The 144,179-nt window shown below is 48.1% G+C and overlaps 1 protein-coding gene and 1 long non-coding RNA gene across 2 annotated transcripts in view; one reads left to right on the forward strand and one right to left on the reverse strand.

The window, feature by feature from the left end:
- Positions 1-56,831: 56,831 nt before the first annotated feature.
- Positions 56,832-118,216, forward strand: LOC146868931 (torsin-1A-like). Its single transcript, XM_085613998.1, has 5 exons — positions 56,832-57,233; positions 77,843-78,108; positions 78,904-79,079; positions 111,817-111,944; positions 116,111-118,216. Exons 1-5 carry the CDS (start codon positions 57,053-57,055, stop codon positions 116,359-116,361), a joined length of 1,002 nt encoding a protein of 333 aa, XP_085470124.1. The 5' UTR covers positions 56,832-57,052; the 3' UTR covers positions 116,362-118,216.
- Positions 118,217-131,041: 12,825 nt separating this feature from the next.
- The window catches only part of LOC146868932 (uncharacterized), a 15,578-nt gene continuing 2,440 nt past the window's right edge, over positions 131,042-144,179 (reverse strand). Inside the window, exons 2-6 of the long non-coding RNA XR_014966459.1 lie at positions 140,893-141,043; positions 132,143-132,260; positions 131,967-132,044; positions 131,765-131,878; positions 131,042-131,451 (exon numbers count right to left, since the gene is read on the reverse strand). This is a non-coding gene — a long non-coding RNA (uncharacterized LOC146868932). The remainder of the gene's footprint in view (positions 131,452-131,764; positions 131,879-131,966; positions 132,045-132,142; positions 132,261-140,892; positions 141,044-144,179) is intronic.

Here is a 144,179-nt window from a genome sequence, read left to right on the forward strand (position 1 = left end):
CCGCATCCGAAGAGCGACTACAGGAGGAAGGTCCTTCTCCTACCTGGCCGCCAAGACCTGGAACTCCCTCCCGACCGACCTGCGCCTGACCCAAGACCACCTCTCCTTCAGGAAGAAGCTGAAGACCTGGCTGTTCGAGCAGTAGCGGCACCCCCCCCCCAGCGCCTTGAGACCCTACGGGTATGTAGCGCGCTCTATAAGTGTCACTGATTGATTGATTGATTGATTGTAAGTACGACACGTACCCTCACCTCGAATGCATGGAGCGTACCCCCCACCCCAACAGTGTAAGTACGACCTGTACCCTCACCCGCGGACGTATGGAGCGTACCCCCACCACAACAGTGTAAGTACAACACGTACCCTCACCTCGAATGCATGGAGCGTACCCCCACCCCAACAGTGTAAGTACGACCCGTACCCCCACCCGCGGACGTATGGAGCGTACCCCCCACCCCAACAGTGTAAGTACGACACGTACCCCCACCTCGAATGCATGGAGCGTACCCACATCCGTGTATGTTATGAGCGTACATATTGTGAAATAGGAGAGGTGGGTGCAGAGTCCTCCCAGCAGTGCCCAGAGACAGGAGGGGTGGGTGCAGAGTCCTCCCAGCAGTGCCCAGAGACAGGAGGGGTGGGTGCCTATCACTCCCAGCAGTGCCCAGAGACAGATGGGGTGGGTGCAGAGTCCTCCCAGCAGTGCCCTGAGACAGGAGGGGTGTGTGCAGAGTCCTCCCAGCAGTGCCCTGAGACAGGAAGGGTGGGTGCAGAGTCCTCCCAGCAGTGCCCAGAGACAGGAGGGGTGGGTGCCTATCACTCCCAGCAGTGCCCAGAGACAGGAGGGGTGGGTGCCTATCACTCCCAGCAGTGCCCAGAGACAGGAGGGGTGGGTGCAGAGTCCTCCCAGCAGTGCCCAGAGACAGGAGGGGTGGGTGCCTATCACTCCCAGCAGTGCCCAGAGACAGGAGGGGTGGGTGCAGAGTCCTCCCAGAAGTGCCCTGAGACAGGAGGGGTGTGTGCAGAGTCCTCCCAGCAGTGCCCTGAGTCAGGAGGGGTGGGTGCAGAGTCCTCCCAGCAGTGCCCAGAGACAGGAGGGGTGGGTGCCTATCACTCCCAGCAGTGCCCAGAGACAGGAGGGGTGGGTGCAGAGTCCTCCCAGCAGTGCCCTGAGACAGGAGGGGTGTGTGCAGAGTCCTCCCAGCAGTGCCCTGAGACAGGAGGGGTGAGTGCAGAGTCCTCCCAGCAGTGCCCAGAGACAGGAGGGGTGGGTGCCTATCACTCCCAGCAGTGCCCAGAGACAGGAGGGGTGTGTGCAGAGTCCTCCCAGCAGTGCCCTGAGACAGGAGGGGTGTGTGCAGAGTCCTCCCAGCAGTGCCCTGAGACAGGAGGGGTGGGTGCAGAGTCCTCCCAGCAGTGCCCAGAGACAGGAGGGGTGGGTGCAGAGTCCTCCCAGCAGTGCCCAGAGACAGGAGGGGTGGATGCCTAACACTCCCAGCAGTGCCCATGGAACGCAAAGGGTGGAGTAGCCACAGATACCATGCCCACAAATGTCAGTCAGGTGCACAAAGACCCTGCAGTACATGTACCACATGTGTGCGAGGCTAGGAGTATACGCATGCATAGGGCCAAAAAGTAAACATGTCCACATGAAGTCATGTCAATAGTCCACATACACAAGTACAATGACTACCAAGGATGCCACGAATGATGCAGATGGAGAATGGCTCAGCATGCATGTGCAAAGTTGAAGGACTCCGTCACACACCCAGCTAATGTACACACAGCTCTGCGCTAAAGTCAGGGGACACCCTGCAGGGAAGAAGTCAGGGTACACAGAGGAAGGAATACACCTTGGGACAATTGCAACATGCAGCAACTGCTTACATGAATGGAGAAAGCTAGCTAACACCGTGTGATGGGACACAGATCCCAGGGTACCCCCTATGAGCAGCACACTACTACATTTCCCACACACCCAACACATGAACACCACCCACAACCATGTAGCAGCCCCACCAACAGCAATGCCAGCAAAGCAGGAGTGTTCCAAGGGCAAAAAATAAATAGCTTTATTCAGCATGATCCAAAAACTGGTATGTAGTAAGTTCAATATTTACAAAGCCCATAGGGCAGTCCAGGAGTCACAGCTGGATGGGGGACACAGTGGGATGCGTGTCCCCTAGCTTGCCTGCACAGTTACAAGCCGTTGTCTTCCACAGGGGTGAGGGCATCATGTTGGGGGGAAGGAACAGGCACCGCAGGGACAGGAGGGCGAAGGGTAGGCGACGTGGGTGCAGGGATGCAGGACTCCACCACAGGGGGTGGGGCAGGGCCAAAGGTGGATTCTAGGAGCGCGCTGCACACCTCGGCAAGGTCCTCCAGGGACTCCCCTGCACCCGAAGGAACCACAGGCCCCAAGGAGGGGGGGGGTCAGAGGGATGGGTCGCAGCGCCACTGGGGGAGGGTGTGGACAGGGGGGGGGACTCAAGCACCCTGACCGTGGACTTCCTTGACCGCTTGCGGGGTGGTGTCACTGTGGGGCTCAGGGACAGAGCGGCCATGAAGGAGTCTTTGGGGGAGATCTGGCCAGGAGAGCTGAGGGGAGGGGATTTGGAGGGAGTGGATTTGGTGGAATGCGGACTCCCACTCTGGCTGCGTGTCACACGTTTGCCCCCCGACCCAGTGGGTGTGCCTACTTCACCCTGTGTGTGCGTGTCAGGAGGTGTGCGGCGGACCTTCCCTGCTGGTGTGGTGCCTGTGTCTGTTGTGGTGGGTGCATGCTTACGTCTGGGTGTATGTGGGACAGGCATGGGAGTGGGAAGTGTGGAAGGGGCAGGGGTAGGGGGTGGGACGTAGCACTGCAGGAGACCCACTGCTGCAGTCAGTGTGGAGTCTATGGACCTCAGCAAGTTGCGTTGGTCAGCCTGCGATGAATGAATGCCCTCCAAGTATGCCTCCATGTTGTTGAGGACCTGGCTGTGGGCATGGAGGACATTAAGGATCGCAGTCTGACCAATCTGCAACTGCCGCTGGATGTCCACAGACTCAGCATTGGCGGCAGCAGTGGAGACAGGGGCAGGGGGTGCGGTGCCTGGCAGGAAGGAGACATGTGGTGACCGGGCACGTTGGGAAGGGACACGAGCACGTGGGAGGCGGCTGATGCCAATGGAGGGGGCGGTGCGAGATGTAGGGCTGCTGTCAGATGGTGGTGCAGCCACCGCCCACTCGGAGAGATCATCCTCGGACCCGTCAGCTTCATACTCTGTTGTGCCAGTCGACAGGTCCCCGGGTTCACTCTCCTCCGCCTCAGTCCCACTCGAAGTGCCAGCCCCGATGTCACTGCTGGCACTGGTGCTCGGTCCCTCCGCGCCGTCTGTGTCTATGTCTCCCTCCGTGTCCCCCGACGATGCTGTGGGCAGGGTGAAGAGACAGAAATTAATCATACACCTGTATACATATGTCACATGAGTCAAATCTACTTAGGTTACAGTGCATAGCCTGAAAAAAAGGAAGAGTTACAACTACAAAACAAGGTACATATGTAGGCCCTGCAAGACACAGTTGTGTGGCCCACCATGCCATGGAAAAACTATGGAGAGCATGACACAATAGCAAATGAGATGACATGGAATTTTGACTGAGGAGCAAGGCCCTGGGGACAATCCAGCACTGCATCTGCACCACACAGCGTGGCAGGAAATTGGGATGAGCAGGGACCATATCCAGGAACTAGAGGCACATGCAGCATAGGTAATACTGAGAACATGCCCACCCTGACTGGCACACTGCACCTTGAGTGTATGTCCAGACAAACATCACACACTGGCCAGTCCTATCAAGGAGATTACAGGTCTTGACATGTAGGCCATGCCCGCACCACCCACCCCCTACATGAGACAAATCTGTGGAGACACAGGAAGCACTTACATCTCTTAGTCTGGGTGAAATACACATGGGATGCAATAATTCAATATTGCACACCAAATACCCAAGGTGCCTGTCCAAATAATCATGTACAAATGGGCATCATCAGATGATTGCAACAAGACACACAGGCAATGGCCACCGTGAGTATGTACTTGGAAAATCAGGTCAGGCTGGACAGTGGACACTTGTAATACATCTCACGTCAATATACATGGTGCCAGGGGACAAGGGCACAGAGCACAACCTATGCTGTAGACACAGAGATTGTCGACATTCTCGGATTACACACATGATACCTAGGAAAATATGCCCCTGGGGACAGTAGTGGCCACACAACTCCATGCTCCTGAATGGGAATGACTGCAACACACGCTAACATCCCTGCACTATGCGTAACGCACACTCATGCACATCATGTCACAGGCCACCACATGGGACATGCCTGCTGGAAGGCCTCGCACTCGATAGACTAACTCCCATGTCTGGACTCAGCATTAGTGCCAACTGACATGGAACCCACAAGTCCAGAACTGGACAGGGCACAGGCAAGGTCACAAAACCTGTTACACACCACCCCCACACATGATGCTGCAGGCATTGTACACTTGGAGAAGGTGTCAGGCTACATAACCTTGTGATGGAGTGACTACACACAGACCAGGGAACACATTGCAAGGAGGGGAAGGGAGGCAGGAGAGCACTGCAATACTGTGGGTAACAGGATCTGCACAGCACCATAAACCCTGGAAGTGTATCCATGGAACAGTGCACTTACAAATGCTGGTGAAACACAACAAACACACACATGTACCTACCCCCTTCCGGCTGCTGCATCTCCTGTAGGCGCCTGTCCAAGTCTGGAAAGACCACCGCCAGCACACGTTTCTGGATGTGGGAGAGACGGCGGCGCCCGCGGTTCTTATGACTCTCAGGTGAGTCCCCCAGCAGGACCCGTGCGATCCTCCGCGTCCAGCGCCGGATATCCTGCCAGCGTTTCCTCACCTGGGACAGGTGCCGCCTCCGACCATCCGCACTCCTCACGGCGCTGACGGCGTCCAGCCATATCTGCTCCTTGGCAGAGGCGTCTACCTGTGAGGATGAACAAGTGACACTACATCAATACACCTGGCACATGTCACAGGGACACAGATTAGAACACATTTGCTGTTTACAACAAGGCATAGTGTGCATCCAACGCATTGCACCTTTGTCATAGGGACATGATCCTCTGGGGGAAGGCCAAAAGCAGTACGTGCCATTGAAAGGACACAGGTGGAATGAGGGCAACTACACAATCAATGAGCCAGGCTCACACTGTGCATCACACCCACCCCTCCTGTCTCTGGGCACTGCTGGGGGACTCTGCACCCACCCCTCCTGTCTCGGGGCACTGCTGGGAGGGATAGGCACCCACCCCTCCTGTCTCAGGGCACTGCTGGGAGTGATAGGCACCCACCCCTCCTGTCTCAGGGCACTGCTGGGAGTGATAGGCACCCACCCCTCCTGTCTCTGGGCACTGCTGGGAGGACTCTGCACCCACCCCTCTCATGTCTGGGCACTGCTGGGAGTGTTAGGCACCCGCCCCTCCTGTGACTGGGCACTGCTGGGAGGACTCTGCACCCACCCCTCCTGTCTCAGGGCACTGCTGGGGGACTCTGCACCCACCCTTCTCATGTCTGGGCACTGCTGGGAGTGTTAGGCACCCGCCCCTCCTGTGACTGGGCACTGCTGGGAGGACTCTGCACCCACCCCTCCTGTCTCAGGGCACTGCTGGGAGACATCAGGCATTCCCCCCCCCCCTGGGACCCCCCCTACAGTACATAGCATGTGTGGCACACCTGGACACAATGGCAGAAGTCACAGTCACAAAAAAGGGACACAGTCTGTGCCAGTGGACACTGCACTCACCTGATAACCTGGTCGCCCATACAGCATGGGGTACCGTGGGAGGATCACATCCACCAAAGCCATGTTCTCCTCCAGGGTGAATGGCTGTGACCTCTCCACAGCCCTTGACATGGTTCCAGGGAATCAGTAGCAGCAGCTGGGTCGTGGAATACAGAGATGTGCAGGCAAGTGCTCCCTCATGGGACCTGGCTGCCTTATATCTGCCTTGCTGGCCCATCTCATGCACAGGAGTACAGAGTGATTGGTCACTCACATTTGCATCCTATGTTTCCTCCAATCCCTTCAAACCTAGCAGTCTGTGGGTTCTCAATCTGTTTTTTTCTCCTGCATGATGTCAGCCCCACAAACACATTGCAACAAAGTAGATTCATTCCAACTGACTTCTGCTGTGCACCTTCCAGAACAAATTCAAAATTTGAACTTGGTCTCCATGACAACCAGCATGCATGTAGGCCTTAATACTTGTCCCTCATGTGTCCCCTATGTAATTCGGAGCTTCACACACAGGTACGGTGTGTTCCGGGGCCCTAGGGCACCCCAAATGCATAGCAACGGCCCGTACACGCGTGCCTACGTTCACTATCACTATGGGTGTCCTCGCGTATGCGTACTCGTAGTGGTACGGGCCGTATACACGCCTGTACGCTCCCTATCACTATGGGTGTCCTCGCGTATGCGTACTCGTAGTGGTACGGGCCGTACACGCGCCTGTACGCTCCCTATCAGTATGGGTGTTCTCGCGTATGCGTACACGTAGTGATAGGGAGCGTACAGGCGCGTGTACGGCCCGTACCACTACGTGTACGCATACGCGAGGACACCCATAGTGATAGGGAGCGTACAGGCGCGTGTACGGCCCGTACCACTACGTGTACGCATACGCGAGGACACCCATAGTGATAGGGAGCGTACAGGCGCGTGTACGGCCCGTACCACTACGTGTACGCATACGCGAGGACACCCATAGTGATAGGGAGCGTACAGGCGTGTGTACGGCCCTACCACTATGGGTGTTCTTGCGTATGCGTACTCGTAGTGGTACGGACCGTACACATGCCTGTACGCTCACCATCACGATGGGTACACATACGGCAGCACTCCCATAGTGATATGGGAACGTACACAGGCCCTCTTAGCAGCAGTACGGCGGTTTTCACACATCACAGTGGTGACAGGCAGCACACAGGAAGGAATAGGGCGGACATACTTGTCCATGGATGGACATCAAGGCATTGTCTGTGCATTACTACATGTGTGGGGCACAGGTGTGACAGGCTGTGATGTGGAACATTACTCCTGAGTCGAGAAGGCACCAGATGTATGATGAGATGTGTACAGATGTAATGTGTGACGGTGCAATGTGTGCCAGCCATGCCCTTGACTCCTTGGACATGTGTGCATGTCGTACTGCACACTTGGGATGACCGACACTGGCATGGCACGGACACCAACACGCGGAAGTGTCCCCTGATGCCCGGTACAGGGGTTACCACACCTGACTTGTCACTACCCACGGTGCACGATGTGACTATGTCATGTATGTGTGGGGGCTTCCCATTAGGTTGATGTTGGAGCACCCTCAAAAGCTGCAGCTGTTGCATCAACCAACATGTGTCTGTGTGTAGATTGACATTGCACACTGTTCCGCACACCATGCCACATGTGGTTTCGGATGTGAGGTGCGCATGTATGCATGGGACACGGAGTAGCGTGACAAGGACATGTCTGCATCCTCTCAATGAATGTGTGGTGAGTCATGACATGTGCACCTTCATGGCAAGGTGTGTGGGCTGTCCTAGTGTAATGTCATGTGACCTGTGGCTCGAGTGTTCCGCTACCAGTCTCTGCAATCGGCATCCTACTTCTGCTGATGTGTGGGTGTATGTCACTCCTGTCTTGCGTCTGGCTGTTCACTTGCACTGGGACACAGCTAATCCCATGGCATGGCATGGCATGGGGAGGTTCTCAATCTCTGTGTGTAGCTGGGTCTTGGTAGGAGTGTCACCTGGCAGCCATACGTGTCCAGGGCATGTGGCACATACCTTACTCCGTATGTAGCATATGTGTATAGACAGATTAACATGTGCTCAGTACAAATTATTTGTTGTTGTGGTGCACTCACTCTTCCTTGTCACTTCCAAATTACTGCAGAGCGCCGCCTCTTCCCCGAGCAATGCCGGACTTGGCTGCCATGTGGGAGAATGATCGTATCCGGTGCTACCGCTTCCCACAACGGTTGATTCTGGAGTTGACGCCGAGACTGGCACCACACCTGCAACCGCTGCACAGGTATCCTACGGCACTGACACCCAAGCTGAAGGTAATGGCAGCCCTACATTTTCTAGCCACGGGTACCTTTCAAAATACCATAGCTCATGTTGGTGGCATGTCCCAGAGCATGTTCTGCCGTGTACTGCATGATTTCTTAGAGGCCATGTTGATTCACCTGGATGACTTCATCAAGTTCCCAACCCCTGAACAGTTGACTGGGGTCAAGCGTGGATTCTATGCCCTGGGAGGGATGCCCCATGTCATTGGGTCCATAGATGGGACACATGTTGCTTTGGTACCACCACACGCACAGGAGGTAGCGTACCGGAATCGCAAGCACTACCACTCCATCAATGCCCTTGTGGTGTGTCTGTCCAACATGGTGATTTCACATGTCTGTGCTCGTTTTCCAGGATCAGCACACGATGCCTACATCATGAGGCGTAGCAGGGTGCCTGTAATGATGACGCAGCTGCGCAACGAACGAGCATGTGTTGTTGGTGGGTACAGTCTGTCTGTCCTGTATTTTGCATAGCCTACCGGCACGACTGCTTCACCAGTTCTAATGATGTCCATGTGCTTCCCATGTAGGGGACGTTGGCTATCCCAACATGCCATGGCTGATCACACTTCTCCGCAACCCCATCACGCCGGCCCAGCTCCGCTACAACACCGCCCATGGCCGGACAAGGCGAGTGATAGAGAGGACGTTTGGCCTGCTGAAGAGCCGATTCCGGTGCCTACACAAGACCGGCGGCGCGCTCCCATATGCCCCTGTGAAGGTCTGCAAAATCTTCATGGTCTGCTGCATGCTGCACAACATGGCAGTTGAGCAAGCTGTGCCACTCATCCTGGATCAAGCTGACCAGGACCATCCACCCGTGGAGGACGAAGGGCTTGGCAATGGGGCTAGTGATGTGGAGGATGTGGAGCCGCAAGAGGACATCCGGACTCGGCTCATACGCGACTTCTTTGCTTAGTGGTGAGTACCAGTGTCTGAGTGTGCACACATTGCTCCACGTGTGGCATGTGTTGTGATGTGTGTCTCCACCTGCATGTATGGCACGTGAGTCAGAGGTGTGTGTGGGTGTGTCACTGGAGTGATGGTGGCAGTGATGGTTGTATTTCCCCAGTCATAATTGTAACCTAGCATGTTGTCATCCATACATGTGTCGAGTACATGCACATGCAAGTGGCTGTGCTTTTTGTGGCTGACTTCTTGTGTGTCTCTCATCCCCAGGTACTTGCGCATGCCGTCTGCTGGTTGCATTGTTGTGGCACTGCTATTCCTCATGGACACGTCATCGTGTGCTGACTCACACGGACAAGTTTGGAAGTCTCCTTAGGGTAAGGGATGCATCAGGGGTGTATTGGGTGTGGCAGTTGTTCACGATGTATGCACACTGCCCCTGTCGATGTTTGGTTCCTCTGCAGCCATGTAGCATCACCATGGGACACAACATGCAGCTGTGTACACCTGAATAGATGGTCTGACTGGTTGACAGTCATCAGTGATGGGATAGTGGATTGTGATGATGGCATCAATGTGTGTAACACTGCCCTCGGACACATGCGGTTTGCATTGGCTTGACATGGTGTGGGACTTCTACATCAGCGGATCAATGGTGTATGGCAGTCTCTCCGTGAGCAGCTGTGGGTGTTTAGCTGTTAGCCGACAATTGTGTGCCAGGTCCATGGCTATCACGCATTAGTGCTGCAGAAGGGGGGTGCCAGTGTTGGACCCACATGTTACTCCACATGAAGTGGTCATGTGTACTTCAAGTTGCCTCTGCAATCCCGAAAACATGACTAATAAAGGTGTCCCTATGCCTCCAAGGTGCCTCTTCTCAGTCAATGCTGGTGTGTTGCCACGGTGCATCCAGCATGTCTGGCATGGTTTTCCCTGATAGTGGCTATGTGTCTATGTGTCGAGTAGCAAGATGCAAGCTGTGTGTGTGGGCTGAGACTGTGTATTGTGCATGATGTCCATGAGTGTGTGGGTATTGTGACATGTGCCATCCCCATGCATCCAACGTTGGCCAGGCCCCCATTCTCTGCATCCACCGGACTCAAGCTTGCAGGACATGGTTCTGCCACCTGTCTACACATACCTGGGTGCCCCCCAGGACACTGGACGGGATCCCTGACCTCTGCGCATGACTGTTGCTGTACTCAATGTGTCTGTCAGCATGGTTGTGCGGCCACCCCCTCAGCTGGTTGGGCCCATCACGGGTGTGTATGGTGCTCCATGTCTGTCTTGCCTAATACACTGTGACCCGTGTGTCCTGTGCCAGACTCAGGCCCCAGTGTGTGCATGGTTGAAGTCAAAAGAGAAGTCAGGCATGTTTAGACTTTACAAGACACATGTAAGGTAATAATGCAACCAGCAGGCATATTCTCTTCATGGTGTGATTTTTTATTTTTAGGGGGGGGGGGGTGGGACGTGAGGCGCTTTCCGGGAGTTTCGAATCCAAAGTTCAGTAGGGGAGTTGGTGTCCTTGCCATTGGAAGTCCTCAGAGTCCATGCCACAGTCTTTGTCAACATTGGTCAGACAGTGACCAGCAAGGCCATGTGGCAGAGAATGTCTCTTGATGCTGTGATGCTGTTGCTCCAGTGGGCCAGGAGCCAGGCCAGGTGTCCTGGGAGATGGTGATGTAGCGCCGACCCTCACGGTCTTTTCCGTGGACGACCCGCCCTCCTGCGGGGACCCTCAGAAGCAGGCCGTGACGACGTCTGGGATGCTCCATCGGATGTATCCTCCTCCTCCTCCTGATCCCTCCCTGTGGGTGGTGATGTTCTACGCCTTCTGGCACAGGGAGGGTTGGCCATGTTGTCGGCCATCCGACGGAGTGTATCGTGAATTCCCGTGTACGCCGTCACGAGCTCAGCCTGTCCGTCCTCCATCCTCCGTTGGTGTTGCAGTAGACAGGCATGTAGCTCCGCATGTTGCTGGGCCTGCTGGGTCTTGATCCCCTCGAGGACGGACACAACCTGGGCCAGGCCCGTGGTGTCCTGTCGGTATGTGTCCAGGATGTTTCGGACATGGGAATATACCGGTTCTGCAGCCAACTGGTCAGGCTGGCGCCTCCGCCGTCCTCCACTCCCACCACCCCTGCCCACTTGCACCTGGCCTGCCCTTGTGGGCACATCGGGTCTCCGGGACCCCTGAGGGGTGGCATTGGCGTTGTCGCCTGCCTCCTCCTGGGTGCCCGGGACACTGTGTCCCTCCTGGCCAGCCTGGCTGCTTTGTGGTGGTGGGGCAGGGATCCTGGGTGTCTCCTGGGATGTGGCAGGAGTGGGGGTGGTGGTTGGCCCCGTTGTACCTGACGCAGGTGCTGCAGGTCGTTGGACACCAGAGGGGCCAGGTTGGTCGGGTTCGTCCACAGAGTGGTGAGAGTCGTCGCTGCCGGTGGGATCGGCCTCCCGCAGAGCCGGGTCCTGTGAGTCTTCCCCCCCAGTGTTGGGGGGTGAACCACGAGGTTGACCTGTGTGTGAGAGAGACAATGTTAATTTTGTTCCATGCAACATCCATGTTTCATCAGTTTCAAAGTTGGCACATTTCCTCTTGGAATTAGGATCTGTCTTGCATTCCACTCACAGTGCACTTGTGCCGGGTGTGTCCCTTGGGCACCACTTTGGCGCCTTTAACTATGTGTGGCACAGTCTTACTTGCTGCCTCAAGTGTGACTGCACTCAGCAGTGGAGTGGGCAGGTGTGGCGAGCCGTGCATTGGCGCCTTCCGTGTTGCACTGTACGTGGGCACATGAAGTTGTTCCACACACTTCAATGATGCAGGTAGCTGTCGTTGTGCTCGTGCACAGGTTGTGACATGGCCCTGTGTTTTGCCATGGAGGAGAGGGGGGGGTGCTGGCACTGGCCAACCTTGTCTACATGCACGCAGTCCACCTGCTGACGAGCAGACATTCCCACACACCACAAGGCTGATTTGCTCTCCCTGTGTGTCCCTCCCTCTCTGTCCCCCTCTCCCTCCCTCTGTGTGTCAGCCTCCTTCCTCTGTCCGTCTCCCTGTGTCTCCCTCCCTCTCTGTCCCCCTCTCCCTCCCTCCGTGTGTCAGCCTCCTCCCTCTGTCCGTCTCCCTCTGTCTCCCTTTCTCCCTCCCTCTGTCAACCTCCTCCCTCTGTCCGTCTCCCTTTCTCCCTCCCTCTGTCCACCTCCTCCCTCTGTCCGTCTCCCTTTCTCCCTCCCTCTCTCAACCTCCTACCTCTGTCCGTCTCCCTTTCTCCCTCCCTCTGTCAGCCTCCTCCCTCTGTCCGTCTCCCTCTGTCTCCCTTTCTCCCTCCCTCTGTCAACCTCCTCCCTCTGTCTGTCTCCCTTTCTCCCTCCCTCTCTCAACCTCCTCCCTCTGTCCGTCTCCCTTTCTCCCTCCCTCTCTCAACCTCCTCCCTCTGTCCGTCTCCCTTTCTCCCTCCCTCTGTCAGCCTCCTCCCTCTGTCCGTCTCCCTCTGTCTCCCTTTCTCCCTCCCTCTGTCAACCTCCTCCCTCTGTCCATCTCCCTTTCTCCCTCCCTCTGTCAACCTCCTCCCTCTGTCTGTCTCCCTTTCTCCCTCCCTCTCTCAACCTCCTCCCTCTGTCCGTCTCCCTTTCTCCCTCCCTCTCTCAACCTCCTCCCTCTGTCCGTCTCCCTTTCTCCCTCCCTCTGTCAGCCTCCTCCCTCTGTCCGTCTCCCTCTGTCTCCCTTTCTCCCTCCCTCTGTCAACCTCCTCCCTCTGTCCATCTCCCTTTCTCCCTCCCTCTGTCAACCTCCTCCCTCTGTCCGTCTCCCTGTGTCTCCCTCCCTCTCTGTCCCCCTCTCCCTCCCTCTGTGTGTCACCCTCTGTCACCTCAGCCCAGCTTCCTGGGCACACACTGTTAGCAGTTCTTTGAATGGCCCTTGGCTTGTTGCTGTGAGTTTGTTTGTGATCTCCAGGCACCCATTGGGTGTAGTGTGTGTGTCTGCGCTGCTGCTGTGGTGGTGTGTGCTGCCACTCTTTCACAGAGTTGGCTGTTCATTAGCTGCTGTAATGTGCAAAAACGTGCCTTCACCCCCATGTGTTAATGCAAGGCGTCCGCCATTTGCTGGCGAGTCTTTCCTGTGTGGGGACACAGTGTTAGTCTGGCTGTGACCTAGGCCATATGGGCAGAGGGCATTGTTGTCTGCTTCTGAGTTGCACTATGTGATTTTTGTGGCCCACCCTCCCGCCATCCGGCTTATCGTGTCATGTGTTGGTGTCTTCTGTGGCCTGTGACTTGACATTGTCCAGCTGGGTGCATGGGGCATGGTGGCGGCAGTGGCATGTGCGTGTTCATGGAGTGTGGTTGAGTTATGCGATAGCTTGGGGTGGTTGCGTGCCTGTTTGTGGGTTTGGTTGTGGATGACGTTCCCCCCATGTGAGGTGCGTTGTTTGTGTACTCACCCGGGTCTCGGAGTCCTCCTAATCCTTCGACTGCCTCCACTGGCAGTATGGCCATCACCCTCTCCTCCCAGGGATGGTAGTGTACGGGTCTGCGGGACGGCCCTCCTCCAGTGACGTTGGCCTGGTTGTGTTCGTCCGTCATCTTGGCTCGGACCCTCCTCCGCAGATCGTACCACCTGGCTTGGCATTCCTGCTTGTTCCTTCTGGTGTCCGCAACAGCATTCACAGCATCAACGATGGTCTGCCACATGGCTGTTTTTTCTGCAATGCTGGTCTGTCTGACCAATGTTCCAAAGAGGTGTGGCTCGACTCTGAGGATTTCATCGACAAGGACCTCCAACTCTCGGTTACTGAACTTTGGATTCTTGTTAGTGGGCATGGTGAGGGGTGTGGGTGTGGATGGTGGGGGGTGTGTGTGGATGGTTGTGGGTGTGTGGGTGTGGATGTGCAGGTGTGTGTGTGTGAATGTGATGGGGGTGTGTTTGTGAAGGTGGTTGTGTGAAGGTGTGCAAGTGTAAGGTGCGGTGAAGCTTGTAGTATGGTGCTGTAGGTTGTCTGAGGGGTCTGGCAGCAGTGATTCTGTTGCAAAGGCTCATAGTTTGTGTGTGTGGGCCCTTTTTATTGGTCCATTGGTGGGTGTGGCTGTGTTTGAAGTTTGGGTGGGTGTGTTATAAGGAGTGGTGGTGTTTTGGGCCTCTGTTTGTTTTTGGCAGTTGCAGGTCAGTGAATGTGTTTTTTTAGTGGTTGTTGGACATGTTTAGTGGCTTTGTGCCATTCGAATGGTGTATTCTTGTGTTGTTTTGTTTTGTCCTGGTTGTGTATGTGCGTTTTTAGCGTGTGTACGGTGTGTACATGGGCCATTTGGTTGTACAGTGCTGTCCTTGTGTGTGGCTTGGTATGACTCGTACATGCGGTTGTGATGTTGGGGCCTGGGGTGCGCTCCGTACTTAGGAGGTTGTAGTGGGGGTGCGACTCTGACGTACACGGGTGTACATACAGGGGGGTACGACACGTACAGGGGTGTACATACACGGTGATACGACACGTACAGGGGTGGGGGTAGGACTCGAACGTACAGGGGTGTACATACACGGGGGTAGGACACGTACAGGGGTGGGGGTAGGACTGGAACGTACAGGGGTGTACATACACGGTGGTACGACACGTACAGGGGTGGGGGTACGACTCGAACGTACAGGGGTGTACATACACGGGGGTACGACAGGTACAGGGGTGGGGGTACGACTCGAACGTACAGGGGTGTACATACACGGGGGTAGGACACGTACAGGGGTGTACATACACGGTGGTACGACACGTACAGGGGTGGGGGTAGGACTCGAACGTACAGGGGTGTACATAGACGGTGGTACGACACGTACAGGGGTGGGGGTAGGACTCGAATGTACTGGGGTGTACATACACGGTGGTACGACACGTACAGGGGTGGGGGTACGACTCGAACGTACAGGGGTGTACATACACGGGTGGGGGTGTACATACACGGGGGTAGGACACGTACACGGGTGGGGGTAGGACTCGAACGTACAGGGGTGTACATAGACGGTGGTACGACACGTACAGGGGTGGGGGTAGGACTCGAACGTACTGGGGTGTACATACACGGTGGTACGACACGTACAGGGGTGGGGGTACGACTCGAACGTACAGGGGTGTACATACACGGGTGGGGGTGTACATACACGGGGGTCGGACACGTACACGGGTGGGGGTAGGACTCGAACGTACAGGGGTGTACATAGACGGTGGTACGACACGTACACGGGTGGGGGTACGACTCGAACGTACTGGGGTGTACATACACGGTGGTACGACACGTACAGGGGTGGGGGTACGACTCGAACGTACAGGGGTGTACATACACGGGTGGGGGTGTACATACACGGGGGTAGGACACGTACACGGTTGGGGGTAGGACTCGAACGTACAGGGGTGTACATAGACGGTGGTACGACACGTACAGGGGTGGGGGTAGGACTCGAACGTACTGGGGTGTACATACACGGTGGTACGACACGTACAGGGGTGGGGGTACGACTCGAACGTACAGGGGTGTACATACAAGGGTGGGGGTGTACATACACGGGGGTAGGACACGTACACGGGTGGGGGTAGGACTCGAACGTACAGGGGTGTACATAGACGGTGGTACGACACGTACAGGGGTGGGGGTAGGACTCGAATGTACTGGGGTGTACATACACGGTGGTACGACACGTACAGGGGTGGGGGTACGACTCGAACGTACAGGGGTGTACATACACGGGTGGGGGTGTACATACACGGGGGTCGGACATGTACACGGGTGGGGGTAGGACTCGAACGTACAGGGGTGTACATAGACGGTGGTACGACACGTACACGGGTGGGGGTACGACTCGAACATACTGGGGTGTACATACACGGTGGTACGACACGTACAGGGGTGGGGGTATGACTCGAACGTACAGGGGTGTACATACACGGGTGGGGGTGTACATACACGGGGTAGGACACGTACACGGGTGGGGGTAGGACTCAAACATACAGGGGTGTACATAGACGGTGGTACGACACGTACAGGGGTGGGGGTAGGACTCGAACGTACTGGGGTGTACATACACGGTGGTACGACACGTACAGGGGTGGGGGTACGACTCGAACGTACAGGGGTGTACATACACGGGTGGGGGTGTACATACACGGGGGTCGGACACGTACACGGGTGGGGGTAGGACTCGAACGTACAGGGGTGTACATAGACGGTGGTACGACACGTACACGGGTGGGGGTACGACTCGAACGTACAGGGGTGTACATACACGGGTGGGGGTGTACATACGGGGGGGTACGTCTCGGACGTACGGGGGCTGGGGGGAGTGTTGGGCGCGTATGCGGGCACATGTCTCCATGCTTGCTATGGGAGTTCGGTGCGGACGGTGTTTTTTCCATACGGTTGTGAGATCGGACGCACGGGATGGATCGTGATTCCTCGGTCGGACTTCACTTTTCACATTTGTACGGTAAATCGTCCGAGGACGTGTCGGACACATTTTCCGACCCGAGGACGTGTGGGGAATAATTCCCAAGGCGGTTCGTATGGACTTTTTACCATGCGAATCGTGATTGCCAGTTTGTACGGCACTTGTACGATTCGTACGGTATAAAGACCGGATACGAGTCGGACGGGGAATTTTTTCACCGGATCGTAATTGCCACCTATATCTTATTAAGTGAGAGATTACAAAAACTCATGTCAAACTACACTGTGCACCCACGGAGTGAAAGCGACCATGCCTCCTTAATTGTTCAGTTAACCATCACAGCAGACACTCGCCACTTTCTTCGCTGCATCGGGGCATCCAAAGGGGAAGAACAGCATAAACTCCTCAGAAGAATCAAATGGGGGCCGATGCCAATCAATAAATTTGACTCTTGGAAACAAACGTGGACAGGCTGGCAAACCAGTTCAAATAATGGGGGTATCATAGATGTATGGGACCATCTCACCTACGAACTAGCCTCATTGCTTCGGGAAGGCACCGCATCTAGAACTCCCACAGATTCATCATATACCCTAGGACACATCCCAGTGATCAAGGAAAGGCGCCAAACAATTAAACGCCAAACGCAGAGTCTATCAGAAATCTGGGTCAGAGACTCAGAGTCCGCCAAAATGCAATTTAAAATAGCTGCAAAAAGCCACTCAAAATAGGTCTGGAAAGCAAGACGTGAACGCACGGAGGCAAAATGGCTGAAGATCTTTGAGCTGTTGGCACCGTGTAAATCCCAAGAATTTTGGCAATACTTAAACAACCTAACCCACGGGGCCAATAACAGAGAGAATCCACTTGACGCGGGCACCCGGGTAGCCCATGTGAAAACCCTGTACTCGGATGATTCGAACACAACTCCTCCAAATAGCCCCACAACACTAGGGGAGGGAACTTGCAACGCCACAGTTGAATGGGCCATACTTTTGGATGATTTGACCCTCCCAGGTAAAGGACTAGTCTGCACAACTTTACAAAAGTTTCAACACAATGGGGCGCCTGGCCCCAACGGGCTGCCTGGCTCCTTCTTCAGGGAAGATACAGACTTTTGGACGGAAAATTTGGCTCAGTTATACGCCGATTACAGACTTCTGGGGCATGTACCAGATTCCTGGAGGGGATCACTGCTGCACCCAATATACAAAAAAGGGCCTAACACCGACCCCAAGAACTACCGCATGATCGCCCTGTTGGACATTGAGGCCAAGGCTTATGCAAGCACTCTTCTGGCGGAACTAGTGGACTGGGTTGGCACTGAAGGCCTCTTGCCCTTCTTTAAGACCGGGTTTAAACCAGGGGGCTCCACTGTGGACAACATCATCGCCCTGTCATACTTAGCCCAACAAGCGGTGGCCCATCAAACCCTGCCGCTTTTCGCCTGCTTTATTGACTACTCAGCAGCCTTCGACGGGGTAGATCGCACCGACCTCTGGCAGAAATCGGCACGATGGAACATCAGTCCGTCTTTACTACAAGCCATTAGATCGCTGTATTCATGAACCTAGGTAAGGGTCTCGAGCGAGTTTGCCACAGAGAAAATCACCACGGATCGAGGGCTTAGGCAGTGCTGCGTTCTGGCCCTGATGCTTTTCAATTTATATACAGCTGACATGGGCCAAGCCCTGCACAGAGCCACTCTAGCCACCCCCTGGATCGGGCACACAAAGACCCAATTGATGCAATACGCTGATGACCTGGTTCTTTTGGATCACACCAAAATCGGCCTACAAAAAGCACTCACAGCCCTCGCTGTCTACGATGCCAAAAATAAATTGGTTGCTAACCCACTATCCGAAATCAAAAGAGGCAAAGTGGAGGTTGGGTCCACTGACTTTGGACTGTGTACAACATTATAACTATCTGGGGGCTTGGCTTAGTGAAACGGGCCGCCCACGGGTCCACCTCCACAAACTGCAGCAGAAAAGGAAAAGGGTCACCTACGCCCTCTGCAAATTACACGCTACCCTAGATAGTCCAACAAGAACGACCATTCAAAGAGTACTCAGAGCGAAACTACCACCATCCCTCAATTATGCGCAACAGGCTTTTCCAGGGAAATTTGCAAATGACCTAGAAGAAATACACGGTTCAAAAGGGGGTGGTGATGGACGGAGCATCAGAACCAATCAAACACTCACACCCAGTCAACAGATCTGGGTTTGATCCATCACCGTTCTTTAGCCCACTCTGCCACCCCAGTTCAGACATGGCCATATGCAAATCAGTCTGACCCTGTGCCTCATGGGAACAGTCCAGCCCGAACTTCCAAGTGATGGATCAAACCCAGATCTGTTGACTGGGTGTGAGTGTTTGATTGGTTCTGATGCTCCGTCCATCACCACCCCCTTTTGTACCGCTTTGTTCGCCATAACTTGGCAGGGTATGCTCAGACGTGAATCCCATGCTCACTTTGCCACTGGATTCAAGCAAGCCTGGCTGAAGACGGCTGAAATGCCAGAAACCGGTCCTAGAAAGCTTGTTTCCGGTCCAGGGAAGGCATGGCTTGGCAGTTCGGGCTGGACTGTTCCCATGAGGCACAGGGTCAGACTGATTTGCATATGGCCATGTCTGAACTGGGGTGGCAGAGTGGGCTAAAGGACGGTGATGGATCAAACCCAGATCTGTTGACTGGGTGTGAGTGTTTGATTGGTTCTGATGCTCCGTCCATCACCACCACCCCCTTTTGTACCGCTCGAAAAAATACACTGCACAGCTTACAAAAAGCTATTTCGTCTACTAGTCTGCATCAGGAACAACTTAATTCATCTTGAATTTAATCTTAATCAACAAAAACTGGAAGAGATGGCGACCCTGTGCAAATATTTTTATCAAACAACTTCAGCACCGGAGAACTCTATTAAGGCTGTTATAAAACGCATCTTCCAACAACCTGGCAATCCTTGGTTTGCCTGTCTCGCCTCCGCCAAAGACCTCCTGCAACTTGCAATAGAGAACTGGGACCCCAGCATAATCAAGTGTGCCACTATTAAAAGGACAATAAAAAAGCAAGTAGATCTACGTTCTCGCACTCTGGATATGGAATCCTTGGTAGCAAGAGGCTTCCACGAGAACCAAATCCTCCCCCAAACACTGCCCAGCTTCAAACTTCATCTTACACAGGCTGTGGGGAGACAAGCCCTACATAGAATCTTAGCTCCCAGACTACATCCTCTCCCTCTTAAAGAACTATATCCAACTGGGAAAGTAAGGCCAGTCATCATGGAGTGCCGCCTTTCCAACTCCAAACAAGAGTCTCTGGCCCATATTTTACTCTGCTGCCAGGCGCTGCGTCTAGTCCGCAGAACCTGCCTCAGGCCATCCTCCACCAACTGGGCACTCACACAGCAAAGGAGGCAGTCCATCGTTGGACACAGTGAAGCATATGGCCAATTTTGGCAAATTTGTCCACTACACTCGTACAACACTGATGGACACCTCCCCATAGGCTGTAAGGCGGGCACTGCTGGGGCTGCCATCTGGCCACTTCTTCACAACAGACTTATTTAATATAAAAGACTGATTATCACCTGATTGTTTTTTATCTGAGATAGCAAAGGAGAATTCTATCATTGTTGTGCATATACACTTGCTTTTTTTAGATTTTTAGATTTTTTTACACTATTTCATTTTATAAGCTGTATTTTTGTAATGGTTTTAAGTAACCACACAAATAAAGAATTCATTCATTCATTCACTTTAATATTTTAAATTCATATCTGATGTATCCTTTAATGGATTAGTCTTGTTTGGTGTCATTTTGCTTATTACATTTTACTCTATTTTTATAATTCGGTTTGGTATTTTTATTTCTTGGTGTTTTTACTTTATTACTGTTCTGACAGTGGATAAATAAGTCAAACATTGCCCTAAATTAAGCCTGTCTTATCTACACCATTCCTATCAGCGGGTGGAGCTTAGGTTAATTAGTGACTTTGAAGGTCCATGCTGTCTCGAGTTGTGATAATTTCTTGAGATGTATAGTTGTCCACCCCAAATATGAATCCAATTTCTTGCAATCATAGAAGAAATGCATATTTTTAAAGGACTGCTTTGTGTGCTCCTTGTTTTAGGTGTGAATATCAAAAGGAAAAAAAAATACATAGTTGTATTGCTTTTTAGGTTGAGCCTAGGGAACGCACAAGTGCTGTCTGGAAGACCTGTTATATTGATAAACGAGTTTGCTCCTGCCTGCTGCTTACCATTGGTTCAGTCCAGTGTCGCTCTTCTTAGTTGCCTCCTAAGTGGTTCATGCAGCGCTACCTCACTTCAGTTTTTCGCAGAGGAGCACCGCCTAAATACAGTTTCTTTCCGCTTGCATTCTTCATCTGTTGTTGGGGAGAACTATTTTTTCTTATTGTTGCAGTGCGGCACGCCATGCTTTATCACTGTGCAACAAATGTAAAGCGCAGCTCGTATGTATAGCCACCCACCCCTGCATTTCTCTCAATACCAGCCCATAAACCCCCATTTCTCTCATCAGACAGTGGTGAGAATAAAATACTGGAGGCTCGCCTGTGAACTTAAATGCCTGAAGTCTGCACTCCCACAGTGCCTCTGCTAAAAGCCATCTCGCTTATTTTGCTAGTACTTGTTTTGTGTTGCTGCCGCTGTATTAGGTTCGCGAGCCCTAAACCATGATTATGCAGTTTGCGATCCCGTAACCAAGATGGCTCATCCTAAGCTGATTACCTACAGCATTGATAGTACCTTAACTAATATGGCGCCCTTAGGGTGACAATGTACGGGTGCTGCGCTGGTCAAAATAATCCAGTTTTTGCCTTCCTTATGCCCCCGGTGCTGGCTGAGATGCTGGAGGCCCTGGAAGGCAGCAACGAGCCTGTGGGGTCCACGCTGCCGCAGAAGCAGCAGGTGAAACTGGGCTTGGCGAAGCTGGAGCAGGCAAGGGGTCTGGCCTTGGAGCTCCATTTGTTCAGGTAGGGCAGGGGTGGTGGGCTGTTCGGGCAGGTACAGCATAACAAGTTCGGCAGGAGTGCTTTTTAATACAATACATACTGAACACCTGAAACTGTTATCTGCATCTTTGCAAGGCATACAAAATGTTTCTGGATCATGTTTTGGGTATAGTTATACTTCAAATTTGTGAGGCTGGACTATTGTTTTTTCAGAGCGCAGTGCAGCCTCATTTCTACTTCGTAGTGCTTCAGTGAAAGTATGGGTTAGGTGTTTGGTGCGAGAATAAGGACTTTCACCTAGCCCATCAACTAAAGCAGTACATTAAACATTCTGGGGCCGTACTACAGATGAGTGCGCCAGCACTAATTGTCGCTGTGCGCCAGAGTATGTCTGTGCTTATGTGCATTTGCCTCTGTGCGCTAATACAATAAGTGCTAACGCTTATAAACACAGAGTTCAAAGTCTTCACCAACATCATTGCACATTACAGACTGATCCTCTGTAATGCCGTTGGGAGCATAATCTGGCGCACAGTGACAATTAGCGTTAGCGCAGTCATCTGTAATACGGCCCCAGAATATGATATCTTTTGTTTGGTCTTCCAATCGAGTAAGCAACAGAGATACTGGGAAGCTGCGCTGTGAAGGCTCACTCGGTAATGTTGCAGTCCTCAGAACAAAAAGACGGTAATTCTGCCCCTGCTGTGCCAGTCATGCCATCCCTTACTTGCCCTCACACACAAGTTGCAATGCTCCGGAAACATGTAGCATGCTTTTTGTGTTCATGACATGCACCAGAGAGTTTACAAATAGGCCTGTATTTGGCAGTCTCAATGCCACAGAGTGGCATAATTGTGTTCATCAACAAGGCATTGTCAACATGTCCTTGCAACGTGCAGAACACCACATGCAAGTGCTATAAATGAGACCAGTTATGAGACTTTTCCTTCATCAGTCATAATTAGTAACTGACTCTTGTAAGGTTTGATGGAACACAGCATTTAAGATTTGAATGGGTTAAACCAGCGTCCAAGTGTAATACTGTGTTGGAAGACTGCAGATTAGGCAGGCATCCAAGCAACTGACAACGAAGCATAGTTTCGGGGTGAGGGCACAAAACCACCACCAACTTCTGATTTGTAAATTGGATTTTATGTTTATTGAGATCTTGGCCACCATGTAGCCTGATATATCATCCAGTCTTGACTAAAGGTTCAATAAAGTACAAAACTTTCCTTTTTAGGTCTCGCCTGACCCAGCACATGCGCTGGTCTGGTGAGACTTTTTGAGAGGGATCCAAAAAGTGCTACCAGGCCAGCCTAGAGGTACAGTGCATGTGCGCGGGCGCGCGCACCGTGCTTGCCGCGATTACTTTCACTTTGGCGGCCGCACAGCCGCTTTGATGTTTGATCGCGTGGCGATCACTTTCGCGGCCGAACGGCCGCTTTTTTCAGTTTTAAATCAGTCCTTTATTATCCTAGTTCACTTCCTAACATTCTTTCATCATGCTAGAGAGGACTTTCAGATTTTGCAAAACCTCCACCCTTTTACACACTAGTATCCAGTTGAAACTGATCCAAGAGTCATCTGGGGTAAAATTCCAAGGCATTCCTCTCCCCCCTTGCATAGTCACTTCTCAAAGGATTATTACCAGTACCTGGTAAACGTTTGCCCTGCCTCTCTGTGACTGTATGTTAGTTATTTACTCAATTTCTCAAAGAAACATTATTACTAGACAATTTCAGTCCCCACATGTTTTATGATCAAGGTGCATTTGCTAAATATTCAGTCTTATTTTTGGCGGTTTCCAAAACTGAATTCTAGTCTCTCCTGTCAGTAAGTAAGCTTGATCAGAATGCCTAAATACAGGAGAAATAAACATGATCAAACACCACTCAAGTTCTTTGTGCTCCTGGCTAGAAATCTAGAGGACACTTCCCAACTTAATTAAAAAAAAAACAGGAAACTAGCCTGTTTAAAGTGACCTTCAACTTACAGACAGGCTCGGAAGGGTCCCCCTTCTTCCTAGTGGCTGGGCCCCTCCACCTGTCTGCATCAAGTTCACACGGTGGATGCGCTACACAACCCTTCAATCTACTGTCTTTATGCCATTTCCAGCCTGAGCTGAGTTCCCATCTCAGATGTAAGGAAATTTGACTTCTGGCTTCTCCCCAAAAAACACAAAGCTAAATAAATGGATCTCTTGCTTCCTTGCTCACTGTGCTCACTAAATACTGTCGCGTTTTTGTTTGTGGGGAACTCTAGGCAGGTCATTTCGTCTTGTTAATCACTTGTGTGGACACTCGAAGCAGAATTTTTTTTGGGGAAACTTTGTTCATGTTTAAGTCTATAGTTTTTTTTAAATTTCAAGTTGTAAATATTATCGGTGTGCACACTTTCGTATCTCAAAATGCTACAAAGAACAAACTCTGTGGAAAGCATCCTTTAGTTGATTGCAAGAACTAAAAGAACGACTTTGGTATTAGCAAAGATAAGATAACCCTAAGGGATCTTAGAGGGCTATCATTTGCGGGAAATCACCACAATCAGGAACATTCGCAGTAGTACTCTACACCTCTCCGGTGTTAAGGGTCATTGGGGATTAGGGCTTGATTTTACCTGAAGTTGGTCCATCGGCGTGTCGAAGGACACTGAAAGTGAAAGTGGCATCTAACAAGAGTCCACAGAGAGAATGAGCAATTTGCGCCTCTAAAATGGGTACCTTGTTAGTAAGAGGGGATTCTAAGTGCAGACTGTCTAAGATTACTTACATGTCATCCTTTATTCAACAGATGCTCATCTTATTTAGATGTTACACCTGAACACAAGACTCGACCTGGAGCTCAGTGCTGTAACCAGACAAGACATCCTAGGTAGGAGCCACGTATACTATTGCTAGGGAATGTTAAGAGTGACAGAAGGAAGGAACTGAAAGGAAAATGACAAAGGTTATCCTTTGACTCTTCAGACAGGGAGAGAGCTGGAAGATGGATATTGCAGCACTCACCTGCTCTTTGGTTAGCTCCCCACTACACCATGCCTGGGGGCGGAGCTGAATATGTGCTTTCCTATGATTGGATCAGCTGCAACAGTGAGACTATTGCTCCTCATTGCGCTGCTGATAAGTTTGTCTAGAAAGAGAATTTCTGTATCTAAAAGTTTGGTTAAACATTGACAGAAAGTGTTTGCTCTTCAGCCTTATGCGCAAATCCTAGTTTTACATGAAGGTCTGGGTGTTAGCCAGATACATTTGCGTGTTGAGGTATGTATAATATATAACAAGCATTGAAAATGCAATAGGTCTCGCATTTACGTGAGTTTGAGCTATTGGCATTGCAAATAACAATGCCCTTTATATTTGTTTTTGTTTTAAAAACATAATTAAAAGGCACTGTCATTTACAATGCCAATAGCTTTAACTTGTGTAACTGCGAGACCTATTGCATTGCAAATGCTTGTTATAAATATTTTCCCTATGTATCCATCTTTTTCTTTCCATACCAACCATCTGTAACTTTCCTACCCATGCATCACCTAATATCTTTTCATTCAACTGATCACCCAGACATCCATTCATGTACTCATACAGCTATCCATCCATTCAATTTCTAATTTAATTTCCAATTTAAAACATTTCTAAAGCGCAGCGTACACCATGCGGTTTCTTGGCGCTAGTAGGCAGGATCGGCAACTGAGGGAAAAGACAAGAGTGATAAGAATGAAGAGCTAAGCGGGGAAAGCCTGATTGAAGAGGAAGGTTTTTAAATCTTTGCGAAAGGAGAGGTACTGGGTAGCAGAACGGAGATGGTCAGGAAGGGAGTTCCAGAATGTTGGAGCCAAGGTAGAGAAGTTGGCCCCACCCCACTTTTTACGTGTGAAGCGGGGGATCTGAAGAAGGGACTTAGAGGAAGACCGGAGCTCTCTTGTGGGAACATAGGGTTTTATTAAAGAAGAGATAAAGGCGGGGGCAGTGCCCTGGCGGGCCTGGAAGACCATGCAGCCCGTCTTAAAAAGGGAGCGTTCTTTTACGGGAAGCCAGTGAAGCTCCCTGAGAAGGGGGGTGGAATGGTGATAGCGTGGGAGGCCGTAAACCAGCCGGGCCGCCTGGTTCTGGATCGACTGAAGTCTTCGCAGGCTGTAAGCTGGAATGCCATGATAGAGGGCGTTGGCATAATCCAGCTTTGATATCACCAGGGCGGCCATGATGATCTTGAGTGCCTGAGGGGAAAAGAAGCGGGAAACCGAGCGGATGGTGCGGAGAGTGAGGAAACAAGAGGAGACCACGGAGCTGATTTGTGGGTGAAGGGTGAGCTGATTATTCATTTTGACACCCAGTGTTTTGACCGTGGTTGAGGGGGAAGGTGCGGGCCCAAGAGAGGGGGGCCAAAAAAGAGAGTTCCAGGGGCTGGATGAACCACCGGTGAGAACCAACTCGGTTTTATCCGGGTTCAGCTTAAGATGGTTGTGGTTCATCCAGTCCCTAATGAATGTCATGGTAGACTGGAAATTAGAGACAGAAAGGGGAGAGGAGGACAGATCAAAGATGAGCTGGAGATCATCCGCGTAGTTGTACACGGTGACCTCCAGCTGCTGAAGCGCGAAGATAAGAGGGAAGATATAGAGATTAAAAAGCAGGGGGGAAAGAGAGGATCCCTGGGGAACGCCGCAAGTGACAGGGAGGGGAGTGGCAGAGAAGTCGCCTAGCCGCACTGCCTGGGTGCGGTCCCTCAGAAAGGAGGAGAGCCAAACCAGGGCTGATCCCCCGATTCCAGCCGCCCTGACACGGGACAGTAAGATGGTATGGTCCACCGTGTCAAAGGCGGCGGACAAGTCAAGGAGGACCAGTGCCTGGTGTTTGTTATCATCCATACCCTTTCTGAGGATGTCTAGGACTGAGACCACAACCGATTCAGTCGAATGTCTGGGACAGAAACCGGCCTGGCGAGATGCCAGCCCCCCCTTGGTCTCAATATGGGCGCTGAGTACCACGGTGACGTGGCGTTCCATCACCTTGCCCAAGAAGGGCAGCAAGGAGATGGGGCGATAGTTGGCCGAGATGGAAGGGTCCGCGCCAGGTTTCTTCAAAATGGGTACTATAGTAGCTGCCTTTAGCGCGGGGGGCACTACACCCTGTGCTAGGGAGCTGTTGAGGAAGGCGATGGGGGGTTCAGAACAGCAGGAGTAAATTTGCTGCAGAATACGTGCCGGGCAGACATCCGCCGGAGACCCCGACTTCACTTTGGGAAGGATCTCCAGAAATGATTCCTGAGAAAGGGGGGGAATGGAGGTGAGAGGGCATTGAACGGTGGGAGGGGAAGGATCAACGAATGCAGGTGAAGGTGGTGGAATGTTGGCCTTGATGGTAACGATCTTATCCAGGAAGTAGGCGTTAAGTTGATCACAAAGAGGCTGGGAGGGGGGGATTTGGGGTAAGGTTCGATCTGAGAATGCCAGGTCATTCACTATGCCAAAAATTTCCCTGGGTTTATTTTCAGCGGACGTTATTTTTGCAGAGAAATGGGTGGTTTTTGCAGCGAGAATAGCTATTTTATATTTGGCCAGTGATGTGAGGAAGTGAGTTTTTGATAAAGGACAGTAATTTTTCCTCCATTGCCTCTCCGCCCGTCGGACGCTCAGTTTAAGCTCTTTCAGGTGGTCGTTAAACCATCTGTTGGAATCCTTAGGTCGACGGATGGAAATGCGACGTAAGGGAGCCACTGAATCACAGCCACCAGCCAGCCAGGAGTTTATGGCCTTGGCTTGAGAGGTAGATGATAAGCCGGAGAGGGTGGGAGTGGAGTTTCGAAGCAGGGAGGTCAGGGAGGGAAAATCCAGTTTGTTCCAGTTCCGCACCCAGGTGTTTTTGGCATGCGGAGTTTTTGATACCGGGTTGCGGAGAATGGAGAGGGAAATGAGGGCATGGTCAGACCAGGGGCAGGGAGAGACTGCTGCCGAAGCCACTGGGAGGTTGAGGGACCAGACCTGGTCGAGTATATGCCCATGGGAGTGAGTAGGGACAGTTATATGCGGAGCAAAGTTGAGAGACAGGAGAGATTCTGTGAATTCTTTAGAGGCCGTACACTCATGTGGGTCTGAGGGCCAATAATTGAAATCTCCCAGCACCAAGACCGAGGCGTAGTTGACCACCAAGTTGGCCAACAGGTCTTGGAATGCCGGTAGGAATGAGGGCGAAGGCTGAGGAGGGCGGTACATTAAAAGGCAAATAATAGGAGGGGAGGATAGAAGAGAACGGACAACCAAAAAGTCAGCAGAGGGGATAGGGGAAAAGGGAAGTGATTGAAAGTTCAATTCCGACCGGGCGATTAAGGCGACCCCACCACCGGCCCTGCCTGCTGGGCGGTCGGCACGTAAGGCCACATAGGAGGGGGGTAGGGTGGCCAAGAGAACAGGAAGGGAGGAATCACAATACCAGGTTTCGGTCAGGAGCAGTAGGTCAGGTTTCTCTGAATCGAGTAGGACGAACAGCTCGTGGTGGTGCTTGACCGCTGACCTGGTGTTGAGTAGGAATACAGACAAAGGCGGGGTAGTAGGGTGAGGGTCGGGTGGGAGGGGACATGGTGACGGGGGGGTATGCAACGGAGGGTGTGGTATCGTGGGGGAGGAAGAGGAAGAAGCGAGGCCTAATGCGGAGACGAGCCTGCGGGTGGGATCGGGAAGTGGCCAGTGGCCTTGAAGGGCGATGAGTTCTTTTGAGGAATAAGACATCATTTTGGCATAATGTCGTGCCCCTAGCCACGTCCGGCCGCGGACGGGCGCAGACGGGCTTGCCTTAGGCGCGCCTTCGGCGCGCAAAAGTCGCGCCCGCTGCGCTCGTCCGCTGCGCTTCCTACTAAGACACATGCTTTATGCCGGTGGGTCGGGAGGTTGGAGGGGGCGTGGCCAGCCGAGGGGGCGTGTCTCGCCTCGCCCTCGGGAATGGCGGCTGAAGGAAGGGAATCGTTGCAGCGAGTAGCGCTGTTTGTGGGAAGCCAAGAGATGCTGGTAGGTGAAGATGCCAGTTAAAAACACAATATAAAAACACAATAATTTTAAAAAGTAGTTTGCCCCTGCTCCCGGCTTTTCGCCACAGGAGCCAATCGTAAATGCAAGCCATTCAAGCATTCATACAAATAGCTATCATTCCACCAAACCATCTATCCTAACTGCACCTCTGCTTCTTAAATGCTCACATTATCTGGATGGTAGCCACATAATTCCACTACACACCTGTAACGCCCTGAACGTCTCAGGATCGTTTAACAGACACGACAATGAGGACGCAACCACTAGTGAAGGGTTAGTTGTTTTAATGAAGGCAAATATAATACAAAGAATAAACAAAAGTTATAGTCACTGGAATCCTCCAGGCTAAGTACGTTACCAGCCCACAGCACGGATGGTCCTAACCGTCCTCTGCATATACGCCGGTCCCGGCGTATGCCAACAGAGGGCAGAAATGAAATGGCCGACAATGCCAATCGGTAGGCTGTGAGGGGCACGAAGAGTGTTGGGGAGAATCGAGGAGTCAGGGAAACACCCAGCCGGGGTCTCTACCTGAAGGGAGCAGCCGCTCAACCTCTTCCTCAGACTGCACCGGGACGCGGAGTCACCTCCTGGTGATGCGTCACCGATACCCCAATCACAAGCAAGAAGACTGAACCGAGAGCAGCCGCTCGATCGATCCTGTGGACTTCCGAGTCTGTAACGCGGCAAACACCTCCTGGTGTGCGTTACAGCTGGCAGTCCCTGTGTCTCTGGTCGGGCTGGGAGTTACGACTCCAACCAGCAAAAGCGCCACTGCGCTTGGACTCAGCCGAGTCAAAAAGCGAAGCTCAATGGTTGACCGGTAGAGCTTCCGGGTCCTTCACAGGTGACGATGGGGCAAGACACGGCCCAGGGAGTAACGACTCGACCTACCTCCGTTCTTGCCTTACTGGAGCACCACTCCGGAACACTGCTCTTCACGAAGCAGGTACGTCGGTGTGAACACAATATCCGACAGCGTTGTACCTCCCGGTTCCTCCCTTTATAGGGAGTGTTTTCCTTGAGTTATGTAACAGCTCTCCTGTTTACATAAGGGCGTGTTTCCTTGAGTTATGTAACAGCTCTCCTGTTTACATAAGGGCGTGTTTCCCTTGAGTTATGTAACAGCTCTCCTGTTTACATAAGGGCGTGTTTTCCTTGAGTTATGTAACAGCTCTCCTGTTTACATAAGGGCGTGTTTCCCTTGAGTTATGTAACAGCTCTCCTGTTTACATAACCTCTCAACCGCTAAGCATCCTGGGAGATGTAGTCCGTTTTCGCCGGTTACCGTTTTCCTCCCCTCGTATGACAGGAATTCTTGACAGTAAATCCTCCCTCTCAGCGGCTCCCCACGGGTCCAGCGCTGGCAGGAAAACGCCGATGGAACAAGGAGACCAAGCGCGGAGCATGAACCCCTTCAGCCGGTTCCCATGAATGCTCCTCCGGGCCATAGCCTTTCCACGCAACCAGGTACCACAGCTTCCCCCTGCGCCATTTGGACGCCCGTATGCCCGACACTTCATACTCCACCTCCGACTCCACGCATACCGGCCGAGGTGTCCCAGACGGCTTGGAGGGTGCTGGTTTGAGCAATGATACATGAAAGACAGGGTGTATCCGCAATGACTGGGGCAAGCACACCTTCACGTTCACGGGACCCATACACTTGGTAATTCGATAGGGGCCCATATACTTGGGATGGAACACACTGTTCTTTCGAAACCTCATGTTTCTTGTGGATATCCAGACGTAGTCTCCAGTGCGGTACAGTGGCCCGGGCCTTCTCTTCCTGTCTGCCGCAGCCTTGTATCTTCTCTTGGCCTCTATTAGGACAGCCCTTGAGCGCATCAACGTGTCTTTTATGTGTGCCACCCTGTCCGCTGTGGCGGGAATCCTGTCCTCTCTGAATGGATGTAGAAATGGCAAGAACCTGGGATGTTGGCCATAGTTGCTATAGAACGGAGATGACTGTGTGGAGCTGTGAGTGGCGTTGTTATAGGCTATCTCTGCAACCCATAGCAAGTCGACCCATTCTTCCCTGCCCTGGTCCACAAAACATCGCAGATACTGTTTGAGCGTTTGGTTCAGGCGCTCGGTTTGGCCGTCCGTTTGAGGGTGGTAGCTGGTGGACAGGGCGGTCTTAACATGCAGCGCAGTGCACCAAGTCTTCCAGAATTGCGCAGTAAACTGCGACCCCCGGTCCGACACGATCACCCCAGGTAATCCATGCAGTCGTACCACATTCTTTAGGAGTAGTGACGCCAATTCCCCGGCCGTAGGGACTCTCTTGCAGGGGATGAAGTGCCCCATTTTCGTCAAGTAATCCACCACCACCAGTATTGCCGTCATCCCCTGGTCTACCGGTAGGCCCACCACGAAGTCCAGTGATATGCTATCCCATGGTCTATCCGGGGTTGGAAGTGGATGTAAGAGCCCTTGGGTTCGGCCATGGTCGGCCTTCATGGTAGCACACGTAGGACACTCCTGTCCCCACCTCCTGACATCCACTCTCATGGTTGGCCACCAGAAATGCCGTCCCATGCTAGCCACCGTTTTTTCAAAGCCCAAATGACCTGCGCATGGAGAGTCATGGCACCAGATGAATGCTTGTTTCCTTAGCCTAGGCGTGGGTATCAATAGGCACCTGCCCTTCAGGGGTATCCCGTCCTTCAGCTGCCATTCTCTGTGACTGAGGAGCCACCTCCGCCATGCGAATGACCTGATCCCTCTCTTTATTCCCCTCAGGAAAGTATCCGGTTGGATAACCCCCAATACCATCCTCGGGGAAATGATGGAACGCTCGGTCGCAGGCAATGGTTCCTTAACTGCAGATTGACGGGACAGGGCGTCCGCCTTTCGGTTTTCCGTCCCCGGCCGATATGTGATGCGGAAGTTGAACCCCGCAAAGAAGATCATCCACCGCAGCTGCCTGGGAGAAAGGTGTCTAGTGGCCGTCATGAACTGTAGGTTCTGATGGTCCGTGTACACCGATACCACATGTCTTGCCCCCATCAACCAATGCCTCCATTCGGTGAAGGCGTCCTTGATTGCGAGAAGCTCCTTCTCCGCAATATGGTAGTTGCGTTCGGCGTCGTTGAGTTTGCGGGACATGTACGCAACGGGATGAAGCACCCCTGTGTCGTGGTTGCGTTGGGACAAGATAGCCCCCAGCGCCACATCCGATGCGTCCGCTTCCACCACGTAGGGGAGATCCGGATCGGGGTGAGCCAACACCGGCGCCTTACCAAAGGCGCTTTTCAGGGCCCCAAAGGCTTTGTTCGCTTCAGGGGACCAGACAAACTCCTTGGACTTCCTCAGTAGCTGTGTGATTGGGGCCACCACTCCTGAAAATCCATCTATGAACCGCCTGTAAAAGTTGGCGAAGCCAATGAAACTTTGGACGTCCTTCACGCTTTGGGGCACCGGCCATTCTTTCACCGCCTTGATCTTTCGTTCTGCCATCTCCTGTCCCTCTGGACTCAGCATCACTCCGAGGAATTCCACGGATGTGACGTGGAAGTCACACTTGCTGAGTTTACAAAACAGCATGTTTTCCCTCAGCTTTTGGAGCACAGCTTTGACGTGGTGTACGTGCTCCTCCACACTGGACGAATAGATGAGGATGTCGTCGATATATACGACCACGTAGATATCCAACTCCTCTCTGAATACCTCATTCAAAAAGTACTGAAAGGCTGCCGGGGCGTTGCACAGACCGAACGGCATGACGAGGTACTCAAAAAGGCCGAACCTGGTCTTAAAGGCGGTCTTCCACTCGTCTCCGTCCCTCATGCGCACCAGATGGTATGCCCCTTTCAAATCCAACTTGGTGTAGATACGAGCTTTCTTGACCTGTTCCAGAAGTACACTGATGAGAGGCAAGGGGTACCGATTTTTTATGGTTATCGCATTCAATGCCCTAAAGTCCACACAGGCTCTCAGCTCCCCATTAGCCTTCGGGATGAAGAAGAGTGGCGAGGCGGCCGGAGACTTGGACGGGCGGATGAATCCTAGCTTGAGGAGTTTATCCAGGTACCCCCGGAGATGCACGTTTTCAGGCTCCGTCAGGGCATACAGCCTGCCGCTGGGAACGCTGGCCCCTGGCACCAGGTCGATCTGGCAGTCAAACTGTCTATGTGGTGGTAGCACTTCCGCCTTCACCTCATCAAATACATCCTCAAAACTGTGATAAGCCTGGGGGAGAGCCACATCTTTTTCTGCCGCTGTAGCCACCGTCTGACTCCCGCTCTCATCTGCGTCAAGGGATTCCGTTCTTATTCCACAATGCAGGATGCAATACGGTGACGTCATTTCGATGCGATGTGTTGGCCAATCCACAAAGGGGTTGTGTTTCTGTAGCCACGGCAATCCCAATATGACGCCATATTGGGGCGCTCGGATGATGTTAAAATCGATTTGTTCCAAATGGTTCCACCCATATCGCATCGGAAGGACCCCCGTGTGCTGCCCGATGGGCCCCGTCACCAATCGCCTTCCGTCTACAGCATAGACGTCTTCGGGTACAGCTTTGGGAAGAAGCACTAGCCCTAGCCTGCATGCCTCGTTGTGGTCCATAAACATGCCAGTGGCCCCTGAATCCACCATGGCCACAACGGGTATCCACTGGTCATGCACTCCCACGTGCACCGTGATAAACAGGTGTCGTTGTCCCTTAGTGACCGAGTTGGAAAGTGAAGGGATGGATGAGTGACTCCGAGATGCCCCTTCTCTGGTCTTGGAGTCCTCTAGTTTTCCGCCGGTATGTCCACCACGGCTGTTACCGACCGGTTGGCCCGATAACGTGACGTCTTCGGTTTGGCAGGGCATTCACGTACGTAGTGGCCTTTTTTGCCACAATATAGGCACAATCCTTGTTTACGGCGTGACTCTTTCTCCGTGGCTGTGAGGCTCGCTCGTATTGCGCCGATGTCCATGGGTTCTCCCTTGGATGCGGTGGAAGTTTCAGGACTTCCCACCGTCACATAGGATGGAAGGGATTTTCCTTTTCTCCCATGATCCCCCTTTCTTTCACTTAGCCTATGTTCCAGCCGTAATACCAGGTTGATAAGGCCCTCACATGTCTTGGGTTGAGGGTCAATATGAGCCACGGCGTCCTTGAGCTCATCGCACAGCCCTTGATGGAAGAGCGCCGTCTGTTTAGCAACAGGCCACTTGGTTTCCGCAACCAGCCTTCGGAACGCGTTGAGATACTGCACCAGGTCGTTGGATCCCTGTCTCAACTCAAGCATTTCACGGTCCGCCGTGTACGAGTCAGCCCTTCTGTCGAATACCTTCAGGAATTCCTCGCGAAAAGCACCCCAATCACATAAGAGGGGGTCGTCCCTGCTCACCAGAGGTACGGCCCATTGTGCCGCGTTTCCCGCCAAATAGGATATAAGGAAAGCCACACGAGCCTGACTCGTGGGGAACGCCTTTGGTTTGCACGATAAATGTAGCGCCACTTGTGTGAGGAATACCTGCACTGTGTTAGGATCCCCACTGTACCTCTCTGGTGTCGCCAAGGGGATGGCTACCGGCATTTCCACTACTACCGCAGGGGTCTGATTCGTGAGGGAGGTGCTGGGCGTGAGCGGGTCCAATTGGATAGCATCCAGTCTGGCTTTTACATCGGCTGTTTCTTGCCTAGAGGCAGCCACTTCAACTTGCATGGCCGCTAAAGCAGCCAGCACATCATCAAGTGTTGCCATGTCTGTTATCGACCGGGAGACAGTTAGTGTTATTAAGGTCGGATATTTTGTAACGCCCTGAACGTCTCAGGATCGTTTAACAGACACGACAATGAGGACGCAACCACTAGTGAAGGGTTAGTTGTTTTAATGAAGGCAAATATAATACAAAGAATAAACAAAAGTTATAGTCACTGGAATCCTCCAGGCTAAGTACGTTACCAGCCCACAGCACGGATGGTCCTAACCGTCCTCTGCATATACGCCGGTCCCGGCGTATGCCAACAGAGGGCAGAAATGAAATGGCCGACAATGCCAATCGGTAGGCTGTGAGGGGCACGAAGAGTGTTGGGGAGAATCGAGGAGTCAGGGAAACACCCAGCCGGGGTCTCTACCTGAAGGGAGCAGCCGCTCAACCTCTTCCTCAGACTGCACCGGGACGCGGAGTCACCTCCTGGTGATGCGTCACCGATACCCCAATCACAAGCAAGAAGACTGAACCGAGAGCAGCCGCTCGATCGATCCTGTGGACTTCCGAGTCTGTAACGCGGCAAACACCTCCTGGTGTGCGTTACAGCTGGCAGTCCCTGTGTCTCTGGTCGGGCTGGGAGTTACGACTCCAACCAGCAAAAGCGCCACTGCGCTTGGACTCAGCCGAGTCAAAAAGCGAAGCTCAATGGTTGACCGGTAGAGCTTCCGGGTCCTTCACAGGTGACGATGGGGCAAGACACGGCCCAGGGAGTAACGACTCGACCTACCTCCGTTCTTGCCTTACTGGAGCACCACTCCGGAACACTGCTCTTCACGAAGCAGGTACGTCGGTGTGAACACAATATCCGACAGCGTTGTACCTCCCGGTTCCTCCCTTTATAGGGAGTGTTTTCCTTGAGTTATGTAACAGCTCTCCTGTTTACATAAGGGCGTGTTTCCTTGAGTTATGTAACAGCTCTCCTGTTTACATAAGGGCGTGTTTCCCTTGAGTTATGTAACAGCTCTCCTGTTTACATAAGGGCGTGTTTTCCTTGAGTTATGTAACAGCTCTCCTGTTTACATAAGGGCGTGTTTCCCTTGAGTTATGTAACAGCTCTCCTGTTTACATAACCTCTCAACCGCTAAGCATCCTGGGAGATGTAGTCCGTTTTCGCCGGTTACCGTTTTCCTCCCCTCGTATGACAGGAATTCTTGACAACACCACATACACCGACTCTACTCTATAACACATAAATATTTACATTTACAATGTCAATAGCTTTAACTCTCGTTTTCTAACTGATCACTCCACTTATCTGTTTTGTAATTAACACATAAATAAAAAACATTGTGATTTACAATGCTAATAGCTCAAACTCTTGTAAATACGAGACCTATTGCCTTGCAAAAAAAGTAGCCGCCATTGTCCCGGGCTGCTTGGAAAGTGAAAGCACGCATGGCGCGCTGAATGTTGCAGGACAGCCTGTTCTGCCTGCAGTAGGAGAAACTCATTTGAAAACCAGCATTAGATTGTACAGTGCAGCATGAGGCATTAGCGTGCACCAGGTTCCGTGTGTGAAAACCAGACATGTGGGAAACCAGCATTAAAGTGTGCTGTGCAGCGTGAGACACAAGTGTGCACAAGGACCCGTGCCTTAAAAACAGTATTATGGAAAACCAGTATTAGAGTGTGCTGTGCCGCATGAGACACGAGCGTGCACCAGGGTCCATGTATGAAAACTATCATTAGTGTGTGCTTTGCAGCGTGAGGCATGAGAGTGCACCAGGATCCGTGTGCGAAAACCAGCCATGTAGGAAACCAGCATTAGAGTGTGCTGTGCCGCGTGAGGCATGAGCTTTCACCAGGATCCGTGCACGAAAACCAGCTGTGTGGGAAACCAGCATTGGAGTTTGCTGTGCAGCATGAGGCATGAGCGCGCACCAGTATATGTGTGCGAAAATTAGCCATGTGGGAAACTAGCATTTGAGTTTGCTTAGCAGCACGAGACATGAACGTTCACCAGGACCTGTGCATTAAAACCAGCCCTGTGAAAAACCAGCATTAGTGTGTGCTGTGCAACGTGAGACATGAGCGTGCACCAGGATCTGTGCGCAAAAGCCAGCCATGTGGGAAACCAGCATTAGAATGTGCTGTGATGCGTGGAGCACAAGCGTGCACCAGGATCCGTGTATGAAAACCAGCATCAAAATGTGTGCAGTGCTACGTGAGACACAAGCGTGCACCAGGATAAGTGCATGAAAAATACCCCTGTGGAAAACCAGCATTACTGTGTACTGTGCAGCATGAGACATGAGCGTGCACTAGAATCTGTGCATAAAAACCAGACATGTGGAAAAGTAGCATTAGAGTGTGCTGTGCAGCATGCAACACAAGCGCGCACCAGGATTTGTGTAGGAAAACCAGCCCTGCTATTTGGAAAACCAGCATTAGAGTGTGCTGTGCAGTGAGTGACATGAGCATGAACCAGAATTCATGTACAAAAACCTGCCACGTAGGAAGCTGGCACCAGAATGTTTGCCATGAGCCACCAGCATGCACCAGGATCCGCGTACGAACAAAGGCAGTAAGGGAACTAGTCCCAGAATGTGTGCTGTGTAGCCTGAGACACGAGCGTGCACCAATATCTGTGTACGAAAACCAGCAATGTGAGAAACGAACATCAGAATGTGTGCCACCAGTGTGCACCAGGAACCATGTATGACAAGCATTTGCAATGCAATAGGTGTCGCATTTGCCAGAGTTTAAGCTATTGGCATTGTAAATGACAATGACTTTTATTTATCTGTTTTTCTAATTAACACATAAATAAAAGGCATCTACATTTACAATGCCAATAGTTCAAGCTGCATATAAGTGATATGTAGCTATCATTGGGTCCAGATGCCCCGCTCATAACTCGTTTGTGGAAATGATTAGTGCCCGCCAACACTCCAGGTCACTGAAGACACTGTTTCCAGTCCAAGGCTTTTCTTTCACCTGCAGAGAACTGCTCTCCTGTATGTTGGTCTAATTAAGCCAATGGGCGCTAACCGAGACTGCAGCCAGTCTGTCCCAATGAATGCTTTGGAGCACACCAACCTCAGCATTGTGACATGCACACCCTCAGTGCCGTGTTTACAAAAATATCAACATCTCTTCATCTGGTTTCTCTCCCCGACCTTTCCTCTCTACCCTTTTCTAGTTCCCGTATTAGATTTTATTATTGCACCTTTTTTCACACTGGTGATGCATTTAATCAAGCACACCCTTAACAACCACATCTTGGGACACCCTACACGCGGGGGCATAGCTACCATTGGTGTAGAAGGTGCAGTGGCACCAGGGTTCAGAGCCCTGAGGGTCTCACTGAACACAGATAATTGCTGTATGTTACTACCCCATCAGCAGTCAAAGGGACCGTTGTCCTTGCTTGCGTCAGGGCCAATGGCATCCTCGATACGCTACTGCCTCCACGGAGGTTGGGTACATTCTTCACGTGCTGTAGGAGTGGCCCTAGCAGAGGTGGTACACTGCACCTTTAAGAAACATCTCTTCTCTTTCCCCTTCTTTTCAAGAAGCAGCCATCCCAACAGAACTTCGGATGCTTCTCCAATTCTCCATTATTCTTGGAGGAAAATGAACACTACATCTCATTGGCAGAGAATGTCTCCCTGGGAGGAAGCAGTATTAAATATTTTTTTATTTTTTGTGTTTTGGATGTAGTCAGTGCTTAGTTTGTAACATAAACCATGCCCAAGGGGAGTGGCCACAGCTATTTTTAGGAGCCTGCTGCCTGTGCTGCTGAATGTGGGAGTTGCTGAACGCCAAGGCTGCCTAATTTTCGTACCACCTTATGACTCGCCGCCCTCGCTGCATGTCTCTTCTATCAATCTTGCCAGTTCATTTTCATCCCTGCTTTTTTCCCTCTGTCACTGTTGTGCTAGTTTTCTTTTTTCGTTCTGCCTTTCTTTCACTGGGCCAGATTCTGATTATGAAATATATTGCAAGTCCCTAAAATGACTGCGAGTGGGCCCCACTTACAACTACTGGCTCAAATTAAGCACTGATGCAGACTTGCCTATGGGCCTTGCTTTCAAGAGGTGAGGCGGTCCTTGAGTATGGTAACTGATTTGTATGGATGTCCCTTGGGGTAGGATGAGTTTAGACACAGGAAGAACCACAATGTCACCTAGTCCTATTTTTTAGGTCGAGCATTCGAGACCTCTTGTATATACGTTTTGTATATACTTATATGTGTATGTACTCTGTGGGCTCTGGAGACGAGCCCTAGGACATGTCTGCTTCTGCTTAGGGACTTTTTTTCTGTTCAACTACCTCTATTTAACTGTGTTGATAGAAAACGGCCAGTAGAGGTCAGTAAAATGCCAGAATCACTTTAGCATTCTCTAGATTCCAGTGCATAGAAATTGTCTTCCACAAGCACCCGTAGACAATAATATTTTTTTCAAATCTTGTATTTTCAGTGATATGACCACCGAAGGCCCTGATTTTTATATTAAAAACAGAGCTTTGGACTATACCATTTCCCGCTGAAAGGCAACATTTGTCTCCATGTGTTCCCATACCTGGTGTGTCACCAGTTTGGTGCTTACTTTCCCTTCATGTTAAAGAACAGTAGATGTGTCAGCACCCATGCTAATGTGCTGCATAGCTAAATACATATAAGGTCCCAAAGGCGAGACCGATTGCATTGCAAATGCTTGTTTACCTGGCTAGAGCCTCTAGAGGCATGAGTTCCAATTGCCAACTGGCAGCTGATTAGCCTCTTTGAGTATGACAAAGGCTTGGGTACAGGGAGGGTGGTGTTTTTGTTCCTCTGGCTGGATGACCATCTGGACTGCGACAAGGAACACGATAAACTTCAAAGAAGCCGACCATGTCATAGACTGGCACACAAGCAGGGCTTCTCCTTGTTGCCTCAGTCAGGCAGGCATCGATTACAGTGGGAGAGCAGCTGTCACCAGAACTGGTTTTGAGTGACCATAGAGAAAAGTTTCTCATGTTCTTGGCCACACATCTGGCACCAAGGCTCTGCACTATGAGAGAAGCATTTCACCAGTATGGACGAAGGCAGAGAGGGGCACTGTGGGATTGGGTACAGTAGGACACAAAGGAAGTGGTGCCACTTAGGGTAGGGTTGTCCCTGGGACTTTTATCCTGAAACTCAACCCAACCAAGACAGAATTCCTGCTACTTGCCAAGAACAACAAATAAGAAACAGTACAAGCCTGTCTCAGTGCATTGAACCTTGACGGCTTCAAACCCAAACTTTCACTGAATACCAACCTCACCCTCACGGAACACATTGCCAAAAAACAAAGATAGTCTGGTACCAGCTCTCTCGTCTAAAGAAAGTGAAACCATTTCTTCCAGAAAACAACTTCAGAAATGCTGCTCAAAGCCTGGTACTCTGGCATCTTCATGTCCTTTCAGACTTCATACTGCCATCCCGTAGGGGCATTCTGCACTCCGCAACATGTCTCATCCAGATCCAGAAGAAATATGATTACATCACCCCCAGTCTGATGGAAATCCATTTCTTCACCTTGCCAGCCCACACCATCTTCAATACCAGCTGCATAATTTACAAAACATTTATGCCCAGCAACCCCAATTATTTTGCAGAAAATCTCTCCTTCGCCGGTGATTCTCAGCACATCCGTAGCCAGGACACCATTAGAATGTAGTTGAGAAGTGTAAGGAAAAAAAACAAGGCTGCAGGCATTTTTCATCTTTGTACCCAGGAACTGGAACAATATCCCCGTATCCATCAGAACTGCCCCAAAGCAGATCCCATTTCAGAAAAAGTTGAACATTCACCTCTACATCACAATGCCTAAATCGTCCATAACCCACCTACCGTTGTTATCACTCGATGAACGCATTCAATTCTTTGGCCCTGTGCAATGCTATGTTGCCTTTTGGCTGGGTTTGAATGATAGAAATTCCATACACATACATTTTTTATCTAATTGAGTGAGACATTCTCTATTATTTAACCATGTCTAATTACAAGATTTCCTTCTTATTTTACTGCACACGTGCGTTAGTCAACCATTTTCCTCACTGAAGACTAAATATCTCTCCTGCAAACAGTCTAAACTCATGTAAAATGAAGTGCATTTTGTAGTCTCACCCCAAATGTATTTCCACATCTCCAATCTCCTTCCTCACATGACCTTTGCCAGCACTTTGTGTCCCCCTCTTGTCTTGTTCCTGCTTTGCCCTCCTATTTAAATGACATATAATACCTGGGATTCTGTAATCCCTGTATTAACTCCTGTCTCTAATTTCTTAATAATCGGCGACTTGTGCACACCCATTTGCTGATTATACAGAAAAGACACCAGAACTTAACTGTAATAAGATATTGCAGTCAAGTTCTGGTGCCACAATGCCTGCTGCCAGAGCCAGCACCTGACAGAGCAGCTGTTTAAATATTTAAAGCAATGAAAATTAAAAGCTACTTTTCTTTCTTCTTCTCTATTTTTCCCACTTGCAGTGACTAGGAGAAATAACATGTTTATTTTTGGCATTTCATATATAATTATAGAAAAGTCAGAATCTCTCTGAATGTTTCTTCACTTTTATTTTAAACTGATTCATATTGAACTGTTTCAAATATATTTTTCCAACAAATATCTAACAGGTTATTGATTTGTTTAATTTTCCATTAGAGGTTCTATTTTTATTCTTCATGTTTGCATACATGTTCTGTTTTTCAAATGAGAGAACTATACACCAATGGTTTAAGTGTTTGTGGGAAAGAGGATAGTGTGAACCATGTACTATATCGGATACATTTCGACTTTGGCTTAATTCCTCTATATGGTTATGGAACTTCTTGGTGACTTGCAATATCCATAAATGTATGGCAGGGAGAACTTTATCCCTTGTATAATCACATATTCATCCGACTTCATTAGTAATCATCTTTTAGTTATTTACAACATAAAACCCCTACACAAACCCATATGTTTCAACCACAGAAGGGCTTAACCCTTTCACTTAGCTACCTCATGAAGGCCATAGACAGGCCTGTGCCCGTTCTGCATTCCTGCACTTTACTCTTGCTGGGGGAACCAGGCACGCCATACTTTCGTCTTGTTGGGGGCCACCACACATGCCGCACTCTCTGGAGGGGACTACAGCCGCCAGAAGGCTTAGCGCCAGGAGGCGACACCACAATTTTCTCGCGCCCGAGGTGCATAAAAACAGCCCAGGGCTGCCGCGGCGTGGGAGCCCATTCTGCACGCCTGTACTTTACTCTTGCTGGGGAAACCAGGCACGCTGCACTTTCCTCACGTTGGGGGCCACCACGCGTGCCGCACTTTCTGGAGGGGACTACAGCCCCCAGAAGACGGCGTGCCGAAGCACTTCGAGTAGACTGCTGCAAACACTTTACCCCAGTTGTCACAATCAGCTACCTCTGGGACTAAGTCTTTCTACAAAACTAATGGTGAGGATCCTGTGTTTTTCCACAGAAGTAGAATTCGGAAATACCGCTTCCAGCTGGTCAAATTTCTCAGCAAGCCAATAAGGCATATCGTCCTTATTCTGGGGGTGATTGCCCATTACCGAATTAACCATGACGGGACTAATAGTAATCCCGGCTGGGCCAGCTGGCTTCGCCGCAACCCCAGGTGCCCCCACCTGGACATTGCGTGAGACGTATTGCACTAAAGCCCTATGTACCGTAATCAAGGCGGTATGGAGCTGACATAAGTCATCCAGTGGGGCTTGCAAATAACGTGGATGTGGTGTAAACCCGGCCTAGACTGGCCAAGTGACCCCTGGAATGGACAAGGGACCCAAACGAACCGGTGTAACCATTTGGGGGAGGGCGCCATTGAACCAAATACGATGCTGCCAAGCAGAAATGGGAATTTCCTGCGTCCTATACGGCGTGTAATTAGCCGGGACTGCAGTAGGAGTGTATGACTGAAACGTATTACCATCCGCATTCACCTCCGGCAAAGTAACCGAAGAATAAAATAGCTCATAGGGATGTGATGCATCGGCACTCACTACAAAGATAATAGACATCCCATCGTCAGGCACCCCGAACTGCGTCAAATGACGCCAGAGAGGTGCGCGACTATGCGCTGCAATAGCGACTTCAGCCATAAGGACACAGTGAAGAAAAAACTATCTATATAAACAGTAGCACAAAAAGGGTATAAGATAAAATGAAACCTTTTTATTTGTCAAGCTTGAGAGAACCTATACAACATTAACTATTTAGGTAGGTTTAAACCGTCACTCCCGTCAACCGGAAACAACAGTGAGGGTATTGTGGACTAATATAAGCACTACTAAGGCGTCTCAAACATGAGACCAAAACGTTGGTTGCGCCATGTTGCAGGGATTCTGCTCATGCACAGAACTATGCACAGGAAACCAGGACCTCAGTGAATTGCGGTGTACCAAAAAACTCACCTCAGTACCCAGAACCCCTATCCGACTAGCATCAGTGTCTCATTCGCTCTCCGTATCATTTCAAAGCTACCAATGATTAGACAACCCAGAACAAGCAACTTAGAGTACTCTCAGGAATGGTGGGAATCAGAAACACCTTTACATTATCATTCTCATATCAGTCCACAACAAGAGTAATCAGAGACACGGTAAAGTTTAAAATGTTTATTTTTAACTACGTGCTCTAAGATGCAGTACTTTGGCTAATATAAGCAGGCAAATGAGTAAAAACAAAACCATCAGCATTGTTACAATACCATAGAAAATGATGGGAGAAATCATATTACAAATGATAGTGGAAAACAAGTCCTATAATACTTTGTGAACCACCCTCCCTTTGCTAGTAAACTAGTTTTATAAACTAATAGAAGGTCTCTAGGTTTGAATGGGGCATACCTCAAAGATCAGCTTAGGTGAATCACATCACAGGATCAGCTCTGCCCTCTGTGTCTGGAAAGGTTTTCTCCAAGTGTCTGAATCATGCATGCAAATGCCATATTAAAGGCACCCGAGTTTCAGATATTTGCAGGTGTGTGCGAGTTGTGTCTAGAGCATGGGCCAATCGACCTGAATTCAACAGCATACATTGTTATTTGACCCTGACGGCTTCTGCACACAGTGTTCAGACTAAGGTCGCGGTGCACGTCTAGATATGTGAACAACAGACCGTTCTCATGTGAAGAAAATGCAAGCAAGCAGTTTTACTTGTAATAACAGCTACCTGCAGTGTAGCATGCAAAAGCAGCAAAGTGGCAAGATGGCGTTTTACATCTAAAGCGCTTATGCTAACATAGCAATGTATGCACATAGAACCCCGTCCTCACTACAGCTTAGCTTCAGGAGGTGCCACCATGATTTTCTCGCGCCCGGAGTCGCATAAAAACAGCCCAGGGCTCCCATGGTGTGGGACACGCTGGCATGCCCGGGCCGTGCTAGGGCGAAGCACGGGCCATGGGCGGGCCAGTCTGAGCCCGTCAGAGACCGAAGGCGGACGGGCTGGGCCACACTATTGACATTGCTTGATTGGGGATTACCGCTACTGTTCTTATCTTAAGGTACTGTGAACTTAATTCAGCCGGATTAGAGTTTGCATAGCAGTTGGCCCAAAATGAGTAGACCTAAATCTGTAACAGGGCAGGGAGTTGTAGGGACACTGGCTGCTTTCTTATTGAGGGCTGAGTCGGCACTCATAAATGAGATAGAACTCACTGAGCGCAGACTATCCCTAGAGCCCCAAAGTTCCCAAAATCGATCAGTATCTACTGCCACTGTGCTACATACTATTACCGCAGATATTTCTCCTAATTTAAACATGCCGCACTCCATGGCCTCGGATCTTGAAATTACTAATGTTTCTGAAGGTATTGATAAGCCATCTAGTCCAAATGTAACCACCAGGGGCCAATAAGTAAAGATAAGTCATGGGAACAGTCTTGCACCACCATCCAAGAAAAGGAAGGGGCAGGGTACTCACAAACAAAGCCATCTTCCACAAAAGTTACTAGGATGCAAAATTATTTCAGCTGACAATGAGTCTAACCAGGGGCTGATTTCGGAATTAAAGGAGGGAACATTAACGGGAATACTTCAACTCAGGAGAAAGAAGTATTTCTGGAAAAGCTAGAGTCAAGGTTATCAGCCCTCCTAGACCCCATAATGCAAAAGTTAATTCAAATTGAAGCCAGGTTAATCAATCTCGAAAAGCCTGTGACCAGCACCTCCTTATTTTCCTCCGACACGTGTCGATGTAGGGCTGAAGTTACATCCATCAATAATCAAGCTGAGAGCAATGAAGCAAATAGGGGCGTGTTTTTCTCTAAACCCCACTTAAGACCTCGTCATACTACACCTGAAACCAATAACTTGACTAAGGATGACTTTCCATCCACTTCATCACATAACATCAAAACCCCACTCGTGTCAGGTGGCACGAGCCCTGACCTCACATGCTTCAAATGAGGCCCTCATCGTTAGGGATAACCACACTCAACCCGAGAGACCCCAGCCTAGAAGTACTCTGAGGGGTCAGTCCCTTGATCATAGGGTTTCTCCAAGCCCAAACAGTAATTTACATCTACCTCCAGAAGTAACCCTGTACATTGTAGTGCTGGCAAATGTTCCTACTGTGTAGCCTAGTAATAAAGCGCACTGGTCAACTTTAATTAACAAATCCCTACATTTCCTAAGTGCAAGGACTCGGATAACTAATATGTTGTTATTTTCAGAATTCAAGATAGCTCGTCGGATTGGCTGGGTTGGAAAGTCTAAAAAGTCACTACCTGAGGATTGCATTGTGCTGTCATTGAGGTCAACAGATTTGGTACAGTCAATACTAGAAAGGGCTGGTAATTGACCCGTAAGGCCAAATGAGATAACTATTTTACCCCTGGGATTTATCTAATAACCATATAGTCACTCATTGTATACTGCAGAGGACGAGAGATTTATCCAGGCTAACCAGTTAACTTACGCTGTTCCAATCAGTAATCATTTTGACATTCTGAACACTTTAGAAAATATTGTTTGACTGTCCTCTTAGAGCTACTGTTTAAGATCTGCTGATGGGCGACATGGGTACTCTGAAGATAAGGTGTTAAGGCAGGATAATAAAGTTCATCCTATTATAGTGCAGGAAAATTCTATGTCATTTTTATCCTCGACCGAGGAGGAAGTCCAAGTAACCAGCTTTACTCCCCGAGACCAAGCTATTCCCCTCGAATCATTTAATCCCCAGACTTTGGACCATGCACAGACTTGTAAGGGTGAACGTGATCCCCATAATCCGATGGTAGCCAGACTCCCATGTACCTCTGTGAGTTCTAGCTGTAGCCTTATCGCCTGTAATCTATCAGGCCTACGTTCTAAGATTAACAATCCTCAATGGTCTGACTTTATACTAAAGCATGATATTCTGTGCTTCCAGGAAACGTGGTCGAAGGAACCAATGCATAATAATGGTTTTAAAACGTATAATACCCAAGTGGAGGGAGGTTTAAATTGCAGAGCAAAGGGCGGGCTCTGCACTTATATAGCCAACAAGTTCAAAATAAATAAGCCCGAGACTTACCTAGAAGCATTGTATTATCAACTAATTACATTGCATTTTAGCACTACCCATTGTATTGCACTGGCTAATCTATATAACAACATTCCATCAGAGAGACTTTTCAATGTGGTTAAGAAAGTGGGTAATGATTTGAAATTACTGTGTAATGATAATGCTAAAGACAATACGCTTATACTAGTCCGTGATTTCAACTGTACTTTGTGCTCCTATGAGGATGGTAAAATATGTGGTTTTAATGTTGAAGAAGGGGTAACTAAAACTCATTTCTGCCACTCCAGTGCATGGGAGCTGTTTAATGAATTGGTCTTTACTTTGGACCAAGGGTTTGCAAATGATCTAGGTGCTAGAGCCGCTCCTATACCCTAGAGTTTTAATGGCAGAGGCCTATGTTCAACAATAGACTATATATTATTGTCAAACACCCACGCACCTAGGTAGCACTCTTTTACAGCTGATGATAATTCCTTGAGTGACCACTTTTCCCTCTGTATATCAGTCGTTCTTCCCACTTGTAACCCAGCAAGGACTGAACAGGTCGACCAGGCACTAGCTAATATAAAAATTGATAAAGTTAACAGATACACCCTACGTTGGGCCATGGTGGACCCCGATGTGGTTACAAAACAATTGATAACCAAAAGCAGAATGGCCTTTAACACTTGTCTGAGTGAGTCAGCTACTCCTGATAGTGTTTTATCTTCCTTCCAAGTAATAGCAGGTGTGGTGAGGGAAGTGCTATGTACACAAAATAGAAAAAAGGTTGGCCCCCAACAGTGGTTCGACAAGAAGTGCACACAAGCCCATTCTATCTAGAAGCGAGAATTGCAAATTTTTACGAGAAATACTACTAACATTAGGCAGGCTAGAAGGGTCTATCAATTGGCCCTCATAGAAAGAAAAGATGCCTTGAGGAAAGAGGCTTGGGAAGCCCTTACCAAAGCCTCACAGATGAAAGACAGGGCTGCTTTCTGGAAAGCAGTAAAAACACAATTTCTGTCAAGGGGAGGGGGTCCCTCAATAGAAATTGCCATACTGTAGAGTTCTAAGTGAAAAGAGGGGGGCAATGTGGCATTCTAGAGTGTGTATATGTCACCTGGCTATGTCATGCTGGGTTGATGCATTCTAGTGTGGAATGCATCTGAAGGAGAATGTTACCTCTTGAATACAGAAAGTCAGTTGCTGTTAGGAGTTGAAGGATGGGGTCTCTTGCATATCTCCTACAATAAAGAACCTACAAAGCTTACCTTGTTCCTGTCATCTGTTTCCTGCATCTTCATTACTTCATTTTGGCAACGACTGGAAATCGTCAAGAGACCCCAACTCGCTGCTGTCTCCTCACAACGTTTTCTTTGGACTTTGGGCTGCCTCGGATTCATTTCGCGCACTCCTCTGCTGAGGCTTTCACTGCCGATCATCGAGGCGTGTGGGAGGTCCTATCGGGACCACGATTGCTGCCGCGGTGATTTGCCTGGCCGTTGGAGAGCGTCTGCGGTGCAGCTGCCCACTGTGCCGTGCCGTTTGCTTCTGTCCCGAAGAATCCTGGAGAAAGGGGTCGGACACTCGCAGGCATGAATAAAGTTTTTTTTTTTTTAACTTCTGGAAGCTCGTGCGCAGTCGCAGCGTTGCCTAGCAACTCACCCCGCGCTGGGAGCAAGCTGTTTACAGTCACCAAGCAACGTGGGAAGCTTTGACGTCACTCCGTACACGTCGCAGTCTCCGCTGTTGTTTACTGTCACCAAGCAACGGGGGAAGCTTTGACGTCAGTCCGTACACGTCGCAGTCTCCGCTGTCTTTCGCAGGGTTACCTGGCAACTCACCCTGCGTTTGGAAACAGCTATTTCCGCTTACGGAGCACACGCAAGCGGAGGCAATTAGAGGTTCCAGGGCTTAAAAACAAGGTACTGTCTCTTATTTATACATTCTGGCAACGCTGATCTGCACAGCTTTATGGTTTTTCATTGCAGATCGTTCGCAGATCATTTTTAACATTACCAAGGTGCTGCCAGTTATCTATTCATTTTGACAACGCTGTTCTGCACAGCTTTATGGGCTTTCATGGCAGATCGTTTTTGAGATTACAATGACTTTTCTGGACACTTAGTGACAGCGCTGATCTGCACAGCCTCGTTTTCTCTCCCTGCGCTGATCTGCTCAGCTCTCTTCATTTGCAGATCATTTTCTGTTTTGCTTCATTGAGGAGTTTAGGGGTTACAAGGTGTTGATGTGCATGCCTCATTGTTTTAAAATATGTTTAGGTACCTTAAGTGATGCAGACAAAGGCAACTGTTTATTTTAGATAAAAGAAGAGGTTTTGTTGCGTGATCACATATCTTACATTCTATCTTTTGCTTTTTGCTATTCACTCCTTCTCTTTGCGGTCATGCAGAACGTCACTGCTCCGCCTTTCTTTCTGTCCGCTCCTGGTGATCCCACTATTCCATGGATAAAATGGAAAAAGGTTTTTGCCAATTACGCCAGGGTTTGCGGTACGTCTCTGAGTGCAGAAAGAAAATCCGCTCTATTCTTACATTGCCTAGGCTCAGAGGGCCAGGAAGTCTTTGAACATCTCCCAGATCTACCAGATGGGGACTCCCTCAATGAGTACGAAATCTGTATTAAGAAAATGGATTTGCATTACCTTCCAAAAATGAGCATGATTTTAGAGAGATATCATTTTGGTAAGAGAGTTCAAAGGCATGATGAATCTGTGGAGCAGTATGTTACCGCATTGCGCAAACTGGCTTCCACTTGTTCGTTCGCTGGTAGTGCTGCAGATCAGAGCATATAAATTCTCCCTACTTCCACAGATAGAGTAATTTCACAGATACACGCACATACACTCTTCATTCACTAGGGCCCATCACACTGACATACGCTCTATTACTCTATCCGCACTGAACCTGAGAGAAAAACTCCTTGATCACTCTGCATCTACACTGAGGCCAATGCGACCAAATTGATATTGTCTTGAGTCATGATTTAAACAATAATAGTCACAATAAGGAATTCAATAACTGACAAAGAAATAACCACCCGACACTGTAATTCAAACATAAGGTAATTTTATCTAAAAATTAGTTCAAGTGAAAGTCAATCAACAGCAAAATCGTTATTCTCATATTTACCTATTCTAGCTAAATGTCATAAATGGGTAAGGACAGGTCTCTCAGTAAAGTCTCTCGAGTCGCCGTCCTCACAGCATCGATCCTCACCAGCATGGGTTCAGAAAGAAGTGGCCTCAATCAGAGCAGACCCTTTCTAGTCTAGTAATATTTATAATGAAACTTGCAAAATGATAGCAACAAATAAGTTCTGAATATCCGTTGAGCCGCTAAGCAGAGCGAGTAGGAAAGGATGTAGCATCGCTACATTTAAGAAACCTCCGCTCAGGAAAAATCACAAAAATAAAAAGACGGAAGAAGGAAACTCAATCTAGCAAATGTTGCATTAATAGAAGCTCTTCCTCAGAACCATAGCAAAGCCATCACAATTGTGAATAGTTCATTGTGGCTTCATTCTCAACCAAGGACAACTCAGCGGATTGGCAGCACGCCTGGAATCGCTGTCATCATAGAAGCTTTTTGAATTGTGCAGAGGCTGTGATCAGGTGACTTTCAACCATGTTCAGCAAGGCCTTCCGTCACATCTCATTCACTCGAACGCAGGCAGTAAATGGCAGCCATTTTCATTTAGGCCAAAACGGACCATCTTAATTGAAAGAAACACAAACAACGTTACTACATCATCGCAATGATTAAACAGTGTTAATCCCCACTAATACCCTTATGTGTATGTAATTATCTAGCCATCTGCGACATATTTAAGCATTAGTACACGTTATTAAAAAGCATGAATATAAAACAAATAGCACTCTCGTCATTTATTTAAACGCACATATTATTGAGCAACATATTTGCATTCCCACGTGTGGTTTCTTTTATTAGTAATATTGATTAGTCAAAGTTTGTCACAAAAAAAACGATAATTAGTGATTACAAATTAATAATTTTAGTTATGACACATAGACAAGACTGGAGCTTAAAACCCAATACATTTTCAACAGAAAACCCTGCTCCAGCAGTAGTCTGGAGGAAAGACTTAGGGATCAGCTCATGTTGGGTTCTTCGATTGAGAAGGCGAAAGATGCTCTTTGGCAAAAAGACAATCCACTTTTAGAAGAAGTTATCACCACATTAAAAATGCATGAACACTCTAAGGCATGTTCAGAAGCTATAAAAAAGGGTTCGGACACTGACAAAAGCGCGAGCAATGATGTCAAAGAAATTAAAGCGAAGTCATCCGAGGATTCCGACAAACTAGTCAGGTCATCGTTACAAACTGGTGAAGGTTCCTCCAAAGTCATACGTCAAAACTGGAATCCCAAATTTTCTGTAAAGTGCTTTAGGTGTGGAAACACAGGACATATAGCTAATTTCAAAGACTGTCCTGGATGGAAAACCACATGTTCCATTTGTAAAAGAAAGGGGCATTTGTCTAAGTGCTGTAGGTCTAGCAAAAATACAAAAAATGTGAGGGAGGTTGACATCTATGAGCAAGATGAGGGTGATCTGATTGTATCTCAGATATGCAGTCAAGGGGCAGATGGACCTATAGAGGAAGTGCTGGTTAATGATAATCACGTAGACATGTTGTTTGATTCTGGTGCCAAGATCACTTTAGTACCAAAAATCTTTTATGAAAAATGTCTATCCACTAAAGTGAAGCTATTGAAACCAGATATTGTCCCTAGAGGTTATGGTGGTCAAGTTATAAATCTATTGGGATATTTTATGGGAACAATAGATTTTAAAGGAAGGATCACCGCGGGGAAGATTTATGTCTCAATGAAAGGGGACTCCTTGATCAGTTGGTCACACCAACGTGATCTTGGAGTTTTTTTAGATCCTAATGAATCTCCTTCGGTGTGCTTGAGAGATCTACCCAAGGTTGCTTCCATCTCTGATAACAGTGTATGGATAAGTAAATTTCCTAAAGTTTTTGAGAAAAAACTAGGGTGCCTTAGAAAATATGTACATCTTATTAAACTAAGAAAGGATTCCATTCCTGTCGTGGCCAAAGTCAGGAATGTTCCTTTATTGGTAAGAGACAAGATGAAGGATGAGTTGAAGAAATTGCCTGATGGTGGGGTCATTCAAGAGATTGAAGCCACAGAGTGGGTTTCTCCGGTAGTTATGGCCCGGAAGGCCAACGGAGAAGCCAGATTGTGTATTGATTTGAGAGAATTGAATAAAGCTGTGATTGTGGATCATTATCCTCTTCCAAACATTACTGAAATGTTATCCTCGTTAAATGGGGCCACACACTTTTCTACGCTAGACCTATCTTCAGCCTACCATCAGGTCAGACTCCACCCCTCGTGCCAAGATTTGACGGCTTTCATCACGCCGTTTGGCACCTTTAAATTTCTTAGAATGCCTTTTGGTCTAATATCAGCTGCATCAGTGTTTCAAAGGGTGATGGAGAATGCGTTAAGGGATGTTGGTGGAGTCAAAATTTATCAAGATGACGTTCTTGTGTATGGGTCGAGTTTGAGAGAACACAATGAAAGGATGAATCAAGTTCTCTCTAGGTTGGAGGATTCTGGTCTCACCCTCAGATTGGACAAGTGCAAATTTGATGTAAAAGAGATTGAGTACCTGGGGCATGTGATTTCAGGGTCAGGAATCAAGCCAAAACCTTCTCTGGTAGAAGCCATTTGTAAGTTGAATTATCCTACGAGTAGAGATGAACTCACAACATTTTTGGGGATGGCTGAGTTTTATAATAAGTTTGTTCCCGGTTTTGCTCAGAATGCTGAAAAGATCAGGGCATTGCTAAAGAAAGGGTGTGAGTTCAAGTGGGATGAATCTTGTAATGCTGAGTTTGATTTGATTAAGGAGTGTCTGAATAGAGCTCCAGACCTTTCCAGTTTTGACCCTACGAAAGAGTCTTATGTGATGACTGATGCCAGCTCAAAAGGACTGGGTGCGGTGTTACTACAGTCTGGTGAAGAAAGGGACAATACTATTTTATTCATATCCAGGCCTCTTAGAGGCGCAGAGTGTAACTATTCTGTGGTTGAGAAAGAGGCTCTAGCGGTGTACTGGGCTGTTCGTAAACTGAGGAAATTTTTGTGGGGTAAAGAGTTTGTTGTAGTCTCTGACCACAAACCGTTGAAAGAAGTTTTTGGAAAAAAGGGGATTGACCGTGTGTCACATAGGATAAGGAGATGGGTTGTGGCGTTGCAGGAGTTTGAATTTGATGTTCATTGTTTGCCAGGGGCTAACAATATTCTTGCTGATTGTTTGTCAAGACTTGGTGGCACCACGGTCTCTGATGAAAATGATGATGAGGAAGATTACTTTCTTGGCGAATGTTCTGGGGATGAATGGAGTGTGTGTTTAGTCACCCAGGGGGTGGTTACTGAGGAAGAATGGAATGCAGTAATGAGGGATGATGCTGTTCTTCAGCGTGTGGTCTGTTTTGTCCGTGATGGGTGGTGTGAAAAACACATGTGTGATGAGGAGATTAAAGGTTTTTGGAATGTTAAAGAAGAGTTATCTTTTTCAAATGGGCTTCTCTTTAGAGGAAGTAGACTGGTCGTTCCTGGGGCAGTGCGCCAAAAGTTAGTTGAGAGTGCACATTCCAGTCATATGGGCATTGCAAAGACAAAGGAGAGACTGAGGGAGGTTTATTGGTGGCCTGCAATGGACACAATGGTTGAAAGACTGGTGCGCGCGTGTCCTCAGTGTGCGGGGAGTGACAAGGATCTTAAATGCAGGACTCAACCTATGATTATCAGGAAGCAGGCAAGTGGTCCTTGAACTGACATAGCTGTTGATATTCTTGGGCCGGTCAAGGTGAAATCTCGAGATCAGTATGTTTTGGTCTGTGTGGATATGTTCTCGAGGTGGCCAGTCATTAAGATAGTAAACAGTGTGGATTCTGCTGCGGTCATTAACTTTCTCGATGACCTATTTTCTGGTGAGGGTTTGCCAGCATCTGTGTTGACTGACAATGGTGTGCAGTTTGTGTCCAGAATTGTGGAGGGGTTTCTCAGTGAAAGAGGTATTACACATAAACGGGCTTCCTTGTATCATCCTGGGTGTAATGGTGTGGTTGAGAGGTTTGTGAGGGTGCTCAAAGAGGCCATGCAATTGGCGTTAATGTCTGAGTATGACTGGGAGGAGGCGGTCAATAAAAAAGTATATGAGTATAGGGTCACTCCTCATTCCTCTACTGGAGTATCTCCTTTTACTCTTTTTAGAGGATGGGTGCCTAGCACGCAGGTGAATCCTCTTTGGGTGACATCAAGAAGGTTGGAAACAGGTGGTGTTATTGACAAAACGGAAGGTTAGAGGGATCGTGAGATGGATAAAATGATAAAAAGAAAGGAGTTGTATGACACCAGGAAGGGTGTTAAAAAAACTGTTATTCAGGTGGGTGATTGGGTCAGAGTAAAGCTGCCTGAAAGGAAGTTTGGGAAGTCTAAGTTTGGTCAACCTATTAAAGTAACCAGACTTTTAGGTAATGCTGTCAGAACTCAAGATCATAGAGTTTGGAATCTTAACAGGATTGCAAAATGTCCTTCTAGTTGTGTGGAAGAAGGTTTGTCTCATGCATTGCCGGTTCCCTCTCTTCCCTCACTCCCGGTATTGTCGAGACCTGTCAGGTTGAGGAGACTTCCTCAACGATTTCAAGATTAAGTTTTATTATTTTTGTATGGTACTTTTTGTTTGCGTGGTAATTTTGGCTTTGGGTTTGTTTCGTTTGGAAAAGAGGGAGGTGATGTAGAGTTCTAAGTGAAAAGAGGGAGGCAATGTGGCATTCTAGAGTGTGTATATGTCACCTGGCTATGTCATGCTGGGTTGATGCATTCTAGTGTGGAATGCATCTGAAGGAGAATGTTACCTCTTGAATACAGAAAGTCAGTTGCTGTTAGGAGTTGAAGGATGGGGTCTCTTGCATATCTCCTACAATAAAGAACCTACAAAGCTTATCTTGTTCCTGTCATCTGTTTCCTGCATCTTCATTACTTCACATACCCAAGGAACAATGGATTGTACATTTTTCCTCGATGTACAACGGGCAGGAAATTGCTAACAATCAACATAGCAATACACAAGAAGACACTCCTAATACCCTGGACCTTTATTTCTCCCTAGAGGAAGTAAACAAAGCACTGCTATCAAGCTTAGGTGGCAAGGCTCCTGGGCCAGATGGGGTCCCAGTGGACTTGTTTAAGTTCAATATTAATCTCTGGGGCCCAATTATCACACAAGTAATAAATGCAAGCTGGCAGTCCTCATTTCAATCAACCTGGGTGGAATCCATTACCGTTCCTATCTTTAAAATAGGGGACCGTCAGGATGCCTCTTGCTATAGGCTAATCTCGTTATTGGATTCTTTGGCCAAAGTTGTTGGGCGAATCATTTTGGAACGCTTAGAGGATTGGGCAGAGGAAAACCTGATTCTATCTGATATCCAATACGGATTTCGTGAAGGATTAGGGACAATAGAGCAGAGCTTACATTTAGCCATCTTTGTGGGGAAGTACACTTGGGTGAAAACAGGCAGATTGTTTTTAGCCTTTGTTGACCTCACAGCAGCCTTCGACTCTGTGAGGCATGGGAAACTTTGGGGGTGGACTCTAATATCATCTTTTTTCTTATGCGCCTCTATAGTGGAGCGAAGTCACAAGTGCGCTTGGCCTGGGTGGAGAGCGTACTGCCCCCTTACCCATTAGGAGGGGGGTTAGGCAAGGCTGTGTCCTAGCCCCCTTCCTTTTTAACCTTTATTTTAATGGCTTAGGGCAGGCGCTCCTCAAGGATGGTCGAGACTTCCCCTAAATAGATGGTCGCCCTATACCTGCTCTCCTCTATGCAGATGATGCAGTACTGATGTCCCGTAGGCAGATTGGTCTTAAGAAGGTCTTAAATAGTTTTTCTAAATTTAGGAAGGACCTTGGTCTCAGTATTAATATGACAAAGACTTTTATAATGAGATGTGGATGAGGAAATCAGAGGTCCAGGGACATGTTTTTGGGTGGGCACTTAATAGCCCCCACCAAGAGTTTTTCTTACCTGGGTATTTTATTTAATCAGAATGATTCTTGGACCCAAGCTGTCTCTGCAAAAAAGCTGGCGTTTATTAGAACAACAACAGCCTTGGCCACCTTTTCAAGAAAACTGAGCAGGAAACTGCCAGGAGAACTTTTACAAATTTATAAAGCAAAATGCATTGTGACCGCAATGTACGGAGCAGGGGTTTGGGGCTTTGCTGATACACACCCGATACAATTAGTAGAAAACACTTTTTTAAGGTAGATACTGTCAGTCTCCACCAGTACCTCCACATACGTTTGTCATGCTGAGCCTCCCATACTTTTCTGACCTCATCAAACTGGAACCTATTCTCCTTTGGCATAGGATCTGGTCAAAAGATCAGACCAAGTTAAATAGGGAGATCTTACAAGACAGATTTGGAAGGGGCCCTAAAGATTCCATGGATTAAGTTTGTGAAAGAATTTATGAATGATCTTGGTCACCCAGAATATTTCTCCAATCCTAGCTCAATCCAATTGATCACAAGAAAGAACTTAATAAAGGAGGGTCTCCAACATTTGGACATGTTAAGACTATCTGGGGAAATTTTGAAGCCAAGTGTTCAGCAGCATCAGATGGTTCTTACAACTTTTAGCTTGCAGCCATATTTAGTATTTGTTCCTGGCGGATAAAATAGGCTGCTTTTAATCAGGTTTAGACTGGGGATTGTCCATAGATTTGCTTTCTTTCCAAAAATGAATGACTGGGGGCGTGAGTTACAATTATGTCCTTCTCGGTCCAATCTACCATTCACCTAGTTTTATTCTGTACATTTTATATGGAGTTAAGAAAGGTATGGTTAATTCCTCTTTTAAAAACGTAGTGGCTGAGGCAATGTCGCCCGGCACTAATTAAGCACCAGTTTTTAGAAAATGAGCATATAGCTTGGAGGATATCTATGTTCCTGAAAAAAGTGCTTTGTCACATGAAGAGTTTAGTGATATAAGGAGGGAGATCGATGAAATGCTTTATTTTAATATTTTCTGCTCCTAATAATTTAAACACACATTAAATTTTAAGAAGTTTTTAACGATTAAAGTATTTTTATTACTGTGCAATTTTTATGGATGTAAAAGCTTTGTATGTTTTATGTGATTTTATGATTGCTAAAAAAGCAATCAAAATAAAGCTTTACTTGACTTGACTTGACTTGGCCTGTGCCTTAGCCTCTAATGTTAGACTATTTAAAGTAGGCTTAAAGCAAGAAGGGCTGGCTTTCTGGTGCCTCACACAGTCTCACAAGCCACACCCAGCTTCTTCCTTCTCTCCCCGCACATGGAGCGGGAGAAACAATACCCAATTGTGAGGTTTGCAAATCACATTCCGGTACAAACTGTGCACCAACAAAATTCCACACTCTGCACAAACGGTAATTGGTGAATGTGCAATTCACACCCGCGGGTTGCACACCACTTTTAAGTGGCCTTTACTCATTTAGAAAAATTGTAGAGAAAAATATTTACTTAATCCTGCCTCTCTAAAAAGCCACAACAATAGGGTTGCCAGAATGTTCTTTTATATGATGACGTCTACTTAGGTTTTGGGACTTCAGTCCCTGGCTGGCCCCTTGCAGACCTCACTCAGGCTGCCCTAGTAATTTCACTGAGAAGGTTCTGCTGTAGGTTACTGACTCACTACGGGAGCTCAGATTACAAACTGTATTTTCATCCTTTGCATTTCCTCTAGCCTCCCAGCAGGAGGTGGGACAACTGGTCAAACCTTTGATGTCACTTCAGTTTCCATGGCAGCGTACCACTTCCTAACCTTGTTTGAGGCCAGGAGCCTGTAGCTTTCCTCTAGGGCAGCAGAGAGCACATCTTGTGTTTGTAAGAGCAGGGAAACTGGGGCCGAGTTGAGGACACACACACACACACACACACACACTCGCACACACACACTCTTTCATTGCTACATTGCTAATGCCTGCTCTTGTTCAACCTTTCCCTGTCGTTCTGTGGGCGGGGCTAGTTTCGGGCTGTGCTGTCCCTGCATGCGTTACCTTGAGCTAGGGCAAGGCATCTCCCCTCCCCGGCAAAAGGATCCGCGGAATGCGCGTGCGTACTGCGTTTGTTGAGTACAAGCCTAGTAGCAGGCGGAAGTGGCCCCGTTCCAGCGGAAGTGATCCTTGCGCGGGGCGGAAGAAGCTGCCCGCTACAGGGCGGAAGCAGTGGTCAGCGCCTTCCGGTGTCCGCTGTGCCCCAACTGCTCGCCATGGCTCCAGGGCTGTGGCTGCTGTTGCTCTTCGCACTGCCCTCGGCCCTGACCCTGGAGCCCGTGAGTATGGGCCTGGCTATCGCCGCCGCCTCCGCCCTGACCGGCTTCCTCTCCTACCCGCGCTTCTACTGCGGGAGGTTTACGGAGTGCTGCGAGGAGGGGGTTTTGAACAGCACCGGTGAGGAGGGCTGGGGCTGCACCCCTGGGGGTAGTGCTGCTTGTGGGGACGCACCTGCATAGCTGTCATGTTGCTAATGTGTGGCATTTATGTGGTTTCCGTATGCTTACGTGCGACACTTTGAGTAACGCTTTAATACGTGTATAGACTATAGGTTAGGTTTCTCTCATCAATGTCTCCTACTCTATCACAACCCCTCTTGCCCGCATCATGTCTGTCTCTACTCCACTCGCCCACAGCACCGAGCTCTCCACCGAAGCACCCGAAAATAACAAGCAGTGGTTTAATCTTTACTGTGCTATTTCACTACAGGATTACGTCTACTAGAATGCAATGGGTAAAACTGGACTTGATTGGGTACTTGTGCATGGACCTGGGAAACTTGAGAACTCTTAATAAAAAAAGTCTGGATGAACAGCGTATTGATGCTGCTGTTCGGTGGTATATTAGTCCTTTGCAAACATCAAAATCATAACTTTTTTGTGTTGAGATTGCAGGGGCGGCTGGTGACATTTGAAAGTGGTGGGGCGTAAAAGTCACCCGTTTTTGAATTACACTCTTCGGGGGGGTTGAATCGAAGCAATTGCTGCAATACACCACCTAATGTTGAGACTACGAGCTGTTCAGACTAGACTTCTTCCATGAAAAGTACAACATTTGGTGGTGTATTATGGAGAAAAACTTCACCAAATGACTTCGTTTTTCATGCACACACTGAGTAAAGCACGACTGGCAACAATGGCACGCTTCATAATCTATCTTCCCTTTGGAATTGTTTTGATTACCTCATCCCCCAGTTAGCCATGTAGCAAGATTACTTGTGAATACTTCCCACTCGGATTAGGCAAGTAGAGTTAATCTGCTAACCTTCCAACTAACACCGCACAGTATTGTGTATTTATCCAAGCACGGACTTCAATACTGCAGTTTCGAACCAATTCCAGAGGCTTTGAGACAGGCTCTGTGCGTGAAATTCTAAAACAGCCTTTGACTGATGTAATATACCGTAAGCATTTCTAGCCGCAAACTGTGCCCATAAATTGTTAATGTGCTGCAGTTAATTTTGTCATACACACATTACACAGTCCTTCGTTCTCCATCAATTTTTAAATTGTTTGGCATTCATGTGAAAGATAGAGGGCATCTTTGCTATGATGTCAAGCATTATTTAAACTCATAATGACGACGAATTTCCTTTTCTGTGCTGTGTGATAGGGTCTTCAGAGGTGTAAAGCAGGCCCCTGTGGCCTCTGCTCTGACGAGATGTGTAGACTAGAGTGCGTGCATGAAAAAGTAATACATTTGGTGCTGGGGTATGACCAGGCCTCGGCTTCTACTGACTGTACCCTTGCTCACATTTGTCTGGTGTCATGCAGTCAGCACAGCAGCCCGTGGTAAAACACTAAATTAAGGCCTAATGCAGAATCTTCCAGTGCGCCTGACATCTTGGCAGAAATGAAGCCCTGATCCCCAGAGGACCTGTGTAGAGGCAGAGCTACTCCGGAGTGTGCTTCAAGAAGAGTCCCTGGTCTGTCATTCGGAAATAAAAAGAGCAGTTTATTTTAGTCTCCACAGGACACAAAAGCCGGAGTACCTCCTTAAACTACAGCTAGTATGTTAAGAGCACCATGCGGAGGGGATCCATCTCAACGCTGATTCTCAAAATGTCTCCGAGAACGATTATTCTGTTTAGCACGCTGTAGGTGCCCCACAAATAAATATATCGGTTTGTTTTCAATTAACTGCTTGAACTGATAGCGAGGAAAAAAACAGACCGTTTTATTTAAGCTGTTCCGAATAAAGCTGACACAACAAAAGCCCAATGAACACTTGACCGGAAGAGTACATTATGTTCCACATTATAGTCGTTCACTTACCTCGAAACTCGAAAGCTTGTGCCTGGTTAGGTTCCATCTCGTCTGGCCGGTGTCCCTCCTAGATAATAAACCGCCAACACGATACATGAAATCTGAGCTGCCTAGACGAATTCCTGCACAGCCCACTCCCCCAGCTTCCAACATCCAATCAGGATGTTTAAATGGCAGTACAAACATGAAGGGATTCCTTCAGTTGTTGCCACCCACTTCGCTTCCTCGATGTAGGCGAGCCCTGCCCCATACCATTTATTTCAATGGCACTCGGCTGAAAACGCCTGGGCCACAGCATAAGCGCCCCATATACAGGTTAACCATTCCGCTTCTATCGGCCACTCCTTCCATGCTGACATCACTCTCTCCTCGTGTGTGCCTCAAGGGCGAGCGAAAGCCGTCGCCCCAGCCAGCCCAGCACATGCGCACGAGGGCATGTCTCGGACTCTCGGCTCGCTCCTCAGTACTTTCATTTTCATTATTAAAGCAACTAAGCAAGTAAGCAACAATCTGTGTTACAGAGTTAACACGAAGCAGAGAGCACTTTATTTAAAGCTGCTTTGTGTTGTACATTAATTCTCTCTTTACTCTCGGATGCTAGGGAGGGCAACGCACCTTTCGCCCGTTATAACCAGCCGCCACTGTGAGATTGGTCATGGAAGTAGTCGGCGAGGTAGCTACTGGTTACGTAGGCAAGGATGCTTTTCAGCTTCTACATTTATAGACCTTTGATGTTGGCTTTCTACACTGGGTCTCCTAAATGGACTCCCAGACCGACCCATAGCACCCCTTGAGAGTGTTGGTGGCAGAAATGTTAGTACAGGCGTTTGTACCGCTACTTATAGCTTGAAATTGCATATTGACTCCCCAGTAAATCCCTGCGTAGTCTTCCCTAAGTGGGGACCCTTGCCTATCATGCTGTGGGTGGGGTTTGTTGTAGGTGTCTGTTAACTAAAAGAAAGGTGTCCGTTGAGACACTACACATCTACAAGTGTAGTCTCCCTACAACAACTTTTTTTGGTCCATGGTGAACATGACGGCCTTCTCATCGCTGATATGTCTGTGAACTTGACAGCCTTGGCTCAGTACATCCTCCCTGAAATTAGTCTTCCCTCTAGAATTGGGAGTGGCGGACTGGATTGCCATGCTTTCAATTTTTTAAACTTAGGTTTATCCTCCTTAAGAGATCCCCGCCTCCTTTGTGTGTCATTAATTGGCATGTGTAATTCTTACGTCTTTAAAACAGCATGTGCTAAAGGCATATGGACTACCCATTCTACTTGCTTTAATAAAAAGAATTTGGGATGGCCATTTAGAGTTTTCTCATTTTGGTAGCTATCCCACCTTTGAGCACATTTTTGTTTTTTCCGGGGCAACTAATAAAGAATGACTGACATCTGGTTGACCCTGATTGCTGTCTGGGAGAGTAGCACTTGCTTATCTTCTCTCCTCTATATTACTTCAGACTGACTGAGAAATAGATATATCTTCTATTTGCTCTGATGTCTCTATTTCGTATCACTGAGTACGTATCTGCTCTCCTCGCTCAGTGGACCTTCTCTCTGCTGTCCATCTCTCAACTGGCAGAGCAAGACTTTGTTGTCCTTGCTTTGACAACTTTAAGTGGCAGAGCAGGACCATTCATTCTTTGCTGTATCCTCCTTTTAGGTGGTAGGTTTGACCTGATTTTAACCTCTTAAGTGGCAAACTCTTTCTCAGTTCCCTTAGTTCTCTAGGCTCTTTCTCGGTCTTACTGGTTAAAATAAAAGGTCCACCTCCATTTGATTAGAAGATACATTCCATTAAAGCAGAACTTTGGTTGGTCAGTCATTCCATTTGTGCAAATGTAGAAAATCAAAAGGAACTAGCCCCACGGTCGAAGGGGATATGTGTATGTAGATATGAAGAAACAGAATAGTCTCTTTAGTCAAGGGAAACCATTTAGGTTTTTAAGAAAGGCCTCACCCATCAACCTAGTTGGTGGCATGCTTCATCATCGGCCCCAACTTGGGGTACCGAATGTACCCCAAGTGTGCTGCGACGCCTGCAATTGCAGCGGAGCTGGTTTATTGTCAAGGTGAGTGTGCAGTGATGGTGTAGTGCGTGTATATTTAAAAGCTGTCCCTCTGGTCCCAAATACCAATTACAATTATTTAATAATGGGCCATGGGCAGCATTAAAAGGAGGCAGGGGATGGCTAAGGAGGTATCGATGGCCACCACCATCGCCGTGGAACCGTGACCCCTGGACACTGAACTTTTGCAACAACACTATCTTCTGGCACTTCCTCGAAGTTGTGCTTTGGGCTCCGAGTAGCCCCAGCCTTGAGCACCTCCTGCACCAAAGATTGCTGGCCTACACGAGTGACTCGTGGGCCAGTTTCAAGTGCGACCGCTCAAGGCTCCTTCGCGATCGCTGGCCCGTTGGCTAGTAGGTCCCCACGAAGGCAACTCCTCTTCTAATTGGGCTTTCCTGGTTGCTCCCGACTTACCCTCGCTGGGTGAGTCCCTCAGACCTTGCTGTTCTGCACCGCAGTCCTTTCTATGATTTCCAATGACTTGCTGTTGCCAATGCTTGTTGGGTCCTATCTGGTCGCCGACACCGCCGCACTCGACAGACTTCGTGGGACAGCTCGAATCAGGCTCGTGGACTTCGTCGACGCTTCCTGGACCTCGTGGCTGAAGAGTCAAGACACCCGTCAACTCCCCTGAGGCACCCGACATCTGTGGGCATTGGTCCATCCTGCCCTCTGTCACTGGTAAGTGACCCAGACTCTGTCCCCTCTGCTTTCAGGTTCTTTCCATCCTAGATCCAGGCTTGGATCCCTTCAGACACTTCTCCTCTTCACGGCAGCAGCAGTTCTTCGCCAGCTTCCATTGTAATCGACGACGCGACACGACACCAAAAGACACCTATGCACCCGGCTTCCCTGGGTGAGGTAACACGAGTACTCCGGTGCTCCCGTGGGTGCTAGCCCTAGAACTTCCAAAGTCCAAAAGGGTTTGGTTCTAACTCGATTCTAAGTGTTCCTAATCTTTAAATTTCCAACCGCGACATTGCCCATAGAAGCTAACGGGAAACCGCGGTTGTGTTTACACACTGCACACGGCCCCGTGGGTCGCCTGTGTCACTACCTTGGGTGGTTCCTTGGGGTCCCAGCAATTCTAGAGGCTGTAGGCCTTGTGTCTAGTTCAGTCGTGGTTCTTATACCACTTTATTGGTATATGGTTTGGTACGCCCCTAGGGCGCGTATGTGTATTTGTGCTATTACTGTTGATTGCTAACTTGTAAATTAAGTACTTTGAACTCCAGTCTCATAAAGAGACTAGAGGGTTGTGCTTTATCTTAAATACATATATTTTAAATATATACCTGGTGTGGTTGTCCTTTCATTTGATCATTCAAGAGATTATAGACTGGTAAAACAAGCTGCTTTACATTCCTTCAAGACTTAGCCTGAAGGCTGCTCTCCATAGCTACCACTAGGATAGCTTTCATATAAGGTTGTCTTTAACCTATTCACCATAAGGGGTTGGTTGGACTGATACAAGGTGCCCACTAGAACTAGTGGACAGCATATATCAGGCCAACTTCTCATATAAAGCTGCTCATCAACCGCAAGGGTATGCAGGTGCTGGAGTTGGGAGGGGGTGGGGGGAACGAAGTGCGGTTCTGCTTTGAAAGGATGTTAGTCAAATAATAGGTTTTTAGGTATTTCCTGAAATCCTGCAGGGTGGGGGCTGTTAGAAGGGGGAGGCCATTCCATGAATTTGCAGTCAGGTGGGAGAAGGAGCTGCCGCCACTTTTGCTTCTGTGGATGTGGGGCGTGTGGGCTAGGGATAAGTAAGCGGAGTGTAGTTGTCTGATGGGTTGGAGAAAAATCACTCTGTGATTGAGGTAGGCTGGTCCCTTGTTGTGCAGGTCCTTGTAGACAAGGGTAACCAGTTTGAATTAGCTCCTTCTGCTGATGGGTAGCCAGTGCATGGACTTGAGGTGAGGGGTAATGTGGGTCCACCTCAGAAAGTAGAGTATGAGCCTGGTTGCTGCGTTCTGGATGGTTTGTAGTCTCTAGTAGTTGAGGTGATCCCCACGTATAGGGTGTTGCCGTAGTCCAAGTGGCTGGCGATGAGGGCCTGGGTGACAGTGCGTCTGGTGCTGATGGAGAGCCACTGGAAGATGTTGAACATGCGTAGATTGCGGATGCAGGAAGACGAGGCAGAGTTCATCTGTTTCTTCAAAGTGAGCTTGTGGTAGAGTATGATTCCTAGGTTCCTTGCGTGTTCTGTGGGTGAGGGGCCAAGTTCAGTTGCCACCATGAGTCGTTCCATGGAGAGGTATTGCTCCTGAAGATTAGTATCTGTTTTGTCGGTGTTCAGTTTAAGGCACCTGTTGTGCATCCAGCTGGCCACGCTGGTCATGCACCCGTGGAAAAGTTGGATTTGGTGTTAGTGGATCTGATTGGGAGAGGATGAGCGGAATATCATCAGCTTAGGGGATAATGTTCATGCCGCAGGATCTGACCTGGGTGGCCAGAGGGGCCATGTACACGTTGAACAGTTCATCATCTGCGGGTTCCCTTGGGGGAACGCTGCAGATAATGTTCTTTTGGGCCGAGGTGTAGGGTGGGATGTGGAGGCTCTGGGTTTTATCAGTGAGGAAGGTTACGATCCACTTGAGGCCTTTCCCTTGGATCCCCATCTGGTGGAGTCCGTGTAGGCGGGTGTAGTGGGATTTGGTGTCAAAGGCTGCAGAGAGATCGAGGAGTATCAGGGGGGCTGTCTCTCCTCTGACTAGGAGAGCCCAGATGTCTTTGGTGCCTGTGTTGAAGGTGGTTTCTGTATTGAGATTTGCTGGGAATCTAGATTTGGGTGGGGGGGGGGGGGGAGGGTAGTTTAGGTCGTAGCTTTGTAAGTGGTTGGTGAGTTCCAGTTTATTGCTTTCGCCAGAAGCTTTGCAGGGAAAGGGGGCAGGGAGATTGGCCAGTAGTTTTTGAGTTCTTTGGGGTCTGCGGTGGCTTTCTAGAGGAGTGGTGTGACTTCCCAGAGGAGTGGAAACACACAGAAGGAGGCAAAGGTGATGGGTGAGTTCTTTGCTGATGGTACTGTTCCCTAGGTTGAACATCTGGTGAGGGCAGGGGTCTCTGGGTGATCCTGAGTGTGGATGGTGTTCATTATTGTGGTAGTGTTCTGTGTAGAGTGGTTCCAGCATAGCTATTGTGTTTTTATTGGAATTTGTGATGTTGAGGAGTCTGAGGGCTGCTACTGAAGGTTGGGCGTCGAATTGTTCGTAGATGGTGGCGATTTTGCTGTAGAAGTCTGTGCGGGTATTTCTGATGTCCTGGGAGGGAGTGACTGTGTTCTTGGTTGCTGTGGGTTTTGAGAATTCTTTGATGCAGAATAATTCCTTGCTGTGGTTTGAGCTGGCTCCAAGGCTGGTAGTCTGGGCTCTTTCCTTGGTAATTTTCAGAAGTTGGTGGTATTCATTGGGGGGCTAGTTTGATGTTAGGTCACTGGGTGCGTTGCTGGTACGTCTGATCCTTTCGAGGCGTCTGCAGAGGCGCTTGCAGGATTTGAGCAGGTGTATACCAGCTGGCCTGTTTTGAGGGGGTGACGTCTGCCTAGTTTGGTGGGTAATAATTTAACTAGTCACAATACTCTTGTTTTCATAAAACCTCACCTTCGACTGCTGGGAATGGGACCTTCTTGCAAGGGTGGTGAGTTTTTGGGTGAAATGGTTTTTTACTATTTTCTGCCTGGAACTTTGGCTGATGGGGTTCAGCCCACTGAGGAGTCTAGTATTTAACTGCCAACAAACACATGAGGGGCAAGACAAAACATAGTAGGGTTGCTGTATAATTTTTTCTCTCTAGGCCACTGTTCCATTTACCTCGTACAAACATTGTAGTAAAAACAAAGCGCTTTAAAGAACTCAGTCTATCTGAGCTCAGCCTTGTATTATAACACTGGCCATATGGCCGATGTTAACAGAAATTCTAGCACTCGGGAAAGCGACACTATTCAGATATTTGAGGTTGTATCTTGGCCAGATGTTTACAATAAATTGTATTGGTTATTTTTAATTATCAATTGATAAAAGCGTATTATTCTTTGGTGATTTATGATTTATATTTGTTGTTTACTGTCATGGTATATCTGAGGTTCTAACCTCATTCATTTCCCATTTAAACATTGACTGCTCAGCCCTGTAACTAGTGAAGAGTCAAATGGAATAATTCTTCAGTTAACATGTCAGTTGTTTTGGTAGCCCTGAGGCATGACTGGCAAATGACAATATGCACATAGTAACAATTAATTAATGACGGGCATAGGACCCCAAGTAAAGGCCTCAACAGATCAGCCTGCAACCTAGGTGACGGCATGTAAGCATTAGTTGTCTGCTATGTCACTGTTGAGCAGGAGCTAAAGGGGGTCGGAAGGTAGAATAGTGGGCTAGAAGTGGAGGCTAAGTGTTCAATGTAACAATGAAACCTTGATATGTAGCTGAAATTTTCAGATTTTATGTTAAAATGACGAATTGCTGTTTCATGGCCATGTGCTGAACACGATCTCTCTGGTGTGTAGAAAAACTTTGCATATTGTTGGGATGGGTTGTCTTCTGCATGGCTCTGGAGAGTGTGCTTCCCTGTCCTATGTTGATTTCCTGTAAAGTCATTTGAAAGTATTGTATTCTTGATTTCTACCTCCGTTATAGAGATATGGACCACTAGAAAAACTATGGATCACCCCCCCACCTCCCCCATCATTAACATGAGCCACTTGAGGGGTTCGTGTTCTGTCTGTACCACAAACGTTTCCACAAACAGGTATGACCTGAATCTCTGAAGAGCCCACAATATGGCAAGCTTTCTTTTTCAACAGCAGACCAGTTCTGCTACCTGGGGAGCAGTCTGCAGTTGATAAATGGCAACAGGCGCTTCCTTCCCTTCTCATTGAGCTGTAGAAGAACTGCTCCCACTCCCTTGTCTGAAGCATCTGTCTGCACAGTGAAGGTCTGACTGTAATCTTGGACCTTCAACACAAGTGCATTGCATAGTGTTTCCTTCAAGTCATCAAATGCCTTCTGACACTCCAGCCCATCAACTTACTGGGCTGTTTCATAGAGGTCAGGCCTGTCAAAGGGGCAACTGTGTTATGTCTAATTGTAGAGCGTGCTAATGACCTGTGAGGGTATCCAGGGTACCAAGTTCTGATAGTAGCCAAAAAGGTCCGTGTCTGGGTAGTGAAAACCTCCCAGTCCCGCACCTCCTGGACCTTTTGCCTCCAGGGGTGGAATCCTCCCATTTCTCCACCTGATGCCCAAGATAAACAATAGTGGACTAACTTGTCACTTGATTGTCATTCTGTCCCCCTGCATCCTTAACAGCACATGCTCCATGTGCATCTGCCATGAGTTGCCGAAACACAGTAGTGTCATCCAGGTAAATGAGACCGCACTCTTCTAAGCCTGACAACACACAGTTGACTAAGTGCTGAAAATTGTCAGGCGCATTCTTCAGTCCAAAAGGCATAGCCTTAAATTGGTTGAGACTCTGGGGTTAAAAAATACGGTTGTCGTCTTGGCACCAAGGACTAAGGCAATCTGCCAGTAGCCACTATTCGGATCAAAAGTACTACAGTACTTTGCTGCACCTAACTTATCCATCATCTTGGGGATAGTATGAACATCCGTTTTGGTCACAGTATTTAGGCCACAATAGTCTACACAGAAGCACAGGTCAACTGACTCTTGTTTAGGTACCAACACCACTGGACTGCTCTAGGACTGTGTCTAACATCATGATACAGGGTGCTATCATATATTGAATCAGGGAGAGGTTCTTTGTGAATGTGAATGGTACATATTAGAAGTTACCAATTCACCTTTTTAGACTGTTATTTTTTGGAATTGTATTATAAACCGCGGACCACACCAGTGGGGGTTCACTCAATTTTGATCTGTTATATAGCAGGTGTGTTTCCAACCAAAATATAATTCATCTTTTACAAGTTGGATGTATCAAATGGTTCTGTTGATTGTTATCTCTAGTTATGTAATTGTTGAACCCGCAATGTATGTTGGTTTGTTAATATACATGTGATTTTAAATGTATTAGTCAAATGTTGTTTTTTTTTTTTCTCTGTTCAGTTCATTGTATACAATTTTTGTGGAAAAAAAAAATTTGGTTGGGAGTCCTGTGTCTTAAGATTTATATGTAATATGTTTGTTGTCTTGTCATGTTTCAGCCCTGATGAAGTTCCCGTTGAGGGAATGAAACGTGTTGGCTGGACAGTTTTATAACAGATGAGTTCTTTGAAACCAGAATAATAAAATAATAACAAGTTATTTTACTACAAATACTTGCTTATTGGACTCTTTCAGCTGTGCACCCCCATTTATTAGAATGGTCCAGCATCTTGACCACTTTAGTCTTGATGCACTCTTGTACCCCGTCTGGCATTCTGTATGTCTTGCTCTTAACAGGCGGAGTGTCCATGTCATGCACACACAGGTGTTGGCTCTGGGGGGTAAGTGAGAAGAGATGGGGAAAATAGTCCCAGCAACAATTTACACTCTGCTTGCTGTTCAGATGTCAGTTCAGAGGAGAGCTTAACTTACTCTAATGAACCATCTTTCTTATCACCTTGTAATAAGTCAGGGACTGGCTCATTCTCCTCTACTTCTTCAGCCATTGCAAGTACTGAAACCGTGTTTCCTGCAGAGACTGCATCAGCCGATTTAACGTAACACATTCTCTGGGGCTCCCGTGCGGCACTTGTGTCCACTAAATAGTTGACATCCGAAATCTTCTTGACAACTTCTTAAGGGCCACACAGCTTGTGCTCGAGAGCCCTGGGACAGATTGGCTTCTGGACCCAAACGTCCTGGCCCTCCTGTTACCCAGTCACCATAGCCATCTGGTCATACCACTCTATATGCTCTTGGATGGCTTGAAGCTTGTCGTTCGTTTTACTTGTGAGCTGGGCCATCAGCCTCCCGAGGCCCAGGACATACTCCACCACATTCCTGGGCCTTAGGGTTGCCCTCCCAGCCCTCTTTGACCAAAGTCGTGACCTGACGATGCCCACAAAGAAGTTCAGGAGGGCTGAACCCTATTTGCATCTCTTGTATCTCCCTGTAAGCTAACACGAGGGATGGCAAGAGGATATCCAACTTCATCTTGAGGAGATTAGAGAGTCCCCATCATACTCTTTAGGGTTTTATTGAAGTGCCCGACAAATCCATTTGGTTTCGGGGTGATACGCTGTGGAAAAGTGGTAAGTCATGCCTACCGTTTCCCATATTGCCTTCATATAAAAGGAGATGAAGTTTGTTCCTCTGTCTGAAACCATGATCTGGGGGAATCCATTCCTGGAGAAGATCCCTAGGAAAGCTGTAGCTCCCACCTGGGCACTAGTGCTCATCAAGCCAACCACCTGAGGTTACCTGGTACCATGATCCACCGCGACTAGTATGCACTTGTTACCTGATGATTGTGGAGGTTCAAAGGGACCAACTAGATCAGCCTCCGCCCGCTCAAAGGGTACCAGTCACCAAATGCATGGGTACCAAAGGTGCTCTAGTCTGGCCTTACAGGCCAGGTCGGTCCAGCAGAACCTCTTCACATCCTGATCAACCCCTGGCCAGAAGAACAGAGGCGCTAATCTGGCTTTCTTTTTGATGCCCATATGACCTGCTTAGGGTTCTTCATGGGCTAACAGGAAACTCCTGTGCGCCTAAGGAACCACCAGCCTTATCCTGACTTGGGGGTCAGCTGGCTCACTGTACAGGAGTCAATCTACCAAAGCAGCCTTGTGCTTTCCAACTACTATCTTGTCCAGGGCAATATTCACCTGGCCCCCAAGTGTAGGATACTCAGCTTGTGCCTTACAGAACTCCTATCTGAGTGGTCCTTTTGCCGCAAGCAGCATGTGCAGCTCCGGCAGGGACTCAGTTTCCCAACGCCTTATCTGCCTCTGGATCCACAGTCTCCTCTCCCACTGGAGCAGGTGGTATTGACAGTAGGACAGGTGCCTTCTCAGTGTCTGCCCTTGGTTCTACCTCTGACCTACTCCCCTCTGGTCTGTTTTCCTCTTTTTCTAGAAAGTGGTTCTCCTCCTCATCAACAGCCTTCAACCATAAATTCCCCTGGCGCATCTTGGCATGTTTCCCCTGTTTTTTTCCTTTCTGACTTCCTAGTTTTGACTGGTTCAGTCTCTCTGCGTACTTTCTCACTGCTGTTCAGTGTTAAAGTGCAAGTGCTACTATTGTAAATTGTATTATGGATTAGTGTTTCCATGATTGGCATGTTTGACTTGCTAGTAAGTCCCTAGTAAAGTGCACTGAGGGTGCCAGGGCCTGTAAATTAAATGCTGCTGGTGGGCCTGCAGTACTGATTGTGTCACCCACCCATGCAGCCCTGAAAAGTTATCAGACCTGCCACTGCAGTGTCTGGGAGGTTTGTAACTGCCATGTCGACCTGCCAAGTGCACCCACTTGCCAGGCCCTAATCTTCACTTTTCTTACATGTAAGTCACCCCTAAGGTAGGCCCAGGGTACCTCTGTGGGCTGGGTGCCGTGCATATTAAAGGTAGGACATGTACTGGTGTGTGTGACGTGTCCTGGTAGTGAAATACCGTGTGTTTCATTATTCACTATGGAAAGGCTATCTGTCCCCTAGGATAGAATGGGATTTTACTTATAACATCTTATAAGCATATCTTCCCATTGGGACAAGATAGAGAAATGGGGTTTAGTATGCCTGAACTCAGAATATAAAAATGCATCTTTTAGTAAAGATGATTTCTATTTTCTGTGTTTGAAAATACCACTTTTAGAAAGTAGGTATTTTCTTTCTTAGCCATCCTGTGTGCCTCTGCTGGGTTTGTGGATTGACTGTTTGGCTTAGGAGTGACAGGGGCTGGGGATGTGCGTTCTCATCAGACTGCCACTGGGGGGGATCAAGATGTGTGCTGCCTTTCCTGGATGAGTCCGGGCTGGGCTGAATAGACCTGGACTGTATTTATAGTAGTGGGAGGAGATTTCCTTGCACCTGAATGGGCCTTGTCTGCCTTGGACAATGCTGTCTCCACCTCCTGTCAGGAAGCTGGGCCAGAGAGGATGGAACTGGTTTGAGCTCGCTGGAATCAAGGAACCTGCCAAAAAGAAGAAGCTGGAAGAACTGCCAAGTGGAGTACTGCAACTTTGCTGTGTTTCTTTCTTGGTTTGGCCTGCAGTTGCTGCTTAGGCCTTGAACAGTGAAATGACTACACTGAACTTTCTTTACTTGTTGCTGAGTATCTTCAAGGGCTTGAAGTAGAGCTTGCCTCCTGTTCTGAAGTCTCAGGGACTGCAAAGACTTCACCAACCTCTGGGTACCGACCTCTGGGTACCGCCTCTGGAACCGTGGTTTCAGTTGCCACAGAGGGGGAAAGCAACTTATTCTGTCACTGACTCCGTCGCTGGCTCCGTGTCCTGAAGACACCGCAGAGGGCACCGCTGCATCTCGCACTGCAAACCTGGTCTCACTGTTGATGGCCGCTGAGCTGCTGCTTGCACCGTGACCTGTGGGCACTGCACCGCCTTGCTTCACTTCGCCACCCTGGTCTCATCGACGCCATTGCTGACTTCGACAACCGTGGCCGCACCATGGCTTGTGGGCACTGCTCGTAAGTCTTGCGACACACTGCCCTGTTCCACACCGCAGTCCGGACCGACCAACGCCAGCTCCCCGCAAAGTGCATATTTTTAAGTACTGTATAATGGATTTTTATTGTTTTGGTCTTGTTTTGAATATATTAAGTATTGGATATTTTTCTAAACTGGTGTGGCGTCCTTTTGCAGTGTTTCCACGGTATTACTGTTGGGTATGTGCAAATCCTTTACACACTGCCTCTGAAATAAGCCTGACTGCTCGTGACCAGCTACCAAGGGGGTGAGCAAGGGTTATTTCTTCAGTAGTGTATCCCTCTTACCCTGACTATAAGGAAGGGTCCCTACTTGGATAAAGGTGCAAACCATTGCCAACTAGAGACCCCCATTTCTAACAGCTCCCAATTACCACAGCAAATCAGTTTTACGGTGGGGAAATGATATTGAACTGTGTTTAGCAAACCAAAGGTCATTGAGCATAGGGGTGTAGCTAAAAACAAAGGGCCTCATTTATGAGGAATTGGCGGAGGGCAGCGCCACAAGTCTTCTTGCGGCGCTGCCCTATGCCAATGTGAAAGGGCTGAAATGCACTGTATTTATGAAATGTGGTGCATTCCAGTCCTTTTTCCTTCACAAATTGCTGCCTAACACCAAGGTAGGCAGCATTGTTTTTGGACGAGGCACCTTACTTTACCAAAACAATCCTGAGGGGCGTTTTCGTATTTCCATGTGAGCTGCAGAATGCAGCACACATGGAAAGAGGAAAAAAGCGAGGAGAAATTAAAACATTTCTCCTTGTTACGCCTCCACTGGGGGGATGGCTGCCCCAGGTTTACGTAATTAATGCTTTATTGTACATGGTTATTCAAAACCTTTACAATGTAGAAAAAAATTCAGTGTAAAACAAAGGTCAAATCCATACGTATTAAGACAATAAATCCTTCAGTAAAAAACATACTGAAACAGCAGCAGCAAAGTTAAAATAAAGTAGGATTTCAGTTAGGCAGCCTGTTTATCATAAGATGTGCAGTAAGTTAGTCCTTGTTGCTGGCCGAGGGGTAATGTAGTAAAGTGCCAATTCAAAAAGAACATGTTTGCGTTAAAAAAGAGAAAGTGATTAATTATGATGACAGTTCGGGCTGTCCCTGTAATGTGGTCAGTGCTATTCAGTATAGTTCAAAGTGGCTGTTTGCTTTCGGTATTGTCCTCCACCTAGTGAGAGACATAGCTTGGTGAATGGCAACTTGAGGCTTGGGTAAGATTCAGGGACCTTGGTTTTGGCCCTTCTGCTTGAGTTGGACCAGGAGATGCAGCTTATTATTCATCCTCACCAAATGTCTGGCGCAGGCTCGACCTTAGAGCAAGTGCACTTTGGAACTCGTTGCTCGAGGAGCTGGTGCGATTAACTGTGGTGCGGTGTTCCTGAGCGTTCTCAGCAGATGGTTTGGTGGAAGCTGGGTAGTCCATCTGTTGGGTCCATGTTCACTTGCATCTTAGGTGGGCTGCTAGAGTGTTTCTCTCTGGGTGCTACTACTATTTTTCCTGATGGTTTAAGCAGTAAACATTGGAGACTGTCAGATTCCCTGCCAGGGCCGCGTTCTCCTAAAGTTGGTTTGTGGATGCTTAGGAGTATTTAGACGCCCCTCATGCTGACATAATGCCGCCTGTTTGTTTGCCAGTGCCAGCTGATGCTTGCTCTTTGAGGGTAAGAGTGAATTGAGCCTCTTGTCCTTTATGGTGCTGCTAGGTTTTTTTGGGTATCCTTCAGCATTTTGAAGCGGGTTTCTGCTGTTTCAAGGAGTTTTACCATTCGGCAGCGTAGTTGGATGTCATCGCCTTTTGAAGCAGGCAAGCGCCGCTTACCTGCAGGTCTGTATCCTGCGGTTGTTGAAAAGTGGTCTCAAGAAGGAGCGACGTTCTTGAATGAGTTCGCTGCAGATGGCGATGAGATGTACTGTGTTTTCTTTGCCATTCCTGCAAAGTCGGCATGTTATTGGTAGCTGTGGCCGTAGCCATGGCAGTAGCCCTAGGCGAAATTTCAGGAACTTCTTTTGTTTTTTTGGAGAAGCCTGTCTGTAGATAAGCTTGGGGCGCGGGCTTGATGTACGATTGAACTGTAAGCCAGCTGTGCGCACGCTTTATCAAGGCGGCTTTGTCCTGCAGCAATGATTCTTTTCGGACTGTCTTATTGACTGTTTTTTTAAAGCCTGCTAGGGAGCCTGGGAGTTGTTGCCGTAAGCCGGGATGATCAATAGCGGCCTCCAAGTACTGCCTTGCCGGGCAAGTTTTTTTTATCTTGAAGTTCCTTCACAGAAGAGCGTTTAAAGTTTTCGGATCTCCTCTGCTTACTTTATGCCAGCTTTTTATGTAGGTTCCTTTGCTTGCCAGCTCTTCTTTTGGTAGCCCAAATTCTAGTCTCATCTGGGCAGGCGATGTATACCTAGTAAGGCCAAAGATCATGCGTAGCGCCTTTTGCTACCGTTCCATCTACTGAGGCAGCGTTCCTTCCCCCTCATCGCTTCGCTGCCGTAAGTGATGGCTGGAATTAATTTTGCCTGGATCACCTTTATATGAGGGGTAGTAAAGTTGGACCAGTTTGAGTGCCACCGCCACCATTAGCCCTCTCCTTTTTGTGGCGTCACATTGCGGCTTTAAGTTGCCCTTGCAGTCTATGATGACCCCCAAGTATCTATATTGGCAGACCGTTTCCCGCTTCCTTGATGCCTAGAGCCAATTCCATGTTTTCTTTTTGGGGAGATTAATGCACATAACTTTAGATTTTTCACGATTGATGCTAAGCCTATTAGCAGCAGAATATCTTGATGTAATGTCCAGCAGCCACTGTAGGCCTACAGGGGTCCGGCTAATAAGTAACAGGTCGTCTGCGTAAAAGTGGTTCGACAGCTGGGAGTCCCCTAGTTTTGGTGCATGCGAATTGCATTAATTTAGCAGCGTTGATAGCTCTCCCATGAAAAGATTAAAAAGTATTGGGGCGAGTACACAGCCCTGTTTAACCCCGATGTTTGTTGAGATCTTCCTTGTTAGGTATTCGCCAGAGCCTAACTTGACTTGCACCCATGTCTCGCTGTGCAGAAGAATTAGTTGTTTTAAGAGCAGCGGGGGGATGTTCAGCTTTTTAAATTTTTCCCACAGAAGGTTTCTGTTGACATGGTCGACTGCTGAGCTGAAGTCAATTTAGCACAGATACAGGGGTTGCTTCGCTTCAAGGGCAGCATTGATTAATGAAGAAGAGCCAATATGTTGGACGTAGTTCCTATACCTTTACAGAAGCCTGTTTGGTTGTATGGTATTGCTGAAACCTCTGCTGCCCATGTCAGTTCCTCTAATAAGAGTCCTGCAAAGTATTTGACCTCGTTGTCGAGCAGGGCCACTAGCCGATAATTTTTTGGGTCATTTTGGTTTCCCATTTTAAAGATATGTGAAATGATGGCTCCCCGCCATGAAGATGGGATTATTGATGTCTGCAGGCTTTTTCGAACATTGGTTTAAGAGCGGCGGCCCAGTGTTCCGGTCCTTGCTTGAACAGTATGGGGGGAATCCCATTTGGTCCAGGCACCTCCTCATGTCTTTCCTTTGAGATTCTGTTGCTAATCCGTGCACACGTGATTACGATTGCCTGATCTGGCTGCTGAGGTTTACGTGATTTTGTAAATATGGGGCAGTATCAGAGTCCATGGGCTTTGCGTGGTAACCCCACGCAAAGCCCATGGAACACCTCCTTGACTCAGAGTAAGGTAACGCAGTGACTTTCGTTGCTATGTCTTACTCTATATCTATGAGGCAATGCAAAGCCATGCAGGGTGACTTTGCACTGCCTCCTAGGTATGGTTGAGATGCTTGCGCCACCGGAGCATCAAAAAAAGTGATGCTCTGGCGGTGCAAGCTTCTCATGAATAAGCCCAAAATATTCTGTACGTTTTTAGGTCTTTCACCTTCAGGTATCCACATATAAAATAATGGGCAGCGTAAATGAAAAATAAATTTAAAAAGTCAGTGGGAAATGCACTGTAGTACAGTATGAAACCTCTATTAGTTAATGCACTGCAGAGGTCTGTGTGTAACCAGAGAACCACAGAATTAAATCTTGATTTAGTATAGTGGAACCAGTGATTATCTACCTGAATTCGAGAGATTTCCACTCGACTTGTATACCTCCACAAGTTTGGGTGAATATGCTTAAGAACCTCTGGGTCTAGTTCCTAGATATCCCCAGTGACTAAGTTAAACACAAAAGCCTCCCTTTATGTCTGGCTTCACTAAAATCACTCTTGCTACCATGGGTGCTGCTGTCACCGCATCCTTCACTTGGCAGTGTTTCTTTGTGTCCGTCTCGGTAACACTTAAAGCATTTCACTCCTTCTGGTGCTGCCTTGGGACCCCATTCCCCTTGGACTTTCTCCCTGGCTGAGAGCCATGGGAACTATTCTGGCCCTTCCCCTCTGGTTTATGACCAGGCTGCTTGGAGTTATTCTCCCCCTTTGGCTGGAAACTGTGATGCTCCTGTCCCTTGTTCACTCTGTTGGCAAGCCACTTGTCATCCAACACAAGTTTTTCTGGATCCTTCTTCTCAGTAAGGTCAAATAAAGGCTTTCTGAGAGGGTTAGAAAACCCTTCCCTTAGGCGATCTGCTATCATTACCTGATTCAGGGGCTGGTAATTATTTGTTTCTATCCCTTTCATCCACTCTTTTAAGTCACGCGCTAGGATTCAATTCTCAAATGGAATGCCATCTGCCTTATTGTTCTCACAGACCCTCTAAGGACTGGGCTGGCTTCATCCTTCATACACTCTTGTCAGATTGCCCTTCTCTGGCATACTGTCAAAGACTTGAGTCCCTTCTTGATGATGAGTAACATTTTGCTTTACCCTCCCAAATAAAAGAAATTCTGCACTCCCAAGAAGAGGCTGTCAGTAAAAGAAGAAAAAGCACATTGTAAAGGAAGCTCAGCACTCATAAAATGAGGCAAATCAAAAGGCAGTTTTAAAATAAAGCGTGAGGTTTTATCAATGCAACATTCTCTAACAGACTTTCCCAGATGTGAAATGAAACCGGGAAAACAGCGTGCTAATATATATAGATGTATGTGCTCAAGCATGTAATAATGAAACACTCATAAGTTCAAATGCATGAGATAAACCACGAGCAGATAATGAAAAAGTGCTCGCAAATAATAATTGAACATTCACAAGTCGAATGCAAGGAAGCATAACCTAAGCAGATAATAATAATGGACGCCCAATGCAAAAAAAAGCACTGCAGCAGGAATAAACTGTCAAATGAAAGAATCTGTTAAGAGGAGCACAACATGAAAACATCACAGAGCAATGAAACTCCTAGCTCTTGCAGTACAGCATTCTGGTCCGCTTGACGGGGCAGCCCTTTCCGTCATCCAGAAGTCTCAATGGGACAGCAAAACTTGCCCTGTGACGCTGCGTCCACCTCACGAGTGAGCTTCTGTATGAGCTCCAAAATTTCCTGTCTTTAATACCCTTTACTAAACATGGAGAGAGACTTCTAGAAATTCCCCCTCCCTTTATCTATTGCAAAACCAAGACTGACACTACTGGTCTGTTCCAAGGTCAAGACTGAAGCTAGCCGAACCTCTGTATTTTGACTCTGAGACGCAGAAGGACATTCCTCTCACACTTTCAAACGCACATCCCACACGCTCTGTTCCAGCAAGGCTGTTTTGCTCTGTGCTTAGAAGATTTGAAAGCCTCATACTCTGAAGCTGCAAGAAGGTATGAAATGAAATCAGGCAAGTGCACAAAAATGATGTACGTTTAAAATGGTCAGTGCAAATTCATTCAGTCAAAGGTCACCACAATCTCACAATGTGAAAATACATGTAGCACTACAGGTTCAGGGAAGAGGTGTAGTGCAGCAGCCAGGGCAGCTGACTCTGGAACCTGGGGGCTCACAGTTCGATCCCTGGCGCCAGATCAGCCCAGCACCATGTGACTATGGGCAATAGCTCGCTTAATCTTTCCACACGGCCCCCAGGCCTTGACACCCTCGGGTAATTCACGCTTTACAAATACTGGACTTTTACATTTGCCCTGGACTGACAGTTTAGAAATTGAGCACTACAAGTGAGTTCAAAAGTACTGATCCAGATGAGAATATTTGTTCCAGAGACGTACATGTGTATCCATTCCTTTGGTACCTTGGTGGTGTTTTCCTTGGACTTGGAGGGGGACTCAATATCCCCAGAGCTGTCGTCTTTCTCTGTTGCCAACCTGAGCTTCTTTCTCCAGGGCAATCTGCTCCATATCCAATTCTGTCTCCCTCTTTCCCTTTCCTTCTCCTTCCAAGCCCACCCTTCTTGTCTTTCCCTGCATCTCATCTGCCTGATGGGCCATCCTTTGTTTCACACTCTCAAATTCCCTTTTCTGCTAAATCCTTAACTTCCTGGATTTCAGTTGGAGTTTCTCTGCTAGGTCAGTCCCCCCTCCGCCCCACCCTAAAAGGAGGCGAATCCTGGGGCAGGGGGAAAGTTAACTCTAGAAATCAGGGGAGAAGCACGTCTAGGGGAAGCTTGCACTAAAGTGCTCTCCTGAAAGCTTTCCACATATATCTTCACTGTGCACTGCCCTCTCCCTCCAAGCATTTTGGTATGTGGCTAACAAAGTGTTCCCTGTCCTTAGACCATGGGACCCTCCACTCCCTGTCAGCACATATTTGCTTTAATTCATCCACAGACCGGTCCTGCAGTTCAGCTTTCTTTCCAGTGATATCTGCCATTTTATATATAGCATATGGGTATTTAATGTACTTGTCAGCTGTTATCGGTACCCACTGAGTCTGAAGTCTAGTAATCAACACAGCTTACCCACCATTGTGAACCACTCCAGTTGATGTAACTTAAGCCCAGTAACTCTTGACTGCCCTGGTGCCCCAGGTGTCACACACATTATTTGCTACAAGGAGTGCTTTTCATTTTCCTCATTTGAAACCATGCTACACAATGTCTTCACTGCTAAATGTTGATACCAAAAAACTATTTTATTCACAAACCCAGAGGAGAACAAAGCTTGTCATTGAGATATTTTGTCTTTATTCTGGTATAGCTCTACAGCTTGCTCTAGAGCAGAGGCTGTTCGGACAGCACCTGGCCAAGAAAGTGATCCTCAAAGCACTCAAGGGCTTCATGAACAACCAGGACACAAAGAAAGCGCTGACACTCTCTCTGCATGGCTGGACCGGAACCGGCAAGAACTACATCAGCAAGATCATCGCTGAGAACATTTACCCACAGGGACTGAACAGCAAGTTTGTGCATGTGTTTGTGTCCGCCATGCACTTTCCACACGACAACCACGTTCCCAAGTACAAGGCAAGTAGTGGTGCCGCAGTTCACATCTGGTTTAATTCTGTTGAGGTTTTGCAACAGTAAATCTGCTTTCTCTTCAGACCATGCTAACTTGATCCTTACAGAGGATGGGTCATGCCAGTCCAATTCCTCCTGAATGAAGGGCCATGCCAACCCCACTCCATCTCTACAGTCACCGCACCATCCTTATGCCTCAAACTCGGGGCTATGCCCACCTCATTGCTTCAAAGCCATGGTGGTTCCCAACCCACTCCATCTCTGCAGAAAGAAAACTGGAGTTGTACAAGAAAAATTACAAACCGTAGGAAAATAAGTTCTAAACGAACCTATTTTTATTTACCTAGATACAGTTCCGTGCTTTGCATGTGTTTAATATTTATTAAAATGAACAACCAGGTAATAAAAACCTATTTTAACTCCCTGAGATTAAAACTGCTTTTAAAGCAAAATGGCACATATATGTTTTCTTATGAGCATAAAATCAAATCTGGGCTGTAAAATTAGCAAGGCCATGGTATCTAGTGCAACAGTTCTAAAGTGTGCTGTTACTGTTTGGTCTGGATTTGACTGCTTTCTTATCATAGTGATCACGGTCTTGTCACTTTGCTGTTGATTGGGTGACAAACCTATTTTTACGCCTTGGGTTATTGCTGCATCAAGCTAGGGATTGGGTTGGTTTAATTTTCTTCTAGTCTCCCATCAGCTGGATCTGGGATGTTGATGTAATGTAATAAGCATTTCTAAAGTGCACAGCACCCTCTATGCGTTGCTGTGAATGACCTTCCACCCTCTCTACAGGACCAACTTCAGATGTGGATCCGTGGAAATGTCAGTGCCTGCCCGCGTTCTGTTTTCATATTCGATGAGATGGATAAACTCCACCCTGGACTCATTGATGCCATCAAGCCCTTCCTGGATTACTATGACGAAATCGATGGGGTTTCCTATCGTAAAGCCATCTTCATCTTCCTCAGGTACGGAGAGGGTGTCTCCTACTAGCAGGGAGCTTTGGGCCATGACCGTAAGTTTTATAAATACCGGCGTTTATGGTAATGACTCTGTAGTTATGGTTGGGTCTGAGTTTCCATGAAAAAGGTGGTTTTTGTTTGCTTAACACTTTGGCACTATTTGACAAATCTGTTGGAAAAAGAAATACAAATCTTGGTTAGTTTTGAAATGCCGCATAAATCCGCCCAGAAGAGCCCAAAAAAAAATAGGGGTGAAAAATTTGAATTTAAATTTTCATTAACTTTGCTCTCTGACACAGCAGCACGCTGAGCAGTGTTACGCCAAACTTGGTATAAAAGTAGAACTTTACAGGATGTGGTCCGTCGGCTAGACTGCTGACTTTGGTGCTGGAAACCAAGGTTCGAGCCTTGGGGTCGCATCCACATCCTGTGATTCTAGGCAAATCACTTAATCTCCCCGTGCCTGAATGTGTCCTTGTGTAACGTAACCAGTGCTCATGTAAAGCCTTCGGGTCGAGTTTGCGCTATATGAAATCTGCACAAAAAAACAATTTCTCTCCTGGACTCCTCTGTAAAGATCAATGGGAGGGTAATCCTGGAAAAATTAAAAGATTGGGGTGTGTAGAAACATTTCTCAGAGGACCAATATTGCTTTCGGCGAGGGGTTGGTACTGCTAAGCAAACCCCAAATCTTTTTTTCTATCTGGGAAAATATCCAAGCAAGGGGAGAAGCACTCCATAGGACCTTTAGGGACCTCTCTAGTGTGTTCAACCTGATTGACACAGATGAGTTATGGCTGGACGTCATCCAGTTCATCTTTACGTGGATGACGCAGTTTTAATTATGCGCTATGCAAATGATTTCAAGCGGGAGAGGGGTTAAATTTGAGAATAAACCACCAAAAATCACATATGATCCGCGGACCGAAAACAAACCATTCTCTCTCTGTCTCTCTGTCTCCTTGAGATTTTGCTGACGGATAATTTGAGATGGGACAACAGGGATGTGGAAATCCTATAGCCCGACGACCGGGACATATTGTTTGGAGTCAAGGGCAACAAGTTTTCATGTGTATTTTGTCCTTGGGACAAGTAGGCCCAACACCCTGCAGCACAAACCCTTTGGCTGCCAGTTTACAGTACCACATTATGGATCAGGGAAAGGCTTTGCCTGCAGTTAAGGTAATATTTGTGTCCATGTGTTAATGCTGTTCAAACTTGTATTTTTGGTTCATTAATGCAAAACCTTTATTAGGGTGAGTGATCTAAGTACATGTTGTAAGTTCAGACTGTACTACTGAAAGTGGGTCCAGTATAAAAATGTGTACACACGTTTTCAATATTTAACAATGAGGCTATGCATACTGCTCCCAGAATGCTCTCTGATTAGATGCAAATATATGCAGAAGCTTGAAAGCAAGATTGATTCTTCTTTGCTTTCAAAATAAAATGGTAACAAAAAAATGCAAAAACAATTAGCTAAACTACTGTAACATTTTAGGTACCATTTTCCTGCATCCTCATTTAGTAAAATGTGTTGATGTGTGCTAGTGTTTCCCAAAAATATTCATAATGGGAAATGTATAACCAGTTTTAATAAGATTATGGGAAGCATAATAAACAAGCATTGGTAAAGCCAATAGGTCTGGAATTGTTGGTCAGCCTTTTGGTTTTGTCAATGTGTGACTTGTTTTGGCAGGTTTTTTGTAAAAACCTTATTGGTGTGGGAGCTACCGGGCCCTCATTATAACAAACATTGGCAAAAGCAAAAATAGTTTTGGTCTCTAAAAGCACACATTGCAACAGTAGTTCCTGTCACTGAACAAAACGACTGTGTCTATTATGCTCCTTGTGAAAGAACAGAATGCTGTCACTCACAGTAAAGCTAGTCAACAGAGAGAGAGACAGAATTTTAATAAACACAAAATGTCATGGTTAACGCCAGACCTAATCAGGGGCCCAATTATTAAATAAAGTCTCAAAAGTGCACTTATGTCCTTGCATTAAGTGCAGATATGACTTTCATGAATTCACAAGACTTTACAGAAGTAGGCCAAGAAATAGTACTCCTAGAAAATATTTGTGAACTGCATTTTAGCATGAGCTAATATGCAGGTGTAGATGTGCTCAGGCAAAAATCTGAGTGTTTGCAAGTTCACTTTCCCTCCAACCATTTTTTCCCCTACCCTGAAATAAGTTTTATGACTGCCATTGTCCCGATTAAATTTTCAACCTTCCTCAGTATGGGTAAAGATTAGATAAGAGTTGGTAAAAACCCTTAAAATATGAAAATGAGTAGGTTTGCACAGACTCAAAAGGGCATTCCAACCCTGGAACTGATGCTTCCCTTCAGCGCTAGTATGTAGATCTGCTGAAACGTGGCAACATAAGGGAATTGCTAGTATTCAAACCCTACTATGGAAATAGCCCTGGCATAATCATAGAGGCTATTCCGGAGCTCTTATATAATGAGATTGCTGCCATAATTTGTCACCGCATTACATGGCACTTGAGGAAATATGAATTTTGTGATCAGTTATGTCCCCTATCGTAGACCCCAACGGCTCCATGTGCATGCTATAAGTACATGTATGTTCCCTCCTGCTCCAGTTCTGAAGACGCAAATATATGTGCGTCCACCGTCAACATGTCCTCTTTCAGATCCGCCATGAATGGGTCAGATATACCATTCCTAAGTATGAAAAGCCACCGACTTTATGTGGTTCACTTTCCACCTCTCACAGATTCAGGCGAGTAGGCCCGAATTCTGTCATCGAGCCTTTTCCTGCCTTCTGCCTCTGAAAAGCTCCAGTCTGAGCCTGCATCCGTGACCATGAACTTTGTCCTACTCCCTGCGCGGCTAACGGTGCCTGATCCACCATATTGCCTGCCAAAAAAACTGTATTTCACCTTCGAGATTATCTCCTTCGCTCCTCATCCGATGCATTCCTGTCTAGTAGTTTAGGTAAACATTCTTCCAGCTCCCGTGCAAAGGGCCAGGCCTCGCTGCCCTCATGCAAATAACTCATAGCCCCGTTACCATGGAATATTCCTACCCCCTCGCATCTAGTGTAGACACTTAGACGCTTGTACACGCACTAACAGTCAGTATAGTCAGTATAGAATAAGATTCTATCCTAAGAGACCTTTCCTTTTGGATCACACAGTTCTTTAAACATAGGATATTAGATATGATTTGGAATTAGGTTGACATAACCCCAGACTTCTGTCTCCACATGTAGAGCTAAATGTCAAGTCTCCTTCACCCTCTAGTTGCACGTCAATCACACGTCATGCAGCTGCGCGCGCATCTCTGCCATATATTTCTGCTGACATTGCAGGATTCTTTTATGGATCCACCCACTTGTAACATCATGTTTAAATGACGTATTTTAGTTACACCCATGTTTTAGTTACGTATGTACAGTTTATCTGAGTTATCAGCTGTCACGCCTCTTGCATCTGTTTCACTGTAATGCATTTTCTATAAAACCGCTTAACTATCAATAATATATGTTCCTTCCTTCCTGAACTTTCGTGGTGATGGAATAGAAGGCCCACAATTCGAATTGTCTCCCTTTTTATAGGAATAAAGCCTTTTAAAACACTCTAATACCACGGATTCTGCCTCTTATATTTACTGAGTTATCCTTGATAGATTTTATCACATAAAAAATAGTACCGGTAATGAAATATTTACCACATAAATTGGCGCCCGAATAGGGACACTTTCTCATCTCACGCGCCGGCGGTGCGTTGCAGGCCCGGTCTCCTGCCACAGCTGAACGGACAACAAAAACGCGTATCTGCAGGATTTCCTGTGTCTCCTTCCGGCCAAGCGGGGACGACTGAGGCTGCGATCAACACCCAGACGAGGCGGTGAGAAGTGCGAAGTATCCCGACCAGAGCCTAGCTGAGAGAGCAAGATCCGAGGTATACAGAGACCCGCCAAGTTCCGAAGTTCCGAGTCCAGTCGAGTCGAGTCCAGTCCAGTCCAGTCCGGTCCAGTTTCAAGTTCCGTTCCGAGGCCTTCCGTTCCGAGCTACCCGGTGAGTACCATTACCGGGGAGGCATTTAACGTGCACATAGTCTGTGCCGGTCAAGACGGGTTTGGGTACACAAATCCGGTCTGCACTGTTTTAGCAGTGTATCTGTACTGTTTAGCAGTATATATAGTAGGTTGTGCATATAAATAAGTATTATCCAGTGTCAGTATAATGTCAGTAACTAGTTTCCTATTAGTTATCATTGTTCGTAAAACTGTTAAGCGTTAAAATGTTTTAAATACGTTCTATATATTGTGGTATGAATGACTGTTCATTATTGTGTTTTCTCGTATAAAGTCGTTCTAGAAACAAGATCTAAAAATGCCGCTCTTTTCGAAACTAAGACAGATCAAAACTAGAAAAGGTGTACTCGAAGAAGCTGTTCCCATCCCACCGAGGGACACTCCAGGGTACTTCATGTATCATAAGCATGGCCTAGATGCCGTATTATTTCTTGATTTATGGGTAGATTACACCAAAGAATTACCAGAGAGTCAGAGATGGCCCGCAGCGGGGACCTGGAATGCAGATTGCATCATGAGAGTAGAAGAAGAATTATGGAAAAAGAAAGCCAGACAGTCACAGAAAGATGCCATTGAATTATGGCGTAAAGAATCGTATAGACGTACAGAAAAAGCACTCAGACAGGAAAATAAGGGTAAGGAGAATTCGAATAAAGTCCGAGAAAAACTATTACTTGAGGAAGGTACCCGAGTAAAATCAGAACAAGTAGATAGACAAAGAAACGCTCTTATGAATGGTATGTATCCACTTCTGGCCGAAGGGTTACCTAAGGCTACTCCGGAACTACCAAAAGACTTGCCAACTCCATTGTTTCCGATAAAAGCACATCCCAAGGGACATCCCCGAACCGCAGAAGATGTTTTCCTCTCCCGCTATTTAGATAACGCAGCTCCCGAGTATGCTAATACCGCACCACATAGACCGCTTGCCGATGATGCTCATCGCCAAGAACATTCGTCTGTACCTCCGCAACAACGCGCTTCGACACACATTCCGACAAGCACATCTGTTTCTACAGCTTTTCCCACAACGACGGTTGCTGTCTCACCCTCAACAAATCCTTTCACGTCCAGCACCCCAGACGGTGCTACAGGAGGTACGACAGACATTTTTTCTACGCCACCCAGAGGAAATAAATTTTCCCTTAGAGATTTAGCCCTCCAACGTACACCCAAACTAGCCACTCCCGACATGCTTAAGGAACTTCTAGTAGATTGTAGATATGATCCTGTGCCCGGTAAACGGGACGAAATGCTGCTGTCATCATTACGTATTAGACGAGCTGCAATATATTTAACGAAGTTACCAGGAATGAATACACATTTAGAAAATATATATCACTTTGTCCAGTCAGGGCGAGGTCCTGAAAGTATTAGTAGAGCCATGGAGTACCAGAAAGCGGAGGTACAGGGACAACTGTTACGTTTCCTCATAAACTGTGTAATTAGAAATCAAGACCGGCCTGGGGTAAATCCGGAAGAAATGCAAACACTTGTCACTTGGGGTCGGAATATATCAGAAGGAAGACATGATAAACAGTTATGTATAGTAGCTATGTACCGAAAGATCCGCAAAGAGGTAGAACGAATACACGAAGAAAGATTAGAGGTAGACGCCGCTGATCTAAACAGAGGAGGAGAAGCAAGAATCAGAGCAAGTAGACACGATAGCTTATGTAGGTAAAGGAAGACCCCATAATAATACCAGAGGTTTTAACGACCCAATACGTCCAATACGTCCAGAATATAATAGACATTTTCCAAACCCTATGCTGAATACAAAATCCCCTGAACACTTATTCCAAGCCGCTGATAAATCACTCCGAGATCAAAGGGGGTACCACGTGCTCGATTCCATGGACGAACAAGAATTAGCCAGGTCAGCAGTACAATGGGCTGACAGTCCCGGCGAATACAATGATGATGTACTTGCACACACGTTTCTGAATCTAGACCCATATGAACAGCGTTTAGCTAGTAAATACATGATTCAACACCTCCTTATATTATATAAAGGCCAACACTCCGATCCAGGACCCTTACCTGACATATTGACAGAACTACTCACGAACATATGGAGAGGGTCAGGTACTGATTTGATTAAGAAAATACTAGAATCCCGAAACCAATATTTAAATTTCGTATGCCCAGAACACGTCTCAGTTCCCATAATGGGAAGAAAAATGTATCACATAGATAGACAGAACCCGTTACGCGAAGTGCACCCGATCAGAGGTGCCGACGATAATTTCACACGTGTGTTTGTATACACGCCTATAACTAAACTGGAATTATTAGAAATGAAGAAAGTAGTACCCAGTCATGACAAAGATCCAGCAGGTTTCCACCGTGAGATAAAAGACATGTTACTCATGGGAGAGTATACCTACCCCGACATTATGAAAATATTAAAAGTCCTATTACCCGCAGGTGTTTATGAAAAACTCAAAGAAAAAGAATGGGAGGTAGGAGACCAAAAGATAGATTGGACAGCATTAGAAAACGAAGAAAAGGCCCGAGCTGCAGGAGCAGGGCTTGGGGATAAGACTACAGCACTAGCAGGATTACTAATACAGGTATTGCCACGTTTATTAACTACGAAAAAGGAAGACTGGGGTGCAATCTCAGCCTGTAAACAAAAACCAGATGAAGATACAAGTGATTTCTATTCCCGATTTGAAAAATGTTTTAGTATAAATAGTGGCATAAAAGCCAGTAGTGAGTCATACCCACATCTGTTTGTGACAAAATTAGTTGAAAATTCTCTGATACAAGTTAAGAATAGAGTATTGAAATTCGAAAGTACCTGGCAAGGTAATACCCCATCACAGATGCTACAGATGTTACAATATCATCACAATAGAATTAGAGAAGAACAAGAACACGAACAAAGACGTATGAAAGATTCGAAAATGAAAATGCTTGTTGCACAGTCCGTTCCAGCTGATAGTCATCAAAAGGGTGATTCCGCAGGCCCTGCGAAAGGGACATGCAACTATTGTAAACAACCAGGTCATTATATACACGATTGTCCAGTCCTGAAACATAATATTGCTACAGGTAGAACACATGAGAGACCACGTCCACCTAGACAGGATCAGAATCAACAACAGACGCCTCAGCAGGCACAACCTAGGTTAGCCCCGCAACAATTAGCCCCGCAACAGACAGCTCCACAACAAATTGTAGTACCACCACAAGCGCAGCCTACTGCTGCAACTCAAGCAACAACACAACAAATGTATCAGTATGCACAAACAGATTATCCCGATTATCAGCGATACTCATGAGACAGCCTAGAGAGGGAAGTTGGCTTACCCCTTATTGAGGTTCCTGTAGACCAAGAGGGACCTTATGTACATAGTGAACTATTAGGGGAAGACAGAAAGTTTTTACTTGATACAGGGGCAAGCAGAACAACTATAAGACGTAGTGAAGTTCCAGGGGCACCCCTCTCAGGCTCACAGAATATTTCTCTTGGATTTTCAGGAAAACCTATAATTAACGACGTAACACAACCTCTTGCACTCACAGTAGGTCCATTAACACGTACAACAGATTTGTTGCTTACTAAATCATGTCCAGAAAACTTGTTAGGTATAAAAACATTGAAAGCTCTAGGAGCCATAATATGTTGTTCTCCGGAAGGAGTACGACTATTTTTACGTGACTTTAAAGGTCACTACGTATCCAGAGACATGGATCACCGACTGCAGAATTTACCTACACATTTATGGGCACAAGGCCCCACTGATGTTGGTTGCATGAACATTACACCATATCAAGTTACACTGAAATCAGGAATAGTACTACCACGAATGCGACAATACAAGTTACCACCAGATGCTGTAGTGGCTTTACTGCAAATCATTGACGAGCTCATTGCACAAGGAGTGGTTGTCGAAACCGACTCCAATGTATGTAATTCTCCGATAATTCCGATTCTTAAAAGAACGGATCCAAAAGCTCCACCAGTATATCGATTAGTTATTGATCTGCGCGAATTAAATAAATGTATTGTGCCACAATACCCCGTGGTTCCAGATATCTCTTCATTACTCACAGCTATTGACTCAGAAGCAACGTTCTTCACTGTAATTGATCTCAAGAATGCTTTCTTTAGTGTCCCAATTGATCCGGAAAGTCAATATTTATTCGGATTTAGTTTAAATGGACGAAGTTTTAAATTCACACGCGCACCTCAAGGATTTACAGAAAGCCCCAGCATCTATAGCCAAGCACTGAAACGAGAACTTGACAGTATCCATATGCCAGTTAACACTGCCTTGCTTCAATATGTCGATGATCTGCTGATCACCGCCCGAAGCGAACTTGAATGTGAAAAAGCGTCACTGACGGTTTTAAAATTTCTGGCCGACAAGGGGCACAAGGTGTCCCCTTCTAAGCTGCAATTCTGTGTCCAGCGAGTTGTTTACCTTGGGCACTCGCTGTCCAAGGAGGGAAGGCAGCTTACATCCGACCGCATCCAGTTAATCGCTAACATGCCACCACCTACGACACAAAAGGAGGTGCGGGCTTTTATAGGCCTCACTTCATACTGTAGGCAGTGGATCCCTCAATATGCATTTCTAGCAAAACCACTCATCCAGTTGACAACACAGGAGGCAGCCACATCGACTGTCCTCCCTTGGACTCCAGAACATACACACGCCTTTGAAAGCTTAAAGAAAGCTTTATGCCAAGCACCTGTCCTAGCAACACCATGTTACAGTAAACAGTTTACACTCTTCGTTACAGAACGCGAAGGTACTGCTTTGTCAGTACTCACTCAGGAACAAGCAGGATCACACAAACCATGTGCTTATTTCTCTAGTACATTAGATCCAGTAGCTCGGGCTCTTCCTGCGTGCCTGAAATCGGTGGCAGCAACAGCTTTAGCAATCAGACAAAGCGATGCCATAGTGTTAGGACATCAATTGACAGTACAAGTACCACACGCAGTAGAGGTTCTCTTGAACCGCACACAAACACAACACTTGACGATAGCAAGACTCACTGGTTACGAATTAACGCTGTTTCAGCCACATATAGAAATCAGACGTTGTAATACGTTAAATCCGGCCACACTGTTACCAGTGAGCTGAACAGATCCATTGGCACATGATTGTGTCGAAGTTATTACTATCACGACGAAACCCAGACAAGACTTGACAGATATCCCTTTGTCAGATCCAGACTTGACATTGTATGTAGATGGGTCATGTATGAGAGCAAGTACAGGAGAGCTAGTGGCCGCTTACGCAGTCACAACAGACACTGAAGTCATTGAAACAAATTGTATTAACACTTTGTCAGCTCAAGCAGCAGAGCTCACCGCTCTGACACAAGCCTGTATTCAAGCCACAAATAAAAAAGTCAACATATACACAGATTCACGTTATGCATTCGGAGTCGTCCATGACTTCGGCGTACTGTGGCGAGAGAGAGGTTATTTAACTTCTCACGGTGCCCACATTCAACATGGACCCCTCATTCAAGCCCTATTAGACGCGATTCATCTACCTACTGCAATATCGATTATGAAATGCAAAGCCCATACAAAAGTTACCGATATCATTTCTCAGGGTAATGACCTAGCTGACAGAACAGCTAAACAGACTGCTCAGAATCAGACTCACACAACTGACATGACAAAGACAATAGTTCCGACACCAACACATTGCATGACAGTTAAGGATCCCGCCCTTGATGTAATTGATATACAGACACACGCTACACCAGAAGAAATAAAGAAATGGACTGAATTAGGAGGGATCCAAACAGATCAAGGATGGATGACGAAGGAAAAATCTATATGGTTTCTTCCCGACTCAATGGTCCAAGTCATCATTAACACTATACATAGTCCAGCGCACCTAGGAGAAAAAGCTATGCTAGACAGCATTCAACACATTTGGTTCAACAAACATTTGCGAGCCGCAGCTAAACAAAAAGTTCGTACCTGTATGATATGTTGTCAGTTTAATCCAGGTAAACCATCCCCGTAGAACAGGGTGGATTCCAAACTCCCGATCATGCTTTTGAAGTCCTCCAGATGGATTATATCCAGATGGAACGATGTCGAGGATTCAAATATGTTCTCGTAGTTGTCTGTGCTCTTTCCCGTTGGACAGAAGCATACCCGGTTTCAGATTACACTGCCCCGACTACTGCCAAACAGTTAGTTCGAGAATTCTTCCCACGGTACGGTTTACCACGTGTTGTCTACTCAGATAACAGCCAGCCGTTCTCATCCGAACTAATGAAACACGTTTCCCTTCTATTAGGATATCAATGGAAATTTCACTGTGTCCGACATCCCGAGGCAGCAGGTCTCGTAGAACGCCATAATCAAACTTTGAAAATTAGATTGTCCAAAATATGTAGAGAAAAAGGAGTCGATTGGATAGTAGCCTTACCAGTTGCGCTCTTTTACATGAGAATGGTAGCACATTCTCGAACAGGGCTATCCCCGTATGAGGTGATCTTCGGTAGACCACCAAATATGTGGGGGACGCCTATACCTCGTAAAATCACTGACGTTGACTGTAATATGCTGACAGATTACCTGGCTTCCTTGATGTCTGCACTACAATCTTGTCGTTCACAGGTAGCTGCAGCTTTTCCCGATAATACTGAGGTGAAGCCCCATGACGTGGTTCCTGGGGATCTGGTGCTGGTCAGGAACTTTGACCGGAAGACCCAACTGGATCCTAGGTGGAAGTCACCGAAGTTAGTTTTACTTACCACAAGGACAGCCGTGAAAATCGAGGGAAGAAAAGGATGGTTGCACTCGAGTCATATCAAGAAATTTTATGGACTACCATCCAATATAGAGACTAAACCCTGTATTTCCTCAAAGACAGACTCAAAGCTCCCCTTGGTTGAGCAATCGAACTCCGAAATCTATAAACTAAAATTGAGGTCTAATAAGTCAGACAATTTGATTGTTTAAGTCCTCTCCAAGGTGAATCGGTTGAATTTGTCTCTGACATGTATCCTCTAGACCGAAATAGAGAAAGAAATCAGCGAAAACAGCTGAAAAAGCAAGCGTATTGTAAATCATTTCGTAGTCATTGTACAGTAACATTATTAATTTTGTTTTTCCTAAGTCTTTTGATCATCATTGTCAGCATCCTATTGCACATGTATTACCCTATTCCTAAGCATGCTTATAATATAACTGCAGAACATTCTTTTAGTGAATTTCCTCCACATGAGTTGTCCTATAGATTTGCGCTGCGCAACAACACATTCATTAGTATGTTACATCACTCCCATCAAACCAGCAATGCCACAAATTGTTGGATATGTGGCCGACTCCCTCCCTATCAGAACTATAAGGGAGTTTTGCCCCTCTTTCCCTATCCGTTCACACACAATGGCTCCTGTGGAGCATGGTTTAGTTTGATTAATACCCTAGATTCAAATTCCGCAGTTTATCAAGACAACTGGGTATGGGGAAACCTGAACCTAGCTTTACTTAAAGTCTGCTACCCTAACAAGGAGGGACTTCCCAAAAGAACAGGAACTGATCTAGAAAATGAAGTATATGGATTAGGTAATTTTACACTTAACCTCATGATCCTGAACGTTGAATCTGAAGCTACACCAATCTTGCCCGCCATGTCAGTATTCCCAGTAAAAGGGGAATTATGTATAAGAAAGAATGGTTCCATACATATGGGCCATAGTAAATGTACCACTGTAATAAAATTCAGTGATCAAGGCAAGTCTACATTTAGAGCTTCCCATCATTCCTACTTCATATGTGGCCAGACCTCATATATATGTCTACCTTTAGAATGGGATGGTACCTGTTACATAGCATTCCTTCTGCCACCTGTTTTCCTAGCTCCTCCTGATTATCATAGAAATACCCATTTAGTACACAATAGACAGCAGAGAGATCTCCCAATTGTCGATTACACTGAAACAGCATGGGAGAAATACACAGATTTCAATAAAGGTTTCTTTCCTTATATAGGTACAGTCACTAATAGTAAGCTGATACGTAGATTAACCAGAACCCTTGAAGCAGTAGTGAACGAAACTATTTCCGCCTTAGGCAATTTAACAGAAGAGCAGTCTGCTATGCGGATTGTTGTGCTTCAAAATCGTCTTGTCCTTGACGTCATCCTGGCCGATAGGGGCGGAGCTTGTAGGGTCATCGGATCAAGTTGTTGCATTTTCATACCAGAAAATTCACCGTCAGTATATAAAGCCATAACCCGCCTTCATAAGATTGTAAGCCAGATACACCAGAGTCCAGGCACCTGGACTTGGTCCGGTTGGTTCTGGGGCGTGTTGTCAGCCTGGGGATGGAGAATACTATCCTTCCTAGGTATTGGCTTTCTCATACTATTCAGTTGCTGCTTATGTCTACAATGTGGGCCAGCGATTTGTGGTCTGTGTGCCACCTCGTGTATCCCACATCCAAGTTTTCATTCGAGATCCCGGAAGAAGAAAGAAGATCAAATGATACTATATGAACAGATCGATGGATTGATGAAGATCGATATCTCCTAAGGGTCCGAACGGGACAAGGAGGGAATGAGGAAATATGAATTTTGTGATCAGTTATGTCCCCTATCGTAGACCCCAACGGCTCCATGTGCATGCTATAAGTACATGTATGTTCCCTCCTGCTCCAGTTCTGAAGACGCAAATATATGTGCGTCCACCGTCAACATGTCCTCTTTCAGATCCGCCATGAATGGGTCAGATATTCCATTCCTAAGTATGAAAAGCCACCGACTTTATGTGGTTCACTTTCCACCTCTCACAGATTCAGGCGAGTAGGCCCGAATTCTGTCATCGAGCCTTTTCCTGCCTTCTGCCTCTGAAAAGCTCCAGTCTGAGCCTGCATCCGTGACCATGAACTTTGTCCTACTCCCTGCGCGGCTAACGGTGCCTGATCCACCATATTGCCTGCCAAAAAAACTGTATTTCACCTTCGAGATTATCTCCTTCGCTCCTCATCCGATGCATTCCTGTCTAGTAGTTTAGGTAAACATTCTTCCAGCTCCCGTGCAAAGGGCCAGGCCTCGCTGCCCTCATGCAAATAACTCATAGCCCCGTTACCATGGAATATTCCTACCCCCTCGCATCTAGTGTAGACACTTAGACGCTTGTACACGCACTAACAGTCAGTATAGTCAGTATAGAATAAGATTCTATCCTAAGAGACCTTTCCTTTTGGATCACACAGTTCTTTAAACATAGGATATTAGATATGATTTGGAATTAGGTTGACATAACCCCAGACTTCTGTCTCCACATGTAGAGCTAAATGTCAAGTCTCCTTCACCCTCTAGTTGCACGTCAATCACACGTCATGCAGCTGCGCGCGCATCTCTGCCATATATTTCTGCTGACATTGCAGGATTCTTTTATGGATCCACCCACTTGTAACATCATGTTTAAATGACGTATTTTAGTTACACCCATGTTTTAGTTACGTATGTACAGTTTATCTGAGTTATCAGCTGTCACGCCTCTTGCATCTGTTTCACTGTAATGCATTTTCTATAAAACCGCTTAACTATCAATAATATATGTTCCTTCCTTCCTGAACTTTCGTGGTGATGGAATAGAAGGCCCACAATTCGAATTGTCTCCCTTTTTTATAGGAATAAAGCCTTTTAAAACACTCTAATACCACGGATTCTGCCTCTTATATTTACTGAGTTATCCTTGATAGATTTTACCGCATAAAAAATAGTACCGGTAATGAAATATTTACCACACACTAAAGGGACAAGTGGATTTTGTTACAGGACAAGTAGATTTATGAAGCAAACTGCCCCATGGACAAGTAGATATTTTATAAATTCCATACCCCTGGACAAACTCCTGAGCCACACAGCTTGTAAATTCTCCAGGCTATAGATGCAAATTTTAAATACTCCAGAAATTAGATCAGGAGACTCACACGGAGCCAACTACTTTGCATAAAAGCAAATGCTTTTCTCTGGGAATTTATGGGGCTGGCTTAGGGGGGCTATCATTAACCTGGAAGCTTGCAATCGATTGAGAATAGATTTATGTGCAGATTGCTGACTTCTTCCAAGAGTACCGCCAGTCTTATTGTCCACCTGGAACTTGAACTTCAGTATTGGAGGGCATAGTTAGGGCTGCCCTATTGCTTCTTTGGGTTAAGATGTAGTATTTGCCCCACACCACATTTACCTGACTGATTGATCGTTGAGACCTGCTTGAGACAAGACTGTTCGGGCCTCAGCCCTTGGTTAGCCTATGTTAAGAGGATTTTTCTCTAAACTCGGTCTCCCGAATCTGTCTCTCTCACCTAATGTAATTGATAACAGCACAAATAAATCTTTTATCAACATAGAGATCAAGCCAGACCCTCTAAAAGCTCATCTATGAGTTCGCTCTGCTGTTACCTAGCTAAAACCTACTGAAGGAATGGAACCATATTTATTGATCTTGAACCCCAAACACAGATTTTACTTTAGCTGTTTTAGATTAAGCACTTTCCTGTAGCTTATCCTCCGTGGAGCACTCGATTATCCCTGTGATAACATTTCCAAGCAAACGTTTGTTCATGTTATGCTCTTTTGTGGCTTTTAGGTCTTGCCTGGCTGTCGCGTAAGCGATCGCCCAGCGAGACTTATGTAGGGACTTCCGAAAATGCTCCCAAAGGCTTCCCAGGCGGATCGGGTGGCGGTTACGCACACAACCACGCGCATTCCATTTGCAACCAGCTACTTCCTGCGCGTGCACTGCCTCACGCATTCAGAGAGATTTAATAAGGCCACAAGACCTTAGGAATGCGGTTTATGGCCAGTGCATGTGAGGCATTCAAGCGAGAAGCTGGCATCTGGCATGGGACTTGAAAGCAGCAGACTGCTTTCGCCAGAACTTTCGTTATAACTCACACCCCATATGCTTGTTCCCTCCCACCCTTCCTTTGATGTCCGCTTTTCTTGTTGTTTACAAACCACGCCACGTACTGCTGCATGCCACGTACTGCTGCATGCCACGTACTGCTGCATGCCACGTACTGCTGCATGCCACATGCCACACACCACACACTGCCGCACGCCGCACACTACCGCACGCCACACACTGCTGCATTACACACTGCTGCATTACACACTGCTGCATTACACACTGCTGCATTACACACTGCTGCATTACACACTGCTGCATTACACACTGCTGCATTACACACTGCTGCATTACACACTGCTGCATTACACACTGCTGCATTACACACTGCTGCATTACACACTGCTGCATTACACACTGCTGCATTACACACTGCTGCACGCCACACTGCTGCATTACACACTGCTGCACGCCGCACACTGCTGCACGCCGCACACTGCTGCACGCCGCACACTGCTGCACGCCGCACACTGCTGCACGCCGCACACTGCTGCACGCCGCACACTGCTGCACGCCGCACACTGCTGCACGCCGCACACTGCTGCACGCCGCACACTGCTGCACGCCGCACACTGCTGCATTACACACTGCCGCATTACACACTGCCGCATTACACACTGCTGCATTACACACTGCTGCATTACACACTGCTGCACGCCGCACACTGCTGCACGCGGCACACTGCTGCACGCCGCACACTGCTGCACGCCGCACACTGCTGCGCGCCGCACACTGCCGCGCGCCTCGCCGCACTGCCGCGCGCCTCGCCGCACTGCCGCGCGCCTCGCCGCACTGCCGCGCGCCTCGCCGCACTGCCGCGCGCCTCGCCGCACTGCCGCGCGCCTCGCCGCACTGCCGCGCGCCTCGCCCCACTGCCGCGCGCCTCGCCCCACTGCCGCGCGCCTCGCCCCACTGCCGCACGCTGCACAGCTGCACGCCGCACACTGCTTTTATGCGAGTTTATGCTACTGACATTGTAAATGACAATACCTTTTATTTGTTTTAAAACCAAAACATAAATAAAAGGCATTGTAATTTTACACTGCCGATAGCTAAAACTCTTATAAATGCGAGACCGATTGCATTGCAAATGCTTGTTATGCTTGCACCACATCGCAACTTTCATGTCCATTATTGTGTTCTTATGGTGTTAGATCACACATTTTAAGCCTGCAGCGTTTACAGCTTTTAGATTCGGAGCACTGTTGTTCAGCCGTCATAAGTTATACTCAACAAGCGCTCCGAATTAGATGAGTGGAGAACATTAATGTATTCTGACAAACTTGCATTATGTACCCCGATATATGTGTGTATATATTGTGTATAAAATTTTGATTGTGAGGTAATACTATTTAGATGTTTGAATTTTATATGTTTATCTTTTTATGGCTACCAGCCGACTAAAAATATTTGACACAGTGAAGGCAACAAAGGGTAAGCAATGGGCTGCCTCCAACCCTTGAACACAATACCAGTCGTAACGACAACACCTTCGCTGGTCAGCAGGCGAGGCAAAAAAAAAAATCCCATGCATTTGATCTCATGGTGGTTACAGTGCAAGCCTACACTTGTGTTATATTTTAATTTAGAAGACCAAGAGGCCGGACCTGTGATGTTTGTCAGCGCACAGAGTACTCGGCAGCTAGGAGCGCACTAATAATATTTATTACATGCGCAATACCTACAGCTCTCAGCAGATGTGACCTCCTCATTCAAGCATGTCTGGTAAAAGTTAAAGGTAGTTAAGATTGGAAAACAGCCAAGCGCCTGCACTACAATGGCATCCATAATGTATAAAGTAATGAAACAAAAATAAAACGTGCACAAATATTCTCTTTCAGAAAAGAAAAAGAATGAGGCCCGCACCTCACTAGCATCTCACCCATGTGCCTCACTCAGAGGACCGCAGCCTGGAAAGCACCGCACATATGACAACACAGGTGGAGCAGACCAAGTGAAGGGAGGCTGTCCTACCTCTGTCAAGGCTTCGTAAACTATGGTGGCCATTCTACAATAAGGTCAAAGTTAATGTTACGATACGAGTAAAAATAAAAAACAAAAACAGCTGCAACAATTGATTAATTGTGGTCGGACCAGCAATGCTGAAACCAGTGTAAACACAGAATAGATGTGGTTTGAGGAGCGCAATGGTTTCCTCCCAAAATATTGCGCGATCACTCAGATTTCAAGAGGGGAGAGACATCTTAGGGTTATGCTCTCTTCATCTGGCACAAAACATGAGGTCAGCCATTTTAAAGTCAACTAAACATGCTAACAAACTACCAAATTTCATTCAAATCTGCACCAAAAAGTGTGAAATGTACAAGCAAATAAAAATAAAAAATGGAATCCTTCAAACCCAGCCCGACAGGTTTTTCAAAGAACAGACTCAAGAATTGAACAATTTACCCTTTTTTATTTATTAGGACGATATTCGGTTTCTTCCAGGAATTTGGGAAATCCCCACATGATAAACATTTGTCAGCAGGGGTGCCCTAAAAGTAGGATTCTGTCTGGAAATATCAATGGGCACTCCATCTAGCCCTGGCGCCTTTCCTGCACATTATTTTAATATGGCCTCTAGTTACTAGGCTAACTTCAATAGAATTACTTGGTGCTATAATTTCGACAGATGAGGGGGGCTGACCTGGAACGTGGAGTGGAGAGTCGTGGCCGAATGTTTTAGAGAAGTGATTGACCCACTCTGCTTGGGGTATGACATTCAATTCTTGGCTGATTGTCATCAGTTAACCAAGGCCTGTCCAGGGATGTGGAAATCCTATAGCCCGACGCTCGGGACATATTGTTTGGAGTCAAGGGCAACAAGTTTTCATGTGTATTTTGTCCTTGGGACAAGTAGGCCCAACACCCTGCAGCACAAACCCTTTGGCTGCCAGTTTACAGTACCACATTATGGATCAGGGAAAGGCTTTGCCTGCAGTTAAGGTAATATTTGTGTCCATGTGTTAATGCTGTTCAAACTTGTATTTTTGGTTCATTAATGCAAAACCTTTATTAGGGTGAGTGATCTAAGTACATGTTGTAAGTTCAGACTGTACTACTGAAAGTGGGTCCAGTATAAAAATGTGTACACACGTTTTCAATATTTAACAATGAGGCTATGCATACTGCTCCCAGAATGCTCTCTGATTAGATGCAAATATATGCAGAAGCTTGAAAGCAAGATTGATTCTTCTTTGCTTTCAAAATAAAATGGTAACAAAAAAATGCAAAAACAATTAGCTAAACTACTGTAACATTTTAGGTACCATTTTCCTGCATCCTCATTTAGTAAAATGTGTTGATGTGTGCTAGTGTTTCCCAAAAATATTCATAATGGGAAATGTATAACCAGTTTTAATAAGATTATGGGAAGCATAATAAACAAGCATTGGTAAAGCCAATAGGTCTGGAATTGTTGGTCAGCCTTTTGGTTTTGTCAATGTGTGACTTGTTTTGGCAGGTTTTTTGTAAAAACCTTATTGGTGTGGGAGCTACCGGGCCCTCATTATAACAAACATTGGCAAAAGCAAAAATAGTTTTGGTCTCTAAAAGCACACATTGCAACAGTAGTTTCTGTCACTGAACAAAACGACTGTGTCTATTATGCTCCTTGTGAAAGAACAGAATGCTGTCACTCACAGTAAAGCTAGTCAACAGAGAGAGAGACAGAATTTTAATAAACACAAAATGTCATGGCTAACGCCAGACCTAATCGGGGGCCCAATTATTAAATAAAGTCTCAAAAGTGCACTTATGTCCTTGCATTAAGTGCAGATATGACTTTCATGAATTCACAAGACTTTACAGAAGTAGGCCAAGAAATAGTACTCCTAGAAAATATTTGTGAACTGCATTTTAGCATGAGCTAATATGCAGGTGTAGATGTGCTCAGGCAAAAATCTGAGTGTTTGCAAGTTCACTTTCCCTCCAACCATTTTTTCCCCTACCCTGAAATAAGTTTTATGACTGCCATTGTCCCGAGTAAATTTTCAACCTTCCTCAGTATGGGTAAAGATTAGATAAGAGTTGGTAAAAACCCTTAAAATATGAAAATGAGTAGGTTTGCACAGACTCAAAAGGGCATTCCAACCCTGGAACTGATGCTTCCCTTCAGCGCTAGTATGTAGATCTGCTGAAACGTGGCAACATAAGGGAATTGCTAGTATTCAAACCCTACTATGGAAATAGCCCTGGCATAATCAGAGGCTATTCCGGAGCTCTTATATAGTGAGATTGCTGCCATAATTTGTCACCGCATTACATGGCACTAAAGGGACAAGTGGATTTTGTTACAGGACAAGTAGATTTATGAAGCAAACTGCCCCATGGACAAGTAGATATTTTATAAATTCCACACCCCTGCCTGTCCATCAGTTCCCAAAAGGCCCTGGTGTCCCAGTGTTCAGAAACTGCTTGCAAGTCCTCCCATGCCGACTTCCTGTGTCCTCTTATCTAGAGTGGATTTATATGCGGCCATAGCATATCTAACCTCAACATTGCGGGTTGATGCATTGGAAACCTTCTTTTTTTTTTATTTTATTTTTTTAGCTGTTTTAAAGCAACAGTGCAAGCATGAAACCATTTAAATGGGGAGAGAGTTGCCATTTGCTTTTTCCTGTCAACCAGCAAGCTTGAAGCGCGTTTACAGAGACCTTTTAAAACTTTAAAGAACTTCCCCAACCAATGCCGCCTCAGACCGAGCACCACTTCCTCTAGATTTAGATTCTCCTCTTGCCGATCCATAACCCCACAACCCGATCACCTCTGAAAGGGCAAGTAGAAATATTAAAATCGCCCATCCAGAGACTGCCCAAACCCCCTCCCCCCCAATCTGGGTATCTCTTGTAATTAGTTTAAATTGGTCCAGTTCCCTTATCAGATCAACCGGATAATTATTTTTAAAAAAAAGCAAGTTAATTAATAAAACTTCCAAGAACCGAGGAAATGGCATTTTCTCAAAACTTGGCAACAAGGGGTACACAGCACCTTTTCAACTTTCAAATTGCTTATTCTAATACAAATGAGTACACCTAACCCCCTTCCCCCTTCTGCCTGCCTGAAGTTGATGGTGTGGCAGACACGCAGAAGGATCGAAACCCATCGACATGAAAATCCTCCAGGCCCCGGTCTCTTGGCAGCATGCTGTCATGCTTACTAACACGTTCCAGCCAGTCCTCATTATCCAGGTTCTTTCTGATTCCCGCTATGTTCCAAGACAGGAAGCGAAGATTGTCTGGCCTGGCAGTGTCCACTATGATTGTGGGTTTGGTCAAAGTCTCTCCCCAGCGAATCTTGAGGTGATCATCAGAAGAAGGGGAAGAAGTGATCACCGCAGGCGCAGCCAGTCATTCCACATCCGACATGCACGAAAGAGGAGCAAAGCGGGATTTGTGAACAAAGGGACTGATGGGCTGAGCAACTGGGTTGAGGCCTGGCCCGCCATGTTGCAAGCCCTCGGTAGCATGGTCAAAGGCGATAAAAGAAGCCCAGTGGGAACGCACGAATCTTACACATTCTGTTCACACAATAATCAATCTATGTATTAGTTTACCAAGTAGGAATTCCTGAAATTTACCACCCCCCCCCCCCCCCCTCCCCAAATCGCCCCTTGGAGAATATCCCAGCCAGCCGGCCTTCCTAACCATAAGGATTTCATCCACAAGGTCAAACGGCCAGCCTGAACTTGATTTACACTAATTGACCACTTTATTCTTAAAGCCATACCAGTCTTCGTGCACGCCTGCGTTGAAAGGAGGGTCGCCTCAAGTATGATGACGTACAGTGTGCACTCGGGCAGAAGTTGCAGGCGGTCCCCACACTCCTGTCTCCGGTCCCTGTTGTTATTTAAACCAGCTTGCTTGTGAGAGTGAATGTTATTAACCACTGGGGAGAATTTGTGGGATGGGGATGAGTTACTAGGTAAGGGATGGGTTCGCCAGTGAGGGGGATTGGCGGGTTCTAAAGAGGTCTGGCCATTTCCAGGCATGACGGACACCGCCTCAGGATGAAAATTAGTTGCATGAGTGTGATCAGAGAAGTGCCCGAAATCCGTAAGTGCTTGCACTCTGTCTCCCAGGGACTTAATCTGCATGGAAATGTCCCGGCTGAGGTCCTTCTGAAGAGACGCCAGGTTATCAAACGGAGGTTTGCACACGTCCTGTAATATTGCCCCAATATCTTCCCTGGTTAAGGTAGCTGGGATGGGAGCAGAGACTTCAGGCTTTGTGTGAAACTTTTCACGCCTTCAGCAACCTTTTGGACATTATCGTGTCTTTTCCGCTTGGGATGTGGAGGCAATTGCACTGCTGAGCGAGGGCTGCTTAAGTTAACAATTCTGCACTCTTATTTGCTGCCTCCTAATTGACCTGCGCGTTCCACCCTCGCTTCATTTCTTTCGGCTGGCACATTTTATCAACTAATGGTTGCTTCATCTTGATTGCTGTCCTTCTGTTTGTGCTACTATTTTCCTTTCTTCTTCCAATGTCAAAGTTGTGTCGTCTTTCTAGACTTCTGTATTGCTGCTTCCTCTTTCTTGTTGTCTGTGTTGCTGCTGCTTCTGTTTTTTTATTTTAAATCTTCCTCCCTCCCACCCACCCATTGTCTGCGTTTTCCCTCAACAGGCACATGATAAAAGAGCTGTGACGAGGCCAGCGGCGGCTGTGCTCTAGCGCGTTTTTCTAACTTTGAGTCTTCTGCATAGCACCATGACCAAAAGACAAAGCCAATAGCTCTTGTTGCACAGAGAGGTATTTGCTTTGGCTAAGCTTGTTTAGTCACAGTGCTCTTTTCCCTTTCTTGAACTCCTCCAGACTCAGCTAGCAGACTACCCTGAATTATCTCGGAGCACACTTGGCATAAGGTAGAAAGGCAGGAAGTGCCAGTGCAATACGCAGCATTGACTGTAGACTTGGCCAACGCCTTAGCGATAAAGTCTCAGCGGTTAGCTAGCTGTGTAGCAGCTGATCACGCAGGGCGGTGTCTCAGCAACACCTGTTTGTGTCCTTGTAACGTAACTGATAGTTCCAGAACTTTTTTCGTGTTGTCTGTTTTTTTTGTTTGGTTTTTAACCACAGTGAATAAAAATAATATATAGAATGCAAATGCACTGACCTTTCCTCTCAGAAGGATCGCCATTCTGAGAAATGCACTCTTCCTGCAGAGCAACCCAGCTATCCTGGTGCTGTCAACAAGTTGCTAAAATAGACCACGCCACTACCGTGACCTTGCAACCCTTTACTTTAGGGATGTTTGTTTTTTTGTATTCAAACGTTGGTGAATGTACTTTTTAGGTCGAGGCCTACCAGACAGCGCAGTTGTCGGATTTGCTACAGACATCTTGGTGGAGTTCCCTGGAAATGCATTCTGCCCATTGCTTACCATTGGCTTTGTGATTTGTACTCCTATGTTCTGGCTTTTTGTTTGGTGGCCTTATTTGTTTTAGGCTGTCCAGCTTGTTTGTCCCTCCCAAGGAGCAAAGATTTTTCGTACTACCTAGTTCTATTCTTCCACGAGTGCTCCTGTCGGTTAACAGACCTGTTCTTGTGACCTTTGCTGTGCTTTCAAAGACAGTGGCCAAATCTCAGGCTCTGTCTTTCAAGGGAGCCTGGTGTTTACTTTTCTTTCTCTGACTTCAAAGTCAGAGGATTTATGGGACAGGCTTCCATTCTGTGATGCTGAATTGTCGTGATTTTGTGCATTTAAAACGTGACATTATCATTGAAATTCTCACCTTACTATAATTTTACTTTACACTTTTTTCCCTGTAAAATTTCTATTTTTTTTTCTAACGTAAGCTAATATTTTCATCATGCGTAAAACCAACCCCCTGCCACTTACCGGGTGGGGGTTGGCCACAGGGCTTGTAGCCAACCCACACTCTGGATGGAGCGCAATTTTTTTGTAAGAAGATGAAGAATAGTGGTGAGGGTAGAGTGTTATAAAGAGAGGCAAAACAAAACACAAAAGTGTAACTCAAATCAAAAAGGAAAAGAAATTTTCTCCTGGAAGAAGGGACCAAGAGAGGTGCAGATATAATTATAAAACTGCCTAGGGGTTAACCCGCAATTTTTTTATTTTTTGTCAACCTCTGGCAGGATTAAAACCAACGATATGGGGTATTCAGGGAAGGTAACAACCCTTCTATCCCCACTGCAAATACCAACCTGTTTCTGCCAGCTTTTTTTGCGCCAAACCAAGTCGCTCTGGCATTCGTCAGGGTGTTGGTCCCTATTTTCTGGTCTGTACCCCTATTAGGGTATTTATTACCTTATTACTCTGTATGTTTGGGCTTTGCCCCAACATCACTCTTTTCTGGAGATTTCCAAGAGGATTCACAATTAAGAGTTTACGAATATTTATTCTAAACCCGGGACTCCGATGGAGGACGTGTGAGGGGATATTGGATATTGGAGATAGTGTCTCTTTGGAGTAAGTGTGACGACAAGAGCACCATCCCCCGAATATAATTATATCTCCACGTCTCTTGGTCCCTTCTTCCAGGAGAAAATTTGTTTTCCTTTTTGATTTGAGTTACACTTTTGTATTTTGTTTTGCCTTTCTTTATTACACTCTACCCTCACCACTATTCTTCATCTTCTTACTAAAAAATTGCGCTCCATACAGAGTGTTGGTCTGCACCTGGATGTATGATGCGGCCCAATGATGAAGCATGACACTACCAAGTGTGTGAGGGCAGTATTAAGACATCTTTTGATTTTCCCGTATCTAGCGTACAGTAGAGCTATGTTTGTTATAAAGTTTTTCTCTGTTGTGTGAGACTTAAATATTGGTAAGGGAGTCAGAGAAGACTCAATCCCTTGTCTCTTCTATTTTGTGATATTTCTTGTAGCCAACCCTCCTGGATTCAGCCAGCCCCACATTGGGGAGGTTGGCCACAGGGCCGGGCCTGACCAGTGGTTGGGCAGGCCTAGCATCCCCCCCCCCCCCCCCACAGGAAGGCAAGCCCACACTATTGGTAAAGTGAGTGGGGGCACATGGTCTCCTCTTAGAGCTGTGAAGGACCCTGGGGCTGAACCATATATGTGAGGGATGCCACTGCCCTCTTCCCTAAGTCAGTAGTGGATCTGGACTCCATCCCCTAGGGCCAAACATATATATTTAGGGGAGGAAAAGGCCCTCCTCCCTGAGCCTTAATAGGCCTCGGGATCCCTGGGCTGAATTCCATTAAAACGTGGGTACCAAAGTGCCAAGTTGGGGGCTGTGGGCTGACTTCAAAGGTCCTTGCAGCCCCAGCTGGATCCCACATAGTGTGGGAGTTGGCATTGCTCCTGCCTGGATGGAGCAGCTGTTTATGCTTGCTCCCTCCGGGCGGGAGCAATGTCATTTTCCCTGCCTGCAACAGTTCAGGCAGGGAAACAGAAGCCTGCTCCCACCTGGTGGGGGTCACTTTGAAATCTCCTGCTGGCCGGGTGCAGACATGCCTTCCCTGTCGCTCTTCTGCAGGCAGGAAAGGCATGTTTTCTCCCGTCTGGTGGTGGATTTGAAAATGCTCCCACTAGGCAGAGCCAAACATAACTTTCTCTGTCTGCATCACTGTTGGCAGCAAAACTACTCTGTCCTGGAGGTTGTGCTGCAGACGTGCTTCTTGTCTGACAGCAGCTTTATATCTCTTTGACTTGAAAACGTGGACGGCTGTAACAGTATGTTAATTTACAGCTGTGAAAAATAAATCTCCCACTGCATGCATCCCAAAGCTGGCATACTTTTGTTGATGCCAAATTTAGGAGAAAAAACATCGCTCATTCTTGCAAAACCTATTATTCTACAGTTTAACAATGTTTTTTTATTAAAGAATATAAATTTTGCCTTATTACTGCCATTTCCTTTTGGGAAATTCACAAAGCCTGGGTACTCTTATAATGCCCAATATGTTGGGGAAAATATATGTAGGGTTGGTAGTTGAAAAGCCAGGGCTTCAGCTTCTTGTGGAATTCAAGAAGAGAGGAGGCGGCTCTGATGTGGATTGGGAGGCCGTTACACGCTGTAGGGAAGAGGTAAGAGTGCTAATTCTCTTGATCTGGTTATGTGTGTTCGTGGGATGTGTGCGGGTAGGTGTCCTGCGGAGTGGAAGTGTCTGTGTAGTTGGTGGAAGGAAATGAGACTGTTCAGGAAGTGAAGCATGAGTTGTGTAGTGCTTTAAGTTTGTGTGAGTTTGAATTGAGTGTTTTTGTGAGTTTGAATTGAGTGTTTTTGTAGTAGAAGCCAGTGGAGTTCCTTGAGGGGTGGTGTAATGTGAGTTTTGTTTTGGAGGTTGAGGATGAGTGGCTGCCAAGTTCTGGGTGGTTTGTATTCTCCTGGTGAGTTGCTTCATGATCCCGGCGTAGAAGGTATTTCATTGTCTATCTTGCGGAGTGCTTGACTAGATTTGCATGGGACCTATTTGAAGGTCTGCCTAACCATCTTCTGGGTGAGAAAGCGGGATGCAGTGACTGCATTTACTTCTGCGATCAAGTCTAATTTGCTTTAGGGGATTATTCCGAGATTCCTGGCATCTGTTGTAGGTCGAGTTTGGCCGGCAACCATTTGGAGTCCTATGGTGAGGGGTTCTTTCTGAAGAACGCTACTTCTGTTGTGTCTGTGTTGAGTTTGAGACAGTTGAGTTTTATCCAGTTATTGACTGCGATCATGCTGGCGGCGGACTTGATTCTTGTTTTGGATTTTGCCCGACCAGGAGAGTAGGAGCTGTGTGTCGTAGGAGAGGATGTTGATGACGTTGCCCAGAGGGATCATGTATGTGTTGAGGATGGGGCTGAGCGATTAACCTTGAGGCACTCTGCAGTTGGGTTTGTGGTGTTCTGAAGGTGCCCGGCTGACCACTTGTGTTCTCTCCTTTAAGTAGGAGCAGATCCAGTGGAGAGCATGTCTTTGGATATCCATCTCATGCAGGCGCCGGATGAGAATGTGGTGTGAGACTGTATTGAATGTTTCAGGGAGATCGAGGAGATTGAGGGGTGCCTTGCTTCCTCTGTCAAATATCATGCTGTTTCTGTATGGTCGTTGAACCTGAATATAAATTGCATGGCATTGAGGAGATGGTGGTTGCTGAGGTGGTGAGGCACCGGTCGATTGGTTTCTTGAAGACCTTCGCTGGGTATGTTAGGAGGAAGATTGCGATCTAGTTGGAAAGTGTGGCTGGATCAGCAGATCATTTCTCAAACCGGGGCATGACGGTGGCATGTTCCAGGTGTCTGGGAATGTGGTTGAGTTGAGAGTTGTTAAATGGGGTAGAATTATATGTTCGAGGCATATGAGCTGCAGATTATACACTGTGCATAGATCGCCATCTGGTGTTGGGCCCGGATGTTTGCAGTTTGTTTTTCCTTTTGGAAAGTCTTTGGAAGTCACGAGTTCGGTGACTCCTCCCTTGGTTCGTATTGCGCATGGGTTTCGGCTCCATCCTCCGATTGTTTTTTTTTTCCGCCATCGGCTCGGATGTAATACTTCGCGCTCCGGGTCTGAACTTTCCAGTTCACCGATCGACGCAAAATCCTCGCTCATCGAGATCCTTCAGATAATAAATCATCTTAATCACCTTCTCTTTGGCACTTCTTCGATTCCGATCGTCGACGGCGGCCTTCGGGCCTATTCCGGCTCCGGTCTCGGCTGATGGAAAGAACTCCTTTCAAGAAGTGCCCTCGATGTGGGTCCAAGTTTCCCCACACCGATCTCCACGAGGTGTGCAACATCTGCCTCTCCCCTGAACACGAGGCTCGAGACTGTCCTGCCTGCAAGTCTTTTCGCTCCAAAAAGACCATTCGAGATCGACGGGCTAGACGCAACATGGCGCACTCCTCGACCTCCGCTCCAGTCGACATCTTCGGGGACGACGTCGAAGCTCCGGGACAGCAGAACATCGAACAGGAGGACGACGACATCGTCAGTGCTTCCGAGGCCGACGACTCAGATGTGGAGGACATCACCCCGGCGCAGAGGGTCGGGAGTACAATACCCCCTCCCACACCCACGCAGACACCCAAAAAGGCTTCGTCACACCTTCGCCTTCGGGCCTAGGCAAGACCAAGGATACTGCTTCTCACACCCCACCTTCGGGCCCGGTAAAGAAGCCTATTAAGCCTTCCGGCAGCTCGGGCTCGAGCCAGCCTACCATCGGTACCGAAAAACACCCTTCGGCACCGAAGAAAAGATCGGCCTCCATCTCCACACCGAACCCAGTACCAAAGCCTTCGGTGTCGAAACCTGCCGTGCCGGGGCTGACCAAACATCACAAGGCCCTCGGCACCGACACTCCCGTGCCGAAGCCTTCTTCGGCGCCGACCAAAAAATCGGAGGTCCCAAAGAAGCACGGCTTGGACAAGCCTAAAAAGCCGTCGGCCCCGAAAACTTCGGCGCCGACCGAACAACCAGTGTCGCAAGAACTTTTTACACCGGATCCTCTCCAAAAGACACTCACCAAGGATCCAAAAACTGGACATTTGACATTGTCTACAAAAAAGAGACATTTGGACAAACCAGCTCCACCTCCAAAGAGGAAAGACACTGCTACCTCCCCTTTCAGAGTGCCTTCCCCTCCTCCTCCACCTCCTCCACCCTCCCCACCTCTACCCTCTCCACCCCCGCCTCATCATTCCCCAACCTTGCCTCCTGTCCCAGACGACTTAGGAGACCCATTTTATGATCCAGCAGATGTGCCACAGAATCCCACCCCTACTGGATCTCCAGACCCATGGGACGACTATAATAATCCGGACATCCCAGATGTCCCACAGGATGACCTTTACCCATTTAGGCCATCCCCCACCTGAAGATTCCTTGGGTTTTCACCACCTATTACAAAGGGTGGCACACTACCACGGGGTGGAGTTACACACTGACCCAGTGGAGGAGGATTTTCTCCTAGACACCTTTGACGACACACACAGGTCTACGGCCATCCTACCTATGTTAAAAGGGGTGGTTAAACATGCACCGGAGGTCTTTAAAGACCCAGTCAGGGCCAGGGTCCTAAACCCCCGTATAGAGAAGAAATACGAAGCCGCCCCCACAGACCCTTCATATATTAAAGGCCCTGCACCATTGGATTCCCTAGTGGTATCTACAGCTAGGAAACGCTCCAATTCTCAGGCGTCAGGCGAAGCACCACCACCTGACCAAGTCCAAGCTCCTAGACGCGTCAGGGAAGCGCACTGCGTCACAAGCCGCCAACATATGGCGTATCGCCAACACACAAGCCCTATTGGCCAGATACGACAGGGCACATTACGATGAGTTAGAGACCATCATGCACCATCTCCCTGACAAATATAAGAACAGGGCCAATGAATTGATCCAAGAGGGAAAACTAATAACCAATACCTCTATTTGCTGTGCCCTAAATGAGCAGATACAGCCTCCAGGGCCATAAACACCAGTGTCCTTCTACGTCGCCATGCCTGGCTCAGAGTTTCAGGTTTTAAACCTGAGGTACAAGCCTCTATATTAAATCACCCATTCGACCAAGATCATCTATTTGGCCCAAAAGTTGATGAAGCCCTCAAAGATGAAAAAAGATGCTGACACGGCAAAATCCATGGGAGCCCTACAGTCACACAATCCTAGGCGCTCCATTCGCCGCTCTTCCTTTCGAGGCACGGGCAGAGGCTACTCCTCGCATAGTGCCTCCACGTCCTACAAATCCCCTCCTCAATCTACCTTCACAAGGGGTTATCAAAGAGGCGGATACAGAGGCAATTATAACAAGGGCAGAGGCAAAACAAATACCGCCCGCTCTGCCACACCTCCTACCCAATGACTTTCCCCCGCTCCCTCTAGACCATTCCACTCCAGTCGGGGGCAGAATACAACTTTTCCTTCACGTCTGGGAGACAATCACCTCAGACAGATGGGTGACCCAAATTATTCAGTCAGGGTATTGCTTAGATCTAACATCTGCCCCCCAAACATTCCACCCAGGCACCGCCCTATGTCTCAAGAACATACTGCACTGCTAAAACAGGAGGTGATCTCCCTCCTGCAAAAAGGAGCCATAGAGCAGGTCCCCATAAATCAGCAAAATTTAGGGGTCTACTCCCTGTACTTTCTCATTCCAAAGACAGACGAGACTCTACGACCTATCCTAGATCTTAGACCTCTAAACACTTGCATACATTCGGACCATTTTCACATGGTAACCCTTCAACGGGTTCTCCCGCTTCTTTCCCAGAACGATTTTCTCACCACTCTGGACTTGAAAGACGCATACTTTCATATTCCAGTACACCAGTCTCACAGAAAGTACCTCAGATTTGTGGTGGACGGGCAACATTACCAGTTCAAGGTGCTCCAGTTCGGGTAACAGCACCAAGGGTATTCACCAAGTGCCTAGCAGTAGTGGCTGCACACCTCAGAAGACAGCACATTCATGTCTTCCCGTATCTGGACGACTGGCTAATAAAAGCCACGTCCTACGAACAATGTGTGCAACATACAGCCGCTACAGTCCAACTATTGCACCAGCTAGGGTTCACGGTGAACCATCAAAAATCCCACCTGGTACCATCACACACACAACAATTCCTCGGTGCCACCATAGACACCTCAAAAGCCATAGCCTATCCCAATCCTGCCAGGATTGCAAAGATACAGGCTCTGCGTCAAAAATTCATATCAACACTCTCTCCCAGCAAGAGTGTTTATGCAACTGATAGGGATGATGGCCTCTTGCATCTTCATAGTGCCACATGCAAAACTCCAGATGCGTCCACTCCAAGAGTGTTTAGCGCGCCAGTGGAACCAGGCTCAGGGACAACTAGCAGATCTGGTGTTGGTAGACGGTCGCACCCATCGCTATCTGCAGTGGTGGAACACCACAAACCTTTCCAGAGGTCGACCGTTCCTGGACCCGGTCCCACAAATAATCCTAACAGACGCATCGCTCTCCGGCTGGGGAGCTCATCTGTTACATCTCACAGCACATGGACGCCACAATAGAAGTTACTCCACATCAACCATCTGGAGTTACTAGCAATCTTCCTCGCCCTAAAATCCTTCCAGACGCAGATTTCAGGCAAGGCAGTCCTCATTTGCACAGACAACATGACTGCCATGTACTACATTCAAAAGCAGGGGGGGGCACACACACTCCACAGCTCTCTCAGCTAGCACAGAGCATGTGGAGATGGGCAATTCCACAAGAAATCTTTCTCCTGGCCCAACACGTCCCAGGAGTCCAAAACACCGTGGCAGATCTGCTCAGCAGACAGACACAGCAGATCCACGAGTGGGAACGTCACTCACAAGTTCTTCACCCGTTCTTTCAGAAGTGGGGGCATCCACACATAGACCTATTCGCCACCCACGAAAACAAAAAATGCCCAAGCTTCGCCGCCAGATATCCACACCCATTGTCCAAAGGCAATGCGATATGGGTGAACTGGTCAAACAAATTTGCATACGCTTTTCCACCTCTCCCACTAATTCCATTAGTGGTGCGAAAGCTACAACAGCATTCCCTAACACTGATCCTAGTAGCTCCAACATGGGCCAGACAACCGTGGTACACCACTTTGCTGGAACTCTCGGTAGTACCACACCAAAAGCTGCACCTCTCACCATGCCTCCTAACCCAGAACCATGGAGAGATGAGGCACCCGGACCCAGCTCAGCTCAACCTTGCGATCTGGCTCCTGAGGTCCTAGAATTTGGATACCTTAACCTTCCCCCTGATTGCATGAATATTATCAGGGAAGGTAGACGCCCTACTACTAGGGCATGCTATGCTGCAAAGTGGAAAAGATTTGTTGTTTACTACCACAACAACACAATCAACCCTCTAAATATGTCCATGCAGCACATCATATGTTACTTGCTCCATCTACAAAGGTGTAACCTAGCATATACATCCATTAGGTTACACCTCGCAGCAATTGCTGCTTATTTACAGAACAGGCAGCACCTATCACTTTTCAGGGTGCCTGCCATCAAGGCCTTCATGGAAGGCCTCAAAAGAGTAATTCCACCCAGAATACCACCCTCACCGGTCTGGAATTTGAATATAGTTCTCACACGGTTAATGAGACCACCTTTCGAACCATTACATAAATGTGAGCTCTAGTTTCTCACATGGAAAACAGCTTTTCTAGTGGCCATCACTTCCCTCAGAAGGGTTAGTGAAATACAAGCACTCACTATACAGGAACCTTTTCTCCAAATGCATCAGAACAAGGTTGTACTCCGCACCAACCCAAAATTTCTACCCAAAGTCATTCCTCCATTCAATTTAAACCAGTCGGTAGAATTACCAGTCTTTTTCTCACAACCTCAAACTGTTGCGGAAAGAGCGTTACACACACTGGATGTAAAAAGGGCTTTACTTTACTACATCCAACGCACACAACCTTTCAGGAAAACCAAACAGCTATTTGTCTCCTTCTCTCCACCACACAAAGGCAACCCAATTTCTAAATCCGGGCTAGCCAGGTGGATTGTAAAATGCATACAGATTTGCTACCACAAAGCAAAACTAACGCTATTGGTTCCCCCTAAAGCCCTCTACAAGAAAGATAGGGGCTTCTATGGCTTTTCTAGGAAACATACCACTAGATGACATATGCAAAGCAGCCACATGGTCAACGCCGCACACTTTCACAAAACATTACTGTGTAGATGTGCAAACCAAGCAACAAGCTACTGTGGGCCAGGCTGTACTCAAAACACTCTTCCAAACTACTGCAACGGATACCGGTGGTCGCCGCTAGGGTTGGGTACTGCTATATAATCTATGCACAGTGTATAATCTGCAGCTCATATGCCTCGAATGGAATATGCTACTTACCAGTATGCATCTGTTCTTGGCATGTAGAGCTGCAGATCTATACACGCCCACCCGGCTACCTGTATCCGTTCCAGTCTTATCTTATTTAGATACAACACACATGGGTTTCTTTACTGTTACCACTACACTCCATCTTTCCCTGCTGGCGAAAAACAATCTGAGGATGGAGCCGAAGCCCATGCGCAATACGAACCAAGGGAGGAGTCACCGAACTCGTGACTTCCAAAGACTTTCCAAAAGGAAAAACAAACTGCAAACATCCGGGCCCAACACCAGATGGCGATCTATGCACCGTGTATAGATCTGCAGCTCTACATGCCAAGAACAGATGCATACTGGTAAGTAGCATATTCCTTCTAATAGCAATGAGGAGTGCTGGAAACTCTGGCTGGCTTGTGTTATCTCCTGTGAGCCTGTCGTCTGAAAAACAGCAAACACCTGAGCATGGAGAACCAGCTGCGCCCTTGCAATGGGCAAGCCTGGCAAAGGGAAGATGTAGGTTTGTTTGGTGGCGAGTGTGAAATCTGTCTGCATCTTTCATCCACAACTGATGTTCTCTGTGATTCAAACAAGTAGGGCAGAATAGACTGTCCTAACTCTGCCGTACCCATCTCTTGCCAACTGTACGCTGGTCGACCCGGAGAGTGTATTGCCAATATAGCCCTTAAGCTTCAGTAGAAGGTGAACATTGATTGTAAAACCATCTTCTCTTATGACCGTGTTTGTCTTTGGAATTCATCAGGCTAATTACCTAATTTCACAGTGAGCATAGTCCTAGTCAGGTTTTTTCCCTCTGCTTCTGGGTATTGATTTGTTCCTTGACTGCAGCACAGATTCCTTTGGCCTTATCAGCCTTGCTTTGATCAGAGACGCGTGCCAGTCTTCCTTCCCTAGTGAAAGTCGCATTAATTGAATGGACCATCACTGAAACCTTAGTTTTTGTGTACTGTTTTTGTCTCCTCTTTCAGCAATGCTGGTGGGGACCTGATAACCAAGGTGGCTTTGGATTTTTGGAAAAAAGGAAAGCGGAGGGAAGAGCTGCAGCTGAAGGACGTAGAGAGCATCCTGTCGGTTGGAGTCTTCAACAATAAAAACAGTGAGTCTGCAGGGGCCTCCTGGGGAGGCAAGTGGGGAGTTGTGTGGCTTGTGCGTCAGCAGTGGTCTGTAGTGCACTCTTGACTAGAAGGCTCACCAGCTTCTCATAGGGAGGCATCACTATTGTTTTAAATGTCCTGGCTAACTAACCTTCATTTAAGACGTTCTGAAAGCCCACATTCTGTTTCTGGCATTTTAGACAGTTATTTGAAATTCTTCATTGAAAGTTAATATGTAATCTGAGTAAGTTAACAAGGGTTGCAAACTCTCCTCCGCAACATAAAAGGGTTGTACGCATTACTTTACCAAGGCATTAAGTAACGAAATGGTTTCACCTATTTGATTAATAAAGAGTTGTGTTTATCAATCGTCGTTCGGGAGAAGGAAAGAGCTCCCTGACCAGTAACACGAGTGGAGAGAGGATGTGGCGTAGCGGCCAGAGCTGCTGACTCAATAGCTGGGGATCCCTGTTCGTGTCTCGGTGGCGCAACATCCTGATTCTATGCAATCACTTAATCTCTCTGGTGATAAATTGTTATAAATATGCTGCAAGAGTAAAAACCAAAAATAGGCAAAACTTTGTGGAAAAATAGTTCTACTAATTTTTCGGCCGCTGGAAAATTATAAGAGAAGCAGACCAGCATTGGTTAAAGCAGGAAAATATTTTACAGCCATTAGAAATAGAGGAAAAGTAAGTGGCACGCACAGGAACCCATGAGAAGCCAGGAAAAAGGAGGCTAGATGCAAGTCCCTTTTAAGTTTATATTAAAAATAATAGATTTCTCAAGCACTGCGAAACCTAAAAATGTGTTTTAGGTGTTCGACTGTTTAACTTCAGCTTCCATGTTATGCGGCCATTAAAATCACTGGACCACCACTTTGCAGAGTATGACCCGTCTTCACGGATGGCTGCGAAGTGTGAATTCAATCTTTAGTGACCCCCCAACACACACAGTAAAGCAGTCTGCCCAACCTGCCTCCTCTCCCCCCCCCCCTCCCCCCTTGATGGGCAGGTTTCAGCCTTGGGGACCCAATTGCTGCCCCCCCCCCCCCCCCCCAACCGAGAGACCTCAAACTTGAGGTAGATGCCCGTCCTAGGCACCCACCATACTCTTGTTGCGGGCTGCGGAGGGAAGCCGGCTGGGGCCTTGGGACTACCACCTACATCGTGAGCCGGCATCGCTCCCACCTGCAGGCAGCAGCCCCATTGCTCTTCCTTCTGGGCGGGAGCAATAGTTTGATCTGTGTTCCTCTCCGCTTCAGTACTGGCAGGAAACAGACCAAGAGTCAACTCTCAGCAGCAGGAGCATTTTCAGAGCTCCTTCCCTTTGGGATGGATGTGGTGTTTGCTTCCGCCAGTGGGAAACTTAAAAATGCTTCTGCGAAGCAAGATCAAAGCAGATTTCCCTGCCCGCACCGGTATGGACAGTGAAACCGCTATGTCCTGGGGCAGGCTTCCTGGGACATAGCTACTGAACCTGCCTGTGAAGTGGAGTTCCCGGGGTCATAAATGTATCGGTGAGGGTGGCACGTGCCCACCTCCCCCATATAATCCAATTTGGCCTGTGAAAGGGCTCCTCGGGGCCTCTAGAGTTTCGGGGAGGGGTGAGCAGCCACCCCTCCCCTTCATGAATACAGCCCCAGGGCACACAAACCCAACCCTGCTGCCATTTATTTCTTTTTCCCAAGCAGGGGAGAGTTTCCCTGATTGCAGCATTTTTTTGCTTCTGGGATCCCCCCCTTAAATCTGAGTCCTTTAGTGGCTGCTAGCAAAAATTTTATCATGTTTCTGGCAGCCAATCAAAGGGTTCGCTCCGCAGCAGCGAGAAGACCAGAGGGAAATAAAGCTTCCTGGGCCAATTAGAACCCTTAATTGTTAAATTGGCCCACCCGCGAGTCTTTTGAGCCTCTTGCGAACCCAACTGCCAGATATACAATTATTTTTTACCCTTAATTTCTCGAAACTTTTAACATGGGATTAACACAGTACATCCATTCAGAGCTGTAAAATAACAAAAGCTTTTTAGCACCCCAGGCACAGTATTACAGCTTTGGATTGGAAAAATACAAATCCAAGCCAAACTGGAATGAATAAAAGTAACCCCTGACACGTTTTCTTTTATTATAGCTCTTCAGAGATTTAGCTTTGTCTAGATACAAGGGGGCACAGAATAAAAGTCAAAACACTACCCTTTCAGGCTTAGAGTGCTGCATAAATTATGCAAAAGAGAAGCAGAGAACTCTGGGTGGTTCCCAAGTTTGGTTGGAGAGCAGCTCTTGTATAGAGCAACCTACAACACCAGCCACACTCTGCTAGAATAACAAACATTTGAGGTCAGCAGATTGTGTGTGTGTGTGTGTGTGTGTGTGCCATTCTAATAAGAATGGGCAGTTAGGCTGTCTTGAGTCCATATCAGGGGTGGCCAGTGGTTTGCCGTCCAAACCGAGGTTTGTTTGAGGAGGGGTTGAGAGGAATCCCCCATAGATCCCTGGAGCAGTACCGGACTCCATATCTGTTTCCCCTCCCCACCCATCGCATCCATTGCCTATTACAAAGTAGACACATTGTGGCAGAGTAAACAGTCTTGTAGGGGGGCCCATGCTACAATTATATTTGTCAATTTTCTGTCCTGTCACAAGATTTTTTTTTTTTTTTAAACATTGAAACCAGTATCCAACGATCAAAGCTTTATCGCTGATATAAGTATTGGTGCTAGCTATAATGACACAACTTGTTACTTTTTTTTTTTTTACTTTTGAAACTTAGTAATCATTCAGGACTGCCAATCTGAAACCCGTGGCTACACGTGCTCACAGACGGTGCAATGTCCCACAGAGCTCAATTTTACGAGGCGTTGTAGTGTTTGTTCTATCCTTGTTTTGCAAGTTTGCACTCTTCCCGTTTTCATCATCACCATTAGGTTTTCGGCATCTTGTTGCCCTCCAGGCCTCCACTGCTGCAGTGCAGGAGGGCAATCTCTTCAAGTGGGTCATAACAGCATCACCTGACCTCACGTTCCCCCACTTACCCTCTTGCCTTTCTCTTCTCTCCTTCTCTGTCCCTCACTATCTGTCAGTCTTACTCAGTTTTTCTCTTCCTTTCTCATTTCCACTCTCTCGCCATTGCGCTCTAGTTTGCTCTCTTCCTCTTCACCCTCTTGCCCTCTAGCTCATCAAGTCTCTCCATTTCTCCCAGTCATCCTCACACTCTTGTTCTTTCTCTCCTCCCCTTTTCTCTTCTCTTACTCTTGCCACTGACTCGTTTCCATTTTCTCTCTGGTACTATTTCTCCCCCCTACTCCCCCCTCATGCCCTTGTCCCTTGCATCTGCACTATAAAGTAGCCAGCTCTGGCTGCCTCATGACACTTCTTAGGTCTTTTTTAATCTTCTCGCTATCCACCCCCACCCAATTGCCAAAGCCAATAGCTTGCCCATGGTAGAGACCCATTGGCCTTTTCATTGCTTATTTTTATTTTCTAGTCGATTTGGGTGAAATCAAACATCTATATTTATGTGCGTACTCTATTTATCTTCCACTGCTTTTATTTACCTTTAATTAAAGCCTTGAATGCTTTCAAACGCCACACGTTTGTACAGTCCATGTGGCATTAATCCTTTTTAATTTCTGCCTTTTGGAAAGGTCCCTGAGAAGGTTGAGATTTAGTTGCCTGCTCGATCCAAGGAAGCCTTTGAGGTGACCTGATCTCCCCTAAGAGTAACTTTATACTAGAACAAAGTATATTCTGAAGTACAGTTTGAGCTGGAAGAATAATTTGAAGTATATTATAGTGGCCTGCTGAGCTCTGCAAGGGTCTTCTAGGAAACTCGCGTCACTAATACCGCTCAAGGGCCTGTCACTGAAATGGCTGTTCCCTGATTTTTAAAATTCCCTGAGTGAATGTTTGTGGGATCTTCCCTATAGACCCTTTACCTCGTTAGGTTTGGGGCGGGAGGAAGGCATTTTTAACTCCATTTTGAGGGACTTCATTTGTTCTCTAGTAACCCCATTTAAAAAAGGAGGTGGTCTTTATCTTGGGTTTTAAGGTCAGCAGCTGCAATCTGACTCTTGTTCAAGCACCTTTGTTTTATTAAATGGGCGCGCATGGCTTTGGTCAACATTGGCCATGAGGATCATTGTTGTTGACTCCTGCTCTTCCTCTCCTTAGGTGGCCTGTGGCACAGCAGCTTGATCGACAAAAACCTGATAGACTTCTTTGTGCCTTTCCTGCCTCTGGAGTACAAACACGTAAAGAAGTGTGTGGCTGTGGAGATCCAGTCCCGTGGGTTTGAGCTGGATGAAGATCTTATCACCAGAGTGGCAGATGAGATGACGTACTTCCCTAAAGAAGAGAAGATCTACTCGGACAAAGGTTGCAAGACTGTCTCAGCCAAGTTGGATCTGTCCATGGAGCTCTAAGGGGCTCGCTCCGCTGCACCTTCTGTTGCTGCACTGCCTGCAGGGACAGGTCAACAACTGAAGCACTTTTCTTCCAGTTTTAAATTCTCCTACAGGTTCTAAGAATCCAAATTTTATTTTTTTATGATTGAATATGCTACATGCAGATTGTGTGAAAGCTTGTTTGTGTACAGACGTGTGACTCACCAAGTGAGGAACCTGTGTGGTATAAGCACTTTTTAATACCATCGGACTTTTGCCTCAAACTGCGAGGATATCTTCTGTTCACGTTCTTGACATCTCTCCTGGTGAGCGAGGGGGGGCCTTGTAGAGGTTTCCTTTCAGAAGGGGCCATCGGAAGGAAGTCTTAGGGGAATTGGAGTACTTTTCTCTTCCTTCACACAAGAACACTTGCACTCACGGAATGAGATTCATTGATAGTTGCTTCGGGCACCTGACCCCGATTTAGTTTACAGGGTGTGAGATCTACAGGTTGAATTTTCTGTGGATCCTTGCAGGTGTCTAAGGTGCTAGCCCACTAAATGATGTAATTTTATTTTTAATTCTGTATTTTAAATGTCATTTTTTTAATTGTATGAAGAAATGTGAACTCTATCCTAAAAAACCTATGGTATTCTTCCATTGACTGCTACCTGGCAGAGATGGACTTCTCCTGTCGCACTCGGGCCTAAACTTGGTTGCTGCATGCGCGAGTACCCATGGGTAAGTCAACGTGTGGCGATCCAGACAGTGGATGCAGAATCCCCAGATTGTGCCAGACTGCAGTGTGGTGCTCTGACATCAGTGACAGTGTCTCGGCCACAGCTGTATGAAATTAGTTTGTGTAGTACAAAGTTGCCAAATCGTGGCCTTCCATAGCTTTAAGGGAAGGGGCTTGAACCTTCCCCAGGTGACCAGATGTTAGGAGTCTCCTTGTCATTTTGGAAGCGTCTGCTCCTGTCTAATGTGAATGGAGTCTGATAAATGAAAGATCACCCCCCTCCCTCGCCCACTGATTGCATCCTCCGTGTCTTCCTGGTGCTGGGTTGTCTGATGGTGCTTTCTCAACGCTTATGGGATAGAAGCGCTTGTGTTCTATCCTACTGACCCCAGACAGAGTTGTCTTCTGACCCTCACTGTCCACATTTCCTAGCACAGTTACCAATTGGCACTTAGAATGGTGGCTCCTTTACTTTTAATTTGGTGATTTGACACTTGCAGTAAGATGTTGGACACATGGCACTTCTTCACTGAACTTGAAAATTCAGCATTAGATCCCGGTTTCTCCCTGAAACTTCCTTGTAACCTAAGAAGCGCAAGCCTGTGATGAGTGCTCACTTACTTTTCTGCCCTCTGTGCGTGCACAGGAACATTTCACTTCCGGAAAGGGTGGGTTCCAGGATTTCTGTTAATACAATTTTAGACACTTTTATGAATGTTAACAGGTAGCCAAAGAATGAAAACATTTATTGAATGCAGTTTTTTTTTTCTTCACATCAATCACTACAGAGCAGCTTTGACCATCTGGTCAATTCTTGAAATGCTGCTGAATCTGTTCTGTAAGACGGTCATCCCACAGTCTCCATAAAATTATTTGCACAACCTCCAGTGACTCATGGTCATGAAACGTGTACCCTGGTCAGATGTCAGCCTGGTCTGTGGGCAGGTGTCGGTCTATTACCAGTATGTACTGCTGCAAGTATGAAAAGGGGGCTCTCTGAAGGCGCGGTCTTTGGACTGAAGCGTCTTTAGTTGACATTTTAAAGTTGTAGATTAATCGGGTGCCTTGTATGAGGTTTGCAAGAGGAGTAAATGATTTTGTACCTATGATGCATTGGATGTGCATTCTTGTCGACAATAAACAGGTTCTTCTGATCACAGGTGTACTGTTGTGATTGGGGTTTGCAATAGAATGAATCCCAGTGACTGACCTTTAACCTCTTGAGTGCCCATGACGAGCTGGTCTCGTCATGGGCCGCGGTTGCGCTGTGCCCATGACGAGACCAGCTCGTCATAAACCCCGCCCGCTAATGCAACGGCCGGCACAGGGCGGGGAAAGGGGCGGGCACTCAAGGGGTTAAAAAGACGGGTTTACTTGTTTCAATGTTTTTATTTACATTAGACATTGTCTTACCTCTGCTGGGACTGATTACACACCAGTAACAACAAGCATTGGCATAACCAATAGGTCTCGCTTTTGGGACCTTATAAGTATAAGTAAGCATCTAAAAGTATTGGGAATGTTTAGGCTGATGTGTCAAATCTGTGACTCGCATCTAAATGCCAGTCAGTCCGTCAGTGAAAACTTTATTTCGGTCATAAGACCATAAAAGTACACAAGTACATCAGCAAATACAATAAATAAGCATACAAATTTAAAAGAGGAATTAAACTACAAGTTATCAGTGAGAGAGGAATAAGTACAAAATTTAATTTAAAAAAGTTCGTCTCTTACGCCACATGCTATCTAGATAGCGGGATACTGCAAAGACAATAGGGGAGTGGGTGTCATAAGTTAAGGACCTACAAGCCTGCATAAAATGATGAAATCCCAAGTTCCTGCAAATGGGAATCAACCAACGTTTTCTGATTACATAGTAGGCAGGACAGAAGAACAACACATGTACAACAGTCTCCGTTTTATAATTACATGCAGGGCAAATTTCCTGGTTCTGCGTCTGCCACTTAGATGAAAAGGACCTAACCGGTAGTGTACCATGTCTTAGCTGAATGTATAGTTTTCGAGCAAGCGGAGGTTCAATTTGGTCCATAAATTCCTCAAGTTTTGGGTCTGGTTTAACTATGAGGAACTCTGAAGTCAACCTACCCACCGCTGTAGAACTCGAGTGATTGAGAATTCTGTATACATATCAGGGAAAGGAGTTCTTTCTTTGATAGCCCAGAAAAGTAGGTTTCCGGGGTTACCCACAGTTCTGGAAGTCCTAGACAAATGCTAGCTGCATTAATATGCTGGAGCCAAGGGATCTTTTTATGTTTAAGGGCAGGCCAAATCTCAGCAAATTCTGCTCTGTATGCGGCCAGTTCAGGGACTGACCATAACCTCTTCCAATACAAGATTGGTCTGGCACTTATGATCTCCTCTATTGGGACTAAACCAAGGTCAAATCTAAGGGGGATCAAAGGCGTGCTAGAAGGGAGCCCTACAAGGGTTCTTAAAAAGGACTGCTCAGCCTTTTTGAGGGTCCCTATCTGCTTATGTCCCCAAAGTTTAGCCCCATAGACTGCAGCCACTCTGGCCTGCCAACAGTAAATCTCCAAAGCAGGGGACACTGGTTTATAAGTTGATTTTTTAAAACTTTGTTTAGACCCTCCACCAACTGAGAGAGCTTGAGTGCCGACTTAGATCTGCGCATTCCAGTTAAAGTTCTCAGTTAAAGTAATGCCCAAATATACGAAGGTTTTAACCCTTTCAAGTGGAGTGCCAAATAAAACTGGGTTTGGGCGCACCCGCTTCGGGGGGTTGAAAATCATAAATTTTGTTTTCCCCAGATTGATTTCCAGTCCCCACAACTCGCAGAACTTCACAAAACCATCCAGTGTATTTTGAATGCCCGATGATGTTCTAGACAGCAACAAGGTGTCGTCTGCAAACATCAGAGCGGGCACTCGACCTGTAGCCAATTTAGGGGCATCATTGTTTACCACACAATTCAGGTGGTCCACAAGACCGTTAATATAGAGGCTGAATAGTGTGGGAGCCAACACACACCCTTGGCGGACACCTTTTTGGACAGGAAATCTATCAGTAAGACCGCCATACTTGCCACACCTTACCTGGGCGAAATTGTTTTCATGGAGCCTAGATAGGACGGCGAGTAAATAAGGCGGAAAACCCAAGTCTGCTAAGACCTGCCACAATTTAGCTCGTGGAACTAGATCAAAAGCTGCCCGCAGGTCCACAAACACAAGGTAGAGGCTGCCACCCTCCACCATAGCTGTTTTCCAGTGCAAGACCTGCAGGCGCAAAATCTGATCAAGGGTGGAGGTACCAGCCCTAAAACCTGCCTGGAATGTAGACAGAATCCCATTCTCCTCAATCCACCCCAGGACCCTGTCCAGGAGAACCCTCCCCATTAGTTTTTGCGAAGTATCAATTAGGCTAATGGGCCTATAATTAGAGGGAGTTAATGGGCAGCCCTTTTTTTTTAGAATGGGCACGATTTCTGCTCCTAGCCAGGTGGGGGGCACATCATCCCCCTGCAAGATACGATTAAATAGGACGACCAAATAGGGGGCCCATATCTTTGGTTGTGCCCTAAACAAGTCCCCAGGCAATTTATCAAGGCCAGGAGCCTTATTAGGGAGCATTTTTCCAATTGCTGTTTCTACCTCAACCAGGGTAAAAAGTTCGGATGGAGCACAATATACAAGAGGTGGCGGAGGTTCAGGAGTGCTAACAGAGAAACCATCATAATCAGGCTTGCCATATAGATCACCAAAGTGGCTTTCCCAGGTTGAGGAGGCAATATTGGGGGCAGGAGCGTGGAGTTGCCCACTTACTCCAGTTGCTACGATGGACCAAAATGATTTGGCGTCATTGTGACTAAGCGCAAAACCCAACTCCTCCCACACTGCAGCCTCCCTTTCCTTCTTCGCATCGCTGATTGCCTTTTTATACAGGGAGCGATTTACCCTGATGGCTTCTCTGTCGTTGGTTTTTAAGACCAGCAACAGAGCCTTTTTGGCCATGCGACAGGTCCTGTTGAACCACCGAGCTGTTGCGGTCCGGAGTTGAATTACCCTCTTTACTGGATACAGAATATCTTTTAAAGCAACAACCAGGGGGGCGTGGCCAAGATGGCGGGGTGAGCGGACGCCTTTCCTGCCGGCTCCCGCTCCGTTGATCCCCCAACCACGGTTCTTGCGCTGAATCTCCCCCCGGTTCACGAGAACATTATCAGCGGGGGCAGAGGTATCTAAGATCGAGCCGGTGAGAGACTTCCCACGCCCGCGGCAGCCTGGAGGCGGACAGCGCGCGGCCGAAGCTGAAGGGCCGAGAGAGGGTGGAGCTTCGGGCCGGGCTGCGTGAGGCTGCGTCTGGCTGCAGAAATACGCGAGTGCCCGGGCCGGAGCGAGACGACGAATAGCGGCGGACTAGGACCCGTACTGGGGGCCGAACCGGAGGATGGGATAACACCCGGAGACAGCGAACAGTAGTACCCAGTCCGGGGGTGGCTCTGCTCCGCCACCGGCGGCTACAGGAGACAGCGGAGTAGGCGGCCTCCCACGAGGGCCCAGAGCGACCGAGAGCAACTGCGGCCAGCACAGACACCAGCGCTGGGGGCTCTGCTGTGGAGCCTGCGACAACACAGCCGTGGGGGACGCCCTTGCCCACCTGGGGGACAGCGGACTTACCCTGGGTACGAGAGGGCGTCGGCGGATCCCGGGAGCGACCCTTCGCGGGGGGGCTCCTCGGACTGCTGGCGCCGCCATTGCAAAAGCGCGACAGCTCTGCAGGGAGAGCAGCAGGCGAGACCCGGAAGGGGGCCCGACGCCCCCGGCTCGTGGGGGGGGCGCAGCCGTCGGATACCTGGAGAAGAAGGTACCGAGGACAGCTAACAGCCCCGCAGGTGCGGCGACGGCCTGGTGGCCTCCCCCCTTCGCACAGCGGTGGAGTAACTCTCGGAACCTGAGGAGTGTAGAGGGGCGGAGGGGGACTGGAGGCTGGAGATCCTCTCAGCAGAGGAGAGGGACCGAGCGGAGGACGTCTCGACCTAACAGCCTCGGAGGTGCAGCACGGTTGGGGGTGACTACGGCGGTGCTCCAACGGAGTGAGCAGGACAAGGCCGGAAACAGCCCCTAGCGAGAACTGGAGTAGCCTATCGCCCCGAAGGAGCGATGACACCGAGTGCAGGACTCGGAGTCTTGGCAGCGCGGAGACCGAGGGACGCCGCGGAGACAGCGACGGCGGGAAGCGGACTCGAGGGGTGAGAGGTCGGGCGACACTGGGCCACAGAGACCATGGCTGGCAGTAGAGGAGGGAAGAAAGGGGAACGCACTCTCCCCGAGCTACTAGGACGCCACCAACAACGAGCAGATCGGGGGCAGCAGTCCCCCGGGTCCTCCGGAGGGGCACAGGAAGCTGGAGGCGGAGAACCCCCCATTACCAGGTCCTTTATGGAGTCGCTCTTCAGCACCCTCAGGGAGGACTTCCAAACCCTGAAGAATGAGGTGGCAGGTGAAGTACGGGAGCTGCGCCGGGAGGTGGATGGCCTAGGAGACCGGGTGGTCGCGGTGGAGGACGCCAGCCACAGACGAGACGAAGATTGCGAACATCTGCAACAAGAAGTGTTGCGCCTCAGAGACCAGCAGATAGATCTCCAAGCCCACGCGGAGGACCTTGAAAACAGGTCTCGGCGGAACAACATAAGGGTCCGGGGGCTGCCATCCACGGCCGAAGGGACGGATGTGGCGGGATATCTGCGGGCCCTGTTCCGAGAAGTACTGGGAGAGGCGGAGGGGTTCCCTATCCGAATTGACAGAGCGCACAGAGTGGGACCCCAACGAAGAGCGTCGGCGCCACCCCCAGAAATATTTGCCTTCCTTCCGGATTTTTCGCTCAAGGAACGCATCATGACGGAGGCGCGGAAGAGGCAATCCCTGACGTTCCGAGGCCATCAAGTGGCCCTCTACCAAGACCTGTCAGCCATCACGCTACAGAAGCGAAAAACGTTCAAGACAGTCACGGATTTTCTAAGAGCACAAGGCACGCCTTATACCTGGGGACATCCTTTTCGGCTCATCTTCTGCTGGGACGGTACTATGCACCAACTACGTTCCCTGCGGGAGACTTGCGGACTCTTGGGTATTGCCGCACCAGACGACGAGATGGCCGAGCAGCGACAAGGTCGATCTCTGGAGGATGGATGGCGGAGGGTGTCGGGGCGCGGTCCACACGACCGGACTCGCCCGGCATTAGAGCCAGCACGGACGAAGCAGTAATGGAAGTGGCTGGAAACACAGGAGTCAGTGATGTCTCATTGACTGCCTGGGAGTCCAACACAGCCTTTCTCGAAATGCAGGTTTGGGGGACGGGGCGGGGGGGGGGGGGCGGGTGGGGAAGGGGTAGGGGCCTGACGTCCACTGATATACTATACCGAAGACCTGCTTCTCTGGGAGCCGGACTTGGACATTGATACTCCAGGACTTGGTGGGAAGGAGAGATGTGTTACGGACATGTTGTTGGGGAAGGGGGGGGGGCGGGTTATCAGGGAGTTTTGTTGGGTGTTTGGGGGAAGAGGAGCGGGGAGGGAGGGCGTCGGGGTAGACGGGGGGGGGGGGGCAGGGAGACTCAAGGATGGGGGAGGGCAGTCCAGTGCGTGTCAGGGAAGGCCGATGCCATAGTGGTATACATGCTATAATCTGTCAATTCACAAGAGACACAGCGGTATCGATGACATTCCAACATGCCGCAGACACCTTTTAAAATTGTCACGCTTAATGTCAAGGGCTTAAACAATCCGGCGTGCTGTTCTATCCCTTCTAGAAAACACCGGAGCAGACATCTGTCTGCTCCAAGAGACCCACCTCTTACCCAGGGATTGCGGTAGGCTGCGGTCCTCCGCATTCCCTACACAATTTTTCTCTTCTAACAACACTAAAACCGCGGGGGTAGCGATCCTCGTAGCCCGACACTTTAGAGGGGAGGTGCTCCATAAACATGCGGAATTAAAGGGCAGGCTTCTGGTCTACAGAATCAGAGTGGCTGGTCTCACGTTTACGATTGGGTCCGTTTATAGCCCGAACGATCGGCAAGAAAGGTTCCTCTGGTCAGCGTTAGAGGAGACTGCGACGGCACAGGACAGGCATGTAATCTTAGGGGGCGACCTTAATATGGTTTTTGACGGTGCAGCTGATAGATCCGCCCACCGTTCGCCGCAGACGGGAGAGTTCTCGGTGGGATGTCGGGCCATGATGGCGGAGATGGATATTGGGGACCTCTGGCGTCACATGCACCCCACGGCACGAAGCTACTCGTTCTACTCGCACGCACACTAGACGTATGCAAGACTGGACCACCTCTTGGTCTCAGGGCCGGTGCGTGAGCTGGCTACAGCCGCGGACATAGGAGTGATCTCTGTTTCGGATCATGCCCCGGTGTCGGCTACCCTCAGTTTCCCGCCGACCTCCAGTCCCCCGAGGATCTGGCGGTTGCGGGACACGCTCCTCGGCAGACGCGATGTGATCACACAGGTGACGACAGCGGTCAGGGAGTACCTGTCACATAACGAGAACTCGGACACGACACGAGCGACACAGTGGGCGGCGCTGAAAGCGGTACTCCGAGGGGAATTTATTGCGATCTCGGCGGACAACGCCAACAGGAGAAGGAAGCGGGAGGAGCTCACGCAGTAGGTCCGCGAACTGGAGCACATGCATAGCCGGACGGGGGCCCCTAGAATATGGCGGCAACTTCAAGGAGCGAGGAAACTCTTGACGGCCTTAGATATGGACCGCGCGGAATACGCGGCACTGCGCCTCAAACACGCCTACTATACGGGGGGAGATAAATGTGGCAGACTACTAGCAAGCAAGCTCAGGGTCACTCGTCAAACACACAGTGAAGGCGATCACCGACCCTTCGGGCTCCACGGTCACGGACGACGCTGGCATTGCGGAGCGTTTCCGCCGGTATTACGTGAGTCTCTACGCTGGAGACATCCCGGATGCACTCGCAACCCGGAGGTATTTGGACTCGGTTTCTTTGCCGCCCCCTAACGCCCTCCCAGACGGAGGCTCTTGAGCGGGACATCAAAACGGAGGAAGTGATATCTGCAATTGCCCGCCTTAAACATGGTAAATCCCCAGGACCGGACGGCTTTACATCGCTTTTCTATAAAACGTTCTGTACACTGCTGGCGCCTATCCTCACGCGTTTAACACCTTTGCGACGCCGGGAGCCATCCCGTCAGACCTCTTAAGAGCGTCCCTTGCGGTGATCCCCAAGCCGGGTAAAGACAGATCCCACTGCGGCTCTTACCGACCAATATCTCTCCTCAATATCGATCTCAAACTATACACGGGGATCTTAGCTGCGCGCCTCGCCCCCCTATTGCCGGGGCTTATCGATCCGGATCAGGCGGGATTCATCCCTGGGAGACAAACGGTCGATAATACCAAACGAATCCTTCACCTCATTGAGAAAGCATCGCGTACCCGGGGGGAGAGAGGATGTTGCTGTTGGTGGACGCAGAGAAGGCGTTTGACCGTGTGCATTGGCCGTACCTAGAACAGGTGTTGGCGAGGGTGGGAGTAGGGGACAAATTTCGCCATATGATTTTTACTTGCTATAGATCCCCAACGGCCATAGTAAGAGTCAATGGGTACAGCTCGAGGAGCTTCGACATTGAGAGAGGCACGAGACAGGGGTGCCCGCTGTCACCATTACTCTTTGCATTATATATGGAACCCTTTGCCCAGCGGATCCGAGATAACCCGGGGGTGAAGGGAGTGAAGTTCGGAGGCTTCAGCCATGCAGTTAGCCTATATGCCGACGACGTGATACTCTCCATTGACGACCCGCTCTCGGCTCTCCCAGCGTGCATTGAAGAACTGACCTCCTTCGCGGAGGTGGCAGGGTTTAAAATGAATATGGGCAAGTCGGTGGCCTTAGATCTCTCCCTGGCGCCGGCGACCAGAGCCCTTTTGCAACACCGAGTCCCTATAGTCTGGTCCCGGGAACCGGTGCCCTATCTGGGAGTCCTTTTGGCTCCAACGTTGCCCACGATAGTATCGGCCAACTACACTGCTTTGGGCCGGAAAGTCAGGGACGAATTAACACGCTGGTATCGGGGCACCCTGTCGTTGCTCGGAAGGGTGGCGGCGGTCAAGATGACAATTTTACCACAGATCCTCTGTGTTTAGGGCACTCCCGCTACGCCCACCAACGGGATGGCTCCGGCAGATGCAGTTGGATCTAGGACGCTTCATTTGGAAGAGCAAGAAGCCAAGAATGCGGAGAGCACTCTCATTGCTGGCACCGGAGGCGGGGGGGCTTGGCATCCCGGACCTCCGCAAATATTTTCAAGCGGCACAGCTGCGACATCTAGTGGAATGGAGCAGATGGGAGTCGGATAAACACTGGCTTTTCCAAGATCAGGCGGTGGCGGGGCGTCCTCTGCAGGAGATACCCTTCCTTCGCAGGGCGCACCGCCCGGCCAACTTATATGCCTCTTTTATCACTAGGGTGCATCTCCAGATCTGGGATGCTACGAATCTCATACATGGGTTGACTACGTTCCCCTCTCCGCTGACACCTCTGGCGGACAATCCGGAGTTTGCACCAGGGATGGAGAGAGGCGCACTCAACTGCTGGCGAGAGGCGGGATGTAGAGCCCTGTGCCATATGTACAATGCAGAAGGTATTATCCCCTTTACGGACCTACGACGGGACTACGCATTGCCGGAAACCGAGAGAATGCGGTATTGGCAAATTCGCCACTGGGCGCTGCAACCACAGGTGCGCAACACAGCGGATGGACGACTCCTCCCTTACGAACGCTGGCTATTAACGCGCATGACCGACGCCAAACTCATCAGTGACCTGTACCAATTCCTTCAGGTGCCCCCCTCGCACTTTTACAACCCGGGGCGGGAGAGATGGGAGAGGGAGCTAGGAAGGACCCTGAGCCACGAGGAATGGGGACAGATAGCTTACAGAGCTCGGCACTCGGCGTATCACACGGGACTTACCGAAACCTTCACCAAGGTCTCCACATAATGGTATTACACCCCTGCACGTATACACGCCATGGACAGTAGTAAGGAAGACACCTGTTGGAGGGGCTGTGGGCGGGTGGGTACATTGACACATATCCTGTGGGAATGCCCCTTACTGGGGGCTTATTGGCAGGAGGTGCTCGACGAGGTTGACTCCCACTTTAAGACTGAGTTACCGCGCCTCCCAGCTTATATAGTGCTGGGCCTCCCCAACGACCTGATGTACCCCTTGAAATCCCGCAGAGGCAGACAGATTGCCATAGCGTTGGGGTCCGCCATTCAGAACATCTTAATGCACTGGCGCTCTCCCACCCACCCCTACGATCATGGGCTGGCTGCACAGGCTATGGCATGTTCTGGGCATGGAGAAACTCTCATTGACAGTGGCAGGGGACGCGGAGAAGTTTAATGACCTCTGGCAGCCATTCCGGTCCCTTCTGGTCACAGAATTCAGGGAGCTCACCTGCCCCAGATACCTTCGCCTCTTGAGGCTTACTACACAAGGAAATAGCGCCCCCTGATGGGGAGTGATGTTGCGGCGGGACGGGGTCCCCAGTCGAGGTAGCACACCGAGCGGGACTTACTAGAAGCACGCACTGGACTGGGGAGGGGGGAGTGGAGGACGGGACGGGAAGGGGGAGGGGGGTGTTAAGACGGGATTGGAGTTTTGTTCTTTGGTTTTTCTGAATGTCCTGGCAGATAGCAGTCCGACTGGACCGGTCTTAGCTGTAGAGCCCGCTGCAGAGACTGAGGCCCTACCGGCCACATTAGAGTGCCTTGTCGAGGGGAACCTAGCGGGTTTGACTGCACAGGATATTCGGAGCCCTACTTGTAGCCCACAGTGTGCCCTTTTGCAGGATACGCGGCCGGCCCTGAGGGGTTGTAGGCGACATGCTGTGTTAACACTGATTTCCCACGGGGCTGGATTGGAGTATGAGTAGGCCACCCCTTTCCCACAGTAACGAGCCGGCCCGCAGGGTTGTAGTTGACGCTGCTGATGCTGTCCATGGCATTCTGTTTGTGTTAAAATCAATAAAAAGATTTAAACTTAAAGCAACAACCAGTTGGCCATGAATATTAGTTGAGCTGCCCGAAGGACAAACTCTCCCCATCTCTTCAATGAATGGTATGATAATCTCATACAGTACCGCAAGTTTACTGTCGGACATTTCAAATTCTGGCCATTTGGCCCTCCTTCTGCAGTTTGTAATTATCAATGGGTCAGTGACTTGGTTCTCATCTGGGGGGAGGGTTTTTTTAGTCCAAAACTCCCCGGTTTAAGGGTCAAACCTAGAGCATTATGGTCACTGTCAAACCTCTCAATGACCACAAACTCATAAAGCCTGTCCCAATGCCTAGCTTCAATAAAGATGTACTCAATTATCGAAGTATGATATAATCTATTGAACGTTATTTTCCCAGGTCTATCTGGCTTCACCCTTCCATTGCATGCTCGTAACGATGCGGCTAAGGAGAGTGACTGCAGTTGCAAGACAAGGGGGGTCCAGGCTTTAACCAAAGGGGACTGCGGGTCTGGAATGTTCCATAGTAAATCCACTTCATCTGGGACTCCTACATTTGGATCCCAAAGGGGCCCAAAATGACAATTAAAGTCCCAACCCAAGATTAACACAGTGGAGGAGTCAAGTGAATTTATCCCGACAATTAGTTGGAATTTCTAGTACCTTCACTCCTAGATACGTGCCAACCCATATGGACAGCCCGCCCGAGGGTCTGCCCCTACTGCTCATACTTGCTAGAATGTCGTATGTTGCAAAGCCTGGGGCCACACTCTCTTTGAGCATCCAAGTTTCTTGGAACATACAAATGTCAAATGAGGCAATAAACGCACCGCACTCAGGAATGGGCAATTTATTCTTGAGACCCGCCACATTCCATGAGAGAATTTTAGCATATTCAACATCAGTAGCAAGCTTAGATGATAGGGAGTCCAAGGAACCATTGGAATCGCTCAAGGTGAAGGACCCAGCACCAGCCTCCTGCTCAGGTATGCAATTTGAGAGAGAACGAGAGACAAGGGAAGGAATAGATGGGGACTCGGCAGATAATTCTGATGTCAAGATCCCCTCTAGTGGTCTAGATCGTTCAATTGGCTCAAATGTACCAATATGCCGTGGTCTAAGGTTATTGATTGGGTCAGATTTGACAGTAACGAGGGGTAAGTTGGTCAATGGGCACATCTGTCAATCACAACCGTCGAGGCCAGAAAGAGCTTCAAATCTATTTATGGCTTCAAATGGCGTGATTGGTACCAGGTGGTCCATCCTCCCGTCTCTACTCCCATAGCTCCTGGGCGGTACAATGTCCCACCTTGGGACGTTATCAAAGATCATTGATTTGAAATTAGGTTCAAACACTGTGTGCCCATTATTATGATATACACGTGGGTTGGTCTGTGGGAAAACAAGAGCCCCAGAGTACCCAACTCTGGTCCCTTGTGTTCTGGGGTAAAAAATAGGTGAGTTCAAAAGGGGCGATAGAATTTCCAGAAATCTCTACTGACCAGTTTAGAATATATCTAACGGCCTCGGGGTCTCTGAAATTAATAACAATTCAGTCCCCCTTAATATCCTTAACCCTACTTCCCAGCCAGGGGAGTCGGCGAACATGGAGGATCTCGCCATTGATGTTATAGGGGAGGGGACGATTTTGACTCCGCCAATGAACAGTTTTATTTTTAAGCTGAGAAAACCCTTCCCTCTTACCATCCGGAAGTATTGGGACTCCCACTAGTACAACCACATAGGGGACAGCTTCTGGCGGTAGTTCAACTTGAGGCTCCTTGCGTTTCGCGACCTTAGCAGTACTAGAGCTCCTACTCCCATCACCCATATTTCCTGCGCACTGTTTTTCCCCTACCCTCCGGGTTTCGCTGGCAACAAGCAAAGCAGATTGCCTTACAGGTTTGGGGGGGTATTAGTCTCTGATGTTCAAAATCTGTGGCAGTACTAACTTTGATTCGGCCTTCACGGGCAGCAGGAAAAGAAGAAGGCCTGGGAGAATGGGCCAGGACCTCTTGGTCCTTAACTTGCCCAGCTTTACTACTGATGGCCAGCTCTAAATTCCCAAGCCTTTCCTCAACCCCTCAATAATTGGTAACATGAATGACCTTATAAGATGTTCAATACTTTCCAAAGGGTCAGTAAACTGTACTTCCTTTGGAGGACAATGCAAAGGAGTGCCTAATTCCGCTAATGTTGGTACTATAGTTGAAGCAGCCTTTGGGGTTGGTGCAATTATTATGGGGTCCTTTGAGGTAGATACAGCTGGTTTGGCAGCCTTAGTGTTTTTCCCAAAATCAGAATGACTGATCCTGGGTCTACATGGGTCTCCGCCCTTCTTCCTCCTGGAGGGCCAAGAGCTTTGGACAACAATAGTTTCCTATTCTTCTTTATTGTGATCTCCACGTTAGGCAGGGAAGGGTTATCAATCACCTTTGCTTCTAATAGGGAATCGCTAGGAGGAAGGATGGTGATTGCATGTAAACTATCAGACGAATTAGGTAAAGAAAATGAAGGAGATGGCTCCCGCAAGAGTACGGGAACACTATCTATAGAGAGCAAGTCATCAATTTCAATAGAGGGGCTTATATCAGGCAAAATAGCTTGTTGTGATAGACCTATAAGGGGCCTATTCTTCATACATTCGACTGACTGGCGGCACTCAGCCCGGCGCTCAGCTAAAGTGTCCTCCCTCCCTAGATCCATGGAAACCTTGCTAAAATAACAGTCTAATGTGCCATTAGTAAAACCCCCAGCCTTAACAGATGTCGAATGTTCATAACTCACGGCCATAGTAGGTTAATGAAAGAATGTACAATATATGCCCTTATGTCAAATAAACAGGACCCCCTTGGGTATCTTATGTAGCATACATCCGTTCATTCGCATTCACTCACAAGAGCCAGGTATTAGCACCAATAGGAGTCCGGAAAGGTAATGTATGTAGAATAATCAGTGTATTTATTTTATATCATAAAAGCATTAAAAAACATTAAAAACAATTTATCACAAAATCCATGAGGGAGACAAAAAGATTTTAAGGGAAGTACACAAGCAGCGATGTCTTATAGTATAAATCTCACAGGTACTCAAAGATGCATAGCTCAAAAACCGACAAGTTCATAAATGCATATTTCATAAATATGTCAAGTTTCTTTTTCAATTATATCCAGAGATATTGCCTGTGCCTTTGTGAACCTAATACTTTCTCGGTGTCCAGAATCGTTGTGTAAGTCCTTCCCATAAAGTCTGTACAAAAAAGTGACGCGTTTCGGTGGTATCTTATGATTCCCCACCTTCTTCAGGCTAGCACAAATCCTTGTAACACAACTCCCACACAAGATTGTATCTAGAAAATCAAAAAATAAAACACATATTTTTTATATAAAAACACATATCAAATACTTGTACATCATGATTATAACATTTCTTAATTAAAATCGCATGTTAATACGATATTAATGTCCAGTGGAGGGTTAACAAAGACCCTGACTACAATAAGCAGACACCATCATAAAAAACACGAGAATTCTAAATACCACATCCTTGTCCTCCACATTGATGCCATGCCCGTACACTCTACAACAATCCCACAGCTCCATATATACACTTGTATTATGCATACAAGTCTCATATATCTGATATTAAAGAGAGTTACCCACCTAGTTGGGGGTGTAACCGAGACTTCAGATTGTCACTTCTTCGTCAGTGACATCTTTCAACCACCGAGTATATCAAACTGTTCAGCTTTCAATCATGGGGGGGTAATCTCCTCCCTAGGAAGATATATTAAAATGCATTTGTATTATTTCTTCATATAGAACTATGTGTAGGGACCAATCATGCCCTCCTTAAACTGAGTACCTTGTGAGATCCTTCAAGGTGGCACCAGTGTTGCACTCGATATAAAGTTGTAAAAACGTGCCTTCCGCAATAATTCCTCTATAAAAATAGAAAGGGAACCCTAGTTAATTTTCTGAATAACATGAACTAGGGTAGAACTGGAGAAAACACCCATTCTGAATTTCAACGGAAAGTACCTGACTGCTACGGTCCAAATTATATACCCCACAGAGGCTATGGGACTCCTTCTTTCACAAGCTTACGTCCAAGAGAAACGCCGTTTTTGATTAATGGTCCACTTGGAATGCTGGTTGTCTGTGGGGAAGATAGAAAGTACTCTATTGATTGCCATGAAGTCCGAGCTAGGTATGTTAGTCAAAGGGCTTTAATAGTTTTATGTTTCAAACCCCAATCATATAGAGGGTAGGCCCACTCCCCGTTGTAGAGGGACATGTTTGTAATCCCAGACGATCATGGATTTTGTGATAAATTGTTTTTAATGTTTTTTAATGCTTTTATGATATAAAATAAATACACTGATTATTCTACATACACTACCTTTCCGGACTCCTATTGGTGCTAATACCTGGCTCTTGTGAGTGAATGCGAATGAACGGATGTATGCTACATAAGATACCCAAGGGGGTCCTGTTTATTTGACATAGTGTCTTGTTTTGGTGTCCTGTTCCCCTTGGTGTAGTGGGACCCCTCTCCTTTATTTTTTACAATATATGCCCTTCACATAGGCAAGAGAGTGGCTCCAGCCCAGCCTCCTCTGGCCTCTGAGGGCCACAGAGGGCCCGCCCTTTGCCCGGGCTTAGCCCGGCGCCGCCCGCGCGCGTCCCGCGACGCAGAGGGAGCCTCCTCGAATTTAGCGCCTCCGGGCGCGGAAGTGGGTGTGTTAGGGGGCGGTGACACTGCCGGGGATTGTGGGAGTTGGAGTCTGTTCCCTCCGCACTGCGACCGCAAAGGGCTCCTGTAGCGGCGGCGGGAGGGAGCAACAAGCCCAAACTCTGGCGTTCACCCCACACGTCCTGCCAGCAACCAAAGCGTCTCTGCTAATGTCCCAGGTGAGCGCAAAACACACGTGAAAATTCTTATCCATGGGTCACGTTGAATAGGGCAAGTGATGATTCATCCTTCATGTCTAGGATACAGTCGCCAGTGTGTCCAGTTGTGGAGATGCCAAAGTAGGCGCCACGGATGGTGGTTGTGACCGCAAATAAGTGCTCACAGTAGGACAACCGCGTTGTGAGGTGTTCAAGAGAAAATGTATAGAAATTGGGGTGTTTGTGCACAAACCAGGGCGTACTGGTCCTTGCGCCGTGGGATGAAACTATGGTCATTTGAAGCAGGAACTATGTACATGGATGTGAGGGATAAGGGAGCACGTTAACCATCTGGGACCATAATGGTAGTATTCAAGAGCTGTATGGGGGGGAAAAAAACATAATCAATACATTGTGAAGTAGGTGGTATCTCAGAGCTGGATGCTACATACCGTGTATCGTATCAAATGTTTGCGTGGAACTCCAAAGTATGCAGGTCTCCTAGTGGTAATAGACCGTGTCCACGATCGGGCGAAATCACGTGTGTGATGGCGCACCCATGACCTCCATGATAAGGGCCCAAAGATGTGTCTGGCATGGGGGGAAAAGACATAATGAGAAAAAGCCCAACAAGATTCATGGGACAGTCTGGTAAAAGCTGGTGCGAAGGTTAGGCACAAAGTGGACAATAGCGATCTGTATTCAAAGATGCTTCAAAAGGTGTTGGTGGGCGCAGAGGTCTAGAAGAACCCTGTGGCGCCCCGACGGAAATAAGGCTGGCGAGTAAAAGGGTCGTGGGTAGCCCAAAGAATGGTCCTCTGTGTGTCAGGCACATATCAAGGGTGAAAGCAAGGAGTCAATTGAAACAAACACGGACCCACATGTGATTATCAGAGACTATTGGGGGGGGGGGGGTTGCCGTGTGGGAGTGTAATCAGAAAAAGGTGTCAAATTGCAACCCGCTGTATCCACGATGGATCTGAGACATGTGGGTATTGAAGAAATAGGAGACCCAGTTAAGGCCCGGTGCGCCTAAAGCAAGAAGTGATCTGGGATACAAGTGCTCAGAAATTTCACAGGACAATAGGGGGCTAGTTTGAGACTAACGGCGATGTGGGCTGTCATGCTGGGGTGTATACCTGCTGTGTCAATAATGAGTCTCACACGTGCAAGCGCAAAGGGAATGGGATACCCGGCCACGGCCTCAGTACGCCTATAGGTTGCCATGGTCTAGATGGTGAAAAACCACTGCACTGGGACATAAGAGGCTAGTAAAGGCCCTACGGGGTGTGGGCTGCCGTCTAGGGGTATGAACTCAGACCGGGGACAGCAGGGAGGTAAACGAGGGAAGATGGCATGCAGGACTGCAAAAAATTTCTAAACGTGGAAGTCTCGGGTGATAGAGAGGAAAGCCCAGATTCAGTCCCCCAAGGTGGAAACTACCAGATAAAGTGTAGTGACCAATTGGAGATTGGGAAAGAGCAGAAAGGTAAAAAGGTGGAAGGGGGCAACGATAGGAGGCCTGAAAACAATAAGGACAGACAGGCATGAGTAGCGGAAATGCATGAAGGTAGGCATGCACAAGAACGCAGGCAGAGGAAAGCGATTACTAGGAGAGAGTGTCGCATATAGGTGGGTGAGTCCCGTGCTCTCCATGCCACTGGAATCAAGCTATCCTGGCTGAAGAGGGGTGAAACCCCGAAACTGGTCCTAGGATGCTTATTTCCTGTCCAGGGAGGACCTGGCTTGGCAGTTCGGGCTGGACTGTTCCCATGAGGCACAGGGTCTGATTTGCATATGGTCCGGTCTAAACTGGGGTGGCATGGTGAGCAAAAAAATTATGGATTTAACCCAGATCTCTTGACTGGGGGTGAATGTTTTGATTTGTTCTGCATTCCGTCCATCAATAGTTCTTTTTGCATATAGGTGGGGAGGCATCCCGCTTACTTGGAGCCGTGCGCGACATTAGCTCGTTCCTGGAACCGCCTTAGGGTAGAGTGGAATCCGTTGTCAGTGAGGTGGGCTGGTATATATAGCGCATACAATCGCGCTCTCACCAGAAAAAGTGAAGTAAGAGACACTCTGGGGGCGTGTCATACCCGGGATGTTATCGCTGTCTGCTAGTAACCCTGCATGTAAGGAACGTCGGGAATGTGGCAGAAAACCTCATCCAGCATGGCGTCCGTTGTTATGGAAACCGGGCCAGAGAAAAAGTCAGGGAAGAGAGACTGCCGGGAATGGCAATAAGTCTAATACCGCACCTTCGTCCGCTGAAAATGTAAAGTGACAACTAAAGTAGAAATGAACATGATAAAAAAAAAAAAAAATGTAAAAGGAAAAAGAAAAAATAGAAAAGACATGTCCCCAATGAGGTGTGGGCTGACGTGAAAAACCAAAATGTGGTGACTGCAATGGCCTGTGTAGTCTGGGACTCCTCAATGGTGTGGGGTGCAAGCCCGGCGGGTTGCAGGGCATAATCGCAAGTAGCAAATCAAATGCCAAAAGTGCTGCAAAGTTACAACCAGAAGCGGTGTGCCAATATAACCCCACGTGGGATCTAAAGTAATACACATATAGAACAAGCATTGGCCGCGTGGCTGTGAAAGTGACGCGGCCGCGAAAGTGATAGCGATGCACTTAATGACCCGTGACGGAGGAAACACAGATGGCGCCTGCGCGCGTGCACGTAACCGCAAGTTTGAGGCCAGCAAAAGCCTGTGGTAGCACTTTCAAAACCCACTTACTAAATGTCTTGCAGACAGCGCATGTGCTGGCTCAGGCGAGACCTAAAAAGGGGGAATCTCATCAAATGGAATAACACAAAATGATCGCCTAGTGATTTTAAGTGGGGATTCAGGAAGGACAGTGACACCGTGAAGTGGACTGGTGTCGGGTAGAAGCTTCACGATGATGACAGCTGGAGCAAGAGGCAGATTCCCCTCAGTAGATTTACCATTGCATTAAAGCCCTGGTGTCCGATTATGTCCTCCCTTCCTAGGTGGGACTTTTGAGTGTCCTGGGTCTTGGCGCTGGTGTGGAGGTGGTTGGTTGATTCTTGACAGGAGCAGTACGGTACACAGACTTTGGGGACTCAAGGCGCATGGGTCCGGATACATTCGGTCACCATCTCTGTAGGTGGAGAACAAGGCATGACCTCTGTGGGGGAAACCAGACTGGAGCCGTGCTGCTGCGGTTTCTCAAATCTTTGAAAGGGACTGTCCTGAAAGCTATGTTTTGTGCGAAGAGGATGTTGCTTCTCTGAGAGATGCCTGAAGCGCCTTCATGCACCTGCGTCGGGGCGCTTTAGAGCAGGTGAAGACCCAAGCACTGTACTTTTTAGGAGTTTATTCTCTTGTTTTTATCACTAATCTCCTTCTCTGTTCCAAAGGCTGAGTGAAGAGTTATGCTTTATAAGCAAAATGCGGCTTGTGCCACTGTGAGTCCTTCCCTCCGCATTGAGAGCAATGCTCCCTACTTCTGGTTCAGTGCAAGCCTGGCGCTGGTGTCCTGGCTATACCAATGGAAACAGAGCAAGTCTCTCTTGCCACCAAATGTTAAAGGTTTCCCTACTAAGAATGACAGCCGCATGTTTGAGGACTTGGTCTCATTTGCACATGGCACTGCAAGGGCCTCTGGGATGTAAAATGCAGGCCTGAACTCTAGGTTAGAAGCAGATGGGTACTTGGGGGTCAATAGTGTCTTGTTAGGCGACCAGATCGATTTTGTTCTAACAGGGTAGATATATGGCATCTGTTTCGTGTCTGACCCCTGACGATACAAGCCTGGCTATGGTTTTAGACTCTTCCCAACTTGCAGTTGTCTGCTTCTGGAAGCATTCGAGGGGCTTTGGGTGCACACTCCTGATGAAACTTGTCCACTCTTAAGTGTATGTGGCACATATAAAACCTGCACCTTTAAAAAGATAACTCCCAACAATTGCCGAGGAGCACAAACACTGGATTAATTCTAGACTCGCTATACCCAGGGAGCTTGGGAAGGAAGTAGATCTCTGGTTCTGCGCTAGAGTGTACAAAAGGGTACTTTGGAGTGACCCGAAGAAGGGTGATCAAGGTCCTTCTTGGCAAAAGGGCGGCGGGGTGAGGTCAAGGATAAAACTGATGATCCCCAAAGCGCAGCAAAAGAGTTTAAAGGTAAAGGAGTCCCATAACCACTCGGCGCACAAGGGGGGGGAGGTTCTGATGAGCAGAAGCCAACTAGCACTTTTCAAGCCTGCGTGCACAAGCATGGGGACTACGCCGGTCTTAGAAAACCACCCACAGGAGGGCTCTTCACAGAGGTGGTTATTGTGGCCTTGAAGTGGGGTGAGGGGGTAGGCGGGGGGGTAGTTTGGCCCCTTTAGGCGAGGGTAGCATATGCCCTAGTGTCCCTTAGTTGGGAGGTGGATCCAGAAGGTAAGCTGCTGGGCCTTGGGGGTTAGAGTCATCACTTTAACCAGATCACACTGAATGTGATCGTGCCACTGCTCTTAGGCCAGCCAGACCATGGTGGTAGAAAAGCTGGTGGTAGAAAAGCTGGTTTCCCAAGAGCGGTGTCTGCCAGGACAGGTATGCATGGTAACCCAGGCGCAAGGCTTTTTCTTTCCTGTGGCCCTGGTATCTCTGGAATGGGGCGCGGGGGTGGAAGTGGCCCATAGGAGGGTCATTGTCAGTCCCCAGATGCCCATTGATGTCCTTATCAATGAACTTCTACCCGTGAGAGGCTGCCCCAACTCCTCAAATTTCACGGTGTAATGTTTCCAAACCGAGTATGGAGTCCTGGATGGAGAGTAAGGGACTGGAGGTGGAAGCAATCCACAGTGGGATGACCAGTAGGTCAGGAGTTACCTGCTCTGCGAGAAGAGCCCCGCAAGAGTGGCCATGGTAAGGCCACCTCAGTCCTTGAGGTGCTGTCACAGAGATGGAGGACTAGAGGCCTTCCCCTGCATGACAGACAGTTGTCCTGGCACCTGTTCAGTCCAAGGGTACAGACCCTGGGCTGAAAAGACAGTCTCAGGATACCACCCCTCAGATGGCAGGAGTGGAAGGAGGGTGTCTACCACCAGAGGGTGTAGCTCCTCCCCTTAAAAACCCAAGTGGCCAGAGAGACCCCAGGAGCAAGGGAGGGACCCCTAGCCAGCCGTAGCTGGGGATGAGGCTTGTCCAAGGCCCCAGACTGGAACCTCCTCCTGACAGTGGATGTCCAGGGGCCTGGCTCTACAGCAACAGCTGTTAGTGGCCTCTATTGGTGGTTGTCTTTGTGGGCAGAAGTTGTCCTAGGTTGGGAACATAATTTTATGACTTAAGGGCACAATGGCCCACATCACCTTGTTGGCTTTAGTGGTAATGTCTACATACAGGAATGCACCTGTGGTCAAGCAAAAGCTGGGAATCTCTCAGACTGGGTCTGCAGATGAGGAGAATGGTTCCTTATGGGCCAGCCCAGAACAAAAAAGTACCACAGCAGAAGAGGCAACTTGCCCATGTTTTATTGCCTGAGTAGGGGAGCCCTTCAGGGGAATCTACGATAACTTTGGTTGTGTTGGAATTTTGCAATTTCTGCTGTCACTCTGATTTTGTTGTTGGCCTTCTTGTCGAACCCTGTTTTTGCTGGCTATAGAACTCTGTGCACTTTACCCATGCTAACCTTAGGTAAAGTGCTGTCCTCCTTCCAACAAAGGTCAACTTTGAATGCACCCGATTGGCATATTTAACCTTCCTACAAGTCTCTAGTTTATGGTACCAAAGGTGTACCCAGGCCCTTCCAAGTTAAATCCAAGAGGGCTGATTGAGAGCAGCTCCCCTGAGAAGCCCCGGACTAGGGATCAATATTTGTTGTAAATCCCTAACTTGGTCCCGCCACCCATTGTCCTCTCGCATCTCACAGACTAGCTGTACACAAGACGATTCTGCAACTAATCTGACAACCGCTGTTGAGAATATTAGCGCAAACCTACCGGTGCCTCATTGAGTTCTAGGAACTTCACGTGTACTACGACAAGGTGAGCAATCCAATGCCGCTTCCCAGAGGGAAGAGCAGTGCAAATAGGAGCTGCAAAGTCTCTTTCCAGAGAGAGAAGCTGTGTTGCCATAATGTGGAGAAGAGTGCCGCTCAGGGGGGGGGGAATACAGAAGCAAGTGGGTTTTCAGGTGTCTGTTTAGCCACTGCTGACAACCCTGTGATTGGATGCTGGGAACATGGTACTGCATCCTGGTTGCTGCTGCATCTTGCCTGCCAGAGTACTAGCGGTGTGGACATTGACTCGCCCGATGCTGGGCATGCCGTTGGATTGTTAGCGAAGGTGACTCAACGTCTGCTGGCTGTTGATTGCTGTCGCCTCCCTGCACTTCAGAGGCCACTTGAGCCTGAGGAGGGGTATCCTGTGCATAGCCTGGGAACATGGACACAGGCTTTGCGCTGAGTCTCCGCTTCCCTTGCTGTTTCGGCTCACGGAGCTGCACTTGCTACACAGGCCACATGAGCCGTATTGGTGGGGGAACCCTGCATGCAACCTGGTGAGCATAGGCCTAGGAGATACCGTGATGCGTTGACTGAGCTTCAGCCCGATCTGTGACATGGTTATTTACCACATAGTTCGAATGTATTTCACTACGTGTGTGTGGTTTTTTTGTTTGCCCAGGTCCGGGATTGTGGACCTGGGAGGACATGATACTGATGGGAGATGGGATGCTTCCCGCTCTCAAGTTGATATCCAAAGAGGACTTGCTCCTAAGAAAACTGCAAGACCTACATGAAGGTAGATGTTGAGATGAGGAAGGATACTTCTCCTCTCAATATCCGATAACAAAAGAGGGTGGGGTGGCTCTCGGACCTTCCTTGATACAATTGGTGTCTTCGTGGTCCTTTGGGGAGGGTCCTGAAACAAGAAAATACCAACTATGACTTACCCTATGTTTTCCTGTTGACATTTGACCCGATGTTACCACTCTGCATCTGGGTGCCTTGGGGGTCCCTAGCTACTCACCTTTGGTGGTTCCGGGCTTCCACTGGGTTCCTCCATCCGTGGGTATTGGCACTTACAGGACTAAAGTCAAAAGATAGAATATTTGACCAGGAGAAACGTGGTTGGTGTATCTGAACTGCACTTTATCACGGTCAACATCCAACTACGACTAGGTCCTGTTGTACGACGACCATTGACTATCATCGCCACTTTGTGCTTATTGGCACCATTTCTACTTGCATCATGGAAAATTAATTCTCTGGTTCCCCGTATTGTAGATTTGTAATTTGGGTGTCAGTTTGTTTATTCAATTTTACTCTTTTTTTCTAATTTGTTTGGGGATTTTGTATTGTTTTGCGTTTTTAACTTTGTTTCAGTACTGCATAAATACTTCACACATTGCACTAAGTTAAGCCTGTCTGCTCTGTGCCACAGCTACCAGGGGGTTGAGCTCAGGTTTATTAAGCGACTTTAGTAGGTCACCGTTACAAGGATTGGGATTATTACTTGGGGTGGATACTCGCTCCTCTCAACCAATAACCCAATTCCTTACAAACTTGTTGAGACAATTCCTGTGAGAAATCAGACGGGAACATAAAGAAGAGTTTGAGGTAGATGTGGGTGTCCTCTGCATATTGATAAAATATGATGTCAAGATCCAGAAGAAGAAGTTCACTCAAAGGCTCAACTGAAATATTGAGTAGGATGCTGAGATGGAGCACAGGGATATCCCAAGAAGTTGGGGTTAGAGCAGAAAAGGAGTTGGCAGTTCGACCTGTAAAGAGTTCTCCGAGAGATGAGACCGAAGCCATCTTGGTGCGACTGCTTCCTATTTTTCAGTGTACAAAAGACTTTGATGGTCTATGGTGTCAACATCTCATAGGATGAGAAGCTGGAAGAAGCTTTCATCAAATGTGTGGAGGATATGGTCACTCACCATTAATGTACTCTTAACTGTGGCTATTGTTGAAACCTGGAGACGTGTCCCCGATTCTTCTCCGGGCCCAAACCCCGACACACATACTTTGGCAGCGCCTTGCATCCTGTGCGGCCTCCATTAAACTGGTGAAGAACGTGGCCCGTGTTTGCTGGAACCAAAAAAACATGCTGAAAGTACACAGATTTCGTAAAGGCAGTTCTGAAACTGTAGAAAATGTCTTTCTTACGACATTACAGAGGAAAAGCGTAAAATAACCAATTTACTTCATCAAACAAGGTAGGTGACAAATGCACGGTTGAGTAACAGAAAAGCTGGTCCGGCTAACCCTGAACAGCCGGGCGCAGGGCTCCTCCGACATCATTTTCAGGTCTCGCCTGGCTATCGCGTAGGCTATCGCGTAAGCTATCGCTCAGCGAGACTTATGTAGGGGCTTCAGAAAATGCCCCCAAAGGCTTCCCAGGCGGATCGGGTGTTGGTTACGCGCACAACCACACGCATTCCATTTGCCACCAGCTACTTCCTGCGCGTGCGCCTCCTCACGCATTGAGAGTATTAGTAAGGGGCACAAGACCTTAGGAATGCGGTTTATGGCCAGTGCATGTGAGGCATTCAAGCGCAAAGCTGGCATCTGGCATCGGACTTGAAAGCAGCAGACTGCTTTTGCCAGCGCGCGCTCTGCTTCACTTCCTGCATCCCCTCTTACAACAATTAACTTTCGTTATAACTCACACCCCATATGCTCGTTCCCTCCCACCCTTCCTTTGATGTCCGCTTTTCTTGTTGTTTACAAACCAAGCCACACACTGCTCCAAGCCACACACTGCTGCAAGCCGCACACTGCCGCACGCCGCACACTGCTGCATTACACACTGCTGCATTACACACTGCTGCATTACACACTGCTGCATTACACACTGCTGCACGCCTCACACTGCTGCACGCCTCACACTGCTGCACGCCTCACTGCTGCACGCCTCACACTGCTGCACGCCGCACACTGCTGCACGCCGCACACTGCTGCACGCCGCACACTGCTGCACGCCACACACTGCTGCACGCCGCACAATGCTACACGAAACACACTGCTGCATGCCACACACTGCTGCATTACTCACTGCTGCATGCTGCACGCTGCTGCACGCCTCACACTGCTGCATGCCTCACACTGCTGCACGCCTCACACTGCTGCACGCCTCACTGCTGCACGCCACACACTGCTGCACGCCACACACTGCTGCACGCCACACACTGCTGCACGCCACACACTGCTGCACGCCTCACACTGCTGCACGCCTCACACTGCTGCACGCCGCACACTGCTGCACGCCGCACAATGCTACACGAAACACACTGCTGCATGCCACACACTGCTGCACACTGCTGCATTACTCACTGCTGCATGCTGCACGCCGCACACTGCTGCACGCCTCACACTGCTGCACGCCTCACACTGCTGCACGCCTCACACTGCTGCACGCCTCACTGCTGCACGTCACACACTGCCACACGCCGCACACTGCCGCACGCCGCACACTGCTGCACGCCGCACAATGCTACACGAAACACACTGCTGCATGCCACACACTGCTGCACACTGCTGCATTACTCACTGCTGCACGCCGCACGCTGCTGCACGCCACACGCTGCTGCACGCCGCACGCTGCTGCACGCCACAGTGCTGCACGCCACACACTGCTGCACGCCACACACTGCTGCACGCCTCACACTGCTGCACGCCTCACACTGCTGCACGCCGCACACTGCTGCACGCCGCACAATGCTACACGAAACACACTGCTGCATGCCACACACTGCTGCACACTGCTGCATTACTCACTGCTGCATGCTGCACGCCGCACACTGCTGCACGCCTCACACTGCTGCACGCCTCACACTGCTGCACGCCTCACACTGCTGCACGCCTCACTGCTGCACGTCACACACTGCCACACGCCGCACACTGCCGCACGCCGCACACTGCTGCACGCCGCACAATGCTACACGAAACACACTGCTGCATGCCACACACTGCTGCACACTGCTGCATTACTCACTGCTGCACGCCGCACGCTGCTGCACGCCACACGCTGCTGCACGCCGCACGCTGCTGCACGCCACAGTGCTGCATGCCACACACTGCTACACGAAACACTGCTGCACGCCGCACACTGCTGCACGCCGCACACTGCTGCATTACTCACTGCTGCACGCCGCACACTGCTGCACGCTGCACACTGCTGCACGCCGCACAGTGCTGCATGCCTCACACTGCTAGTGAAAAAACACTGCTGCACGTTCAAGTCGGACTTCATTCACTCCGCAACACAAGTCCTGCATGCCCCCCACTCGAGCTCCATCCCTTCAACATGTATGTCCAGCCTTTGGTAGAACTGATGCATTCTTTCGGTGTAAAGTTCATGGTCTCTGTGGAAGACCCACAGATCCATAATGTCTCAAGAAAATCCGGCTCCAGGTCATTTCAAGAAGTGTTTATCCTCGCTGGTGAAACGGACGGGTCTGAGCTCCCTCTCTCCTGCTCACACCTCCTGCCTCTTATCACTCCTGCTTCCTTCTCGCACCTCCCGCCTCTCTCCTGCTCACACCTCCTGCCTCTCCTGCTCACGCCTCCTGCCTCTCCTTCCCACGCCTCCTGCCTCTCCTTCCCACGCCTCCTGCCTCTCTCCTTCCCACGCCTCCTGCCTCTCCTTCCCACGCCTCCTGCCTCTCTCCTTCCCACGCCTCCTGCCTCTCTCCTTCCCACGCCTCCTGCCTCTCTCCTACCCACGCCTCCTGCCTCTCTCCTACCCACGCCTCCTGCCTCTCTCCTACCCACGCCTCCTGCCTCTCTCCTTCCCACGCCTCCTGCCTCTCTCCTTCCCACGCCTCCTGCCTCTCTCCTTCCCACGCCTCCTGCCTCTCTCCTTCCCACGCCTCCTGCCGCTCTCCTTCCCACGCCTCCTGCCGCTCTCCTTCCCACACCTCCTGCCGCTCTCCTTCTCACACCTTCTGCGTCTCACCTACCACCCTCTCCTTCCACAACTACCACCCTCTCGCCTGCTCATACCTCCTGCCCCTCTCAAACTTCCTCCCTCTCTCCTTCTCACACCTCCTGCCCTCTCATCTCCTGCCTCTCTCCCTCTCACACCTCCTGCCCCTCTCACACCTCCTGCCTCTCTCCCACCTCCTGCCTCTCTCCCTCCTGCTCACTCCTCCTGCCTCTCTCCCTCCTGCTCACTCCTGCCTCTCTCTCCTGCTCACACCTCCTGCCCCTCTCCTTCTCACTC

This window comes from Triturus cristatus, chromosome 1_2, assembly GCF_964204655.1.
Source record: "Triturus cristatus chromosome 1_2, aTriCri1.1, whole genome shotgun sequence".
NCBI classification, from domain to species: Eukaryota; Metazoa; Chordata; class Amphibia; order Caudata; family Salamandridae; genus Triturus; species Triturus cristatus.

Bases quoted from the DNA above. Each gene is read 5' to 3' on its own strand.
- LOC146868931 (XM_085613998.1), top strand. From the start codon at position 57,053: ATGGCTCCAGGGCTGTGGCTGCTGTTGCTCTTCGCACTGCCCTCGGCC. The intron at 78,109-78,903 runs GCAAGTAGTGGT...CCCTCTCTACAG, and splicing joins ACCACGTTCCCAAGTACAAG to GACCAACTTCAGATGTGGAT. The intron at 111,945-116,110 runs GTGAGTCTGCAG...TCCTCTCCTTAG, and splicing joins AGTCTTCAACAATAAAAACA to GTGGCCTGTGGCACAGCAGC.